General features: G+C 35.9%; 5 protein-coding genes across 6 annotated transcripts in view; 4 read left to right on the top strand and 1 right to left on the bottom strand.

Annotated features, from left to right (window-relative positions):
- The window catches only part of LOC121369898 (suppressor protein SRP40-like), a gene marked incomplete at its 5' end in the record, with an annotated part of 33,476 nt that extends 598 nt beyond the window's left edge, over positions 1 to 32,878 (top strand). The window contains 6 exons of the mRNA XM_041494977.1: positions 1 to 692; positions 23,437 to 23,534; positions 31,029 to 31,246; positions 31,359 to 31,564; positions 31,972 to 32,215; positions 32,784 to 32,878. The exon at positions 1 to 692 is cut by the window's left edge and continues 598 nt beyond it. Coding sequence (XP_041350911.1) covers positions 1 to 692; positions 23,437 to 23,534; positions 31,029 to 31,246; positions 31,359 to 31,564; positions 31,972 to 32,215; positions 32,784 to 32,878 — 1,553 coding nt within the window. The remainder of the gene's footprint in view (positions 693 to 23,436; positions 23,535 to 31,028; positions 31,247 to 31,358; positions 31,565 to 31,971; positions 32,216 to 32,783) is intronic.
- A 3,107-nt stretch (positions 32,879 to 35,985) lies between these two features.
- On the top strand, positions 35,986 to 55,049 carry LOC121370796. The gene is made up of 11 exons (XM_041496270.1): positions 35,986 to 36,114; positions 40,828 to 40,899; positions 41,171 to 41,263; positions 41,955 to 42,080; positions 42,654 to 42,838; positions 45,135 to 45,213; positions 46,570 to 46,669; positions 47,489 to 47,666; positions 48,467 to 48,667; positions 49,933 to 50,037; positions 51,667 to 55,049. Exons 1-11 carry the CDS (start codon positions 36,081 to 36,083, stop codon positions 51,931 to 51,933), a joined length of 1,440 nt encoding a protein of 479 aa, XP_041352204.1. The 5' UTR covers positions 35,986 to 36,080; the 3' UTR covers positions 51,934 to 55,049.
- Positions 55,050 to 57,919: 2,870 nt separating this feature from the next.
- On the bottom strand, positions 57,920 to 58,796 carry LOC121369899 (transmembrane protein 45B-like). Its single transcript, XM_041494978.1, has one exon. The coding sequence runs from the start codon at positions 58,781 to 58,783 to the stop codon at positions 57,920 to 57,922; it is 864 nt and encodes a 287-aa protein (XP_041350912.1). The 5' UTR covers positions 58,784 to 58,796.
- Positions 58,797 to 61,242: 2,446 nt separating this feature from the next.
- Positions 61,243 to 73,777, top strand: LOC121372133. Of its 2 annotated transcripts, XM_041498398.1 has the most exons (5): positions 61,243 to 61,312; positions 68,138 to 69,221; positions 69,788 to 70,026; positions 71,244 to 71,387; positions 72,116 to 73,777. In XM_041498398.1, the coding sequence occupies exons 2-5, from the start codon at positions 68,141 to 68,143 to the stop codon at positions 72,638 to 72,640; spliced, it is 1,989 nt and encodes a 662-aa protein (XP_041354332.1). In that variant the 5' UTR covers positions 61,243 to 61,312; positions 68,138 to 68,140; the 3' UTR covers positions 72,641 to 73,777. The 2 variants fall into 2 exon arrangements, with proteins under 2 accessions (XP_041354332.1, XP_041354333.1); XM_041498399.1 differs by lacking the exon at positions 61,243 to 61,312 and having other exon boundaries at positions 68,067 to 69,221.
- An 11,433-nt stretch (positions 73,778 to 85,210) lies between these two features.
- Positions 85,211 to 113,241, top strand: LOC121372134. Its single transcript, XM_041498400.1, has 2 exons — positions 85,211 to 86,470; positions 111,903 to 113,241. Exons 1-2 carry the CDS (start codon positions 86,244 to 86,246, stop codon positions 112,930 to 112,932), a joined length of 1,257 nt encoding a protein of 418 aa, XP_041354334.1. The 5' UTR covers positions 85,211 to 86,243; the 3' UTR covers positions 112,933 to 113,241.
- Positions 113,242 to 120,000: the final 6,759 nt, after the last annotated feature.

Consider the following 120,000-nt stretch of genomic DNA (forward strand, 5'->3'; position numbering starts at 1 on the left):
GCAGCAGTAGTAATAATAGTAGCAGCAGCAGCAGCAGTAATAGTAGCAGCAGCAGTAGTAGCAGTAGTAGCAGCAGCAGTAATAGTAGCAGCAGCAGCAGTAGTAGTAGTAGTAGTAGTAATAGTAGTAGCAGCAGCAGTAATAGTAGCAGCAGCAGCAGTAGTAGTAGTAGCAGCAGCAGCAGTAGTGGTAGTAGTAGTAATAGTAGCAGCAGCAGCAGTAATAGTAGCAGCAGCAGCAGCAGTAATAGTAGCAGCAGCAGTAGTAGTAGTAGTAGTAGTAGTAATAGTAGCAGCAGCAGCAGTAATAGTAGCAGCAGCAGCAGTAGTAATAGTAGCAGCAGCAGCAGTAGTAGTAGTAGCAGCAGCAGTAGTAGTAATAGTAGCAGCAGCAGCAGTAGTAGTAGTAGCAGCAGCAGCAGTAATAGTAGCAGCAGCAGCAGCAGTAGTAGTAGTAGTAGTAGTAGTAGTAGTAGTAACAGTAGCAGCAGCAGCAGTAATAGTAGCAGCAGCAGCAGTAGTAGTAGTAGCAGCAGCAGCAGTAATAGTAGCAGCAGCAGCAGTAGTAGTAGTAGCAGCAGCAGCAGTAATAGTAGCAGCAGCAGCAGTAATAGTAGCAGCAGCAGCAGTAGTAATAGTAGCAGCAGCAGCAGTAGTAATAGTAGCAGCAGCAGCAGTAGTAGTAGTAGTAGTAATAGTAGCAGCAGCAGCAGTAATAGTAGCCCTAAAATATATTTCAAAAAATGAAACGTGCATAAAATCAAATATTTCAGTGCGTGTATCTGACATAGAAATCATAGAATTTGCAACCCACCATGTCATCGTTTGTGAAATAGCTCTAACTTATTTCTGAGTAATTAAAATAAAGTGAATACTTTAGCGTTAGCGTGCACTATGTGGATATATCATACCGGTTTATCGTTATATCATACTATTTACTATGCATTTCCGACGTTGTGTCAAAGATTCAATAACAGCTGTTTCATTAATAAATATATATTCTTGAAGTTATAGGGACTACTCTAAGTATGTTGCCATTGTTATGACGTTGCCGACTAACATGATACTTTTTGACGACTATTATTACATATTCAATATAGTTTTCTGCATAACATATCAATGGTGGTATATTAAATGTGTTTCCGGTCTTCCTAATGTTTGAACTAGGACAAACTGCATTTTATTTCCTAATATATAGTTTTTAATGTACGTATGAAATTTGTGGGAATAGATATCCAGTTTGGGCTATGTACAAACATTTAGGACGACCAAAACACATTGAATATGTTTTCTAATATATGTGTTCCAACGTACGGAATTATTGGCAATAGATATCCAGTTTGGGCTATTTACAAACATTTAGGACGACCAAAAACACATTGAATATGTTTCCTAATATATTTGTTTTCCAACGTATGGAATTATTGGGAATAGATATCCAGTTTGGGCTATTTACAAACATTTAGGACGATCAGAAACACATTGAATATGCTTTCTAATATATTTGTTTTCCAACAGTATGGCTGTATATTAAATGTGTTTCCGATCTTCCTAATGTTTGAACTAGGACAAACTGCATTTTATTTCCAAATATATAATTTTTAATGTACGTACGGAATTATTGGCAATAGATATCCATTTTGGACTATTTACAAACAGTGGGACGATCAGAAACACATTGAATATACAGACCCTGTTATTCTCAACAAGAATCTGTATTTAGTATGTAATTTTGGTTGCTACACAATTATTAATGTGAAACATATTACAGTGACAGAAAACTCAGGAGAGTCCATTAATAAAGGCCGTACACAAGAGTTACCAACATTATCTCGAATGTACAAACAATATGCAAAGGAGATTAGCGTCTTCGTTTCTAAATTTACAACAACAAAAAAAAGAAGACGATAAAACATATTCCTTGCAAAATCGACATTTTTATGTATGGTTTAAGGAGGCGAAGGAAGTACCAAAAAGAGTACAGTTTGTATGTTCCTAAAAATAAAAAATAAATAAAATTTAAAAACTGTTTTTTTTCTCTCACTATTTTCGTGTTTGTTTTCAAGTTGTCTGTGTAGAACTCACTTTATATAATTATGTCATCGCACTAAGTGGCTGTTTAATTATTTTTTTTACATCGATGGAAATGGTTATTTTGGAGAGTAATCGAATATCTGTATGCTATATTAAACTGTTGAAGGAAGGAAACAAAGAGTGTAGTTTTTTCTTACCAGACCTTGAAGCATTCAATGGTTTTAAATGTCATTGCAGACAGATGCGTACTTTCCACACCTTTTCGCTACATTTAGTGCCTGACTGAAGAAACAGCTAGCCTCTCTTTATTCGTTTTCTATTTTCTACACCTCGCAAATTGTTTTAAGTAATTAACCTGCTTTAGCCTATATTTTCGTTTGCATCTTATCGGCTGTTTACTCTCAATTTGTTCCACCTGGAATGATGAGTTATTTTCTGTAGAGCGTAAACAAGCGATGCTTCCGTTAAGAGAACGAAAATAGACCCTAGGTGCCCATGCGAATTTGGTGAATTAACAGAGACTGCCTCGGAGGATATGGAGATATCTAAATTCGTTGGAAGAGTTTTAAAAATATCGCAAGTGACAAATTAAGACGACAAAAATCGTTTAACATATCCCCAAATAGTATCTAAAATGCACGGCCGAATCTTTTTTTTTCTAGTAAGCCAATTTATTTATTTATTAAATCACATTTTTAAAATATATACGTCCTTCCACTTTACAAGGCTATATATAGTATGTCTACTAAAATATATATTTACCGTTTAACGGCAGCATACAATAAAATAGATTTACACAATGCTGAAAGTTTTGTTTTTTCTTGAAACTTAATATCTATACATACTGAAATTAATTAGAATGTTATAATAAGTTAAATAGATGTTAAAGACTTATTGAAAATTGGGACCCGGTAAAATAAAGTATTCTTACATAATTATAGTTGAAAGAAGTATGTATAAACTATAATTTGCAAACGAACCTGTTTTAATTGGCACTGTGTACAGTAGCTACTGTATGTAAGAGACATAAATGTGTCTTCTACCTGTATATTATAACGGTTATTTGGTCAAAAATACCATTTTTAAATGCCATGGGTGATATTTGTTTTATAAACGTATGAATGCAGCTAAAAGGATAGTCTTTTCCGTTTGAGTCACGAAAAAACATTCGTGGATGCAGGTTACACAAATGATTAATCTCTGGAATTTTGACATACAGAAACAGTCACCGTGTGTAGATCGTTGAATAAAATTTTATAAATAATTATTAATTAATTAGCGTAAAATTAATTATTATTTTATAATAAGGCATTTTTTTTTTTTTTAATATTGGAGTAAAAGATAATAAAAAATAAAACCGTCGGTTATAATTATCTATAACCATCGGTTTGATTAGAAAACAAAGGAACATAGACGAACGTGGGAATGTCAGTGTCTGTATCTCCAGTACAGATAGATTACTATATTATTATTTGGTTTCATTTCCATCAAATTGTGATACAAAATATACAATAATATTAATAACAGCAACAAGAACCAAAACTGTCCATATTATTGTTTAACAATAATATTAACAACACGAACAACAACCAAAGCTATTAATATTATTTTCTTCTTTTTTGGTGGGTGGGTGGGTGTGTTTGTTTTGGGTGTTTTTGGTTGTTTGTTGGGGTTTGGGTTTTTTGGTGGGGGGGGGTGGGGGGGTGGGGGGTGGGGGGGGAGGGGGTTGTTTGTTTGGTTGGTTGTTGGTTGTTGTGTGTGTTTGTTTTGTTTTGTTTGTTTTTTGGGGTGGTAGTCGTGTTTGTTTGTCTCTTTGTTGTTGATTTTATGTTTTTATTGTTGTTATGGGGTGGGGGTTTTTTGTAGCTTCTTCAAGGTTTTTATTCCTTGTTGTAGCTATAAAATACTAATACTTACATATTGAAGAGCAAATATTTTTCCTCACAGACTGTGTTGGCAAATTCCCAACCCGACTGTTCGTGGTCCACCACTTGGGACGGTAAGGAATATTTGTGCATGTGTTAAGGGTGACGAAGATCGATATATACCGAACAATACAAGAAACGCAAAAATTCTAAACAAAAATTCCATGATGCAAGTAACTCTGTAAATAGACTGTCCAGATGGGCCTGAAATGTTCCCAAGACATCGATAATTTTAAATGCAAAAACTAAAAACTAAGGGGATTCCAGCTGGATAATTTTAAATTAATTAAACAAAACAATATTAATCTTTGCGTTTATTTTTTTGTTCAGTATGAATGACAAATGTTAAGACCGCACCGAAGAAGTGAGTTCTCTCGCGTAAACGAAATTGTGTACCGGGGGAAGGGTGGAGTTGGGTGTGGGGGTTGTTTGTTCACTAGAAATTCTCTCTCTCTCTCTCTCTCTCTCTCTCTCTCTCTCTCTCTCTCTCTCTCTCTCTCTCTCTCTCTCTCTCTCTCTCTCTCTCTCTCTCTCTCTCTCTCTCTTATTTTGTTCTAGGGATTTTGTTGTGTTCTTTCTTTCCAGTATTTTAAAAGCTAAATGACAAGTATATTATTTTTAATCATTAGTTTATAAAAATCCATATTAGATTAGAATGTGTTCTGTAATATAACATTTCTGTAGCCAAACAGCATAACAAAGGGAAAAAACTAAAACAAAAACAAAAACAGTGACACTATTATTTTAAAAATATGTGTAGACATCTTCACCTTTAAGTATCTCGATGTGTACGTATTTTAATACCATAATAACGATGTTAGCCTAAAGACACATACTATGGGTTTTCACTGGATCCACTAGAAAAATAATGGACATTTTGTAACATTCAACTTACTATAGGTATTGTAAAGACTGATAATTTTCTATAATGTATGGCTTGATCACGACACCGTTTTGGGATGGGGGGGGGGGGGGGGGGGGGGGTGTCAGATTTTTTTATTTAGATTAGTTTTTTTAGAATTTTCTTTTGTACCTTTTGTTCTCATATAAAACCCTGAACAATAAATTATATGCAATAAAGAACAAAGTACACTGCAAAAGAAAGAAAACACACTTTAATTCGATATTTCAATAGTCAATACCATAACTGTTTTATGTTACATTCTGTAATAATACTTCATTATACAGGATACTGTGACAGGCTGCAACGGCCGGTGCTTACCAAAGTGGAGGAAATCGTCACTTCTAATTTGAAAGAATAAAGGCCAGGCGGGAGAAATTCGATTTCTGCGATCACCGGGGCCAGTGACCGATTCCGTGACCTGCAGTAGCGGTCAGTCGGCCGGCGTCAGAAATCAATATCCGTCGACACACATGAGACTGACCTCGAACCGGTTCCAAAAGTATTCGGCAGCATTCTCAGAGCTCAGGTTTTCAGGGATGTTCCAGACACGATCACATGGGGTAGTGTAGAGGGAAGGAGGGTGAAATTATTTCAGTTATGCTCAGGACCGTAGGAACGAGTTAGGGTGGGATGGCACAATATCTAGCCGGGGATGGGTGGGTGGGTTGGGGGTTACAAGCAAGATATTTTTTTTATCTTTATTTATATAGAATAGAACCAAATAACGTACATTTTTGTCCTCGGAGAAGAGGGGGGTGGGGGACACAGTCCAACCGATGCTTGCTTAGTTTTATGAATTTTGTTATGCAAATAATTATGACCAAATTATTTAGTGTGTATTCTGTTCATAGTGCATATTGCTGGTGGGCGTCTGTGATTATATGATGTGTGTGTTTGTAGTTGTGTGTTTGTCTGTCTAACCGTATAACTGTCTGTGCGTGTGTTGGCTCCACCATCCAGTACTAATATAATGATTTCTGAAACAGGTTTAATTTACTCCTGGGGACTATACAAAATTCTAAATCTAAGACTGTAAGATTGTATACAGTTATAACCCTTTAATACGAAAGAAACGAATCTTGCCCCCACGCACACCATTCCCCACACACATTTATTTATTTTATATTTATATTTATATTTATATATATATATTTTTTATTTTTTTATTTTTTTTGGGGGGGGTGGGGGGTGGGGTGGGGGGTGGGTACGGGGAATTCTGGAGATTTTCAAAAAATAATTACAAACCTAGTTCCCACCCTCTTGTAATCGGTTACAGCTATCTAAAATATTGTCATAATTCAGTTTAGATGACATTATATGGCTTAAAATACAGCTTTATTAATAATTTGTATTTGTCTGCATCCTTTGACAGTTTCCTCGCGAATTTCTATCAGGGAATTATCTAGATAAAAGACTCGGACACAAAAGGATTAACATATTTCCACTGTCTCACTAATTGTAGCCCAACTTTCCTTTCGTAGATCTACTAATAAAATAACCCAGTATATTATTATTTTTCCGAACAGAAGACCAATTGCTAAAAGAGGCGTAATGGGGCTATTCTTTTCACAGAAATGGCAGTTAGTATTGTGTTTTATTACATAGAATTTGACAAATCAGAATGTATATTAATCTCGAGCTTTTCTTCGTGATGGTTAGTGACAATATATCTGTATTCCTCTTACGTTAATAGAGGGAGGACTAAAGAAGACATAAATACACCACGAATGCTTAAAACGTGACGAGCTTGTTGCTATGGTTACTGGTTAGAACAAAAAGTATTACTATTCCCTCTTGGTACGTGTAATTTACAGATTTCCATTTTGGTAAGACAGCAATTTTTTTTTTTAAATCAATATCTCAATAAATTTTAACAATAAATTTTAAATACGTTATCCAAATTTAAGTATAAATCAGTAGTCCTAGATAGGTAGAGAGAGAGAGAGAGAGAGAGAGAGGAGAGAGAGAGAGAGAGAGAGAGAGAGAGAGAGAGAGATTGAGATTAAGCAAATTAATTTTATTTATTGTAACTGAAACCGTGTAAATTTATGAAATAATTCTTACCTCAGTTCATTGTTTTATCAGTTTTATATTATTTATATTTCATAATCTCGAGATAATTATAGATTTTGTTTTTGAAAAACGCAGACAAAAGAAATATTTGTACATAACCATGTAATCATGTACATGAAACTGAATACATAACCACTAATTTAGTTTTTTGTCTAAGTATTTTTAGAAACATTTGTTTTCATTTATAAAGATGTTTGCAATATATTAAATCCTCACTTACACGTACAACTAGATAATAGTATGTACATGTACAATAATATATTTACATCTCGATTTCGGTAATAAATAATTCAAAGAAACGAGAAAAAAACCCACACAACAAAAAAACCCAACCCCAAAACAACTATTAATAAACACATGACGTAAAGAAAATTAAATAACATTGTGCATGTGTACGCTAGCAGAACGTTTCACATTAATGATGTTTAATATGTTAGTTTTGATTCAGTAAATTGGTCCGGCAGTGACAGTGGCAGTCCTCGTTATGGCGGTCAAAAGGATGTATTGCCCAGTAAAGGAACTAGTCGGAAGTGGCTGTCCTCCTCCTATAGACGAAACACTAGATACAGATTCATGGAATCAACTACTATTTGGTTTATAAATATCCTTCACCGTTACAAGCACGCCCCCACTACTCGTATAGACAGACGTAGTAACAAAACACAAGTGTCACATTTTACACGTGTAGTATCAAAATACGCTCCATTTCGTTATTAAACCTAAAAATTGACAGATGTAAAATTAATAAGTACAGTTTGTAAGCAAATGCTAAATCTGGGTAAAACATTTTATTATTATATACTGAACAACTTAAGAAATGCAAGTATTGACTTAGTGTTCTTTAATTTAGTTTTAAATAATTTAATTTAAATCCTAGTAGTTTTTGTGTCTATTAAAATGATTGTTTTGTAAACATTTTAGGCTCATTTGGACTGTCTGTTTACCGAATTAATTTTATTAGTACAAGTATATATTAAGATTTGGAGTTGTTCATTATATTCTGTCATGCGCAGACATTCTAATATGGAGTTAGTTCGAGTGGCATCTATCACTATTCTGTTTATATTTATCTGTGAGAATATTGTCACAAAGAATTGGACCCCACATATAAATATTGCCATGTATTAGTGATCGACAAATCTGCTTATGTTCTGAAGGCAATCATTTTACGACTGACACCATCACAAGTGTAGAAAGACGATGAAAACATCCACACATTATTATCCAAAGTCATTTACCAACAAGCTCTTTAACTTACTTTATAACGAACGGCCTAATGCCTGGGTTGAATGTGTGTTTCGATGTTCATCTATAACGTTTATAACGAATTGGCCTAATGCCTTGGTTGAATGTGTGTTTCGATGTTCATCTATGACGTTTATAACGAATGGCCTAATGCCTTGGTTGAATGTGTGTTTCGATGTTCATCTGTGACGTTTATAACGAATGGCCTAATGCCTGGGTTGAATGTGTGTTTCGATGTTCATCTATGACGTTTATAACGAATGGCCTAATGCCTTGGTTGAATATGTGCTTCGATGTTCATCTACCGGCCTCGGTGGCGTCGTGGCAGGCCATCGGTCTACAGGCTGGTAGGTACTGGGTTCGGATCCCAGTCGAGGCATGGGATTTTTAATCCAGATACCGACTCCAAACCCTGAGTGAGTGCACCGCAAGGCTCAATGGGTAGGTGTAAACCACTTGCACCGACCAGTGATCCATAACTGGTTCAACAAAGGCCATGGTTTGTGCTATCCTGCCTGTGGGAAGCGCAAATAAAAGATCCCTTGCTGCTAATCGGAAGAGTAGCCCATGTAGTGGCGACAGCGGGTTTCCTCTCAAAATCTGTGTGGTCTGACGCTATATAACCGTAAATAAAATGTGTTGAGTGCGTCGTTAAATAAAACACTTCTTTCTTTCGAAGTTCATCTATAACGTTTATAACAAATGGCCTAATGCCTGGGTTGAATGTGTGCTTCGATGTTCATCTATGACTTTTATAATGAATGGCTTAATGCCTTGGTTGAATGTGTGTTTCGATCTTCATCTGTGACGTATATAAGTTAATTTAATTAATGAAGGAAAGAAATGTTTTATTTAACGACACAATCAACACATTTTATTTACGGCTATATGGCGTGGGACATATGGTTAAGGACCACACAGATATTGAGAGAGAAAACCCGCTGTCGCCACTTCATTGGCTACTCTTTTTCGATTAGCAATAAGGGATCTTTTATATGCACCATTCCACAGACAGAATAGTACATACCACGGTCTTTGTTACACCAGTTGTGGAGCACTGGTTGGAACAAAAAATAGCCCAATGGGCCCACCGACGCGGATCGATCCTAGACTGACCGCGCATCAAGCGAACGCTTTACCACTGGGCTACGTCCCGCCCTTAATTAATGAAGACAGTTATTGGCGCATGAAATACAAAGCATCATTGCCTTTATGTGAACTGGTATATCAAAGACTGTGGTATGTGTTGTCTTGTCTGTGAGAAAATACATATAAAATATATCTTGCTGCTGATGGAAAAATATATCGGGTTTCCTCTAAGACAATGTTTCAAAATTTACCAAATGTGTGATATCCAATAGACGGTGCTTAATAAATCAGTGTGCTCTACCGATGTCGTTAAACAAAACACATTTAAAGTTTACCTTTAAGTGTGTGTGTGTTAAAATTGTTTCAAAGAATACCTCAGTATTTTTTAAACATTTCAATAAAACATTTCGAAAAATAAATTTAATAGAAATGGTAATAGAGCAGATTCTATTGAAATAAGTGGGGGTTGTATTGACATTTTAACACACGTATACTTCAAACCTACCATGGTTTTAATGCGCTTGTGATTTCCTTAAAGGGACATTCCCGAGTTTGCTACATTGTAAGATGTTTCCGACTAATAAAATATTTCTACGATTAAACATACATTTTAAATATATTTTCTTGTTTAGAATGTCAGTGTCTGTATATTCAATGTGTTTCTGGTCGTCTTAATATTTGTAAGAAGTCCAAACTAGATTTTGTCTTCAAATAATTTCGTACGTACGAATTTTTTTATTTTAGGAAATAAAATTAAATTTAACGCAATACAAATATTAGAACGATCAGAAACACGTTTAATATACAGCCACTAATATATTATGCAGAAATATATACTTGATATGTAATTACAATCGTTAAAAAGTCTCTGTTAGTCGATAACATCTTAAAAATTGCAGCAAACTCAGGAATGTCCCTTTAAATAACAATATACAATGAAATATGTAAAATGTTTAGCAAAATTGTATAATGAGGTAAACACGTCTTCCCTTTATTATACCACCGATGACGAAATTTGAATGTCAAGCATGAAATTTAATTATGACCTCAACCCCATATTATTATCAGTCACTATCCTAAAATAACGTTAAAGGTCATTGTGTTGCTTTTGATTTGTGATCCACACCTACTGTCCTAACAGAGAGTACAATTATCACCTCTATTATTTAAACGGAACTGCAACAATTTGCATTTTAAAGTGTCATATTGTCGCATTTTTAAAATGGTCCAGTTTCGTTTAATTATGTAAGAAATTGTTAACTGAATTGTATTTCTATAATTGAAATTATGATGCAGAATACTGTATGCATAATGTGTGTTGATCTGTTTGTTGAAACGTGCGCAAGAGCGCAAATATTCCTGAGTAAAGACAGCTATTACGTAGATAACAGAGAATTGTAAGCCCTTGGTGAAGACTGACATACAGACGAAACGTTGCACATAAATTGTGACAAAAGCGATAAAGTGTTCAACGTTTTCCAGTTTGTGTTTTGTATAAAAGTTTTACAATGTTGTTTTTTAATTTAGTTATTTCATGCAATTATTCATAATATTTGTAAATAGTTATAATAGTTTCTTTAAATTAAAACAGAAAAATGCTGACAAATAAAATCACGAATAAATGTTGTTTATATTTTAAAATATAACTACGAACTGTGCAGTAAATATTTTGATTTAATAGAGTATATTTGATATAACAGTATGATATGATAACTTAACTTATTGATGAAATTCATATATTCATGATTTGTTTTACATATAAACATTACATCGAAACTGCTTTCACGTGCAAAAATTGAACCGACATGTTTTACAAATGAAATTTAGCATACCATAAACATAGCACGCTCACCACCACCAATAAAAAGAGATAACACATTAAAACATTAATATCACATTTATTATTTTTAACGCAAAATAATGTATCTAAATTGTATATAATTTTGCGAGGATATCTTTGGATTTCATCCAAAACGCGCCCCACATGCACATTACCACCACCCGTTTTTATGAGATTCTAGATGAAAAGTAAGTAATTATTAATTATCACAATGAAATTCAAGATAAAACAAAATATACTTTATTGGTGGAAAGGCTTCGTACCAGTAGATATTGTTGTGCACCAAATGGAGAAAATGGCAATTTAATAACAAAATTCTTGAATAATAATGAATCAAATTTAATATTAGAAATTCTATATACATCATATGGAGAAAAAACAAAACATTCATTAAACTATATAAAATAAATACCAAAAATTCAGTTCCGTTCCTTTAAAAATAATCAACGACCGTAGCTTTAAAAAACAGTCTTTGTCCTAAACAAAATTTGGCCATTCGTACGTTTTATATAAAGCGAAATGAGGTTAAAACCAATTTATTTATTACTGGATGTACACAGTTTTTTAAAAGAGTGAAACTAAGCCCTATCAGACAAGCATATCAAGATGTTTGCCAATAGCAACTGCACCAGACAGCCGTGAGCTCGCTGGACGAATCGATGGCCCTGTTCTGTCCTTTTAGTCGGCTTATGACGTCGACGTTGTTTGGCCAAGATGAAGAAAATAATCGATAGAAATGGGGTTGCACCAATGGAGAGAGAGAGCAGAGTGATCGTTGCAGGCGAAACTGACATGGATAGGGAAAACTAAATGACAAGATACTTATTTGACGTGCTTTCGGTTTGATGTCTTCATTAAGACATCAATCTGTTTGATGTTGGAAGGCTACAGAAAAACGGAATTAAGAGTCTCAAAAGAAAACGAAAATAATTAAAAAGATGATTATAATAATGCAAAAATAATAATAACGGTTATTTATAATCAAAATATAAAATATGTTTTCCACATACAAAAATAAATTGTTATACATTTTTATTTTTAAAATAAATGTCTTGATTTACTTAATATTTTCAGTTATGATATTGTTTAGTGTACTTATAGAGAGGCCAGTTGTGAGGTTTTTTCCTTAACAGTACGAAAATGTAATTATACTTTAAAACTAAAATAATATGTGCATTGCAGTCGTATACACCTGTGTTTTTATAAATAGTTATCATATATCTCCTTGATAATACCTAAACTAGATGCCACCTAGCAATTTTTTTATATAGCATAACACTTCCCAAGACCCTTGTTTGCAGGAATGTGGGTTCGAGACAATGATGTCATTATGGAACGTGATATTCTCGTACCAAAGGGAATTAAGATAATCATACAATCATGATCTGCATGATCCGTGTTCGATTTATCAGTTCTACCTGATCTTTTCTGAAATCATAACTCGATAATTACTGTACAAGTTTCTAGCATTCATCAACATCAACAACAAAAATAATACCTACCTTCCCTATTTGTTTCATCATGAAACCTTAAACAAACAGGGTTTTTTGGTCTTAGGCCTACTTTTCATCAATTAGTGCTAGACAATTATACAGTAATTATCGAGTTATGATTTCAGAAAAGATGCATATTAAATCAGGTAGAACTGATAAATCGAACACGGATGATGCAGATCATGACTGCATGGTTCTCTTGATTTCGTTTGGTACGAGAATATTACGTTCCAGAATGACATAATTGTCTGCAATATAAATATAAAACAATTGCAAGGTGATATCTAGATTAGGTATTATCAAGGAGATATATGATAACTATTTATAAAAACATACATTGCTAATCCAAATACTTATATTTTGTGGCGAAACAAAAACGACAAAAAACACGAAAAAAACTAACAAACCACGAAACAAAACGAAATGATAAAACAACGACCCAAATATAACAACAACAAAAAACAGAGGGTGGCTGTTTTCTTACATAGTGATGTGCATACTATACACACCATGAACTGTTTGTAAGCAGTTTCAGAGAGGGGCAGAGCGTAAAATGATTTTAAAAAAACCCAAAAGAACATTTATTCAATCGGGAAAGATGCACGGCCGGTAAAATTGTTATTTGGTATGCTGTGCGAGCATTCAAATGTATCACTTAGTAACTCTTAATAAACTATCGATCATTTAAAAATATTTATATTCAAATTCTTAAGCCAGAGACGATAAGTAAGTCTGTAGTCAGTAGAGCTAGTTCGTTCTGGAAAGTTAGTTATATTAACATAGTGTGTACCTTTAAATTTTTAATAAAATAAAACAAAATTAAAATTTAAAAAACCCCACCCAAAAACAACCCAAACAAAAACAAACAAACAAACAAAACTCAAAAAGACTAATCCCATACAGACCCTACTTTATGTTTAAATTCCACATATCCTATCAAGATGTAGAATCACTTTACTGATATTAAATCGATGTATTGTACTCGCTGCCTGCCCGTTTATTATCCCCGTCTGTCCGGTTGCGCAACACTTCAACGAGGAGGTCACAATGGTTCAAGTCCGTCAGAAACGTCAAGGTCATGCCACTCTGTCGCGGTCAGTCTGTCAGAGTCAGTGCCCGAGATGTACTATGCAGATGTGTTGCTAAGATACGGCGGAGTTCCGGCTTGTGCACTGATTTCCACATAATTATCGTGCGATTGCTTAAATTGTAATTTTATGAGGTGAGATGCGACGGGAGGCAATCATTTATTGATCTTTCTGTCATATTTTCTTCATTTTGCTAGAATAACTGAATCAGAACAATTTTGTTTTCATTCTGTAATTTAAAAAATCAAACCGAATATTTTCTCTTTCAAATAATTATTATTACTTCTTTTTCTTTTTTTGGATGCAATATTTTCCTTTTAATTATTTTTTCATAAATACGAAATAAACTTTAGATTTGATTAGGTATGAATTGCCTCTGGTTGTTTTAAATTAGGTTTCAACTATTTATGTTGTCAATTTTTATTTGTATAAATTCAGTCCTTAGTTTAAAATTGTTTTGTTAACCAGTGGTTAAGCTGTTGAAAGTTAAAAGAACGGAGTCAGATGGGAGTGATAGTGAAAGTTACAGTAGTGACAGCGACAGTGACAAGAGTGTTTATTTATTCGGAATAAAAAGTAAAAGAGATTCTTTCAAAACAAACACAGGAAGAACTGCTACTTACAAGAGAAACTGTTTTGTGGTACAGCTTAAAACCAGAAAATAAAAGGTACAAAAACGTGATGGTTTTTAAAGACTATTTAGAAACATAGACATTACAAAACAGTGATAAAATAATAATTTCAAATATTGAAAAGAATTTTAAATAATAATAATAAGATATAATGTTTATACTTACCTTTGGATCGATGATATGAGGAGTAGGGCTGCCATAAGTCCCTGTGGTTTTGTTGTTATCTGATCTGAAAATAGAAAGAATAAAAATGTAAAACGAAAAAAAACAACAACAAACCAAAAAAAGCCAATGGTTAAGCTAACTAACGTTTGAACAACTGGCTCCTTGTGTCTATTATTCTCTGATTTCACCCACTGTGGGGGCCTGACACTGTCTGTGAGTCGTGTTATGGGATGATAGGCAAATATATAATATGATGGGGGGGGGGGGGGGACGTGATTCAGGGGATGGTCATTATTACTGGGGTTTTTAATTTTTTTTTTTAAAACGTCGTCACTGCAGACGAATAATTTCTGTTTGTTTTTCTAAGGCTGTTTTGGTTCTTGAATGTCTTCACATATTATTATTATACCGTGTACATTTTGCTGAATTGTGAATGCACAAATGTTTTACAATACACAAATATTCCTAATTTTCATTTCGAAAGTGTTATTTAATTTTTTTTAAAGTCCAAGAAATATTTTTTTTTTTTAAACCTGGAAAAGAGAAAGCAAAAACAAAATCACCTTATCACAAATACATTATTTTTAATACATAGAAATAAAAATTTAAAGAAAATATAACGTTTATTTTAAATTCCTTTTTACTATACATATTTTTTAAGAGTGAAAACAGGATGAAATAAATGAATTCAAAATTCTGGTAAGTTAAAAAAAAATATGTTTCAATTGATTATTTGATGTTTTGCACTTTTGTTATAATATCTACATTATGTATAATCCGCTGCTTTGAAACAGACTAAAGGAAAGTAATAAAATAGCAAGCAACACACGCACACACACACACGGACACACACAAAACGCCCCCAAAAATACCTAAAAGCAAAGCAAAACAAAACAAAACAAGAGTCCATTACAAAACGAAACCAAAACACAAAAAATAAAACAACCAACCAAACATACCCTCCCTCTCCACAAAATACAAAACAAAACAAAACAAAAAACCAACAAAGAACCAAACAATAAACAAACAAAAAACAAATAAAAGAAATATACACAGAAATTTACTACAAGCATAATTTTGTTCACAGATACGAAGCATTATATTATAATATTATCTTACCTGTACAATATTAGATATTGATAAAATATATTAAAGAACAGTCTAACAATTATATGTATTAAATAGGCCGTGTAAACATTCTGCAATTCGTTCATTTAGTCTCCAATAACTTTACACTGCCATTGCAGTTATATTATTTATATTGTTTCGAAGGGTTTTTTTTAAATGAGGAGATACTTTAATAAACTGCCTTTTTGTCTTGTCTGACTTCCTGCCTACTTGTCTACCTACCTATATGCCTGTCTAATCTTTCAAAGTATGTACACATTAATGCTGTCAAAACCGTTATAGTACCAGATGTTTGCAAAAGATTAGTGTATAGTACTGATCGGATGGCAAAACCTTGTGTCACTCATCTTTCCAGCGTTCAAAAAAAGGAAATAAGCCAATATGTCACAGCAGTAACCGGTTATTCTATATTTGGTGAAGACAATAACAAGACATTAAAAGGTTTAATTGAGACAATTCCATCAGCCAATGCCGCAAATAGACTTCTCGGAACCTCTAACACGAAATATGGGAATAAGAAATACATTATAGAACATTAAGAGTCGGAGAACTAATTTAACTTACTAAGCTTGTTTGATTTATATGGCTTGCTGTAGCACCCACAAAAACAATAAATTAATTAAACATATATTTGTGCTCTTTGAGCTCTACAGTATAATCACTTGAAAACTAGTAAATGCACGCGAACGAATTTCTTTTTTACCTGGGTTTCTAAATAAATTAAATAGTCAAATTCACATTTTGAGAGTAGGAAAAATAGGGAAAGCAAATCAATGTTTAAACATCATCAACTTGTTGTGGTTGCTGAAATATTTTAATTTTATTTCTGATTACTATACGCTATTCAGCAGTGATGTTTTGTGCACTGTTTTTCAATGTGTCACTAAATATTAATGATGCTGAAACTCAGCTCCGATACACTCGAAACACTTATAATGTGGAATATGGATATAATAATTAGATTTATTTCAATATATCGTCTAAATGCAGGTTATTTATTAAAGTGAATAATAACTATTAAAAATATGATGTGTTTTTTTCATATTGAAATTTACTAATTAACTTTCGAAATTCAGATATATTACTGGTTTTTGTCTATTTACTTTTAAGTATTATTTCACTAATTGCTAATTTTTAATAAATATATATATGATTATATAAGCATAATTATACATACATACATACGTATATATATATATATAAAACAGCCATGACCATTGGATCTAATATGATTTAATGATTACGTTCAAATACTTAAAACAGAGTGAACTTTATTAAACTAATCGCCATGAAGTTGAGGGTTTTACGAAGGTGTAATGGTGTTGAAGGAATCAGTGTCATTTGTTCTTCTGGTGACATCACAACGCCCAATATAAATGAGAATAACAATGTTTAATACGAGTACGTAGCTCACAAATAATACAACAATCATGGCGGGCCAACATTCGGCTGCTACCATCAAATAAAATACATCTGGAATATATTTTATACATATTCAAACATCACTTTCGTTATGGATCATTATTATTGCAACACAGCCAAGAAGAGCATTGCACCGTTTCACCCTCTCTGTAAGATGCATTTTGATGTTCCAGGCTTTGTTACCACTTTATTTTATTCATGCTATCGTCTGGAGAGCTGCACAACCACGAAGAGTTTAATGTATATTTATGAAATGCATTATATGTTTTAATTTATGGTGTTGACAAAAGTTAATTATTGTGAGATGCCAAGAACCCATCATATGCAGTCATCTAGATGGTGATATTTCGATCTGGGGACAAGACTCGCCGAGTTCCTGATCAACATTTCAACCAGGGAGGCTGTACTATTTATATATCAGTTATTACATGGCTTCTTTTTCTATCATTAGCTACAGCAAGAATGCCATTTTAACAGAATGCTCGAAATCGTTTGCTTCTTGCTATGCATACATATGTAACATTCGATATTTAATAATAATAAATGCAGTAAACCTTATTCACCAGGCTAATGAAACATTTGAGTAAGAATGTTTTAAGTGTTATATTGTGGTCTATTAGCGGAGATAACCATGTGTTTTTTTTTAGTTGGTTTTTATTTTCTTTGTTTGTTTCTTTATTGGTTTGTCACATTAATGAGCATTTTTATCCGGCAGTAGCCGATGAGAGAAAAAGGTTCCCATAGTTTCAACACTACATTCATAACCTCACCTCTGTTACGACTAATGTCCATTACCACACTATGCATCGTAACATACCGTAGTTGAGGTAACGGAATTGGGGGCACGGTAAATAACTAATAATGGTAATATTTTTTTTTATTATTATTATTAAATTAAAGAAGTTGAAAATTATTAAACCTACATGAGGAGACATCTTCTTGATTATTAATATGTTTGTTTTCTATTCAGAACTGTGGCATTTGTCTTCTTTTATGAAAAATACCCACACAACAATTTCCTTTGACATCACTTGCTGTAAAGTAAAACCTCCTAGATTTTCTCGGACTTCGTTTATTTAATATGTACATTTACCTCATTAGATCCACAGATGTGGTAAAGTCATGAATCCGCTGCTGGGATATCGCAGGCCTCGGTGGCGTCGTGGTTAAGCCATCTGACAACAGGCTGGTAGGTACAGGGTTCACAGCCCGGTACCGGCTCCAACCCAGAGCGAGTTCTTAAGGGCTCAATGTGTAGGTGTAAGGCCACTACACCCTCTTCTTTCTCACTAACCACTAACCAACTAACAACAGCCCAGATAGCTGAGGTACGTGCCCAGGACAGCGTGCTTGAACCTTAATTGGATATAAGCACGAAAATACGTGGAATACTTTTTTTGTTTTTTAGAAAACACAAAGTGTAATTGTGAATTAAAGTGTTACCTTATTTTTACACAATATTTTTTTGTGTAATATTGTACATGATTAAATATATAATAAATGATCAATCTAATTAAAATTAGCTCCACTATAGTGGAGCTAATTTTAATTAGATTGATAAATGATTAGATTAGAAGAAAAAAAGTATAGCTGATACAAAAAATGTCTAATTTAAGTTTTTTAACAAATAGATTTTTAATCCAGGTTGTCAAGTTCACTTAATACCTACAAGATAATTGCTATTATGTGATCTAGTTTTGTTGATTGCATATTATTGAGTATGTTAGGGTATTTTTCCTGCATAATAAGGGTTTTTCAAGAATTAATAACACGGAGGGTGATAGAAAGGGTGGACGAGGGGCCGATTTGACGTCGTAATTACTATTTTATGTCTTTGAGTAAGACGCATCAACAACCGTACTGCACTAAGGTGAAACATGTCAAACACATTACCTTGTCAGTGTGCTAAAGAACGTGTTTTTTTCTCCTCAAAATAACTTCAAGTATAATTAGAAAAAAGAAGAAGAAAAAGTGCAAAGAGTATCTGTTTTGAAACTGATACAAACTAATCACTTTTTTGCACTGCTGTGACACGACAGAGAAAACTTTATTGATTTTTGCGATCTATTTGCAGCGCGCATTTAGATGAACCAATCAACAAGATGTTCGGCGACCGGCAACCAATCACGTGCACCGGTTAACTGCAAATCAATAGTTGATGACATTTTACCGGATGTTCAAGAAAGACGTATGAGCTTTCTATAGGAACGTCGATGTGTCTAGGGAAATAATTTGATGCTTACGACATGCATTAAAAATATTCAAGGGGCGGGATGTAGCTCTGTGGTAGAGAGCTCGCCTGTGGTGCGATGGGTCGCAGAACCGATCGCCCTCGTCTCCCCCGTCCTAACCAGTCTACCACAAATGGTACATCTCTCCCGTCCCTCTCGCTGTCTCTGTCTTTCTGTCTTTCTCTATCTATGTCTGTCTCTCTATTACTATTTCGCTCTGTCTCTCTCTCTGTCTCTCGTTGTCTCTCTCTCTCTGTGTCTCTCTCTCTCTCTCTCTCTCTCTCTCTCTCTCTCTCTCTCTCTCTCTCTCTCTCTCTCTCTCTCTCTCTCTCTCTCTCTCTCTCTTTCTCTTAGCAATAGCAATTTTTCATTAATTTGCATTTCTCATTAATAATCTCCACTCTATCGTTTGAGACCATTCCGTGTAGTATGATTGGAGAAGTAAACCAATAAAATATCAATTTATTATTATAATAACAAGATATCAAGAATCTAATTATAAGGTAGTGTAAAATAATTTTGATTATTAAAGCTTTTGTGTTAAATTACATATTACTTATATTTTTGTGATAGGTTGTGTTGTGTTTAATAAAGTTCTATTACATATTCACATAAATTTATAAATACCTTAAGTGATCTCAATAATAAATATTTATTTGTGTCCATAAATTCATCAAACACATAATGTTTTGGTATACTAGTATATCAATTATTTTTTTCTCTCAAAATCTGTGGTATATAATACTCTCTTTTCCTCAATTTGATTGTTATCGAAATACATTTGTATAAAATAAGTTAAAAAGGTTTAGCCATTTGGTACTACTGCGTTGTATTTTATAAGTAAACTACATTCAATGACGTGACAGTTACACATTTCATTTTGTATTGGCTCGATCCCCGTCGGTGGGCCCATTGGGCTATTTCTCGTCCCAGCCAGTGCACCACGACTGGTATATCAAAGGCCGTGGTATGTACTACCCTGTCTGTGGGATGGTGCATATAAATGATGCCTTGTTGCTAATTGAAAAGAGTAGCCCATGAAGTGACGACAGCGGGTTTGCTCTCTCCATAAAATGTGTTGAATGCGTCGTTAAATAAAACATTTCTTTCTTTCTTTCATTTTATATTGAAAATCTCCTGTTACTTATACTGACAAATGATGCCTTAATTAAATCACTTTGAAAGTCGCGAGTTTTTTCTCTCTTTGTTTTTCCTTTTTTTTTTTTTATCCCACTGCCCCCTTTCCTTTCTCTCCTTTGAATTCCATCTCATTTATTCCCGATCTGGCAACTCCTATCTTACAACTTCTTTCGCTGTCCACCTCCACATCCCAGTCCTTGTCTCTCCAACCGCGACAGGTGCTTGTCTCTTGGCTATCTGTGCCACTTTTATTTAAGCACAATTACCAAACTGCTAAACTTTGTTGTCTTAATATCTATACATTTTATATTCCATATGTTCACGTTACTATTATATTATAATTATGTAATTGTTTTCATTAAATTATTTTGCATCTACATATATATATATAGCAGGAGAGGGCCTAGAAAGTTGGCAAACTTGTGCCCAATCATTTTGTTGTTTATGCCAAAAAATTTTTTTTCAATAAAAACACAAATACATGTATATTCAAAATGACTGATACAATTGGATTTTTGTTGTTATTATTGTGTGTGTGTCTGTGTCTGTGTGTGTGTGTGTGTGTGTGTGTGTGTGTGTGTGTGTGTGTGTGTGTGTGTGTGTGTGTGTTAATTAACATTAATAGCATATGATATAAATACATTTTCTATACTATTCAATCGAGCACTTAATACAAATACTATCGATATGTTAGAATATATACTTCATAGATATTTTAAAAGCAACCTGAAAGTCTTAAAACATTATCCACCAGAAACTCAGAATTATTATAAACATTTAAAAATACATTGAATAATGAAAAAAACAATGCATATTATAAACACACCAACAACACAACATAATTTAAACAATTTTGTTACACACACACACACACACACACACACACACACACACACACACACACACACACACACACACACACACACACACACACACACACACACACACACACACACACACACACACACACACACACACACTGGAAATTCCACAACCTCGTCATTGAACACGACTGCACAAAAAGCATTAAATAGATTTATATATCGTATAAGAAGTGTAATATAAGTTAATAAAATTGTTATTTAACATTTACAGATATATGAAGGGTCCAAGGGAATAACATATGATGTCCAAACAGATAGTCAATATTTTAAAGGTCGTGTATGTCACAATGACACGATAAAATACAAAGCTATAATAAGACAGACCATTAAGAGTTGTTGGTAAATCATACATGCTTAGGTGTAAATATTTAACGATTGCAGAGTAAATATCAATTTGCTAAAAGCGTGACATCACAGGTTATTCCCGTGCACCCTTCATATATTTATTAGTGTTAAACATACATTAAAGCAGAGGCGGATCTAGGGGGGGGGGGGGGGCGCAGGGGCATTTACGAACATAGGGGCGAGACGTATCCCAATGGTAAAGCGCTCACTTGGTGCGCGGTCAGTGTGGGATCGATCCCCGTCAGTGGGCCCATTGGGCTATTTCTCGCTCTAGCCAGTGCACCACGACTGGTACATCAAAGCCCGTGGTATGTGCTATCCTGCATATAAAAGATTCCTTGCTGCTAATTGAAAAAGAGTAGCCAATGAAGTGGCGACAGCGAGTTTCCTCCCTCAATATCTGTGTTGTCCTTAACCATATGTTCGACGCCATATAATCGTAAATAAAATGTGTTGAGTGCGTCGTTAAATAAACCATTTCCTTCCTTCCTTTTACGAACATTTGCCTTGATAAATTATACTTGTAAAATGCAGGAAAATGCAACAACTAATTTTCAATTTTCACGAAGGACCAAGTCCCCGAACCCCCAAATATTCACGTACTTTCCCTATTCCGACATATGCCTGACCATACTTATACTTTAATATTAAGTGTCTCCATGGCCCATTGGGGGGGGGGGGGGGGGGCAAAAATATTAGTCGCCAAATACTCAAATACGTCTCTGGTTCCAGGTTGAGTTAATGTTTACAGAAGCTCAAGACAAGTGTCTTAATGTGATCGTTTGACGGAAAATTAAAACGTCCGTGGCAATCTCCACGGCATTGCCGATTGCCGTGGGCAATTGTAAGGGTTGCCTGTGTGCATAGTGTGTATACAAGTAGAACGTGATAAGAAAATTGTAAGAGAATCTGAGTGAAGTGTAAGTGCGAGTGAAACACCTGCCGTTTCTATTTCAAGATCTATATATATTTTTTTTAATAATAATAATCAGTCACATGCCATGCCGCAGGCTACTAACCTGTATACGGTTCATTTATGCATGGAGTTTAATCACATAAAACGAGGAAGTTCAAACATGTGCTAACAAGTCCCTGATACTGATATTAAAGCCCATCTTATCATATCCCTTTAATGCTACAACAATGAAACAAAAAGACAAGAAGACATGTTTTTGTGTGTGTGACGATGGAACTACCATATCGGTGCCATTATCTGTAACTATCATGGCTTTAATAACCCTCATTATTGGTCAAACCCAGCCCCGAAGCATGTGGACATGCGTTATATATGTTCTATAATCACCAGCCATGCTTTTCAGGAACTGTGGACAATGCATGTTGATTACTTGACCTGCTTGCCCCCAAAACAGTAACATCTGGGTCCCCACAATGGAAGCAGAGTAATGGTTCAAAGCTACTCGTAAAATTGCCAAGAGTATTAGCTGAATATCCAACCACCACCTCCACAGTTGCCACTGCCTGCGGAACATTGCCCTGTGGTTCATCAAGGGACGTAGCGTGATTTAGAAATGGTGGGGGGAATGGGGGCGGGGAGGGATCGAATATGAACCTAGCGGATTCTTTTGTCTATATTTTCCCTAGACACCTATATAAAAGGGATAATATTACACTGTAAAATAGTGTTAACCTCAGCTGGGGGAGAGAGGGGGTGGGGGCATCCTAACCACCCGAACACAACCCAACTTACGCCCCTATGATCTACAAGCGGATAATCGGTAATGCTCTTTGCTGTGATATCCGTCGACAATGTAGCATGTTTTTATTGTTCTTTCTTCCAGAATGCGCTTGGACAAAGGAACATACCTCGGTCGTGCACACCTGGATACCGACAGATGTCGCTGCTGGCAACTTGCTCCCCGCGCTGCCGTGGACACGGGTATACACACAAGTGTTGTGTATGCACATGTATCATTCTTAGTAGCAGTGTAGCAACAAGATGCAGTTCGGTGGTAGAGCCCTCCTCTCCCCTCCCCTCCCCTCCTCCTCGCTGATGAAGCTCATATGATCACTGGCGAATGAATGAATGAATGAATGAATGTTTAACGACACCCCAGCACAAAAATACACATCGGCTATTGGGTGTCACAAATGATAAGTATATGAAGCCAGGGGATGTGCATGGGGGTCATGCCCCCAATAACACCCCCTTTTCCCCCAGTTTCATGACTCATAAATAGTGTGGCTTGCCCCCTACCTCCATGATGTGGGTAACCCCCAATATAAAACCCTGGCTACGCCAGTACTTAAAATCAATTTCCATCACTGCCAATATATTTCTAAACATTGGTAAAGTTAATCAGAATACGTACTGTTATTAATACTTGTAAATAAATAAATAAATAAATAAATAAACACTTAAATAAATAAAAACATACTTTTATACATACGTACATGATATATAATAAAGTTTGTTTTGTTTAACGACACCACTAGAGCATATTGATTTATTAATCATCGGCTATTCGGTGTCAAACATTTGATAATTTTTACAAATAGTCTTAGAGAGAAAAGAAAGAAAGAAATGTTTTATTTAACGACGCACTCAACACAACTTAGAGAGGAAACCCACTACATTTTTCCATTAGTAGGACGGGATCTTTCATATGCACCATCCCATAGACAGGATAGCACATGCCACGGCCTTTTGTGTACCAGTCGTGGTGCACTGGCTGGAGCGAGAAATCCCCACTGACGGGAATCGATCCCAAACCAACCGCGCATCAAGCGAGCGCTTTACCACTGGGCTACATCCCGACCTCTACATCATATATAGGCTACACACACAAGTACGTACGTAAACATACAAGACTTTACATGACTAAAAGGAAGTTAGTTTGTTATTTTGACGTATAGTCCTAGAGAAGAAACCCGCTACATTTTTTTCCCCATTAGTAGCCAGAAATTGTTAATATGCGCCAACCCACAGACAGAATAGCACATACCAATGCCTTTGATATACCAGTCGTGATGCACTGGCTGGAACGAGAAATATCTTGATGGGCCCACTGACGGGGATCCCAGATCGACCGTTCATCACGCTAGCGCTTTACTACTGGACTTGTTTTACTACTAGCCCCATACATGACTAGAACTATTTAATGAACAGACTGGTTTCAGCGTTCAGTGGTACAAGCGTTTACATTATGCTCCATGTGTTAAAGAAGTTTTGTTTCGTTTAACGACACCACTAGAGCACATTGATTTAGTAATCATCGGCTACTGGATGTCAAACAGTTGGTCATTATGATATATAGCCTCAGAGAGAAAACCCGCTACATTTTTCATTTAGTAGCAAGGGATCTTTTATATGCACCATCCCACAGACAGAATAGCACATACCACGGCCTTTGATATATCAGTCGTGGTGCACTGGCTGGAGCGAGAAATAACCCAATGGGCCCACCGACGGGGATCGATCCCAAACCAACCGCGCATCAAGCGAGCGCTTTACCACTGGACTACGTCCCGCCCCTCATGTGTTGAATCAATCAACAAACTGGGAAATCCAAACCAAACATCTGTCCTGTCCACAACACATGGTCCATTTCACATGTTTCTCGAAACCCTCGAAACCCTTTGTTATTTTATATTACATACAAAATAAAATACCTTCTCTACTTTTATATCACATAAAACTGAAATACCATTATGAAAAGTTATGAATTAAAAAAAAATAGGCTAATAACCGTAAAAAATAAATAAAAAAAAAACAAGAAAAAAAAAGAAGAAGAAAAAAAAAACTGTTTTAAGATTTTAAGAGCATTATCCTGTAAAGAGGTATTTATCGTCTACCTACTACTTCAATGAAACGTGACACGGTAGGTATCAATCAAAAGGAAGTACAGACACACCAACAAAACGTCGTTGCTATGGATAATTGACTCTTCTCCGGTCACTACACACATTTCGCCTGGAGAGTCCCAGACGCTGTAAAAGATTGGGTGTTTGGACAGGTGGTCGGCGGGTCACATGCCGGTCGCGTGCGGTTCGCGCGCAGACGCACGCCGGTCGCGTGCGCGCGATTATTGTGGACACCTATGGCTAATTCGCCCATTGCCGGCTCTTTATCCGTCTTGTAAAAAAAGAAGAAAAAGATGATACTTCATTGTCCCTCCATATCCAGTGTTAGGGGAATGACCTGGTCATCGAGATAGAATGGACAACCAGCAGATGTCGCTGAATTCTGGCAAGGGTGGGGGGAGGGAGGGTAAAGAACTGTATCATTACTACGCTTTTAAGTTGTCAGTGGCAGATTATTAATAGCGGGTAGGTTGATGATGATTTGTTGTTCCAGATGGATCTTCAGTCTCTAGATCGTATGCAGCACGCAGCTCGTGTCCACTGCTCTGAATGTGATATATCATTTATTTAGATCCATTGCAGTCTCATCTTAGTGTCAGGGATTCAAGATTAATGTGGGTTTTTTAATTTGAAATAATGGAAGTCCAAGCGCATAGTTGACCATGCTATGTACAGTATACTTAAATCTTTACAGTTAAAAGTGCACCAAGAACATAAATTTGCGCTGATTAAAATCTGTCATCTAGAATGCATCAATTTGCGTTGGATTAATTTCATTTTAGACCCTGTGGTGTCCTGTAGTAGGTTAGAAACTGCAACAAAACTGCAACAACAACAACAACAACAACAAAATAAAACCCACAAAACAACAAACAAACAAACAAAAACCAAACACATTATTTACATAGGTAATTGTTTTCCAAAAATATATAAACCACAATTCTTTATTATTATACTACAACAAATATAATTTGAAGTGCACATATTTAATTTTATTTGTCCTTAAAATGCTCCATCTTCCGTATTATGGAATAGATGTCAAACACATGTAAATATATTCCTGGTATAACTGCTAGTCGCAGACGTAAATTTTCGATGCTTTTTGCGGAGTTTTTTGTGTGTTTTTTGTTGTTGTTGTTGTTGTTGTTGTTGTTGTTAAATAGGGCCCATGGTCAAAGATGGCCTGACACACTGATGTAACCACATCTCTTTGTTTTCCACACCATTTTAATCTTATATATTTGGCTTTCTTGCACACCCGTTGGTGAGAACACCATGCCTTATTTTTGGTTACACATATGGTTGTTCAAGACATACGATAACCAGGTCACCAATTCTATACATCCAATGAAAAACTACACGATAGAAATCGATTAGACTGTGACGTATAGTTAACCTGACAATCATGGGTCTGTGGCGCGTAAGTTAGCTTCAAGTGCCACGGCTGTAAATAACTTTTAGTCGAAAAAGATGTTAAAATGTGTTTAAAACCTGGTTTTTGAGGATATGTAAGAAATAGAATAATACATTCGTGTCCGTTAGATACCATTTATCTCACAACTCGTTGTTTAAAACGTTACAAACTCGCTTTCGCTCGCTAGATACATTTTAAAACAACTCATAGTGAGATAAATGGTATCTAACGGCCACTCATGTATTATTCTCTATGTTGGCTACAACACGTGTAAACACAAGTAATAATAGACTGATAATGTGGATTCCCCTCCCCAAATGTGGGTGCTCCAGTAAATATTATGATGTGCCGCCTCATGATATGTTAATGTGTCTGCTTCCGCTGAACATAAAATCACATCCATAAGAACACTGTAGTATATTTCTGCCCATTGAAGTATTACTGCAAGATTGCAATAACACGATGCTTCCTTAGGATAAACAAAAACAACAAAAAACAACAACACAAAACCCTATATTATTATATGTATTCAATCCAGAAGATAGGGGGGTCATAGGTGACGTCTCCCTCTTGAAAAGACGATTCCCCCACTAGAATATGCTGGATTTTAGCTATGGTATGATTTTAGCCTTAATTACATATATCCCCCCCCCCCCTTCAAAACTGAATGCCTACCTCCACACTCAATTGACACCAGCTGGCTACGAGCTTTTATTTATTCAAATGAAAATGTTAAACGTTCACGAGTGACTAACGTCTTAGGTTGTTGGTCCAAGGGACATAACACAATTATAACCCCAAAAAACAAAAAAAGGACAGACCCAACAATACTGAGAGTGCTGTTAAATAAGCAACATATCGGACCTATTTGGCTGGTGGTGGCCATGTAATATATAATAATATTTTCTGACATTTTCACTGCTAAACGCAATTCTGGGTAATTACATAATAATGTTCAAAGCTATGGTCGTAGTAGACTAAGTTTAATTTAGACTAGTGTTCCTCTTCTATTAATGCCTCTTCATTTTTTTTGTAGGTTTTTTTTTTTTGGGGGGGGGGGGGAGGGGTGCCGTCGTCGTTGTTGTATACATTAGAACATATTAAACTTATTCACCCAGGTTTCTAATGTGTAATTTTTCACCAATGTTTATATATAGTGATATAATTATCTTTTCGCCAAGTGCTTGAAAGAAGGTTTAAGACACTCAAGAAACACTGTGCAGCTGTTTTCTCTGACTTAAAATTATACCCCACACACTGACACAGTTGACGACATATGGATCGAACTATACTCTCTGCCCCCGATTGAGTCGATTTTGGATCCTCCAATGAACTCAGTAGTAGGCCTACGTGCTCCTTTTATTCCCACCCATGTAGTAAGTTACTACATGGGTGGGAATAAAAGGAGTAGATATTAGCCACTTCCTTATCCCCCCTCTGGTCTAGACTGTTTCTTTTCAGAAGACAAAACACTTTATAAACACTGACTTGGCGTCTTGTGTCGTCTGATATTGCCACAAAACATTGTGCGCATGTCAGGCATCGCTGACCTTGAAAGGATGGAGCGACCCTAAGGTCTCTGTGAGTTGTTGTTGTTGCCTATAAATCTACATCAGTCGATAAAATGGGGGATCGTCTGGCCTTTAAACAGCTTCTTAAGAAAACAGACAATTGAATAAAAGGTACTGCGCCCTGTTGCGAGCTCTTTAGTCACACGTAAACGATAACTAGTGACAGAGGAAAAGCCTTTCCTGACGGCCAATGGAGCCCACGTCTTGTAATAAACATATCAAATATCACTTGTTATTTCACCTCTGTTCAGGAGTGACAACTCTCAAAGGTTTTCGGCTTATTTTGCAAACACGCAAGCACTACATAAAATTATTGTTCATTTTCAATAGGTCCATTTGTCGTAGGTTTATTTTCCATTTAAATCCGTGCATCAATTGAAATTTCTGCATGAGTGAAATCAAAACTAGTTAAAAGAAATGTTACAGTTCGTTTTCTTATATCTAAAATTAAAATTCAGTAACTTTGAAACATTAAAATTTGCCGGGTCAAATTATTGTATGGACACAAACTCTGTGACATTGGATATTATTCCATGCAAAATATATAAACTCTCGCTTATTTTAAGATTACTCTATTTTGACCTAGTGAAGTTAGACATCGTTCCCAGGTCGGAACTCAATGGGATATAATATATAAACCGGGAGCCCAGAGAGTTTTAATTAGCATTGCGAGTACAAAAAGTCTGAGGCCTGAAATATGTAGGTGTGGGCTGTGGGACCCCCAAACGGCCATTCTTAAGTGTCATCTCCTGTACCAATCCGAGGGGCCGCTCCTCAAAATACCCCAAATTTTAAGTTTAATTAGCATGGTTGAGTACACCAATCAAACCTACACCAAAATGTTCTCTGTTAATGTACTAATTAAGATCTACCATTCTTAAGTGTCATCTCCTGTACTTAGTCCACTTAAGAACGCCCCTAATTAGCACTAATTAGAAGTTTAATTAGCATGGTTGAGTACATCAACGAAACTGATGCCAAAATATTCTTTAGGGTACCCTGACTAAGGATCAGTGATTCTTAAGTGTCAAAACCTGTACTGAATCCTCTTAAGAACGGGTCAAAGGTCAAAATCCATCCAATTTCAGGTTTAATTAGCACGATCTATTACATCAACAAAACTAACGTTACAATTTTCTCTGTTGATGTACAAATTAAGATCCTCCACCATTCTTAAGTGTCAACTCCTGTACTTAATCCACTTAAGGCTGCCACTAATTAGCCCTAATTAGAAGATTAATTAGCATGACTGAGTACATCAACGAAACTGATGCCAAAATATTCCTTGGGGTACCCCCACTAAGGATCAATGATTTTTAAATATGAACCTCTGTACTGAATTCACTTACGGTCAAAGGTAACAATTTGGCCAATATTAGGTTTATTAACATTCACGAGTACATTAAAACATTAATATGTTCTCTGTTGGTATGGTAAGCAAGATCCGTCATTCTTAATGTCAACTCCTGTAGCTAGTCCACTTTAAATGCAATGAGCGTGAAATGAAAATGTATGATTAATATAACTAAATAGTTTTCTATTTGATTGTAATATTACATGAATATGATGATATGACTATTTCCACATTGAACAATGAAAGATTACATTTACTTGATCTTCTCATTGCCTTTAATTCTCAGTGTGAGTGTTATAGCAGTGATACTTTTTGTATGAACTGTTGTAATAGTTATACGTACTTGTTCCATTGTTTTCACCAGTGTTTAGTGAAATTCTGAGTGTACTATTAGTTGAACAGTGAAAAGCATGGTATACCAAACTTAAGATACAAGCTAGTTCACAGGGTCCATAGGTAATAGTTCTGGGTGATGTAATGGCCACTCATTTGAATAATCAATTTTGGAGAATTTTGTCCAAGCTGCAAGCCACATGATATACTTTCGATTCTGTGCCAAAACACATGAAATAAAAGTGGGATTTCTCCAAAACCACAGCATGAATAAAGAATGTGAGTATATGATTATACTAAATGCAGTCGAACTCCACGACTAGGTCAAAACGAAAAGTGTGTCCCTAAATCTAAACTAAGTTATTGATGTGATCAAAATTCAACTCAAGGTTCATTTTTCTGATTAGTCACCAGACAGAAAGAAAATTATTGATCAAAACAGAACTTGAGTTCCAGTCTGGTTCTATTTCATTGCCTGCCTAAACAACTTTCACCTTCCTTAATCTTTATCCTCAAAAAGGACTACCTCATCATCAGATGATACTGTCATGTCATCCTCTCGATGCTCTCATCATCAACAATCCCGTTTTCATCTGGAATGAGGGTTTCTGGCAGTTGTATCAGTGACATCGGCATTCACCCACATTTGTGAAACAAAGGATGCATGTTTGATATGCATGGTTAGCTCTGCTTCACATGGTGGAATGGCACTTGCAATTATGGCCTTCAGATTCTCCAACGGATTAGCAAATGGTCTCAACTTTCCCTTGCGAACAAATGATCCAGTGTAGTCACTACCGGTGAATGCATGGAATCCTGGTAGTGCTGCACATATCTGAGGGCTAAGTATCTGGTAAATAGTGATTATATTGGTATATCTGTGGTTATTTTTGGCAGCTGTACCAACTTCAATCCACAGTGGCGACTCAAACTTTCTGCAGTCATACAGCATGACGACTGCTATGCCAGTATCTCCTTTTACCCCAGTCTTGTGAGTGTCATCAACTGCTTTTGCATGAAGGCATATCTTGGTATCTGCCTCCTTGTGGTTATGTCTAAGGTCATCGACCACTTCCCACTTGAGAACTCCATCTACAACTTTGCCAGGAACTGTGGTAGTTGGGTTTTGAATGATATCGATTTCAAGTCATCACTATTGACCTGTGGTTTCCTTTGTTTAGGTCCTGTTATCAAAAACTCCTTGTTATCTGCTCAACATAAGCACAGGGAAGGCTGGCAGTGACAAGATTCGGGAAAGTCTGCTCAGCGTTCCAGAAAATGGACAGTCACACCACCGAGAATTCCTACAGTCCTGCATTAGTGATCTCAACAGATTTGAAGAGAAGATAAAGTCCTTTACAAATGATTGTGTGAAGAATCAAAGAGCTAAAGACCACATAATAGCTGAACTTAAGAGTACAAGATATCTTATGGTTCACCTGGTGTTACTAGCAACCAAACGGAATCTGGACTTGCCATTCATATTTGAATATTCACTCACACCTGTGCCATTGTCAAGATGGAAAAATGGCAAAAAAAGAAAAAAGCGCTCCCTTCCATTTATTGGAATCAGAGGTGAAAGACGGAAAAGGCCACCCCGAATTCACACGTGTATGCGTTGTAGACGGCCAATTTCTCCTTCATACATTACCTCACTGTCTACCGTCAACTTACGGAGGACTTGCAAGAAACATTCTGATTCAAACAATGGCATTGTCTATCATTCAAATTCATCTCGTCTTTGACAACTACCCACAGCCATCTTTGCAAGATATGGAGTGAGGCAGAAGAGGAGCAGATAACAGAGAGTTTTTGATCATTCAAAACCCAACTTTCAAAGATCCTGGCAAGGGAGTGGCAGGACCAGCAATATGCACAGATAATTGGAAGCCGCCAGCTCTACCTTGATATTCCAGGGGAATGCCATCATTTCAAAGTTGTAGATGGAGTTCTCAAGTGTGATGTGGTCGATGACCTTAAAAATAACCACGAGGAGGCGGATACCAAGATATGCCTTCATGCAAAAGCAGTTGATGACACTCACAAGACTGGGGTAAAAGGAGACATAGTCATCCGTGCGTCAGGTACTGACAAAGCAGTAATCATGTTGTATCACTGTAGAAAGTTTGAGTTTGATACTTGGCCCTCAGATATGTGCAGCACTACCAGGATTCCATGCATTCACCGGTAGTGATTACACTGGATCATTTGTTCGCAAGGGAAAGTTGAGACCATCTGCTAATCTGGAAAATAATACAAAGGTACAAAAAGCATTTGAAGATATGGCGATTGAAGCAGTCATGTCACACAAAATACCCTGCAAACATTTACCGCTAGCATCTATGAAGCAAAGGATACAAGCAAGACAACACTCAATACCTTTCGATACAAGATATTTGAAAAGGGTTATGGACCAAAGTCAACGACAAAGAATCCGTTGGAGAAGCTGAAGGGCATAAATGCTAGTGCCATTCCACCATGTGAGGCATAGCTAAACATTCATATGAAAGATGCATCCTTTGTTGCACAAATGTGGGTGAATGCCGATCTCACTGATATCCAACAACATCCAACTGAAACTGGGATTTTTACAATGGATATTATCACCCAATATTCCATGAAGAAACACAACTGCCAGAAACCCTCATCCAGATGAAAACGGGATCGTTGGTGATGAGAGCATTGAAGAGGAAGACATGACAGTATCATCTGAAGATGAGGCAGTCCTTTCTGAGGATAAAGATTAAGGAAGGTGAAAGTTGTTTAGGCAGGCAATGAAATGGAACCAGACTGGAACTCAAGTTCTGTTTTGATCAATAATTTTCTTTCTGTCTGGTGACTAATAAAAAAAAAAAACCTTGAGTTGAATTTTGATCACATTAATAACTTAGTTTAGATTTAGGGACGCATTTTTTGTTTTGATCTAGTTCTGGAGTTCGACTGCATTTATAGTAATCACATACTCACATTCTTTATTCATGCTGTAGTTTTGGAGAAATCCCATTTTTATGTCATCTGTTATGGCGTGGAATCGAAAGTATATCATGTGGCTCGCAACTTGCACAGAATTCACCTAAATTTATTATTCAAATGAGTGGCCATTACATCGCCCAGAACCATCACCTATGGACCCTGTGAACTAGCTTGTGTCTTAAGTTTGGTATACCAGACTTTTCATTGTTAACTAATAGTACATTCAGAATTTCACCAGACGCTGGTGAAAACAATGGATCAAAGTATGTATAACTATTACAACAGTTACTCTCGTTCATGCAAAAAGTATCGCTGCTATAATACTCACATTAAGAATTAAAGGCAATGAGTAGATTAAGTAAATGTAATCTTTCATTGTTCAAATGTGGAAATAGTCATATCATCATATTCATATAATATTACAATCAAATAGAAAACTATTTAGTTATATTAATCATACATTTTCATTCCACGCTCATTGCATTTAAAGTGGACTAACTACAGGAGTTGACATTAAGAATGACGGAACTTGTTTACCATACCAACAGAGAACATATCAATGTTTTGATGTACTCGATCGTGCTAATTAAACCTGAAACTGGATGAATTTTGACCTTTGACCCGTTCTTAAGTGGATTCAGTACAGGTTTTGACACTTAAGAATCACTGATCCTTAGTCAGGGTACCCTAAAGAATATTTTGGCATCAGTTTCGTTGATGTACTCAACCATGCTAATTAATCTTCTAATTAGTGCTAATTAGGGGCGTTCTTAAGTGGACTAAGTATAGGAGATGACACTTAAGAATGGTAGATCTTAATTAGTACATCAACAGAGAAAATCTTAACGTTAGTTTCGTTGATGTACGCGATCGTGCTAATTAACCTGAAATTGGGTGGATTGTGACCTTTGACCCGTTCTTAAGTGGATTCGGTACAGGTTTTGACACTTAAGAATCACTGATCCTTAGTCAGGGTACCCTAAAGAATATTTTGGCATCATTTCGTTGATGTACTCAACCATTGCTAATTAAACTTCTAATTAGTGCTAATTAGGGGCGTTCTTAAGTGGACTAAGTACAGGAGCTGACACTTAAGAATGGTGGATCTTAATTAGTACATCAACAGAGAACATTTTGATGTAGGTTTGATTGGTGTACTCAATCATGCTAATTAAACTTAAAATTTGGGGTATTTTGAGGGGCGGCCCCTCGGATTGGTACAGGAGATGACACTTAAGAATGGCCGTTTGGGGGTCCCACAGCCCACACTTACATATTCCAGGCCTCAGACCTTTTGTACTCGCAATGCTAATTAAACCTCTCTGGGCTCCCGGACTAATACCCCTCCTTTTGTTTCCTCTGACTGCTTCCTTCCCCAGATTTAACTCATTCGGTAGAGCGCTCGCTTGAGATGCTTCTATAGGTTGTAACTAGGATCGAATCATCTAAGTAGACCCATTCTCTGATATGCCTGGTATATCAAAGACCGTGCTATATATTATGTCATGTGTCTGAGAAAATCTATTTTGCATCAGAAATGACCAAATATTTGACACCCAATAGCCAACGACTAGTCGGGATGGAGGGGTCGTAGGACCATGCCTCCTCCAACCACACCTCTTTTTCCCTACCACCTGTTATATTTTTCTATTGCCTCATAACATCACTCATAGACAGTGTGGTTGCCCCACCCCATGCCCAATGTGTATGAGGAATTTTTGGCGTGTTTCCATCAGAAAACTTTTCAAGCACGCATGTCGTAGGCACAATATCTGATTTCGCCATAGAGTTCTGCCCACGGTAGTTCCCCCCCCCCCCTCCCAAATGCAAATGCCTAATACCAATATAAAATCTTGGCTCTAGTGGTGTCTTTAACCAACTAACTTTAGCTTCTTGTGCCAATGAGCAAATCAACTAGACCCAAGTAACTATACATTTGAATGAAGGTCCAAGCAAGCTGGTATGGGTACACATTAGCTTCTGTTTAGGGCAACTGTTTATGCAAGCGCGTGTGCAGGTGGTGGTGTTCGGGAGTCGAAGCGTGTAACATGTATCTCACCTCATCCCCCTAGAAGCTGCGCTTGCCACAGTCTTGATCCCCTTCCCCTTCATAAATTCCTGCACACGCGCCTGTTGTGGTACTGTAGATGGCAGGAGAACCGGTGTAGTGGGTTGAAATGTGAAAATTGTACTTCACATTATAATGACATATTACTCTGTATAAACAACAGACATAATAAACTTAAAAATTAGTTGTTGGGGTTTTTTTCTAACAGATAAAACATTTTTATTTTCTTGTATATGGGGTTATTTAAAAGGTTATTACAAGTTTCTCGATTTTTATTAATTTATGTCTGTTGTTTGTATGCTGTAATAGGCTGTAGTGGTGCTAAATCGGTTTTTATATGTACTCATGTCAGAAATGTTCATGAGACACAATGTAATCAGCGAACAACGGTTGTGTCTAATTTTGATTATGACTTTTTCCAGTAACAATTCGGGTGTTAAACTGCCTACATTGGCTATTCCAGAATTTTGCTTTCACCTATGTATTAAAAATGAAATTTAATCATTCAAATTTATGGTAATTTGTTTAAAAATTGTTTTATTTACCATGGAACTTTTTTGTTAAAAATGTTTCGAGTGCTGGTATGTGTTTAAAATGTAATAAATAATATCTGTATTTTTTATTCATCCGTGCAGGTGTTCTAATAAACACTAATGTACAATAAATGTATGATCAATTTAATAACAAAACCAAACCATTGTGGATCAACCTTGAAACTACAAGTACTCACATAATAGCCGCATGATGGAGTAGTGTTATCAGTGACCAAACCAAAACACAGTGCGCATAACACAACGGGGGAAGTTACTCATAGGAATACGTGAACGGGAAGTGATGTAGTCAACATGGAAACTTGTAAACAAGAATATTTTAATAAATTTTGACTTTATACTACTAAATATTCAACTATGGGTAGCGGTTGCAGTTCGGTGAACTCTCATGGTATTCATATATTCGCAATATTTTATGACGAAACGATAAAATGATTTACATACAAATGACATCGAGTGAACATTTATTTTAAGGTTTCTTCACACCAAATAATTCCCATTGGTGACAATGTTAAAGTTAACACAATGGGGATGTTTAGTGTATTTATCTACTATCTAGGTCAAATTTAAAAGCAGTTATTGTGAAATCCTGTTGCATGTAGTGCATGTTTGAGTCGCTACAGAATAGGGAACACCTCGATACAAGTAGCCATTTAGGCCAAGAGAATGAAAGTTATAGATTTGCCCCGAACAATTTTTAAAACACATGAGGCTTTTTTTCATTATTCATTATTTGTATTGATCTATTATTTCCATAGTAGATTCAAGTCCAAATGAGGTCTTTGACATGTTTGAAGGTGGAATATAAACTATTGAATTTTTTTAATTTCATTTTAATTGAGCTCTAGCTAGCTAGCTAGGGACTATATGATTCAGTGTCTCCTTTTGATTGGTGGATCAAGGCAGTCCTCACACTGAGGATAGGTATCTGCTTCGTCTTCGACACCATGGAAGATTACTTACCGCATGAAATCAACGGGAAATCGCCAAATGCACTGTGTGAGAGCCGAAGTTTTCCATTGGTCTATTCGATGTGCTGAAAGAGAAGGACCAATCACATCGTTTGACACATCAAGAGTTTGGGAATTTTCGTCAATGTTTGGAATATACTGCTTCCTGCTTGAGGATTCAATGCTCTACTGGGCTACACTTCAGAATTCAGGGGCGTAGGCTGTGGGGGGGGGGGGGGGGGGGGTCCGCTTTCAGAACTAAAATATATAGGTTTATACATATGGAGTTTCTGGTGGAGCAAAAACAAGATAGAAAAGGTCCATTTGGTTCATATTCGACCCCCCCCCCCCCCCCCCCCCCCCCCCCCCCCCCCCCCCCCCCCCCCAGGTCCAGCTCACGCTACGCCCCTGGAATTTATGACAGAGATGGCAGTTTTGGCGCAAAGGACCTCGTAGACATTATCACTATTGACGATTTGGAACTTGAATTTGTGTGATGATCATTAAGTGCCTTTTTTGTAAATAATGAAAATTTTCAGCAGTACCTTTCACGGCATGCAGGCGGTGAACGCAAATCTATAACTTTCATTCTCATGGCCTTACATACCGGTGTAGTGCATGGGGCACGTTAAGTCAATACTTTTCTTAACATGCATGGTGAGTTGCTTCCCTCTACTTAGCAAATTTAAAATGGCGGGGATATTTTTTAAGGTTGTAGTTGAAGTACTTAATTCAGGATTTTGTGAGTAAGGTAGGTTATACATTTTTCGTTTGTGTGTCCATTTGTTGCACTATTTCGTTTGAGAAATAGTTGAAAACATGGTGCCACAAGTTTTGAATACAGGCTATATATAGCAATGTTCGAAATAAGCACTTAATTGTCCGTTTGTCCCGACAAGTGAAAATCTATTCGGACAAGCAAAATGTACCTCGGTGGTTGTCCAGTGGACAAGCAAAAATTTTCAGTGCAGTTTTATTTTTAGCAATCACAAACATCATCCTGATACTTGAATGAAATTAACCATTTATTTGGACAAGTGAAAGTATTGACGGACAAGTAGATTTCTAGATGTATTTGTTCGGTGGACTAATATGGGTTTGTAATAAGATGCGGACGTAGTAAGAACCACACTTACTACGTCCCTCTGGACTAGTACTGGTACATCAAGTCTGCAATACATTTAAAAAAAAGAAATAATATTGACTTACATATTGAATATATATGTAAGCTAACCCTCAGTCAAACTACAGTACCATTACTGGGATTTAATTATAAGCATGAGTTTTTAAATAAATACATGATTGATTACTTACAGCCCTCTACATTTGGCGACTAAAACATTTCTTACTATCTATATAAAAAATAGAAGTAAGCACCGTCTGGCTCCTAGATGGAAAAGTTAACATAGAGGGATGACTCAATAAAATTAATAAATGTAGCTGGAATATTATGGCAGACTAAGAATGTTTCACAGGCAGACACAAGTGTTGTTTATATTTGGCAGCTTAACATTCATGCTTAAGATATGACATTACTTGCAACTAAAAAACCCTGATATTTTGTGCCCCTAGCCAGGACTCTCACTGAGAATAATTTTGCTTTAGTCAATTTTCAGGTATACAGAGTATTTCTTTGAAAAATATTACAAAATGGCTAATTTAAATAAAATTTTATTAGCCAAATGCAATATGTTGTAGCCACTTTACATAAATATTAAGCAAATTTAATAATTTGGCAATGGACAGGGTTAATCATCTACATCCAGCAGCCAGCTTTTGATTTAAAGACATTTTTATAGATAAACTGACCAAGAGAAATGTTGTCTTGTAACTCCTTTAATGTAAACACATGAATAGATGCCATGAATGCCCAATGTTTGTCCAAGTGATACATAATTTATGGCATTCTGTACATGTATTCCACAGTGTATACCATGCAAATATTATGCACTATGCATGGAAAGTATACATATCTTCTTAACCAGCCTCTTGGGGGGGGGGGGGGGAACCTTCATTTTAATGAAATATTTTGTCTACGGTACATAGGTTACAAATAATACCAATTACAATTAAATTATGAGTTAAACATAGTCAATTGATGATACAAGTATGTGTTGAAAGCAAAATCATACCAGTTCATTAAAACTCTAGTTGCTTATTTGTGTTAGGAAAAAACACTCTAGGATATATAGTGATGCAGGGTTTCTAGATTATGGTAGCCCCACTCCCATGGCTAGTGATATTCATTGTTGGGCTAGTAAATAACTACTATTGCCATGCCAGACAGGGCTTCTAGATTATGGTAGCCCCACTCCCATGGCTAGTGATATTCATTGTTGGGCTAGTAAATAACTACTATTGCCATGCCAGACAGGGCTTCTAGATTATGGTAGCCCCACTCCCATGGCTAGTGATATTCATTGTTGGGCTAGTAAATAACTACTATTGCCATGCCAGACAGGGCTTCTAGATTATGGTAGCCCCACTCCCATGGCTAGTGATATTCATTGTTGGGCTAGTAAATAACTACTATTGCCATGCCAGACAGGGCTTCTAGATTATGGTAGCCCCACTCCCATGGCTAGTGATATTCATTGTTGGGCTAGTAAATAACTACTATTGCCATGCCAGACAGGGCTTCTAGATTATGGTAGCCCCACTCCCATGGCTAGTGATATTCATTGTTGGGCTAGTAAATAACTACTATTGCCATGCCCGATAGCTAGTGAATGTTTTTGGGTCAAATGTTGCAGTTAAGTCTTATTTTGTAAATATAAATATCCTGACCCCCACCCCTCAATGTTAGTGTTTTTAAGCTATAGCTCATTATTTAGGTGACAATATTTCAAAATCTTAGGTAGCCGGAAGTCCGTTCACTTGAGTTTTACTTGGGTAATCGATTTTTCAGTTACGTGAATATATAGTTCTCGTAACCGATGAGTTACATGTAGGCCTACCTAATCCTAAAACATTTGAACTATGGTTCTGTGCTACACTGATGGTTCAAATGTATTTAAAAAAAAACTTTCACTTTCATTACTGATGTATGGTACTTTTAATGTTAGAATGTAATTGTTCACCACTTAACCGATTGACAGTTCTTGTGATTTTAAAGTTGCGTAACCGACATGCGAACAGAACAACGGTTCTCGTGAAATATTGTACCCTGCATATCTAGTTTTTACTATTATTTAGTAAACTTGTATTAACTTAAAGTAAAGTAGGACTAGTGAATTTTTAATTGTGTCTAGTAACTTTTTAAAATTACTGATCCCATGACTAGAGGATTTTATAAAAAATTCTATAAGCCCTGGTGATGTGTGATTATGTTGTTTTTACATTTTGTAATAACATGTTTTTATTCCAACATTCTTTGTAGTAATAAATCAGTTTGATTTTTGTTTTGATTTTCATACAGAATATAAATTTAGTAAAATGTACACTATAGTTACTGTTACAGACCTCACCATTTAAGAGTATCTATCACTCTCGCCTCCCCCCTCCCCCCGATCATTCCCCTAAGAAGAAGAGTAATTTTAGCTCAGTTAGGTAATATCTTAAATGGCTCCCCATAATATCTAGTTAGGGGAGCAGTTAATCACTCCCATTCATTTTTGTTCAAGGCAATGTCTGCTGTTAAATGCATTATTAAAAGTTTGGTGCACTTTGAACTATGAATGAAAACATTTTATTTTGCACAAGTTGACCTTCTAAAACTGCCCTTGCCAGTATTAAAGGTGCATTAATTCGTAAGTTGTCTGTCATATAATAACTAAAGAACAAACAGACAATTATCACGTTCAAATGCACATTTGTGATATAGTGATCATACACTCATTGAGTCATTCCCTTACTGTTAATTGATGAGATCTTTTTTCTTATATTTTATGTGGCTACAGGTTTCTCCTTTCACTCTCAGGACCATTATAACTACTATATGTTAACACCTAATACAATTGTAACCATACAGTTTAAAATGTGCTGTGGTGTCATTAACAGAACTCAATTATTTTACATTTTTACATATAAAAATAAGACAGTATTTCGTTGAAAACATTGGTGGTGGGGACCGGGGGTTGGACTTGGACTTCTTGAGCTGTTTAAACAGTTATGCTTATAATGTGAGATTGGTTAATTTGTGTTTTATTCTTCAGCTTCTTTCAATGTTGATGCACCTTTGAATTCAAAGACCAGATCAGTGTCAGCATTGAAGATAGCAATTGTGGGTATGTTCTTTAACAATATTAACATCTGAACCAAATTTATTTTGCTGCAGACCAGTGCTGCAATAGCTTTAATATATATTTCCCCCCAGGTTGTTTACACTACATGTATGTTAGAAAATAGAAAATAAAAGGAAATATGGTTGGAATGAGTTGGAAAAATTAAAGTAACCAGGATAGTAATTTATACTTTATTTTCTATTTATTAAATAAATATACCTTTCGTCAAGACATGTTGTTTAGATTATAACAAATGCTTGTTGTGTTTTTGTAGGAGATGCTGAGGTTGGAAAAACGAGTATCTTACTGAGATACATTCGTAACCAGTTCAGTCCACTGTACATTCCAACAAAGAAACCACTCATTGGTAGGTTTACTAAGTTCATATGGATACTGTAGTCTTGTAATAATATAATACATACAGCCTTTTTAACAGTTTTTGTTCATTCTGATTGCTTCTCCTTCATCTGACACTGCCGACCACCTTCTTTGTAGTTACCCGATGCCAGATTTCGCAAAGTTCAATTGACTACCGAACACATTTCATGCTAAATATTGCATTGAAAGATGAATTCTGTAAATACAACAGTAATGGAGGCTGCCATCTTTGTTACTTAACACAGAAGTGGTTATATACATGGTGGCTGTGTATATAGTCTCGGCTAATGAGGGCTGGATATCTACACAGCGATAATGTTTTTTTTAGGAAAAGCTCAGTGTTTGGTAACAAATATACACCTTTCTTTTCCCTGCATAGCACATGTTATATCTAATAGACAGATGTTTTATGGTAATTTGGTTCCTTACATGTATATTACTTCTAACACTTCTAGATATTAATGTGAAGTAGGTACATGGTATACAATTATATAATATTTAATTGGTACCAGAGCCTGTGATTATTAGGGATATGGCACTACCAGTATAAATATTTTATGAGTTACATGTACATCCCTTGACATTATTATTTTGTTTCTGCAAAAAAATCTAGAAAATCTCTGCAGGTTTATTTTAGTTTCATTTTCTATTTAGTATTAAATTGTTTTATTGTATTTCAGAAAATGTTGTTAAGAAACTCAACCTGCCGAGTCATTCCTTGACGTCCGTGACATTTTGGGATATTCCTGGACGTGAAGACATTAACTTGTACAGAACCTACTTTAAAAATTTGGATGCGGCCATTGGTATGATTTTCAAACCATATACTAATGACTTTAATAATGTTAGTTAGTAAACCATCTATATTTATGAAAATGATATTGCAAAAATTTGATGTCTATAGAATTAACAGTTACACTGATAAAATCTACATTTCCGATTATCTAAATGAGATTCTTTTTGGTCTATTTCAGAAGATTCCTTCCTTTTAAAGACTTTTTTAAAATTAAGTACAGTATGTTGTCTTAGAACAGCATTTAGCCAATGATGTTAAGTGTCCATAAATGAATTAGATGATGTGGATTTATAATAACATTAATGATATTTTTTTTATTATTACATTTGCTGTTTGTTTGTCTCTTGCCTTGTAAAAATGCAAGATACAGGTACTACTTTTCCAGTGATGGCATCAACTTTTCAAAGTTTCGCGTTTCTCACAAACTATTAAGTCCTAGGTTAGTCTATAAAATGTACCATTTTGAATTATTTAACCAATCTTATCAATATTAACGTGTTATGTAGTTTCTTTTCATACATAAACTTGAAAAGAACTGAACCATAAACGAAGAAATATTTTCAAATGTACATGTTGTGTTTAGTGGTTGTCGATCTGACGGATCCTGACAGTATTTCCATGGGGATGGTGTGGAAACAGATAGTTCTCAACAACATGTTCTACACTGGTCATGGTGCCGAGACCGGCGACACTGATCCGGGTTCTCGGAAGATTCACGTCACCACAGAGACGTTCCCCGTCATCCTCCTCGGTACCAAGTATGACATAGTGAGTATCTGTGAAACGTTTAAAGTTTTTTTTGTCTAACAACACCACTAGGTCTTCACCATTGAGCAAAATCAAGGTGAGTAGAAGTTCACTGTCCTGAAATGCTGCTAAGCGAGCAGTCACACGTGAAGTTTCAAATGAAATGCATGTACAGTGAAACCCCTCTAAATTGGACACCCTCGGGACCAAGTAAAATGTCCGGTTTTAAGAGGTATCCGGTCTAGAGAGGTTAAGTTCTTTACTGATTTTTACAAAAGGACCATGAAAGATGTCCAGTTGTGAGATAATTCTGATTTACAAAGGGTCTGGTTTTGAGAGGTTTCACTGTAGTACAAATTTTATTGCAAGGCGATCAATGTGCCACTCTCCCAAAACTGTCCAGGTGGAGGGGAGCAGGAGTTATTACTCACCTTTCTTGGTGAAGACTGCCACTAAAGCACAAAGATTAATTAATCGTGTACCGTTGAACATTTGGTAATTCTGACGTTAGAATACCCGCTACATATTTAAGTTAGCAGCAAGGAATCTTTTATATTATGCATGTTCCCACAGACAGGACAGCATATACTGTGGCCTTTGATATACCAGTCATAAGGCACTAGTTGGGACGGGAAAACCCCCCAGACCAAGAATGGGATCATTAGGTGATTTGATTTTCCACCCCAAGTACTCAGCTAAATCCCATTCCATGAGTATATATACATTGTATATGTATTATATATGTAAATGTATATGTATATGTATATCAACGGTTGCAAAATGAAGTACTAGAAGGCGTTGGAACTGGAAGGGGGTATCGAGAGGGTGGGGGTGGGGTGGGGGGGGGGCTCTATGGGCCAGAATCGGTTACCCCAGAAGTGTGCAATGTAGCCCACTAGTAATGCATATAGTTGGTGAAATTGTTGGCCCAAGATTGGAAGTATGACTCACATTTCTATCCTTGAATGTGATTGGTCAGTGCAGGAATAAGCGATATCCAACTGTTACAAGCGTTCCATGTATATGGCGTTCTAGATTTTTTTTTTTTTAATTCACTTGCCAGTGGATTTGAAAATTAACTGGTCATGGTGAAAAATTCACTTGCCCAATTTTAACTGTTTATAAAACAAAAAACCCCATTAAATTGAAATAAATAACTTTTTAATATACATTTAGCATACTAAGATCATGTTAAATCAATTTGTCAATTTACACAACATGCTCATTGGGCATATTTTATGGTATGTTTAGAAAAACATGCAAACAATTTTCATCAGTTTAGAATAAAGTTCCTTATTAATATTTAAAAATAATTCTTTCCACTAATACCACCTAAGTTATAAAAACTATCCATGTTACCTATTAGAACAATTAACGGCATTAAAAACAAATTAATATTTTATCTCTTATAAATGTGTATATATTTATTTACTTATAAATGGGAATTCCTCCCTCACCCACCCACCCAAAAAAAAGAAGAAAAAAAAGAAACAAGACCTTTATTAGCATAAACTGTACATGTATTATAGGTTAAGACATACAATTCCACCTCACACCAAATTAGTAATTTTTCTATGTAGATACTTTGTTAAAGTTATCTATTCCATGATATTGTGTATTTAATTATATCTATTATTATTTTAATTTTTTTCAATTTATTTGATATTTTATAAATTAAATTAATAATTTCCACTTTTAAAGTTTTGCAAACGTAAATGGTGGCTTGCAACCTTTAAACTAATAAAAATACTGGTTACCGTTTGGCACTCTATTAATATTAGTATTAGAGGAACAAATATTTGGATTCCAGTGCAAGAAAAACAACAAAATGGAGGCGATACGATGAATTTTTTTATTTTTTTTTTTCAATGTTTACATTGTATAACTTGAATAAAGTTACATCGGTAGGTATATTGATGTTGTGGATGAGTCAAAGATTACTGGTGATCAACTATTTGTCAGTGAAATATTGCATGTCACAGTAAATAGAAAAAAGTGACTTTTCCGGGTTATGAGCAACTGTGGTGAAATTAGATGTCGGAAATGAGGGTAGTAAACGTCGCATGCGACGCCTTGTTTTGCAACCGCTGTACATGTACATTTTGAAATATTGTCACCTGCACTACATTCAGCCACATTCTTTTGTTATTTTCTTAGCCAAAATTAACAAAAGCTCATCAAACATTTTATGTTTATGCATATGACACCGAGATATATTATAGCTTCTTATTTAAAGACTAAGATAATAAAAGTAATTATATTTAATTGTTATTGCTTTTTACTGTCTTTAAAAGGAACTTTTTAATTTTTTATCCAGATTGAAAGTAAATTCAAAGAAGAGGGTAAACATTTTTTTCCAGCAGTTCAACATGGTAAAGTTCAGCTACTAAAATCTGGTAAGTCACTATATGCTTTGGACTCTGTCTAAACCAGCATCTGTATAATCCAAATTTGTTTATAAAGTGGAATTAACACAGTCTGATTCAGTGAAAATAGCTTCTAAGAATTTCCTAATCTGGCAAAATCCACTGTGTATGATGCTTCTGTTGTTGCTTACCATATACTTTTTTTTATCTAGTTGCTTAATTTACTGCTTCAGAATTTAACCTAGTAAACATAAACATTTGGAGATTGGATAAATGGTGCATTTTAAGATTTTAGTTGAGATTTCCTGCTCACTAATTTATTAATTAATCAATCAGTAACCAGTTTAATTTAGAGGGAAAAGAGTCTGTTTATATTCTTTCTGTTTCCCAAAATAAGATGGATGTTTCCCAGTATGCTGCATGCATGTGCTTCTAAAATAAGAACTTGCTTTTTGTAAATTTCTTAATATTAATGTGAGGTAAATACTTAAACATCATGTTTATGCTTTAAAGCACTTTTAAAAAAAATTGAATGATGTAGGTACAATGGTTACTAAGATAAAAAAAATTCATGTAGTTTTGCCAGTCTTCTCCAGGGTTTATATACATGTAGGTAATAAAGGTAAAAAAAAATAATTCAAATACAGTCAGACCACATTCGTCCCTGGGTCACTTTGTCATTATATTGAAATTGTTGTTATAGCGAATTATTTTATCATGAGTTATCTCCTTTACCAAAATGACATTTAAAAAAACCCTCATTAATAGTAACTGAAGCATTTAAATAATTAATGCATTTCAATTATTATTAAAAACAACAACAAATACACTACATATAAATATGTTTTTAAAAAACATTATTAAATATATTAATAAAGGCGCATTCACTGTCAATCTAATCATTCCTTGGTTAAAGACATCTACGATTGGTACCTACTTCATTTACAAAAGATCAAAATAGAAGACTTGATTGTTCACAGTTTATCCTTTAATTGAATGATTAAAGGCTTACATGTATTTTTCAAAAGCAGTAGTGTTACAAGTCTACATATTTAGCCGATAACGGTAACTCTGACATCACTTGACACTGTTGGTTTGCAACGAGATCAAGGATACTAAGGGGCTGTGTGTGTACTGCCAACATGCTGTGGTATCTGTGATTATGTCATATCATTGTAAACAGGTGTTTTTAGATGTCAGATGCATGTTTATTCCTAATTTGTTCTGTCGTTGTCGGAAGGTGTGAATTCTGGTGTAATGAACAGAATAACATTGATGTACATTTGTTCCCGACAATTTGTGGTCGGATGGTGTTCATGTTGTAGTAAATATGATTGTTGTAACGAGGTTTGACTGTGTATAACTATTATAATATTGTAATTTCAGAAAAATCTTCTGAAGAACTCCAGAACAGACCTGTTGAAGAGAAGCCCGAGTGTATTCATCATATGGAAAACATGGCTAAAGAACATAACTTTGTTGGAAGGTTACTTGTTGTGTTTATATATTTGTATTGTTAAACATGGTAAATGTAACAGTGTTATGATGGTACCACACACCTGTATATTTTTAGATTTTAGTTCCCCAAAAACTATTAAAATTAAATATGTATATTTGTTAAAGGTGCAGACCCTAGTTTCAACTCGTAAAAATGGACACTAAGTTTAGTTAATCTACAAACTTGTAACACAGTTGGATAAAGTTACAACAGAGTGAAAGAAGAGTCTGTGACGTTAAAACTGGAAAATATCCTTAAAAAATAGACTAGAACTCTAATCAATAACCACTACTCAGATGCACGTGCATTTTTAAAAATATGATAAATGCATTTTGTGATATTAGAAACATGATGACCAGAAACACTTCGATTCTATGGAAATGGATAATCTATACAATAAAATATAAGTAATGTTTGATTTCAGTTATCATAAATGGCTCTAGTAGTGAAAAATATGCTGTAGTGTTTAAAAACTAGAGTCTGCCCCTTTAATTATAGCTTGATAGTACAAAAAGAGTTTCAGTTTTACTAATGATTCTTTTGGTGGGGGAGGAGGGGTTGCAGGATATAGCTCAGTTATTGGATGGATATGTGACTGACATATCAAAGACCAGGGTGTGTACTTTCTTGTCTGTTGGAAAGTGCATGTAAAACAAATCCCTTCTTGGTTTTTAATAGGCAAAGGTTTCCTCTCGTGACCAAGTGTCGATATAATCAATCATTAGACATTAAATAGCCATAGTTGTGCTGAGATTTCATTAATCAGTTGGGTTTTTTTACTAATTCATTTTATCTGTTGTTAATCAGTGTGGTGGTGTCTGCGAGAGATGGTGATGGTGGTGTCCATTCAGCCATTCAGAGTTTTGTCCGACACATTCTGGAAAAACACCACATGCCAAGACGGTGGCAGACACCCGAGAAGAAAAAAGTGGTTACAGTTGAAGAAAAGAATGTTGGGAAGTTGGAAAAGACTCAGATCAAAGAGGTGAATATGTTCAGCTTTATTGTCTCGCCTTTACGGCATAAAAAGGCAAAATATAGATATTACTTTTTCGATGGTGGCGGCAATGTCATCTTTTGTGTTAAAGTTTAATGTTACGGTTTTACATTTAGATCAGTTTGTCACAAACTATTAAGTTCCAGGTCAGTGAAACTTGGTTTATAGTTGCACCTATGGATGTTCATCACAGAGCACTGAAACATGTATGATACGTGAGACATTTAATTCCGAAGATTTCTTCTTTGTGTCATATTTTACTATTGGTGAATGAGACATTTAGGCCCAAAACACACTGGGTCTGGGTCTGATTCTGGCAAAAATGAAATGCATTAAATCGAATGTGACAAAACACACCCATGTTTATGCTGGCACGAACTTCAGATCCGGGAACATAGAACATGCGCTATATTATAACACTGCCATACTGACAGCTGCACAATGTTTGAACCTTACTCAATAAGTTTCCTTAATAAACAACAGGATAAGTATATATTAATCAGTGTCGATTTCTCATAATTATTGTTGATGTTTATAGAAGTAAATCTATTTAAAGATATGAATGCAGTATATATTAAAAACACGCAGTTAATATATATTAAAAATATGTAACAGTTACAAACCCATGCAGACGTCAAAATACACAAGACCCAGATCCAGCTTCACTGTGTTTTGGGTCTTACTTGTGAATGATGTGTTAACCATTCTAATTTGACACTTGAATATTATGCTAACTCTCAGATACTACAGGTGGATGATGTATTTACTTGTTCTCTCTAACAATCCAGGTGGATGATGCATTCAATGAACCAGAACTATTAAGGTTAATCAGGAGGGAGGAAGTGCTGTGCACTCTGAATAAGAAATCCCAGCGCAAGTTCCAGGATCTTTGTCTTCAAGGAGAGCTGGTTGAGAAGGAGGGAAACAGCCTTGAAGACTGCATCGTGGGCTTGAGAAATTTCTTAAAGGATTCAAAATTTAAAATCCAGGTTCAGTAATGTTGCCTATTCTTGTTATATAATTCTTTTCATAAGTTAACCTGAACTCAAAATTGGGTGCATTTTCCCCTTTGGTGTCAATATTGATGTTTAGACAAAGCGTTGCAATAGTAGGAAATGCACTACACTTGAGGTCAGGTTAAGTATTTTGTCTGAAAACAAAAAGACACTTTAAACATTTTCTTCATTACTCTTAATTGATTGTACCAAGCTTACATTCAGATTTTAAGCTTTGATGGAGCATAACAGGGCTAGCTCTGGATGTGCAGAAACATTTGCCAATTTATCTATTTAACTTCAAAAATTACAGAAATCCATCATTATTTTCCAAAAAATACCAGTTATTACATGAAAATATTTCGCCAAATTAAAATAAAATTCGCCAGTTGAGTATAAAATTTGCAGTTGGCAAATTTGGCGAGTGGTTATCCCTGCATAAATAGCTAAACCCAGTCGAGTTTTGTCCCATTTACCCAGATGGTATAATTGAGTAAATCATCATTCTATTCTAAGACATTTGTTAGTATGAATCTGACTGGTAACTAAACCTGCATTTCACTAGGTGCACATTTTTGAAGTCAAGGGTTAATGCTTTCTTCTGATCACAAGGATTGAAATAATATCAGGGACGGCACATTTTTCAAAGAGGTACAGCATGGCTGTGTCACTTTTGTTTCCCTTTGTTTCCTTTCTTTCTTTTCTTCTCATACCAACAGATAAATAACTTGCTGAGAAATACCTGCTTATTAACCTTTGGAAAAAAAGACAAGGGAAAAATGTTATCAACGGCCTTGGATTCCCCAACAAAATATAAAAAAGGAGAGTAAACAACCCACTCCAAATTGCTCTAGATTACACCTCTGTGCAATTTTTTTTTTTTTAAATGCTGGGGTGGGGGCATACCTGCTAGAATACTTGCATCCTTTGGACACTCAGCTCGGTTGCCTTTGGCAACCTCAAGCCGTACCACTATTTTCTACTCTGTGCCTCCTCTGAATATGTAGAGGTTTACAGGCCAGTTTGCCCACAAGATGAGTCAAGTTAAGAGGCTATAAATGTGGTTGCTAACGATGACCTATCATTGAATGTCATCTTGAATATTCTTGTCAACTTCTTGCAGTCCAGTTCTACATTTTAGTCCTTGTATTCCAAATGGTGTAAACCAGCAAATTATCATGAATTATAATGTGTTATTGTTTTGTCAGTTTTGTCTCGGGTATCTTTGATTGTGGAGTTTTTATTTGTTTTTCTCTCAGCTGGTGGAGGATTCTGTGTTTTGCAAACTGCAGATCAAATCTGACGAAGAAGACAGAAAAATTAGTAAATCCCTCAAGAAAATCATCAAAGCCTTCAACAAGGATGTGAGTTAGCATCTAGAATTCTTAAATGTTAACTATTATTGTATTCAAATGTGTCATATATAGGGGAGATTCGGGTAATTGCAGACATCGTCAAAATGCGGGCAGTCTCGACCATACTGCCGCTACATTCCATTTTCGTACATTAAACATAACATTTTATTGTCTGCAAATTGTAATGAGACTACAGATAGTTATTGAAAATCCATGTTAATTGCGGACAACATAATAAGTACACTGCAGGGATGATCTATTCTAAATAAATATTTGTTTTATATAATAATAAACTCATTTTTATTTCATTTCAATTGTGTTTAAAATAGCAACATTTGGATCAGTGCAGTTTGAATGGCACAAGAGACAAAAACGTGGGTTCGGAAAATAACTTTAACTTAATTGCATATAATTACTGTTTTACTCCGTTTGTTTCTTCAGAAGATGATAAAATATTACTAGTTTAGTTATTTATCAATTTAAAAATAATTTTAAATTATACATTTTGATGCAAAAACAAAAGAGAACGCAAAACGTACAATAGTTTTTTGCAGAAAGAGCCTTTGCAAATCTTTAAAAACTGAATATTTATGTAATTACGGATTGTCTGTTATTTCTTTTACGTTCAACGGGATATGAACAAAAGAATCATCCGCAAACTGTGAATCGGCAAAGCCGTTCTCACATAAGTTTATGGATAAAAAAAATTGTATTTACCCAGATGAACATAAAAGAAATAAAAGACAATGCTTATAATTAAATTTGAATCATACAGGCAAATAAAAACACTAAAATGTCATACTTTATTTTGGAATTATTTTTTATCCATAAACAATAATGCTCAATAAGACAAATTACCCATATAAAATGATGTCATCAGATATGACGTTCCCTGACGATGTAATTTTTATGTTCATCAAAAAATGAACAAACTCCCGTTGCTATGTCTGGACCAATGGGATAACGTTTATGTAATGAATGTAATGGAAATTTAATTATTATGAAATGAAAAGGCAAGTTTGCATAAATAATCACATTTTTTGTAAGAAATTAATGAAATGTAAACACAAAATTATATCCAATATTATTTGTTTCCCTTGATAATGTCAGTTCCTAAAAATATATATAATCCAATGGTTTGGGTTTGTTTATTTTAATTATCTTTGGATGAAGGGTTTTGGTTGGGAAAATATCTACTTGACAATAACTGACCCCTTGCACCATTCTTGAAACAATTAAATAGAAGATACTTTATTATTGATCTGTTTGTAATATTTGTGTCTTTTGTTATGTGTAATTTATGTTTCAATTAAATGCTCAAGAAAACATGAAAATGATAATCAAATATAATCCTTATATAATGCTGGGTAATTTCAGTTCAGTTCATTGATTTATTAAATGTATCAGTACATCGTGTATTCCATGTATTATATAAATATCACACCTGAAAATTCCTGCTATTATATATAATAACATTAAATCAGGTGTTATACATAATAACTGAAATATTCAGACACAGGTATTGAATATAATAACTGATTATGTAAATGTACAGTGGAGTCAGGGTTTTTTTTGTTTCCAGACTGCAACTTAACTGTATATATATACACAGCAGAGTGTATTGTTTTTTCCTTGCAGTATGCGACGTCATGTAGAGCTATTCTTGAGGAGTTTCCCATGGTTGACATCCAGCTGCTGAAGATTGACAACAATGTGGCTTCCGTTGTCTCGAGTTATGAGGATTCCGCTGTGCGGACAGCCAGCGACATCGCTGACCTCAAGAAAAAGTCTTCCATGATCGAGAAGAACCGCGCACTCATCAAACACATGCGAGACCAGGCGCAGAGCTACGTTAAAAACGTCGACAATGCTCTCAAGAGAATCAAAACAGCATTTATTTGGTGAACTGGATTTCATCATTGAATAATCTATGGACATAAACTTTTTTTTAGAAATGTCTGTTCTTTTCATATATTCATCCCATCGCACAGAAATAGGTGAATTGGGTTTTCATGGTTTAATATTTCAGACTTCCATTTTTGAAAGAGTAAAAACAATACCCCTCAAAATGTTGAGGAGAAAATCACACTTGTCAAACTAATCAGTGTTAAATGGGAGGTGTGGTTTGTTCAGATACAAGTATTACATATAATAACTGATTATATGTTTTAACTGTTAAGCTAGCCATCCATTCATATGCGATCCATGTACGTGTCCGTGAGAAATCGCTACATAGGGAAGACATTGCGAAGTATCCATCAGTCCGAATCCATGAGGAATCACTCTGTGAGCAATTTTTCACTGAGATGGATGTGTTATTTCAAAAGTTAGCATGACATCAATGACTGGGATATTGGGGTTTTTTTTTCATATTTAGAGTGTTTTCACGTATTTTAACACATATTTATTGATGTTCAATTCACGCATACGCAGACACAGATCACGTATGAATAGACGGCTAGCTTAACACTTAGTAACACATGCAGTGTTTTAGCATCCCTCAGATTGAAACACTGGACGTGCAGTGACAGTTGCCTTCAAAAATTAAAGATTATAATTTGTATCTAAATGACAAATGATATGATTGTTTTTCTCTGAATTGTGAAGATGATAGGATTGTTTGTAGTATTTGTCAATGCAACATTGACACCAATATATCAACTGGTTAATTTTTTTAGGTAATATTTTTAAAATTAATTTCACTGAAAACCTTAAGATCTAAAATACTGTGATATATAAATTGTAGTTTTGCCACTTGTAGTTAAACTTTAAATGGTTAAATTGTAATATATACGTATATATTCCTATGAGTTAATTATATTTTCTGTTAAATTTCTTATCAATGTTTATACGATTGTTTATTGGTGATGGTACAGAAATGTGATAGCAACCCAGTCTTGCAGTACTGTGATATTTTTGTTCTGTTGAATTAATAAATATTCTTTAATATTAATAATTTATAATTTATAGTGAGTAGGGCTGTGTTATGTAATGTCAGCATGAGCTGAAACAGATATAACCGTAGCTATACGATAAGACATATATTATTGCTTGTTAGACAAGGCTAACAACATAGGTTTTTTTTAGGTGGTGGTTGTTTTGTTAGGTGGGTGTTTTTTTGTTGTTGTTTTTTTCTTTCTTTCTTTTCTTATAAAACCTATACTAGGTTAAGGGATGTGATGTACTGGTAAATAATGTTATTGTAAAGACAATCAATTTCCTTTATAAAAATAACATTTATTACAGTATACTATGTGCTGTTAATGTTGCTTTGTTTACATTTTCGAATATGGATACAATCAACATTAAAAAAAAGTGCTCATTTGGCTGTATTTTTAAGAGTGGCTAAAAGTCGTAACCCCCAAAAACATATATTGATTCCACCCATTACAACATTTGAGTCTTTATTCCAGACTGAAAGTGATAATTTTTGTTTCATATAATGCTATGACATATGAACGTTTTGAACAGTGCAAGGGTGTGTGCTGTGAGACGTTTTTTTTTATATATATGAAGATTCCATCTATATTAAATTTAATAATAAAATATGGGGAGCATGCATGCCTCATATTCTCAGTTCTGTACATTTAATGGGTGATAAATTTCTGGAGCCAATTCCACAAAACATTGTGGGTTGAATTTATGAAGCCTATTTTTTTTAAACATAGGATTTTAAGCATTGTAAATGTATGTAGTTACGTAAACATGTGTCAGACATAAACAGGCTTTGTAAATTTGGCCCTGTACGTTTATGTCTGTGATTAGCAGTTATACCAGTTGTATATTACATGAGTTTGGCATCTGTTTTACACACAATTATATCATTACGGAAGATGGATCAATGTAAGGACAAAAGAAGAAAATAAAGAAAATATGTGTCCTTCAAATTATATTGTACTGTTGATAATAATACAAATTGTGGTTTAGTTGTAGATTTACGTGTACATTCGCATGCAAATTTAATCTTTGACATTTTGTGAAATTCGGTCCTGAAACTAAATCTAGGTGACTGGGTATACAGACACCATAGCCATCTTCAGTTGGTCTGATTGAGCTCAGTATTAACTATACTTAAAGGTCCTATGTCAAAGTTAAAACTACATTATTCTCACATTTATGCAGTTTTACCATACATGTAATTAACTCTAAAATAATCATTTTAAAATGTCTTGCACTATACACAAGAGAGTTTTACCGAATAATTTTTGCCTAAATATAGCATGGCCACCATCTTTGTATTTTTTGTCAGCTGACTGCAAAGAATTTTGAGTAAACCTAAGTGGCTTGAATGTGTATGCATAAAACGGTAATGTCACTGGTTAATGTGTGTGACACACTCTCATGATTCCCCCCTAAAATAATTTTTGTTTCTACTAGTAAATGGAATTGTTTGGTTTCAATTTTTTATTGGCATATAGCTGAAGGTATAAACTTTATGTTTCAAAGAAAAACGTCATAAATATTTTTGGTGGGAATCCGGTGGCTAATATTGCAGCTTTAACACAGTACCTTTAACATTTCACTTTTGAGTTAAGCTGATCATTGTGATAGTGATTTTTATCAAAATGTAGTTTTGTCATTAAAGTCCAAGACAGCCTTGAGTATCTGTATTTTATTACAACAGCTGCCTGCATGGTCTTTGGCTTTTTTGTGATATTTCATTTCTCCCTATATTTTTTAATGAGGCTATTCCTGTTCATAACTGTATTGTCAGGATTTAAGCATTTTATGTCTTTACTTGTTTATATTTACATAAATTTGTACATATTTTTTTCCATGTATTAAATAATCTGTGATATTTTAAGATTATATGAATGTTTAGTCAATCAGGATCAAACCCAACTAAGTAAAGGGAGGTAACTGTTGAAATTAACCAAGAGTTTAGAAATGGCAAAACGTTTAAAGGGATATTCCTGAGTTTGCTGCAATTTTTAAGATGTTGTCGACTAACAGAGACTTTTTGATGACTCTAATTACAGATCAAATATATTTTTCTGCATAAAATATTAGTAGCTGTATATTAAACGTGCTTCTGATTGTTCTAATATTTGTACTAGGTTAAATTTCATTGTATTTCGTAAAAAAGATTTTTTCATACGTACGAAGACAAAATCCAGTTTGGGCTTCTTACAAATATTAAGACGACCAGAAACGCATTGAATATACAGGCACTGATATCCTAAACAAGAAAATATATTTAAAATGTATGTTTAATCGTAGAAATATTTTATTAGTCGGAAACATCTTACAATGTAGCAAACTCGGGAATGTCCCTTTAAAAACAAATCAGTATTAATAAGTGTACATTCGTGCTGACGAAATTGTCTATAAAATCTGTAAAATTACTGCCCAGAAAACCAGACAGCATTCAGTAACAGAACAGGTTGGCAATGATGGACTTGTACTCATTCAAAATGAGCATGTTTTTTTAAGTTTCTCATTTGACTTCTTCCATGCCAGAGCATACTTTAAATTTCATTGCCATTGGTAGCATTTGTTAGTGTGCATTTGTGTTGGTTGTATAACATGACAACACATGACATACGGCATTTAACATAAGATATAACATGTAACACATGTAACATTGAATTTAACATAACATAACAACAACATAGCAAAAATAATATAAAAAAATAACATTATTATATGAAAACACATACACACTGACATATAACATAACATTATTATATAAAAGCACACGCATACTAACATATAAAATTATTATATGAATATGTATACACATACACTAACACTCAGCCGTGCATGCATTCACAGAAATTTACATTGTCATTTTAAAATAATATTTCTGTAATAACCTTTATATATTATGAGGTGTGCCTTTTGGTTTGTATTTGCCTTTTGACAACATTTCTTTAAACATTTGGTGGTTATATTTTTTATTTTGGCTTAGTGGAAGCTGGAATTCTACAAAGCTTGGGAACTGGTATTCCAATTTCTGTTTTTATATTTGAAAAAATAAAACACATATACATATATAATTGTCTGTAGTGTTTTTTTTACACACACCATTTTTGTGGTGTTTTAAAAACATTGTTCAGAATTTGTGATCAGCAGCTTGTAGCCATTCATCCACAATATATAGTGAATATTACATGAGTGGCTTTTGGATACCATTTATCTTGCACCACTTATCTTACAACAAGTTGTTTTCAAAGCCATTTGGATTCATTTTTAAACACATTGAGTTGTAAGGTAATTGGTATTTAATGGACACGAATGTCATATTCTATTTCTTACATATCTTCAAAAACCAGATTTTAAGCAAATTTAAACATCTGTTTTGACTAAAACTTAATTACAGCACTTGTATCTAACTTACATGCAATATACAAATTCAATTTCAGGTTAACTTCTATGTCAAAATGTAATCGATTTCGATCATTCTGGGGTTTTTTTCAATGGATGGTATGGCATTGGCGACCTGGTCATCACCTAAGAGCAGCCAGTTGTATGTTTTTGAATTGTTATCACATATATATGAGTTATTAGTATGTGTTATAAAAAAATAATGAATGTTTTTCTCACTAACAGGTGTGTAAGAAAAGTTACTATTAAAGGCTTGTTCACATGGCAGTTGGCTAACAGAATAACTCTACAAAATATTGGTTGAAAATGTATACATTTAATTTGTTTCAAAAAGTATCAACTTGCTTCTTAGCCATCACATATGTAGAGAATACTCAGTGGTGGTTAGATACTATTTATCTTACGAGTTGTTTCAAAACGTATCTAATATATAACAAGCGAAAGTAAGTTGGTTATGTTTGTACACAAACCAAGTTGTAAGATACATGGTAGTTGTATCTAAGGGACACAAATGTAGTATTTTATTTCTTACATATCATCGGAAAACAAGTTTGAAATAAATTTAAAATCCTAAATTTATTTAACTTATTTATGGCACTTGCACTTACAGTTAACTTAAATGTGTCACATGGAAATCAGTTTCAGGTTATATGACGGACTCGCAGAGCAATTGATTCCAATTGTGCTACTTTCATTGGATGGTATTGCTATGTTGACTGGGACATCTCGTAGGAACAATTGTTTGTCTTTAAATCAAAAACATACATACACATGTATGTGTTATTGGCCTGTGATATAAAAAATAATGCATGTTCTCATAAACGTGTGTGAAAAAACCCATCAATATTCTTATATGTATATAATTTAAATCTAGCTACAGATCCATAAATTAGAAAAGAATTCAGGTAATTGCTGTGTTTATAGTGGTAGCAATATGGCTTATGGTTAACTCGAGAGAAATGTATACACTATATTTCAAGTCGCGGAAACCATGTAACACTGCCTTTATCAGATCAGTTATGTGACCCTGCATGTCTTCAATATGTATATCCAATGTGCGTGTATGTTTACAAATTCAAAATTATAACATCTACAGCTATCTTAAACACCCCATAAGTGAAAAGTTAAAACCACAAAACACAGTTGCCAATTTGTAGACATGATATGGATACGCTTGGAACTTTGTTAGCTTTGAAATTATTAATCCCATATGTGCACAACGTATATGTAGTATATCTGTCTCCTAGAGTCCTAGCCCCTGCGCGTGCTGTAACCTCACAGTGGTGCAGGGGTGTAACATTCTCTTTGAGAATGGCCAATACAGCACAAATTGACATTTTGAGTAAAAGTCCATATTTATCTGTGATATTTGTATTTTTGCACAGTTCTTTACACTGTTTTTATTTAAATCTTGAATTTTTATATTGATGTTGATCATCACCTTATTTGTTTGCATTACCATAGTTTGACGCCCAATACCCGATGTATTTTTCGTGCTGGGGTGTCGTTAAACATTCATTCATTCATTCCTAGAGTCCTAGCCGTTTCATTGCACATCCTTGAATTACACAGACGAATGGCCTAAATGTGATATGTTTAGCGCACTCTCAGAATCACTATTTTCATTTGAGACCATGTTGTCCTCTAGCTTATCTTTCACCCTGTAGCTAGTCTTGCTTGGATAGTGGCGGTAACGAAGTGCTACAAGGCTACCAATCGTCAGTACGAGAACAAAATTAAACCCGACATGCCAGGTGAAAATCATGACGACAACGGCCATGTGATCGTGGCTGTAGTGGTCCCAAGACGACACGCTGGAAAATGGATGATGCTGGACGAAACCCATTTGCCACAGCCACGTCCCCTGGCAGAGCACGGTCCAAGAGCGTGCGAGAGACGACCACACGTTGTGGCGGTACCTCATCTCTGCTAGTAACGTTAAAACGGTTGAGAATATCGCATACGCGAGTAACGTATGGAGAAGTCCATCAAGGGGAGGTAGACGCTGAGGGCTGCACTTAACCAGAAAGCCATACATCCCAAAAGCTAGCACGTTGCTGAAGTAATCCACATGCTCGGGGATAGATGTCTTCATGGATACCATCAAGTCCATGACGCCGGTGACTCCAAATAACAGAAACATTGTTGCGTTTTGAACGCTGCCGACGTTGGCAAGGTGGCCATTTTGAAATCCTCGTATCATCTCCACGCTAAAACCTATTGTTCCGATAAGCATCTTGACGTACGCTTCCACTGGCCGGTATTTCATACGGTTGCCCAAACAAGGACACGGAAAAGTTAGTGAAGAACTGAATTTGGCACCTGCTTCCCTACACACGTAATACCTTTGAAATATCCTTATGGTATGCCAAATTGCAATCACAATGAAACACGTCCCAGTCAAAGCAGAACCAGCGAAGTTTTCCATTTTAAAAACTTGTTTCACTTTATATGCACAAAAATTGTTGACTATTTCCTGCCAAATGAAAAGAAAACGACGATGAATATTAATGGTGATGACATAAATGGCAGTGTCAGGACTCAACCTTAATAGAGCCCGATAGATGTTTGGTTACCATATTTTGACTTGGACTCTCAGATTCCCAACTGGACTACAAGCTAACTTTCAACCTCACAAGTACACTATATTCCACATACAACAATATTTTATTTTTTTAAGAGTGTTTAGTTTAATGGGTTTATGGTTTCCACTGAGGGTTACAAGATTTCACAAGTTGAGATGCCCGTGGGTTACCACTAAAATATTTTACTGACAGTCTGGTCGTCACATCACCACTGTACCATCGAGGCTGATATTAATAGTACATTATAAAATCTAATTTTTGTTTACGCCTACGAGCCCTACCACATACATGTACAAACAGAATAATGCTGGGGAGGACACTCGATCAGCCAATTTAGTGACTGCTTAGCAGCATCATAAATAGTAGAAAGCCAACTTCCATACCTGATATTTACTACTATATTTATCACTTCATGATTGTAAACACAAATATAGATCACCCGTAGTACTTTATGTTGCTTGTTATTTGATCACTGCTACGTGGTTGAAATCCGGTGGGCGGATTAACTGAACCTAGATAAAGCGATGTCTGCATCTTCTATCTAATCGGGTGTCGATGATGATGTAGCTCAGAAGTGGATCAATAAAAAATAAAACAGGATAACATACATGTATATGGTGCTAATTAATACATATGCATGTGTATACAGAGCCTGTTTAACCTGGTAGCACCTGTAGTACGTGCTATTGAACCCGCGCTTCGGGGGGGGGGGGGGGGGGGGCGGGGGCGGTGATGTGTACATAAATTGTATTTACCCCAGGTAATGTTTCCCCTCTCCCCGAGGGAGTTGCAAAATATACATCCTGGGAAGAGGGCCCCGCTGTTATTTGTGCTACAGGTCCCGAGGATCCTTAACCCGGCTCTGTGTGTATATACCGGCCTCGGTGGCGTCGTGGCAGGCCATCGGTTTACAGGCTGGTAGGTACTGGGTTCGGATCCCAGTCGAGGCATGGGATTTTTAATCCAGATACCGACTCCAAACCCTGAGTGAGTGCTCCGCAAGGCTCAATGGGTAGGTGTAAACCATTTGCACCGACCAGTGATCCATAACTGGTTCAACAAAGGCCATGGTTTGTGCTATCCTGTCTGTGGGAAGTGCAAATAAAAGATCCCTTGCTGCTAATCGGAAGAGTAGCCCATGTAGTGGCGACAGCGGGTTTCCTCTAAAAATCTGTGTGGTCCTTAACCATATGTCTGACGCCATATAACCGTAAATAAAATGTGTTGAGTGCGTCGTTAAATAAAACATTTCTTTCTGTGTGTATAAGTAATTTCTCGTAAAAATTAAATTGTTACAGACATTGCAATTAGTTGTGAAACCTTAATTTGACTGTACTATATGTGTACAGTTAATTTTTAGTGCATATCTTTCCTGAAATTATTTAAAGGTCTAACCATTTAATTGAATTGTATCAGTTATTTTAACACTTTGACAATGATGGTTTATTTTGTATTAAACATAAATATATAATTGTTGCTGGCTTACTGGGATGACTATTAATACAGACTATTGCGATGCATCCGCAAAAATCAGGTATGTTTTGTTTCTTCAGTTCGAAGACTAATTCCTGACATGACACGTTAGGTATTACGTAACCACCAGCTCGCCAGAGGGCGTATTCACTGGGATGATACAAAATGGCTGCGCCCGTTATATATAATAACCGTCACATTTAACCGTTTTATTAATTAACTATATGATTATACTTGTTGGTATTAAGCAATAATGTGTATTATATATCGTTGAATATGCATACCAGGTCCAATGCCTTGATTGTCCCTTCCTTTAACTGACAATACCACAAAAGCTACAAATACACATTCACCTGTATCAACTAAATTATATATAAATAAAACATTAGGCGTTTCTAATCTGGCTGAGATGATACTATTCGGAGCAACTTTGGGCGTCAAATAATGACTGCTATCGAAGGTACTGTCCGGATTTCAGGTGTGCACTTTACATTAAATAAGCTAGGGATCATCCATTATGTACGTATGCAATTTTTTTTTTAATCGAGAATTATGGTTACCCTTAAGACTGGATTTGTCCAGTGGTTTTCGGTTTAGAGTCATTTTATTTTCATTGTTTTTTCCACGTAAAAACCCAATTAAAAAAACCCTCATAAAATATACAAAATAACAAAAACAAACAAGATAAAATAAAACATAACTTTTATTTACACAGACAGAAATATTCGCTGGACTACTGTCTATAAATGCTCATAACCACTGGAGGAAATTGAAAAGAAAGATAACTACCCATAGATTGATGACGTATTACACATACAGTTCAGAAATTTAGGAAACGAAAGAAGAAACAGTCGGGTTTTTTTTTTATAATTAGTGATTAGCTCATACACATTTGTTTGGTAAAATTTTGATTTTTTTTTCACCTAGAAATATACTCTTAAAGCCTGTTTTATACCTTATTTACATATATGCAAAGCAGGACGTTGGTAACTTGGTTGCTTAGCCTAATCATTTAAAAAAAAAAAAAAATAAGTTTTCGAAATGTTTTAACTTTCAGATTTTGAGCGATGCCTATCTTATGATATATTTTCTTATATATAGCAAGGCAATCAAACAAAAAAAAAAAAGAAAGAAAGAAAGAAAAGATAATTATAATAATGTGTGAGAAGTTTTTTTGACATGACAAGCCAATTTGATAACCAGCTGATAACTGAAGAGAAACATTTATTTTAAAAATAATTAAATATTTATAAAATAAATCCATATGATGTACATATCATTTTTCAAATGTACAGCTGTGGGAAGGACTTCCGAAGGTTCCAGCATGCATGCTAAGGTCGACAACAGTCATTTTTCGCACCCTTCGTCCGTTGTTTTGGCTTTGTACACAATAAATATAACATATCTTACCTTAATTTCACTTGAAATCCATATTTCATAAAAGGTACAATTTTTTAATCACAAGATTTTCTTCAAACACATTCAGGTGCATTAGTAATGTTCAATAATAAAAATTCAATAGCAATTTTGCATTGGAATTTTCCCAGCATTCTTGAAATGGAAATGTCATGTACCCAGTTTGTTATTGTAAGGAGATGCAAAGTGATGTCATTGGAATAGTGATGTTATTCAAATAAAAACAAATAGTTGTATTATTAGAATAAAAACTGGTTTATTAACCATGACCCCTGTCAAATTTGTATAATAAGCAGATAATGCTGTTTACAGGTCAGTATTTTTTTATTTTTCATAATTCTGGACAAAATATTAATTTTAAGTTTTAAAAGATGAAAGAAATAAAAAGTACCTTTTGTCAAATATATCATATAAAAACATTACTGTTCGATATGTTTTATTTATTGTGTACAAAACCAAAACAAGCTAGGGTCCAAAAAGTGACTGTCGTCAACCATAATACTATCACTAACCCTAACCCTAAATTTAAGCCTCAATGAACAGAATGCTGGAACGTTTGGAAGTCTTGCCATAAAACTACTAGAATTATCAATAATTATATCTTAATGCTTGTTTTTCTTGTACATGTATGTATATAAATGTGAAGTACATATGTAGGTCAGTCTTATTAATAAGAATGACAAAACCAGTCTGAAAAACACCTGACAAAACTGAAAAGGAAAATACAGAAAAAAGCAAACAAAATGAATGTTTTTAACATCATACTTGACACTTTAACACTAGTTCACAATTGTCACATTGTTACTAAAAATAAAAGCAAACTTAGATCCATGTGTGCGCACAATCTACCCAAGAAAAAAAAAGACAATGAACATGCATCTGAAATTATGACAAACTGTGCCAGTCAAGAAAACAATTCAGAAACCGGCCCAATTCCATGGTATTTGGTCCATGGGTGTGGACATTTCAAAATGATCTGTTAAACTAAGTTTTTATTATAGTTTAAAGTTAACACCCTTAAGCACATACAAATATACTTTTATTGCCAATTTACTTATATTTTATGGAATTTTAATGCCTCCCATTCCCCCCTAAAAAAAAAAATCTAACTATTTTAAATGTATTATTCTCGAGTGTAACCGGCGTCATCTCATTGTTTGGCAAGGAGTTCTATATATATATATATATATATATATATATGTATATATATATATTATATCTGGGGAAACCCCCCCCCCCCAGTCTACAGCTCCGCACCTTTGGTGCTCTCGTTTGATGAGTTCCGTTTACATGAAATTTTTATCCCCCTCCCCCCTGCTAATCATGCTGGCTACGGGCCTGAAGTTATTTACTGTAAACCGTGAAAAAAATGCGTGCGTATAAATTTCGCGTCGTTCGCGTCCAACCTTATGTCGCGAAATTAATACGCACGCACTATTTTCCAGTTTGAAGTGTGCTTAAAGTGATGTCTCGATTTTCTAGTAAACTATAAAGGAAAACACAAACAAAATACAGTCATAATTCAATTTATTGAAAGTTGTATTAGAATATTCATTTTACAAAAGGTAACACAAATAAGTTAATAACTGGTAACTAACACTGATCAGAAACAAAAATATTCAGAAATAATTACTAGTAGTTGTTCCATTTCGCCAGCTCATAAACATAAATCTTGAGCGTGTGAATACTAATGTTCATTTACTTACGAATGTTTTGAATTGCTAACAGATACGTGTACTAGTAATTAAATTAGTCCAGCCTTTCTCCACCCTGTTGTAAAAACTTTGTTTCCGCTTTATTTCATCAAACACAGAAACAATCCAGTATGCGTGAATAGGTTTACTGTTTACATGTTTATTGAACAAGCTAACATACACTGCGACTAATTTGTTTTGTTTTGAAATATTTTATTGAGAATAAAATTCACAAAAAGATTCACTCAACAGGCACAGCCTATACACGAGCTCTCCTTGATGGGGACTAATCGTTAATTGTTTTATGTAACTTCAATCGATGGCTACTAATCGTTTATTGTTTTATCTACCAAGGGTGTTAACAGTTAACAACTGAAGCTGTAGTTGTGATTCTAATACAAGTGAGGTGGGCAGGGCCTAATCCCCTCTATAGACTCTGTACCAGGCACAATTGCTTGATGTAGGATAACAGAATATTGATTTACAGACAGTAACTTTATAAACATTACACTTTATAAACATTACAGTGAGCTGTCTTTATCCACTTTTTTTTTTTGAGCTGTCAACGGTCGTTCGCGAAATTTACACGTCGCTAAGGTATACATTCGCGAAAAAAACACGTCGCAATATTAATACGGTTTACAGTACACTATTCATAAGTTAGACCAAACATCAAATTAGGATCATATCGGGTTGCATGGGAAAGGTTGATGCACTTTATGTTATGTATAATTATGTACGTTATAAAAACATGTGATACTTGCATACCATATCGATATATAGGACTTCTCCCTATACTTGTAAATGTGTATCAAAGTGCAGATGGTATCGCTAACAATCTCAACCAATGTTCTCAGGTACAAAATACAAAATAGTAACCAAACACTATTGTACATACAGATATATGTTTACTTCAAACTGATCTTCATGTAAAGAAGAAGATGTCATCTTCTAAATTCTTCAAAACAAACAACACAAATAGCATGCCAACTTTTACTTCCGCGTTTACATGTGATGTCAAACTTTGAGCCACGTTTACTTGGTTTCTGATGTCATGCGAAGTTGTAGGTTTTCGCGTGTGATGGCTCATATATGTTTTAAAACTTCGTAAATATCAGATATTATTTCAAGTGAAGTTGTATGTATCTGATATAAATGATAGTGAAAATAAAATAAAATAAAATAATAAATAAAATAAGATAAATAAATAAGTAAATAAATAAATACATAAATAAATAATTTGTGGATAGACATGTAACATTAATTAGTAGTTGTATGACTGTCTTTTTTTAATGAAACGATAAGGGAAAAATAGAGCTGTGATAAAGGTCTATGTGAGTTGGGGGTTTTATTTGGTTTTTTAGGGGTAAGGGGAGGCATATTTTATTAAATTTTAAATACTGATACATGTGGAGAATTAAACATCACTGGAAATCCGCGTGCGTATTTAACTATAATTCTAATTGTTAAAAGTAAAAAACACATTCCACTAAAGTTAATTTTATTGTATGAATCTTTTAATTTTGCATTGTTAAAATACTCTTGACAGGCGTCCAATTCAGCAAGGGACAGTACTCTTCGTGCACATGCGCAATGGGAACGTGAAAGAGGTCTATTGATAAAGATACATATGGAAGATAAAACTTGGGTTGTGGGGATTCAAATCAATTGTGTCGTTGAAATCCTTGCTATTGTCATCCATCAACAGTTTATATTAATATACATTGTTGATAGTTTGGCCTCAGATAATGATGAACAGAAAGAAGAAACTGTCCAAAGACTATAATTTCTGTACTGACTAGAGTTCATATTTTGAATTCCAGTTAAATCAGATGATCATAAAACTACCAACAAAAGTCAAAATATAATAATATATTAATTCTAAAATATATGGTAAATTGCAAACAAGAATTCTACAGAATTAAATGTCTGGCCTACCATAAACTTATTCAGTGTTATTGATAGTGCATCTGTAGATATCTATCTCAATGCATGTTAAAAATGTTTTTAAAACGTTAAAAAAAACTTAAACTTCAAAACATTTAATTAAAATTTAAAAATGATAAAGTTGAAAAACAAATTTTGACGTGCACTGAGGTGAGCATTCATAGATAGAACTATAAATGAAGCTTTACTGATGTAGGACATGTAATTTATGAGAAATATAGCTACGTACATTTGTACAATCAATGTTGAGCTAAATTAAAAAATTGATGCTGCAGCTGTAGTTATACCTACATGTATACTTCATCTTTTTAGTTTGTACATGTATTGTAAAGGTAAGACAAAAATCACCAGACTTAGCAACATCAGGATAAACAATGTTGTTGACAGTATGGTCACTGATTATAAAAGTATATTATATGAATATTGTATGAGAACCTTTTTTTTTGCAGAAAGACAGTTCAAAAAAAGAAAAGAAAAAAAAAAGAAGTTTTATTTAATGACGCACTGAACACATTTTATTTACGGTTATATGACGTCAGACATATGGTTAAGGATCACACAGATTTTGAGAGGAAACCTGCTGTTGCCACTTCATGGGCTACTCTTTCCGATTAGCAGCAAGGGATCTTTTATTTGCGCTTCCCACAGGCAGAATAGCACAAACCATTGCATTAAAAATCCCATGCCTCGACTGGGATCCGAACCCAGTACCTGCCAGCCTGTTGACTGATGGCCTAACCACGATGCCACCGAGGCCGGTAAAGACAGTTCAATTAATTAGGATTTTATGCACTTATTTTGATGATAAAAACACTTAAAACAAGTAAATATCATTGATTTCATAAACTAACAGTGTTTCATTAGTAGTATTTGATACATTTTGTATGCATATCATTTATTAGTTGTATAAGTGAACTGTCCTGGCTCGTCACGTCCTGGCTCGTACTGAAATCATAAAGAATATATTATTTGTGTAAATTGCCATATGGCATTCAGAAATAGACTGGATATTGTGTTAAACAGTGTATTTCAATAAGCAAACATTCTATCAGGAGAGCAGAGTTTTGGAATTTACTGCAGTGTTACTTTTCACTTTATAAGTCTTTTTTTTTTTTTACAAAAACAAAATTGGGCCGGACAATCTTATACTACTATATGTAATGATTCTATAAATCATGAGATGTGTCATGTGTGATCATTTATTTTCAGAGTAAAATTTTAACCCCCCCAAAAAAAATTCCTGTGACAACACTGGCATTTATGAGTTACAAAGTGATGTCATGTGGACTGTTTATAAACAGACGTACAACAAATTGTAGTGTATATTTCAGATTAGGCACAGCTTTTTGGTGAGAACCACATTTTACTAGATATTTCAGTGTTCACAGAGAAAATGATCATTGAATGCTCAGGTGCACTGATACAACGGACAGCACTGTAATAAAATTTTACATCCCTAGAAAAGGAGTAATTTTCTGGATCTCGTTACTAATTCTTTTAAAACTACTTTTAATTTTATTCAACATACGTGTATTTATGAAATACCATGAGATCAAACATCATATTTAATAAGCTGTTTGCTTGTAAATTCAGTAGGTACTGTTCACCACTTAAAATGTTTGTGCCTTCAAATATTAATTTAAGAAGCAAGAAAGGGGCCACAATTCTAAACATATTTAATAATTTGTAATATAATTATACATTTTTCAATACATATTTCATGTAAACTATGCATTCTAATCATGCAATATTAAATGCACCACTTTAACAAGCTGATATGAATGTAAGTAGAAGTTTTTAATGTTATAAGCAATGACAATTAATTTGTATCAATTAATACATAATGATGCAAGTGTTTAAGATACTGTATAATACTTACATGTAGCCTACATGAACTGTGCAAACCTTTATTGCCATTAAAATTTGCTTTCCTACCAACTACAAGACATATATTACACAGCTCACAAACTATGTTTTGTCTACAATTTATTTCCATATTTAATATAGTCATACTTAGCTGTACTATCCACATGTGTAATGAGACATAAATCATCCAGAAGATTTTCACGTACTACTAGTAATATCAGATGTCCACAACACCGCCTGTCATTGTTTGCATTGCTACTATATATTATATGCTTCTTAGATATATCCTAGCGATATGTTTTAGCAGTCCTTATTATTTGACACAAGCAATTGTCCCCTCTCATGTCTGCATGGGCAAAAAACTGCTCCCCATGTTACATGCTGATATCACTAATGTATTGAAATCAAAATTACTTTTAATTTGACACTCCAAGAAATTGTTCCAGTACATACTTTTAGGAGAGCAGTTTTTGCTGACCATTGATCTTTAAACCATAAGCACTGGTTTTGATTCAATTGGTACCCACAGATCTGTCTACAGAGCTAAAAAGTCCAGGGCTTATATTTTCGAAGCAATCTTAGCCTATGAAATCGTAAAACCATTGTATGCTATGACGTCACTATGGCATGTGCTGTAGTGACGTCACAACCAACCATGGTTTTATGATTTCGTAGACTAAGATTGCTTCAAAAATATGGGCCCAGACTTGCTAGAATCCCTTAGTGGAACTGCATGGATATTGAGTTACATGTACTTGTCACATATTTTAAGTAAAATATTATCTTTTTTTCTATCTTCAGAATATGGCAACTGCAGCTTTTAGCAGCACTTCCAGCACAGAAACACCTTCAAATTCAACACCAGAAAGTTTTAAGTTTGAAACAAAATATATTGTTCTCAGCTTTCTAAGCGAACTTACTAAACGTCAGAAGCAGCATAACTCGGCCTCTCCTCCAAAAGCCTTCCAGACATCATCAACAGACTCTGACCAGAGAACCCGAAAATTCTTTAATACATGGCGGGGGAAACATTCACCTTACAAGCGAAAAAATAAAAAGTCGGCTAATGCCGAGTTTCAAAACAGAAAGAAAACCGGCCACGGAGCCCTGAGAAAAACCAGCTCACACAATTTGTTATGTGGCTCCACAGATGTATCCCAGAAAGCTAGACTTGCTAGAAAATATTCGTTACCTACCAGCTGTAGCTACTCAGATCACAGACTTACATCATCTGTCTCCACACCAGGCATGTTAAATCGGAGTTTGAGCAGTGGGAGCTGTCATGACTGTAACAGCTACTGTAGCGATGCCGATGATGAACTGGAGAGCTCCCAGGGATCAAGTGTTGTGGGGAGTAGTCTCGGGATATACAAACACAGCCATAGGGAACACTTTCAGCATCTGTCGACAGTTGCCAGCGAATCTGAAACAGAACAAGAACTAAGCAAGATATTAAGCAAGGCCGAACCCATTGATATTGATATGATAACCTTAGAAGAAAGGCTTCTGTTTCGTTCCAAATCTGGACAGTCTAATGAATCTGCAAGCGGTTTGAATTCCACTTTCTTGGATGACATAGATGGTGTTATACCCAATAGTTTTGACCATATAGAGAGCAACACCGATTCAGATCTTTCTGATTTGGAACTGGAACTCGAAGAAGAGCTTGGTGCTAAGGGTGGTGAAGGAGACAATGCTTCTATCGGGATCGAGGTCGCAGTGTTGCCAAATGGGTCAAATGGAGTTGTCGACAGGTCGTGTTTGCGCCTCGATCTGGTCGGTGATACGGCCGATAGACACCCAATTAGACTTGACTCGATAGTGCTGACACTGCAGGAGGAGGTCCAGGAACAGATGATTTTTCTTGAATCGGAGGTGGAAGATGGTAATTCTGTTCATTAAATTAAAATTGTCATTAAGGCAGGATCATACAACAGTTGACCTGCTAATAGGTGTCGGAAGATGACAGCAACTGGGGGATGCAGCCATATGTTAATTTGATTTTAAACTGGGGGAGTGGGGTGTAATGCATTATCTTCAGAGTTGGACTTATGACGGCTGTAAAATTGCAGTTACATAACTTGAAATATATACTGTACCTATGCCAAGCAAGGTAGAAAGTATTTTTGTTTTTGTAATTAAAACTTTTAAATAACCATTGACAATGGTTTACAAATAATGTATTAAGTGTTAATGTATTTGCAATAGTACCGTATTTTAATTTTGTCCTATGACCACAGATGTAGAAGTGGAGTAATTCTGTAATGTACATGTACTCCTGTACTCGATCATGAAAAATGTCCATGTACACGCACTTGGTTAATTGGTCAAGTGGTTCAAGCAAGCAATGCTTGTCAAATTCAATTAAAAACATAATTTCCGTAGTGTTACATGTATGTATATAATTATTATACTTGTTATACCAAAATTGTCAACATTTTATATTTTCAGCCATAAAAAGTCAGTTAATACAGCGAGTTGATTCACCGTTTGAATGTCCACTGACACCCCAGTCCGAGTGTGCTCGTCTGCTGGCTGTCATTGGTGATGATATTGATGTTCAGCATCGTGCACGCATTCAGTCAGCAGTGGGTCTCTTCTTCAACTCCAGTTCTGGCGTTTTCTCATACGATACATTCCGAAATATTGCAAGTGATGTGGTTGATGAAACACTACCAGGATGGAGACAGGTAAAAATTACTGAACAAATTACTTCCCAGATAAGCAATTTAAGTAGGTTTTCTGTTTGTTCAGAACTGACATGATTTTAACCTTGCAGCTACTGCAAACTGCCCCTTATATGAAAACACTGATAACCACAACTCGCTGATGACCACATGGAAAACTGGTTTATGGGCAATTAGACTTGCATGTACATATCCAAAACTTGTTATCAGGTTCCTTGGTTGACACCAGTAGCATGAGGTACCTGTAGGTTTAACAGACACCACTAGAGAAGACACAATTTTATTTCAGTTATTCAGGCCTCAGAGAATTGAAAATAAATGGGTTACACGAAACTAAATTTAGGAAACCCATTCCCTTCTGTGTGAGCCATTATGTCCACAATGTAAATGATGACTTAAATGTGATGTGCAAATGAAAAATAGGTTACACAGAATTAGATTTGCATGAGTGACATAATTACTAAAATGCACAAAAAGAAAACAGTGCACACATATTTACAACAGTCAAATAGGTGAAATAAGATGCAAGATTTGAATGGTAATTGGATGTCAGTAGTAAACATGTACATCTGGCCATTGCTTTGTAGAGATTTAGATATGGTGTACATGTAGTTTATGATTTGTGTCAGTCATATAGGCTCTAATTTTCTTATAGATATGTTGAAATTCCACATAGCAGTTATTATATGTACAGAGAAATAGAATATTATTATTTTTGTTTGTTGAAATCTGCCATTCTGCTGTTACATTTTGCTGTAACATGTTGCTACATAGCAATTATTATATGAACTTGTGTGTCATACTGTTTTTATGAAATGAGCGTCTGGATTGTTGTATTGCCCGAGTGAGAGCGAGGGTAATACATGAATCCTGACATGAGTTTTGTAAAGTCAATAATGTCTTAATATCCATATTATTGGCATTTTTTTATGAATAACAAGGGCCGTCTCAAAATGTTTCAACCACAACTACATGTAGAAGGAGATGACGAAATGACGTCATATTTCACATGCAGTCTAAGCAACATGTATGACTGAGGTGTTATGATGTTGCTTCCCAGAATTACTTCATTACACTTGTTGTTACATGTGTGCTTCGTATGGTTATTATTAACTGGGTTATGTTGAACCATGTGGATTATAAGTTTTGTTGTGGAACAAATAAACATATTACACATATTAGAGTAGAACTTATGAAACGCTTCCTGTTGTTTGTTACAGGTTGCTATTCTGCTGATGTACACAGAAGGTGTGGCGATAAGACTAGTTCACAGTGGTCACCACAACATAGCTTGCATCGTTGACTACAGCGTGCAACTGCTCACCGACCTAGCGGCCGACTTCATTATCAAACAAGGAGGATGGGTGAGTTTGTGATAAATAATTTTTATCTTTTTTATTACAACACTCAACTGATAATCTGTTACCTATATTTTTACAAGTCTGTGTTGCCCCACCCCCGCCCATCCCTTCCTCCTTGAACTGTAAAGGCTACAACTATCAATGTTATGTTTTTGTTTTAAAAGCATATTCATTAACTACTACTCCAGAATACAGTTTAGACAGTTGTAATAAGAGTATGACATTTAATTTTAATAGTGCAAGAATGTTGTTGAAATTAATAAGTGGACTTTTTTTTTTTTTAATAATACAAAATGAGAAGGATTAAATATCAATGCCAATTGTTTGCTTACAATAATTTTTCAAAAGAAAATTGTGTAAATTAAGATTCATTAATATGCAGGGATGTTTAGAGCTATGCGTAAATGCATTTTTCCATTCCGTCTGGAAAAACCCCAACATGATGATGTTCAATACCATTAACCACACAAGGTTCATTTGCATGTTTTCATGGTTTCAAGTTTATGATGTGTGCCTTATATTATAAGTTATAACCAGTTTAGATGTGTTAGCATTGAATGCAATTTTTGGCAGTTCCAGGCGTTGCAAACAACAATTTTCCTTCAGGGGCCCTTGAGCGGCCCCTGGACCCCGGCCGCAGTAAGCTTTTTTGTTCCAGCCCCTCTCACATTCCTGAATATGTGAATGACAAAAGACAGGATATAACAGTTTTATTTTTATTTTCTGCCCAGGGTGCCATAATGAATTGCGACCCCAGTCTGACTGGCACCACCAGCCAGAGTTCCCCCGAGCGCTCTCAGCCGGACAACCCGTTTCTCGTGGCCATGTTAAAACAGCAGCAGGCGGAGGACCACGTCCGTAGACAGTGCAAGAACGAGTGCAATACTCTCCGGCAAACAACTGATGGCCATGGCTCTAGATCGGAAGATATCCGTCCCACCTGCAACATGTCTGAAGACGTTCGACCGTCTTGCTCATACGACTACCACAGTACAAGCCCAGTTAGTCCTGTGTCGCAAGAGAAGAACCAGGCTGACGAAGACCAAGCCAGTGATAGACCAAGGGAAATAACTCCTGTGAATGCCAGAAGTGAGTTCTTGAGGTCCGTTGCTAACGGCAGCAGCTGGATATTAAACCGGTTGCTAGACACTGGTCAGAGGTTAGGCGTGTCTGCTCAGATTTCTGCCAGTTTTCTTTTACTGGCAGCAGGAATCACTTTCACTGTGACCTACTTTAAAGGTCGGTCAGGGCAGTAAAATGTGCAGAATCTGCACATCAAAGTTGATTCTCATAATATTCTTATTTTTGTAAATTATTTTTAAACATTGTTGTGATATTGGTTGATTTATTTTTATATACATTTTATACTTTTGTTGTTGTTGTTTAATTGCAACTGTTTGCTTGTTTCGTTCACAGGTCTGTAGCAATTGCAGACATGATTTTTGGTTTTTTGAAATGTGGAAAGCAGGAATTGCTGCAAGCAAAATCATCCTGCACATTTCTCAGTGGTCAGTGAAAATGACCCAGATCTATTATATATATTAAAAAATATTTTTTAAATACAAATAATGTCACATGTAGGTTTTTGAAAAATAATTTTTTTTAAAAGTATTAACTTCTGTAATCTAAACCACTTGTATAACAGTAGGTCACTCTGTAGGTATATTTACATACCTTAGTGTCTTTTTTCCATGTGTAGTAAACCATGATACTCGTGTGTGTAGTTGCGAACAAATATGGAATTGATGTGAATTGGTGATGATATTCAATTATGAGGACTGACATTTATAGAACTGCTTGTGTCTGAACTTTTCAGATTAACCAGTTAAGAAAAATCTGAAATGAAAGCAGTTTTATTTATTTATTCCAATTATATAGCTTTTTGTTCCCCCAAATTAACTACATTTAAAACAAATAAAGAAAAAATGCGAAATGATGGAATACTGTCATTCTCAAAACAAGTGGGCATTACCATTTCAGGGCCCGTGCTTATGAATCTTTAAGAGTCTACAATAACTGAAATACCTAATGACATCACACTCTAGACATTTTATTATCACCACTTCTGGTCATTGGGCCTCGGTTTTATACCTAAAGTGTGAAGTGAGCATGTTGCTAAATAAAATTCCCATGGTTAATTTAATCCTGTGGACTAATAATAATGTTATATACTGGAGGTGACAGAAACATTTTATGGAGAAGAATGTAGCTGTCTTAAAACACTTTACTGAAATGTTAAGAGTTATAGGATCAAATCCACTCTGGTGGATGTATACTGAACAAAATAAGAAACTTCCGCTAATTTTGCTTGAGCATAACTTGATGAAAACAAACCGTGGGAATAATTGTTATATATGCGTTTAAAGAGTGTTCCATGATGCATCATTTGGTGCAAAAATCATGGCCATAGGTTAACAGAAACTGGGAGAAATTTTGACCAAGTGTGGTAGGGGTTACAAAAAAAAAAAACCCCACTTAATAACGGGTATGACCACCTCTTGAATTGACCACTGCAGTGCATCGCAGGTGCATGGAATTGACTAAAGTGTTGATTTCTGCCTGTGGAATATTGTTCCATTCCTGAATGAGCGCTTGACGAAGTTCGTTGATGTTAGCGGGTGGGTTGGGACGACGCGTCAATCGTCTGTCCAGACTATCCCAGACATGCTCGATGGGGTTGAGATCAGGACTTTTAGCGGGCCAGTCATCAATGAAATCAATGTCCTAAGAAAATTTACAGTATCTCTAGCTGTATGAGAGGTGGCATTATCATGCTGAAAAATCGAGATGTTGGCATTGTTATGGAACAGAGGAATGACGTGATGAGCGAGAATGTGATCGCGGTAACGTTGAGCATTTAAATTGCCATCAATGACGACTAGTGGTGAACGATAAGCATAGGCAATGGCTGCCCAGACCATGACACAACCCCCACCCCCGAAACAGTCTCGTTCAAGAACACAACAGTCAGCATAGCGTTCATTTCTCCATCCGGTAAACGCGCACCCTGCCATCACCACGTTGTAAAGAAAATCTGGGTTCATCCGAAAAAAGAACGGTATTCCAGCGTCGCCGTATCCAACGAGTGTGTACACGTGCCCAATTAAAACGATTTAGACGATGACGTTGCGTTAAAACGCATCCGACGTAAGGACGTCGTGCATGTAAACTGTTCTCCCGCAGACGATTACGAACAGTTTGCCCACTGATTCGGTTATTATAAAGCCCAGGTGTGTTAGCAGCAGTATCAGTGGCAGTTTGGAATCGATTGCGCAAATGCGTGTTCATGATATAGCGGTCTTGACCACGCGTTGTAACACGCGGACGTCCACGACGTGGCAAGTCGTTGGTGCTTCCTGTCGTTCGAAATCTTACGCGAAGATGTCGTATCGCTCGACTAGAACTCCCAACATGCCTTGCAACGTCTTCTGTCGACATGCCAGCATCAAGCATGCCAATCGCCCGTTTGCGTAAATTATTGGGTATTCTTGGCATACTAAAAATGCTACAATGTGAAAAACGTTAATTTTTTTTACAGATTTTTAAACGTTTTCGTTCACTTGACAACAATGTCAGTAAGACAAGTAAAACAAATTGACCAAATACTACACGGGACATGTCGAACCATGCATACACGTGCAAATTGAATTTCACGTTGTCGACGATTAACAGTGCAAAAATAATCGATAAAATTCATGAATCCTAATAATACACCTCAAGGCTAATACTACCTATATAATTTCATTACACAATGAATTCTTTAACACAACAAATACTATATGTACAAATCGGAAGTTTCTTTTTTTGTTCAGTATATGTTCTGTTCTGCCTGTGGGAAAGTGCATATAAAAAATGCCTTGCTACTAATGGTGAAAATGTAGCAGGTTTTCTTTAAAGACTACATATCAGAATTGCCAAATATTTGGCATCCAATAATCAAGGATTAATTAATCAATGTGCTCTAGTGGTGTTGTTAAAGAAGAAAAAAAACCCCAGAAAAACTTTTAACTTACTTGGGGAAAACATTCAGTTTGAAATTCATGTTTTTGAATGATTAGTTGTAATCTTGTTAATAATCTTACACATTATGTGCTTTGCCAAGTTAAAAAACAAAACAAATCTGTTTATTTCCCATACATACCATTGTTACACAAACATAATTAGTGTAAAAGCATTGTGCACATAAACCACATACATCATATCATTATCATGCCTAGAAGTTAAATATTTCAGTTACCCATACCATAGCAGAGTTCTTGTTTCAAAGGCCCAAAGAACTGATCCTGTGAGTACAACAGTTACACAAACAGTAAAATAAGAAACAAGAAGAAAAAAATACACACCAAAAAACCATAGCAAACTCCCAAATCGCACAGTAAATCCAGTTATTGAGATATCAGATGGATAAAACATCAGTCAGTAAAACAATAACTCTGCTATTGGTATTGTATTATGTATTACAAAAGCAGACTTTTTCTTTTTGCACAACTATTTAAATATGTGGACACTGAACTGTACTGAATTATTATTCAGTTGACATATGACAATTACTTGACCGGGCTTTTTTTTTTTTTTTTTTTTTAAATGGACCTTTTCTAGTCACATAAAAAGTATATTCCAACAACTACTAGCCAATTTTGTATTAATTTATGCAATAAGTAAATACTTTGGATTTGCTTTTAATTTTTATTCATAACAAAGATTTTTACCCATACAAACTTTAATAGTGACTCGCACTAAAATTACAACATATGTCATTACAGGTCTGACAGGTATTTATTTTATCTTTCTGAACAAAAGTCCCAAACATCACTCACAATGAGAGTTGATATTTTCTTAGTTGATGGCATTTCACTCAGTATATGAGGCAATGTTTTCCAGTATTGCAGTAATGTATGAGGGCTGTTCAACAATTATGTACTGTAAAATTTGACACTTTTTAAATACCCTCTTCCCCTTCCCCCGTAATGTTTGATAATACTGAGGCATCAATTCCCCCTGTAAAATTACTTGATGCTTGTGAATACCCCCACCCCCACTTTCCCTGTCATTATGATGAAATTTGACCAGTATTGGATTTTCTGTTTGGGTTTCCTGATTGTCGAGTTTGGTGATAATTACTTGATAGAAAATAATTTGTTAAATAACAATGAGAACATGTAGCTACATTTTTCTTTATAGATAAAAATAAATATAAAAATCAGATACATGTTTTGAAAATGTTACATACATGTACATTGTATAGGGCTTCTAGATTATGGTAGCCCCACTCCCATTGCTAGTGATATTCACTGTTGGGCTAGTAAATAATTACTATAACTAGCCTGACGGCTAGTGGAAAAAAACAAACCCTTGTCAAATGCAGCATGTACATATTTTGTAAATATGAATATCCTGCCTCCTCTTTCCACCCCAATATAAAGATTTTTATGCTCAATCTCCCTCTTTAGGTGACATATCTGATTAATTCTATTTGTAAAATTGTATTTATTTGAAGTAGGGCCAGTGAATATTTAATCATGGCTAGTACATTTTTAAAATCACTGATCCCATGGCTAGTGGATTTTTATAAAATTCTAGAAGCCCTAATTGTAGCTCTTGACAAACAACTTTTCATAATACATCCCATGATCCCCTCTCTCTAGCATGTTATGTAATTGTTGAATGGCCCAATGTTCAGTGTGTTGTACTATTAATGGTAAGGTCATGTGGCAGTTAACCAAGTCCATGACTCAACAAAATATTTTCATAAATTATATGTACAATGAAATCTCTTTAATCTGAACTTTTGTTGTTTTTTTGCAAAAAACTTCCTTAAAATTGTACTGAATTGTAACTGAAAATGTATTTCCCTTGAATGACAAATATATAATATGCAGTTTCTCCAAAGATGTGGTAATGAAAGTTCATCATATTAATAAAAAAAAAATATTCTTCATGAATATTAATTTTAAGAAAGTATTTTTTCAGTATGTTGCCAATCATTAAGTTGTTATTTTGTCATCAATTTGAAAAACTCAATTTCCTAAGTCATTTGAAAAGTGGCTTTTGGATTTTGTAATTTATTTGAATTGGCATGTTTCTTTTGGTTCAAAAGCTGTAATTTTATGTTATTTTCCTGTCTTGGGTTAAAAAAAAAAAGATTGGTGTCAAAATAGCATATACATTTTATGCATTAACCACCAATTGTGGCATTGAATTTACTAATTACATTGTATATAGGTCATGAAATTAAATGTGGATGTTAATTTTACTAATGACATTGTATACAGATAATGACATTTTTAATAGAACAGTAGCCTAAACCAGTGAATTTTAGCACTTGCATGTTGAAAGAAAACTATAAAATGTGATGTACAACTAAAACTGAGCTGTGAGATCTTTTTAACACCATTTTTGCCCGTGTTGTTTTTTGGTTGATCAAACTATGATCAAATCATGTTGTTAATTTTTTTTCTAATTAAATGATATGTTATAATTAATTATCTCTGGTCAAGTTATTCAGATTGTCTTTATATTTTACCCTTTGTTTTGGATGTTTGATTAAAGAACACATTACAGTCTTTGCTGTATGTAAGGTAGATTTTCCTGGCTATTGGATTTATCAGTGTGATTACTGAGGTTCCACTGTATTTAATTTGTCCTGAAAAGTATGTTATTCAGCCTGGTGCATACACACAGTTGTCATATCATATATCAAAAAAACAACAACATATGACTGCCTTTAGCAGGTCAACTGCCTGCAACCTTGCCTTTGATGTTTTATTTAATGGATTTTTTTATTCATGTTATATTCACCTGAAAGATTAAAATAGAACTTTTTTTTTCTCTCCTTACTTCAAAGCTCATTAACATAGGTGCAATATTGTTAGAGTGAAACCCCTGTAAACCGGACACCCTTGGGACCGAGACAGATGTACTGTTTTAAGAGAGGTCTGCTTTAGAGAGGTTAAGTTCTGTCCTGGCTTTTGAAAAGGGACTCTGTAAAGCGTCTGGTTTTGAAGGAATTCCAGTTTACTGGGAGTCGGGTCTAGAGAGGTTTCACTGGATTTTGATTGTAGTTTACTAACTTGGAGACTGCTATCAGTTACATGTATCTTTCATTACCTTCTGTGTAACTACTTAAGTGAATGGTATTATGCAGCAGAAAAATAACATAGTTAGTAATTAATGAACACAATCAACACCGTTTAAAACCTATTTACATTTAATCGAAGTTGTGAAACCTCACATCCAATTTTCGGCCAGTGTTGTGGGTGTTAGCATTTGCATATCATTCCATAGTGTATTGCTTGTTTATTTCATATGTTCAGTTTGTTAGTTCAAAACGTTTTACTGTTAAAAATGTTTTTGCGTTTGAAATGGTTTTTTTGCATTTCTGCAGAAAGTTTGTTTAAAGAGTTTATATTGATAATAAAAGAGTTGTTATATACTAGTTACTACAACGTTGTGTTTTTGTGTGTGTTTGTGTGTGTGTGTGTTTTGTGTTTTTATACGGAAATAATATAGTTTGTATGCTCAAATTGCGTGATGAAAATTTACCCAGTTTCATTTCTCTTTCATATTTACTTGATTTGCATGCTTATATCCAATGAACGTTCTAGCATGCTGTCTTGAACACACACTTTGGCGATCTGGGTTGTCTGTTGGAGGTCATTGAGGGAAAAACCTGTGTAGTGGTTTTACATTTTCTTAATCAACTGTTTTAAACTCGCACAGAGACACTGGATGGGAGCTGGTACCAGGATGTAAACCTAGTACATACCGCGTTGAATAGCGTGATTTTTAGAGTGGGTGTGAGTGTTGGGGCAGACCAAATATGGTGCTTTTAAACAATGCGTCCATGGAGGTATGGTACACACAATCTCACCCGGGTATTTAAAACTTGGTCGCATATACTTATCTGACTGCGTATCAGTTCAACAGCCCGTTTTTATACGAAGTGATTTTGACCATTGTACTCGAATTTCTTGATGCATGATACATTTAATGTTGGGGGGGGGGGGGGGGGGGGGGGGGGGGGGGTGGGGGGAAACAAATTCCGTTACTTTGAACGCTTGTATTGTTAATACTGTAAGCTGCCCGTATCTTCTTACCACGGATAATCTCGCTTGTATAATGCACACGCATGCTATGTGTCAAGTTTGGTCACTGAGACGGAAAATGATTTTTCTTTCGCAGGATCACTCGAGATCGTTCGTTGACTTAACGTCCACGGAAATAACTGTAAATGTGTTTCAGTTCGATCTGTTGTCGATTTTACAACCCACTGAACACGTAACCCAAACACGATTCGTCCTTGAGGGTGGCCGCCGTATGAATTTATATAAATATAATTCTGGCATATTCACGATTTTAATTTAAAAGTAATTCACACGTGAAAAACAAATTAGCTTGAATTTTCGCCTTTTGTGTTAATGGAATTTCAACGATTTAACGAATGTGCATTGATTCTTAGATAAGTGAACAATCTCCCATACGAGTTGAGTATAAAATGAACCTTCATGGATGGAACCCTGATATTTTAAACCAAATAGAAACATATCTTGGCTTCATGAATCATGCATTGGCTGACCCAGATATGACTTTATATTCCAAATACGCTGATAAGAATAACATCAGTCTATTTTCTGATTGTCAGATACGTTAAACGTGAGAATTGTCTTGAAGATCAAGTGAAACGTATAAAACTGTATGGTGTTAAAACTTTCTTTATTAAAATATATATTAAACCTAATATACTGTTATTTGAGTGGTATTCCAACACAGATAAACAATTTGTCAACATCTGGTTCCTCCCAAAATGTACACGGTAAATAATAGCCAAAGTTCATAATCAGTAACAACATTATCATTGGTACTACACAATGCTATTTTATATATTCATATACATTAATGAAAATGGATTGTACTACATTCGTAGTGTGTTGTCTTTCTATACCAGTAGCATCAGAAATATTCATATATGTTGAAGAGTAAAATATTAACGTATCTGATGTAAAAACACAACAACAACACAAGTGTTTATCAGTGGTTGCACCAGGCCTCAGATTTTTTTAATTGATTTTTTTAATTATTATTATTTTTTTTTTTTTTTTTTTTTTTTTTTTTTTTTTTTTTTGTAGATTTCAATCAAGATGTCACGTTTTGCTTTTTAACGTCCAGCTGATATATTGGTACAGCTCTGCTGCTTGGCCAAAATCATGTCAAAGTTTATGACAAGTTTTATTTGAATACACATTCGATCTTGGTTATGTTAGAGTCAGATATTGTGTATAGGCGCATGGTTTTACCAATTGGGCGCGGTTTATCTATGAAAAAAATTATATCTTCAAATGTTATGTAAATTTCATCAGGACGAAATGGCCACTTATATGTTGGACACTTGCCTTTGCCGCGTGTCTCCTCCAGAAATGTTACCTTTGCATGATCGGATTCGGCGTCATCAACTTCTAGAACTTTCCCAATAAACCAGTCACTTTCAAGGTATCCACTGATGGTAGATATCAAGGCAGATCTTGGGGCACTTCTGGTTGTGCCTGTCGGTGCCTTTTTCCTTGAGGTAATTTGATGGCGCCGCCAGTCCACGCATAGGTTCTTCTCATAGATCACAGTCTTTGGCAAAAATTGCAAAACGTTTGATCGTGCCTGGTAATGGAAGCCCACTGCTACTGTGATGTTTCATTAATGTCATTGGAGGAATAAAACCGATAGTTGATGCATTTATACCTATTACCCATTCGCAAAAATCGTGGGCATCTTGGATGCTTACTTTACCTGGTTTCACTGCATCAGATGCTTGGCGTTTGCACAGGCTTTTTCCATGTTCGCTTACAAAATAATCCTAGCGAGCTTCCATATCAAATAACTCTTTGTGGGGAAAATGTGCCGATTCCGATACTGGGAAGATGGACTATCAGTCCAATAGTGCACATGCTGCATGTCAGGAAATGTAGCCTTCAATTCAGGTAGCAACTTTTCAAAACTGTCAAAACAGCGGTTGCGTTATGTTGGTTGTCATCGGAAATGATCAAATACAACCATTTTCTAAAAGTCGACACTTTGCTACTATCAGTGCAAACAATATATGGCTAATGTGAAATCAAATTACATTATTCGCTGATTTCCCGTCAGATACGTTAAATAGTATGTCAGATACGTTAACTGTCATATTATAATTTATGCTGTAGCTAGGGTCATGATTCAATATCTTTTGACGTCATGTTGGTTGAATGTAAGATAAAAGGTATTTTCATTGCCAGAAGATGTTTTATGACTTCTCCACACAATAGCAAATTTACATCAAATACGTTAAGTTGTCATCAAATACATTAACTAAACAAATAGCCGGTTGTTTTAAAAGTGTCAGTTGTTTCTATGCACAGATTATGTCATCCTATTTCATGGCAACCATTGAAGTAATAAACATTAAAATACACTATGTGAGCAATGTCAGACACATTGTCAGAACAAAAAGGAATAGATATGATGTTACTCACCTGATATTGTCGGATTTTCTTACTTGAATTAAATCTTGAAACCTCTAAATATGATCCAAACGAGAATAGCTCGCATCTGTATTGGCCATGTCTGGTAAGTTTTAATTTTGGTGCCAATATTCCATATGTATTGGAAGTGATTAACGTATCTGATGAATACGTATTTGACGACAAATGTGCAAATTACAGACACGGTAATCCAATATTCTCCTATTTTCATAAACGGCGACGTGTTTTGTCCATATGTGTATTGATATCTTAATACCGCCATCAAAAGGGAACACATCTAATGTTTTACGCGCGTTACATGATGTTTAACGTTAACGTATCTGATGGACATTAAACGTACCCTTAGCTATGAGTATCGTAACCTTAGATCTTACTTTGAATATTGACACTGCACACTGACATGACGGAGTCATCCAACACATGGTCTATGTATGCACCAATTGTAATATATATGTTTTATGTACGCTGTTTTTCAGACAGTATATAGAGCTGATAACGTTTTTTAATGTATCTGATGGTAGGTTTCAGGACAGATGAATTTTGGAGAAAAAAACAACAAAACCCTGCAAACAGTAAGTCAATGAAGTTGAAAAAAGAAACTTTGTCTAAAACACTGTTAGACAGACAGGTAAATCAAGATATATTCATAATGAATTAAACTGTGTGCTTTCAGATAGTTGTACACCTTAAAGATGGACACAACACTTGTGCGGTGTTCACACATCTTAAGCCCATAGAGAGTCAACATAACCTAGCCAGAACCACCCAGATGCTTTCTCTTCAGTTCGGACATAGTTCCACTGAGCAAAAACCCACAAAAAACCCAGATTTTAATAATATGCCCAAACATGGTCCACGGGACTAAATTATTTGCAAATGTTCATTTATCTGAGAATGAGCGTAATATGAAGTGGTGTCTAAAAGAACATGATAATACCTATATAACACCCCCCCCCAAAAAAAAAAAAAACACCTCCAAACCCCCCCCACCAAACAAACAACAACACCCCCCAAACCCCCCCCAAAAAAAAAAAAAAAAAAAAACACACAACAAAAACGTTTGGTATTTTAGTCGCTTCGCGATCTGCAATATTTTATGTATATGCTTCATCTAATACTCATTTATTTCCCCCAGATATTTTCTTAGAGATAGAACATATTAAATGTAGCATTTCTTAAATATATGAACATAGCGCTGAGCTATTTACAACAAAAACGTGTATGTATCGGGGATGGAAATTCTCCTCGGATCAGCTGTTTTCCTCCCATGGAACATTGCGTTTCCTCGCATTTTAATCGTCCTTTCCTCCAAAATGTGTCAGATGGCACAGATTTTAACCTAGGATTTCAAGCATTTCCGCCTCAAGATTTCCTCTTTTTTACAGTTCACCAATTCCCACCCCTGATGTATGCAAATGGTACATAACGTCAAGAAATACGGAGGAACTATAGATAACTTTTAAGATATATTTGGCAACTTAATATTAAGAAACAAGACATATAGGACAGTAGGTAATATAATAAAAATTATGCCACTTTATTTGCTATATATAGAAATTATGCCACTTTATTTGCTATATACTCTGATGAATCACCGATCTGGCGACTCATTCAAAGTATATAGCAAATAAAGTGCTGTGTGTGTGTGTGGTGTGTGGTGTGTGTGTGGTGTATGTGTGTGTGGTGTGTGTGTGTGTGGTGTGTGTGTGTGTGTGTGTGTGTGTGTGGTGTGTGTGTGTGGTGTGTATGTGTGTGTGTGTGGTGTGTGTGTGGTATGTGTGTGTGTGGTGTGTATGTGTGTGGTGTGTGTGTATGTGTGTGTGGTGTGTGTATGTGTGTGTGTGTGTGTGTGTGTGTGTGTGTGTGTATTCTTCGACAGAGTAAAGTAAAAAGAAACATTTTCTATTAAAATATGTAAATTTACATTTATTAGACAAGTAGCATAATGGTTTTTCTTCCAAACATGAAACTTTAACTTCATTTTATTTAGCCTATAATATATACTACTTTCTAGCGATATACCAAATATATGTCCTGAAAAATAATTTGTGCTCATCTTAAATTTGTTCACCATATGATCAATGAAACTATGCGGTTTGGATGTTCTATACATCACCATAGTAACATATCTTGACAATTAAATATGTCATCACCGGACACACTACATACAGTTGCTTTACTTGACATATGTTTCTCTAAATATCCCTTGCGAAACTCGAGTAGTATATACGATTGTACCGGTACCGGTTTGCACTGCTCGAAATTACTTTAGCAGAGTTCAATAAAGAAAGAAAGAAAGAAATGTTTTATTTAATGACGCACTCAACACATTTTATTTACGGTTATATGGCGTCAAACATATAGTTAAGGACCACATATATAATGAGAGGAAACCCGCTGTCGCCACTTCATGGGCTACTCTTTTCCATTAGCAGCAAGGGATCTTTTATATGCACCACCCCACAGACAGTGTAGTACATACCACGGCCTTTGATATACCAGTCGCGGTGCACTGGCTGGAACGACAAATAGCAGGCCCGCCAACAGTGATTGATCCCTGACCGACCGCACATCAAGCGAGCGCTGTACCACTGGGCTACGTCCCGCCCCTAAAGTTCAATAAAGTCGACTCTGTAACAAGTAGAGTATTTGTTAAAGCAAATGCCAATGTGAACACACCAGGCCCATGAGTACAAACGGGATTGTGGTACCCAAAGCGGCTGTGGTTAATATGAGATTTTTAATTTTTTTTTTGTCTGTTAGCATACGTCCTTAAGGATCTACGCAATGACACACACACTTGATAATAACTTTGTAAGCGCCAGCCTGTGGTAAACATTTGACCTTAAACAATGGAATCGTAAAAATCGACCTCGCGGTAATTATTTGACCTGCTATTAATCAGATTGCGCACACTGAAAGGGAGTATTGAAACGGACGTATATTGCATTGCGCTTGAATGTACAAAGATCGTATGTGTTGCATGAATAGCAACGACAGACCCTTGACAGTAAGCTTATATGTCAAACGGTTCAATCCAAATAATTCGCCGAACAATAGCGGATTACCTGTTGTGTCATACTGGTTCACGAACTACAATTCAAAACTGCTTATTTGGATCATGTGACATATAATTGCCAACTCGGATGGTATTAACAGACGGGGATAGTTAACATAATTAATAAGAAGCCCCACAATATGTAATTGTCCAGTGTCCTTGAGGTAGGTTTGCATCTGTCTACAGTAATATTTGCTTCTGTACGAGTTGTATTGTGAGGGTGGATTTATTTATTGTACAAGAACATGATTCTAATGTTTAAAACCTAACACAAACCTGTCTGTTTGCATGGACATTGTGTTTGATGAATCTATTACAACTGAAGATCTGTGTTTGAAGATCACTTTACTTAGATGAGTGTGCGGAATGTGTTTGCTTTCTCAACGCGCTGACGTTTCAGATAGTCTGGGTCAAGTACTTAGGCTATTTGTATATATGGACTTCACAAAACAGAAATGACATGAGGGTCTCTGGATCAACTTCACTGAACGCAGCTTGTGTTAAAGGTGGTTGCAAATAACTTTTACCAGCTAACATCATTGCGACCTTACTTCAGAATTAAACTGTTCAAGATACATGTTACATATCCAGTATTGGTCAGTGGTGACTTTGAATTTAACCTCTAGACATTTGCCAAGTCGTTAATAGTCACAACCACTAAAGCAAATGTACTGTGCAATTTTGTCTTGGACATCTAACAACGCATATTAATAGCCTTTTTAAAAATCTGCAGCTGTGTTATAGGTTATTAATGTTTACGATCAACTTGGTGGATTAATATGAGTGAAACATATACTGACAGTAACACTATTATTATTATTATTATTATTATTATTATCAGCATTCCAGATTTTCGTACAGGAACTTGCTTTGGCAATGGGCTAAAGGACTTCGCAGTTCTAAAGATTCTAAAAGAATGGCCAACCTTTGGTGATGTTTCATTAACAGACCCTGAAAACCTGAATATAATGAAACAATAATGTGGAATGTTAATTCACGAACCAGAATCTGTTATCGAGTATAACCACAGCTATAAAGGACAGGTATTAGGTCTCCTCCCTTGTCAATATGTTTGTCAAAGAGCACGTTATACAATATATACCCTTCGAATATCCGTAGCACGAATGGCAGTCTAGAACTACAATGCAATCGTTTCAGAAGTAATTGTATTATTAGGAAACATAGAATATTTTACATAGCGTTTTGCATCCTATTGATGACATAATGCCCCCTAAAACGAGAGTGTTTCTAAGATTTTATCTCGGGTGATTAAGCAATAGATCTGATAGAGAGATGCCGTCGTTGGTGTCTCAGAAGGAGGGCCGGGATGACCAGGCCGTCACGTTCAGACTGTGGGTAGACGGGCGGATCGAGTCCATTCCAACATACCTGTTCGCTCTTGGACCACAGAGCAGTTCCCTCAGCGCTCCAGAGGATTCGGCGAAACATAAAATACCGAATCTGGAACCCACTCGTCAAGAAACGATGCTCTACTTTCAAAACTCTAAAGCCGAATCCAGGTAGGTTTTTCATACAAAGTGTGTATCAATATTATTATAGAATGATATATTAACAGACGAAAAATTATGAAGCAGTTGTGTCGAGCAACTGTTCATATAAACATAAATTAAGTATACAATGGTATATGATTTATAAAACTAGGGCAAAGGAGGGGGAATAAGTGCAAAAACGCATATCGGGTCCAGTGCCTTTATATGCAAAACTGACTTAAGGAATATGCATAGTTCTTGCAAGTCTTTGCATTGCACTGTAAGATCACAAAGTTGCAAGAGTTTAGTGAATTAGGTCTTGGTAGATTTTGTCCCTTTTTATTACAATTAAAAAAATATATTTTTAATAAACAGAAAAAAAATGAATTGTTAATAATAAATAGGCCTCTAAATAAATAAAAATAGAAATATAACAGATTGGAATTTTGGTGCGCTCATATGCACCAAATAACATTTCACCGTGTCAAAGTTCAAAGTGCATTACTTTTGAAAGGCCTATTAAATAATGCCATGCTTGCCATTAGTGTGACATAACGTTTCTTAAAGAATTGTTTCGTCTGCATAGTAAATTCCAGCAATTTAAACTGCACCAGTGTACCAGCTACTACTATGATTGCCGCTATATCTAAAACTAACAGCTTAATCCTCTGTTTTTAAAATTTACTTTAAGGGTTAAGGGTTGTAATATTTATATACCTAGTGTATATTTTGTTTGAAAAGTTGCATGTAGCAGAATGTAGCCACATATTAAGTTACTATTGCCGTCTATGGGAATCGATTTGTGGTATATTCCCTGTATGTAGTTGTTGGAACATTCTGAGAGTACTGCTAAAGCAATACATGTTTCCTCTTGGGCCCAACAAATGTTCATATCGCCTAAGTTCAAGGGTCATAATTCTGTCAAAGATGGCCAAATCCTAATGAAGCTCAAACTTGGTTGGTAACTTTACAGTTTGAAAAAAAGTACTGAAAACTAAATATTGGTTAGGTGAACAGACGGACGTAGATACAAACGTAGAAACGGACGGACCTATATATATATAAAAAAAATCAGTTTGGACAGGTAGTTGATTAATAATTTTAAGTACATTCATAACAGTATTGATAATAATAATAATAAAAATGTTGCAGTCCATTAACACAATGTATACCGTGTTCGTGTCCAAACAAAATAACCATTTGGAGTAAAGGATATATGAGTTTGTGTCTAATCTTTATTTTCAAATCATCTACTATATATGTGTGTCAAGAATGTAAGCATGCATTTGTCATATACAGTGCGTATCCAAGATATTGAAGAATGAACCTATTTGCCACACTTAGATACTTGTTTACAAAGGCTGTTCCTGAAATGAACAAATGGAGTGGGTAATTGTTTATAAGGCCTAAAAACCTATATAAAAAACTATGTTTCATGGAACGTGTCGAAAAAAATGCAGGTAGAGTCAGTCGGCGCCTTTTCTTTTTCTTCTTCTCTTTTTAACTAAATTCACCTCTATATAGATGGGTTCAGTTGAAAAAAGAAATTATACTTGTACTCTTTTCATCTACAAAAATAGAAATGAAAGAAAAATAATACACCAAAAACTAAAATAAGGTTGGCCCTTTTTTTTCTAGGATGGTTGGGTTCCTATAGGTCTAATATTCATTACATATTATAAAATAAATTTAAATACTTAATTGCAACACGAAATACATTTGTGTATATTAAATATACACCTGGAAATTAATTAAGCATTTCCTAGTTTTGACCATGTGACTTAAAATTGGCAAGTAATTATGACCATTTGATGGATACCAAACATTTAAAATATTGTTCTCTGTATACAGAGGGTATTGAAAAAGATTGACAGCAAGTAAAACTGTCATTACATCAATATTTAATGTATTCTAGAGAAAACGATAGAAACCGTAAAAATGCATGAAAATGTATGGAAGGAAATGTTTTATTTAACGACGCACTCAACACATTATATTTACGGTTATATGGCGTCGGACATATGGTTAAGGACCACGCAGATATTGAGAGAAGAGACCTGCTGTCGCCACTTCATGGGCTACTCATTCCGAATAGCAGCAAGGGATCTTTTATATGCACCATCCCACAGACAGGATAGTACATACCACAACCTTTGTTACACCAGTTGTGGAGCACTGGGTGGAACGAAAAACAGCCCAATGGGCCCACCGACGGGGATCGATCCTAGATCGATCGCGCATCAGGCGAGCGCTGTATCACACAGCTACGTCCCGCCCCCAAAATGTATTGTCCATGGAGGCTGGAATCAAACTGATATGCTTCTCAAAAATAATGTATCCATGCCATCTTCGTAAATACACAATAGATAGAGAATATGAAAAAAACCCCAAATCTCTCAATATCAGGTTTAAGCCTCGTTGGTACAAACAATTACTTGTAGGCGCCTTTTGGGCTGCAATATAATTCAAGCGGTGCTTAATTAATGTCCAGGGCTCCGTTCCACGAAGCGATAATAGCGCTACGATTACCTTATATCAGGACTCGACCTTAGCAGTAGCCCGGGTTGTTTTGGCTACCAATATATTGCCTGGGCTACCAGATGTCTAAACCCAGTAGTCCGCCGGTCTACTAGCTTTTTTCTGCACACCCAGTTGCTCCGCAATTAACAAGATACGTAAACACGTAAAACCCCCACCTAAAACAACATGTTTAAGTAAAAATAAAGTATTTAGTTTTTTTAATTTATTAAAAATTATAAGGCTATCATTTTTTTTTACTGAGGGCTACCAGATTTTATAACCTGATAGACCGGTGGGCTACCACTGAAAAAAGTTAAGGTCAAGGCCTGTTATATGCATACCTACCTTATGTGCTTCTTAGGGCTAAGACCGCTTCGTGGAACGGGGCTCAGGTAGATATAATACATTCAGATATAGGCGTATGGGGTGACACTTTATTGATGACCGCAAGGATTTTGCCCTAATATATCAGAGGGCCAGCATACTGACTTGCGCATAAGAACTATATTTACTTTTCAAAAAAACAGTAGGGGAACCTGAAATATTAATGTTAATATCAACTGTTAGACCGAACATACGTTTTGACCACAGACATCCTAGTAGAGAACGTTCAGGTCTGTTTATCAACACACCGAGACACATTCCATAGTTTGCACATGCATCACGCAGTTGCCCAGTACACGTGTGTGGGGTGTCATTCTCGATTTTGACAATTTCCAGGAAAGTCGATTAATCACTGTGGAACATTATTTCTGTCAATCGTTTTCATTCTGTTGATCATACAGTTGTTATTGTTTTGTTTTTAGTCATTTTATTGTCTGAATTTGCGATTCGGCGTATGCAACGCGATGAGCGTCTACGGGCTATTGGCATGCTGCAAACGGGCAGAAGTCAGCATGAAGTGGCCAACACTTTTAATGTTTCGAAGTCAGTGATTAGCACACTATGGAACAGGTACCAACAAACCCAAAATGTTGACGATCGACCCCGTTCAGGTCGTCCCAGGGCAACGACAGGAGTACAGGATCGATTCATCCGTAACCAGGCTCTAAGAAATCGAGCTCAAACGGCAAATCAAAATATTGCAAACCTGCATCAGGCTACTGGTGTCCGAGTTACGGGTCAGACGATTAGAAATCGTCTTCATGCAGCCCATATTCATGCTCGACGACCCCGGGTTGTGCCTACCTTGACAAATCGTCACATTGCCAACAGACATGGATGGTGTAGGGAACGTCAGAACTGGGGTATTCGTCGCTGGTCACGTGTCATGTTTTCAGATGAGTCCCTATTCACTTTGGACTTCCTTAACAGGCGTGGTCGGGTCTGGCGACGACGAAATGAACGGCACGCCAACGTCACAATGCGATTTCATGACATATTTGGTGGTGGATCGGTTATGGTGTGGGGTGGTATCACTATGACTGACAGAACCCCCCTCCATATTGTGCAAGGAAGGGTCACTGGGCAGTACTATCGGGACAACATACTGACACCTTTTGTCGTACCGGGTGCTAGGCTTGTGGGTCGACGTTTTGTTTTTCAGGACGACAATGCCCGTGGTCACCGTGCACGAATCGTTAATGCTCACCACCAGCAGCACAACATCTATCGAATGCCATGGCCAGCAATGAGCCCAGACCTTTCTCCCATTGAACACGTCTGGGACATGATAGGGAGACGTGTGCGTCAACGTCAAAGACCGCCGACCATGTTAGCGGAACTTGGTCAGGCGCTGCAAGAGGAGTGGAACAAACTCCCTCAAATGGCTATTGGGAGACTCATACGCAGTATGCCTCCTCGACTGAATGGATGTCTGACACATCGTGGCGCTATCACCCACTACTGATAAAAAAACCCGTCAACTTTCAAATTTCACTTCTGACCCCAATCGTCCTTCAAGATCTTTGGTGGTCATAAAACCTACTGTAATACTGAACTACCAGTTGTAACGTTTGCCCAATTAATTCACTATTATCATATAACCATTCCCCACAGCTAATATACCTTACAAATTTGGCAATTGTAAATTCTTATTAGAGTTCCCCTACTTTTTTTAAGAGTATGTATATACAGCAACTGTAACGCAAAAGTTAATAAATTCGTAAAAACAATTGTTTAAATTTCAAACTAAATAGTGTGTTGGTGTCTAAAATATGGTATAGTGAAATTTGTCTTGACAATGAGAGAGATCTGATAACTCTGCCATCAATCTGGCTATTCCTACCAAATAACACCAAGTGGTCATTTATATGCACTTTTTCAACATACAATAGCCTTTGAATGTGGGATTTGGCTATTTCTCGTTCTCGTTCCAGCCAGTGCACCACGACTGGTATACCAAAGGCCGTGGTATGTGTTATCCTGTCAATGCGATGTTGCTTAAAAAAGATGAAGCGAGTTTCCTCCCTAAGACTATATGTCACAATTACCTAATGTTTGACATCCCATAGCCGATGATTAATAAATCAATGTTCTCTAGTGGTATCGTTAAACAAAACAAACTTTAAACAAACCGTATTGGCGATTTACCCATTTTTGACAGTTATGGCCCTTGAACTTCTTTTTTTTATTGTGGGTCACTGGTTGAGATAAGGAAAACACCCAACGGGTCCACCGATGACATCCGATCCTATGACCCATCGCTCTTCATGCTACATTCTGCCCCGTCTGGTCAGTTATTTACTATATTACGTTTACCTAACTACGCTTGGATTAGTATTTGCAGGTTTGGAGTTTTCTCCCTTGGAATATAAATGGCTGCTCGTCCACTGTTTTGGGGGTGTTATTGCATTTATATTTGGGAGTATAAAATGATCTTTAATATGCTTGGTGGACGCATTCTTTGAAGCCATGGAATGTGCTGTTTTGTTTGTGGGAAAGTGTACGCCTATATAAATGATACTTTGCTTCTAATGGATAAATGTAGCGGTTTTCTCTGAAAAACAAAATGTCAGAATTATTAAATTTTTGACTTCCAATAGTCGATGATTAAATAAATCAGTGTGCTCTAGTGGTGTCGTTAAACACAAGAAACTAACTTTCTATAATATAACAGAGCACGCTTTATTATAATCGTGTTGTTTGTTTTGTTTAACGACACCACTAGAGCACATTGATTTATTAATCATCGACTATAGGATGACAAACATTTGGTAATTTGTTGTACATAATCTTAGAGATTGGTGGGCGTGGACAGGCACCTTTAACATATGCGTGCTTACATTATCTACCGGTACCGTCACGAACCTATCATGTTTCTCCGTCTACACTAGTTATTTATATCACGCGTGTCAAAATCGAAGATCATAGTGTATTATAAATGTTAACATTTATCACTAGAAAACGTCAAAATGTAAATTATGAAAACAGCTGCGATTAAAGCCGCTATCGCGAGCACACTTTTATTATTTAACCATTTAGTAAAGGTCGTGTATATTAATGTTCCTCTCGTGACACGCTCTTTTCTCTAGTTGCAGTCAATAATCTAGTCCACGTAATAAAAATGTATCATTCGTCATTTTAAACACTCATTCAGAGCAGTTAAAGTTCTTCTTTTTTAGAGAGTAGTATTAAAGAAATGCATGTTCCCTACCGGAGAGGACAATAGGTTTCGTCTCAGTCTTCTGTCTGTCTGTCTGTCTGTCTGCATCAGTACATGTATACCTGGGCCGGAACAAATTTGTAGAAACCTAAAGAAAATTCTCTTCTTAACCGTTTAAGAAGTTTTAGACTATTAACAACTCAGCTGCCCCACCCCCACCCCCACCCCCACCCCCAAACAAAATAATCCTAGCTACGGCCCTGTATACTGAGCTGAAAGTTTGTGTATAGCTTAATCATGTACTGTTACAGATCAAGTTTGATTTAGATGGCGATTTACCTATTTTTGACAGCGTTATGGACCTTGAACTTGGTAGATATCCCCCCCCCAAATTTTTTTTTTAAAAAATAAAATAAAATAAAATACTGAGCTAACATTTTGTGTATATAGCTTTATCATGTTGCAGATCAAGTTTGACCTTATTAGCAATTTAGGAGCTAGACGTAGCCCAATGGTAAAGCGCTCGCTTGATGCACTGTCGGTTTGGGATCGATCCCCGTCGGTGGGCCCATTGGGCTATTTCTCGCTCCAGCCAGTACCCCACGACTCGTACATCAAATGCTGTGGTATGTGCTATCCTGTCTATGGGATGGTGCATATAAAAGATCCCTTGCTGCTAACCGAAGTGGTGACAGTGGTCCTTAACCATAATATGTCCGACGCCATATAACCGTAAATAAAATGTGTTGAGTGTGTCGTTAAATAAAATATTTCCTCTATTGGTGATTTAGGCGGGATATAGCTCAATCGGTTGAGTGCTCGCATGAGGTGCTTGCGTCGCAGGTTAGAACCACCTCAGTCGATCCATTTAACTGATTAGTTTTTTTCTCATTGCATCCAGTGCACCACAACTGGTCAAAGGCCGTTGTATGTGCTTTCTTATCTGTGGAAAAGTGCATATAAAATGTCCTTGCTACATTAGGAAAAATGTAGCGGTGTTTTCTTTGATGACTACGAGTCAAAATTATCAAATGTTTGACATCCAATAGCCGATGATTAATTAATCAATGTGCTCTAGTGGTTTCGTTAAACAAATTTTAAACAAACCTTATTGGCGATTTACCCATTTTGACAGAGTTATGGCCCTTGAACTTGGGAGATACGAAAATATGTTGGGTCTGGTTGGGGACATGAATTGCTTAAGCAGTACTCTCCGAATGCTCGTTAATTAAAGGCACAGGGCCCTTTTAAGATGCAACTACATGGGTAGAAACATAAATAAACTATATCAACCCACATACTCATCCTGCACTCGAGTCTGTACAACTCCAAAGGAATATTCACAACATGTCCACAAACTTACAATATGTACAAGTTTCAGTATTACGGCTGAAACTATGACATACGCAGAAGATTCAATTATAAGGTTTGGGCTTTTTAGTACTCTCTCTCTCTCTCTCTCTCTCTCTCTCTCTCTCTCTCTCTCTCTCTCTCTCTCTCTCTCTCTCTCTCTCTCTCTCTCTCTCTCTCTCTCTCCCTCCCTCCCTCTCTCTCTCTCCCTCTCTCTCCTCTCTCTCTCTCTCTCTCTCTCTCTCTCACACACACACACACACACTCTCTCTCTCTCTCTCTCTCACACACACACATACACTCTCTCTCTCTCTCTCTCTCTCCTCTCTCTCTCTCTCTCTCTCTCTCTCTCTCTCTCTCTCTCTCTCTCTCTCTCTCAAAGGTGAAATAAAGTAGCCCACGTCGCACAACAAGGATTATTTCTCTTAGTTGTAATAAGCTACATGTTTCCGTTTGGCTGTAAAACTGGTATTTATATGGATTACCTTTTGTGACAAAAGCCGTAACTTTACTCATCCGATAAATCGGCAAATTCAACGCCTACCAACACGGGAGACGGTAGGTGTGAAATTCACTACCCGTAAACACTGGTATTAAACGTAGGTTTCACCTAAATATGTAACAAAATTATACTGACGTTTCAAAGACATGAATAGTTATAACACGGAATTAATCTATCACTGTGTAACCGTGATAACATAAACAATAAACGATTAAATTTGCTTGGAATATTAAACAGGTAACAAAATAGCGCAGGTGTCATTGTAGTGGCATAACACTGATTGTCCACAAACTAACAAACAAAAAAGAAAGAATGAAACAAAGAAAGAAAGATCGAATGAAAGAAAGAAAGAAAGAACAAGTCCACTTGACCACAAATTAATATCCAAAGCAGATATTATTGTTGACGTGGCATAACACTGTCCACAAACACAATAACAACCAAAAAAGAAAGAATGAAAGAATGAAAGAAAGATTGAAAGAAAAAAAAAAGGAAAAAGAAAAGAAAGAAAGAAAGAAAGAAAGAACAAGTCCACTTGACCACAAATTAATATCCCATTTACGAAATTGTAAATGTCACGATTTTACTCAGCTTCATAAAGTTGTAATCAGCCAGAAATACTGTACATTGTCGAAGAAGTAGAAAATGTCCCTTTAATGAGCCGCCTTGCCGATAATATATCTATTTACCGTTATGAGGTACTTTGACACCTTCTACGGATTTTATGTAACGGGTAACTGACACTGTGGAGAGGGTGACAATGGGGGTCACTTGAACGGGCAACCAGCCCAGTGCGAGTCGACCATGTGAATGGTTCTTTGCGGCTTAGTTTATGATATAGAGATAAATTTCAAGTACTTACCCCCGTCATTTTTTTTATATAGAATGAAAGGCTACATAATAAATAGGTACCCTAGAAAGGTGACCAAGGGTGGCGCACATGAATGGAGTTCAAAGACGACGTTCTTGCATTGTCTGCAGTGTTGTGTTGAACAAAGAGGGAAAAAAAAAAAAAGGAAAAAAAAAGGAATTTCTTTTTAAAAATTTTACACGTTGGTACATTTTAACCTTCGGCTATTTGTATACACAGCAAAATTACCGCATTTCGTGACCTAAATATTGTGAGAAGAAACTTGCTGTCATCAAATAGGCCATTAAATAGAATTGCAGCTAAGGATATTTTATATACATTTTATATAATATAAATTCCAGACAGGATTTACGGTTATGTGGCGTCAGACATATGGTTAAGGACAACACATATATTGAGAGAGGAAACCCGCTGTCGCCACTTCATGGGCTACTCTTTTCGATTAGCAGCAAGGACTCTTTTATATGCACCATCCCACAGACAGGGTAATACATACCACGGCCTTTGATATACCAGTCGTGGTGCACTGGCTGGAACGAGAAATAGCCCAATGGGCCCACCGACGGAGATCGATCCCAGACCGACCGCGCATCGAACGAGCGCTTTACCACTGGGATACGTCCCGCCCCCTCCAGACAGGACTGCACATGCCATGGCATTTAAAAATACACATGTATATAACTTTTCATAATGGGAATAAAATAATTTTCTTTATGTTTTTTTGTTTTGCTTAGGCGAATGATATTCATTTAACTTATTGTCGTGCTTATATCCAATTAAGGTTCAAGCACGCTGTCCTGGGCACACACCTCAGCTATCTGAGTTGTCTTTCCAGGACAGTGAGTTAGTTATTAGTGGTTAATGAGAGAGAAGAGGGTGTAGTGGTCTTACACCTACCCACCGAGTCGTTAAAACTCGCTCTAGGTGGAAGCCGGTACCGGGCTGCTTACTCAGTACCTACCAGCCTTATGTCCGATGGCTTAACCACGACACCACCGAGGCCGGAGAATGACATTCAATACCTCTCCTAGTCATTATTTCTTTATACTTTATGTTTTAATTATTTACATTATACAAGATTTTTATTTAAAAAACATACGTCTATACTGAAAGGCAAAAGAAAGTCAACACTGGATTTAAAATGACAATGATAAGATATATATATATATATATATATATATATATATATATATATATATAAATATAAATATATATAAATATATATATATATATATATCTATATATATATATATATATATATATATATATAAATAAATATATATAAATATATATATATATATATATATATATATATATATATATATATATATATATATAGATATATATTTAAAGGAGAGAAATGACAACTTTATTGAATGTAAAGAAGATATATATATATAGATATATATATATATAGATATATATATATTATTTCTCTAATCATGTATGTCTTGGTATGACTTTCAAATGAAAAGATAGAGATACTGGGAGCTGAGACGGCGAAGTGTCAGTTTCATACAGACGTTTTTGGCGAACAAGTTTGTCGTGTACAGAGGAATCGGGTTTCAAGAAAAGTACTAAATAATATATACGGCAGTCATTTGTTTATTGATTTGTAGGCATTAAGTGTTCTGAGGTGACTTCTCGAAGACGATATAATATGCAGTTGTGGGTTTTATATATATATATATATATATATATATATATATATATATATATATATATACTGGTTCTGGTCATAAGGATTTTCAAAAAGGGCTCAAACGATCATCTGTGTACAGTCGTCAGTTTGTTAAACCCGCTGAGAGAAAGATAATTACTAGTCTGGTGTTTTGTATAGGACGTTTCATTTATAAGTTAAGGTATGTTGATTTATGTATTCTGTGATTGATATATGACACGCTGGTGTTACAGCAAAACACTTTTTAAATAAGAGCTACTTAGAATCCACCAGTTCTGATTGTGCAATCTAACAAAAAGCGGACCCAGAAAATATTGTAGGGAGGGGACTATGGGCAAAAAGAGCATATGGACCAACTCTCTGTAAAGGACACTTCATTGATAATTGTAAACAAACCTATCAAAATAGTTTAGAGAAAAGACTAAGGGCAAAAGGACACATTGACCAACTCTCTGAAAAGGGCACTTCTATGAAAATTGTTAAAAAGAGGCACTTTAATTTGTTTAGGTGGTCAGTCCCCCCCCCCCACTATCCCCTCCCTTGAATCCGCCCTAGTCTAGATATATAGGAGATGGGTGGTAAGTGCATTTTTTTTTTTTTGCATTACAGTCGATTAAATGTATACACCAAAATATTGCTTTTTACTAAATCAAGAAGAATATAATGCTATGTTGCATATATATGTGTATATGTATGTGTATGTGTGTGTGTGTGTGTGTGTGTGTGTGTGTGTGTATGTGTGTGTGTGTGTGTATATATATATATATATATATATATATATATATATATATATATATATATATATATGGCCTAAATTATCTGCGATATAGACTATACATACACCAGTTATAAAATAAAATAGAACATACTGACATTTTGATTTTGCAGCAAATATCAGACTTATAAATAAGTCATTGTGAATTTATCGGATGAATATTTAATGCATGGTTTTAGTTTACAAATAATAGAATTTAATGCAAAAGAATATTTGCAGGGAAAATGTAGAACTGTTCTTGTGTATTGTACAGGACGGTAAGGTATGCGAAAAGTATTGACTTTTAAATCTCAAAAGCTTTCCACACACTCGGGGGGTAAAGTAAACAGCATTGTATTGGGAAATTATGTCTTTAAAAACATACACATACAACATAGGCCGTGTACTCAATGTTTTGGCCAAAAAAAGAGTTTTATTCTAGAAAGAGAATTAATAATTTATTCAAAAGTACTTCTACGATAATGCCTTTTCTGTGTTATCTTATTTATTAAACATTTATATATTTCTCTTTTTTTTTTTCAACGTGTAGAACTATTATACCTGACGTCATTTCTTTTGTGAAACGGCAAAAAACACACAGTGCATTATACTAGATAAATCGACAAGAATCTATTGGCCAACTAACCCGTCTGCTATACCAGACATTTCATTTAGCAATCAGATAATCCATCTCAGTTTAGTTTATTGGGACGACCTAGGAATGAAAATACTGTGAACGATATGAAGTTGTGAGTAGGTTTTTAAAACTTGTTGTTATACCTTGGTATAGATATAGAAAGGAAATCAATTCATTTCATTTCATCTTGACGAAATCGTTCTACGTATCAGGTATGTTTCTTTTTCTTTCTTTGTTTTTCTTTGTTGGTCTGTTTGGTTAAAAAGGGCATGTTTTAAAGGGACATTCCTGAGTTTGCTGCATTGTACGATGTTTCCGACTAATAAAATATTTCTACGATTAAACTTACATATTAAATATATTTTCTTGTTTAGAATATCAGTGTCTGTATATTCAATGTGTTTCTGGTCGTCTTAATATTTGTAAGAAGCCCAAACTGGATTTTGTCTTCAAATAATTTCGTACGTATAAAAAAAAAAAAATTGGGAAATAAAATGAAATTTAGCCTAGTACAAATATTAGAACGAGCAAACTCAGGAATGTCCCTTTAAGAAATAATTTTGATAAATGTTCCATGGTTTCTGTCATCTCATTGGAAGCAGACTTCTTATTAATGGATATCAACAGGAACCTTTCCAGGGGGTGGGGGCAGTTGTGGCGGCGGGATTAAGCTCAGTCGGTTGAGTGTTCGCTTGAGGTGTTCGCGTTGCAAGATTGAACCACCTCCGTGGATCCATTTATCTGGTTGGGAGTTTTCTCGTTACAACCAGTACACCACAACGGGTCAAAGGCCGTGATATGTGCTTTACTGTCTGTGGGAAAGTGCATACAAAAAATCCCTTGCTGCATTAGGAAACATGTAGTGGGTTTCCTCTGATGACTACGAATCAGAATTAACAAATGTTTGACATCCGATAGCCGATGATTAATAAATGTGCTCTTTTAAAAAAAAATTCAGGTGCTATAGGCATGTAGAAAAGTTTTAAATGTAATCAGTTTAATATTTTTGTTGAATTTTATAATTAGTATTATTATAGGGTTTTTTGTTGTTGTTTTTTTGTGTTTTTTTTTTGGGGGGGAGGGGTTTGTGTTTGTTTTTTGTGCACTTTGGGTCTTCAGGACCCAGAAGAGCAATGAACCCACCTCATTGTTCTGCCCTGTCCCCCCCAGTGGCTTTAGAACCCCCCGCCCCTGTTATTTCATTCTGCATTGGTTTGTCACCCATAAGGACATTCACTGTCCAACCTATGGAGTCAACTTTCTGTATTACCTAGGTTGAGGTATTTAAAAATACTAATATACCACTGGTCACTTGTAATAAATAAACCACCTTTAGTTCCAAATGGAATCATCAACCATCTTTTAGAAAGACTCAAAAGCATTTTTATTTTTACGTCTTTAGAATCGTACTCATTTGGGGCGGGATTTAGCTCAGTCGGTTGAATGTTCGATTGAGGTGCTTGCGTCGCAGGATCTAACCACCTCGCTGGATCCATTCAACTGATTGCGCACTACAACTCGTCAGTAGCCGTGGTGTATGCTTTCCTGTCTGTCGGAAAATGCATATAAAATAGCTCCATTAGAAAACATGTAACGGGTTTCCTCTGATGACTACGAGTCATCATTACAAAATGTTTGATATCAAATAGCCGATGATTAATTAATCAATGTGCTCTAGTGGTGTCTTTAAACAAAACAAACTTTTGTCTCGTACTCCATTATTTCCTACACAAAATAAGACATTTGATGAACCGTTTTTAAATTTCAGGCTCTAGAATCTGAACAATCAGTCATATTGGATTTGACTTGAACTTGCTGCTTTCAGATTCGTTGATTTCTATATATACTTCTTATATGTTAATCAGTACACCCCAGCAAACTAAAATACATTAAAACAAACCTTTGTTGCAATTGTTTTCAAGGTTAAACCATATTTTGGCTCGCCCATTAACAGTGGACTTAAAACCTTGTACGTCTTGGTCTACGATTTGGTCTACAGTTATTATTCTATATTTTCTTTTCAACTCCGCTAATGTAATATTTACGCCCTTCGACGTCTTCAAATTAACACGTCACGCCAATGCTCTGTGTCACCGTATTTTTTGTTTGGTCATAAGTTATTGTCGAGCCGCCGCCTGGGGTGTCTGGGTCGTAGGATCGAGCCACCTCGGTAAACCCATTGTTTTGTTTTTTTTCCTGACCCAACCAGTGCCCCGCGACTGGTATATAAAAAGCCGTGGTATGCTATTATGTCTCTGGAAAGGTGCATTATTATATAAAATATTCGGGACGGGATGTAGCCCAGTAGTACAGCGCTCGCTTGATCATGCGCTGTTGGTCTAGAATCGATCCCCGTCGGTGGGCCCATTGGGCTATTTCTTATTCCAGCCAGTGCACCAAGACTCATATATCAAAGGCCGTGGTATGTGATATCCTGTCTGTGGGATAGTGCACATAAAAGATTCCTTGCTACTTTTTAAAAAATTTTTTTATTATTATTTTTTTTTTTTTTTTTGGAGGTATATATGGCTATTATCCCGGACTTTCAGTAGCATTATTTTGCTATCGTCTGCTGTACGTTTGTTTTGACGATATTGCGTTCAATCAGAGTTCGACAAATCCGCTAGCCCGACGCCCGGGGCTAGTGCTTTTTAACACAGGGCTAGTGACAAATGCATTCCTTGCTACTAATGGACAAAAATGTAGCGGGTTTCCTCTTTAAGACTATATGTCAAACTTACAAAATGTTTGACATCTAATAGCCGATGATTAATAAATCAATGTGTTTTAATGATGTCCTTAAACAAAACAAACTTTTATTTAAAAGATTCCTTGCTGCTAACGGAAACATGTAGCGCGTTTCCTCTGAAGACTACGTGTCAGAAATTTGATCAAATGTTTGACACCCAGTGGCCGATGATTAAGTAATAAACGTGCTCTAGTGGTGTTGTTAAACAAAGCAAAGTTTTAAATTATAATTGTTCCGGACTAGTTAATGTACAACAGTAACACTGGTACCCAGTGGTACAAAAACAACCTAATTACAAAATTAATACAGAATTTGTATTGTGACTATATAATTATATCCTCGGTATATTTATAGTTCAAGTGTGTATTATTGACAATTCACCACCCGTCATGTCATTTATCCTCACGCACACACCGTGATAAACAGACACCAAGGTATATATGGCTATAATCCCGGGATTTCAGTGGGATTATTTTGCTATCGTCTGCTGTACGTTTGTTTTGGCGATATTGCGTTCAATAATACCAAATATCCTAATGAATATCGCCATGTTATTTATATTATTTGTTTTTCATTTATATTATTTGCTTGTTCATTTGTTTGCTAAGGTGGTTATTTATTTATTTGTTTGCTTGCTTGATGATTTCTTTACTTCTTTTAAAACGTGTATTATTAATGAGAATGTGAGTTTGAAGTCAATAAGCGTGTGGAAATTCGTGAAAATTTGCATGTCGCAAGTAATGATAATAGTTAACTATTTTCAATACTATAGATGTATTTTGTTCTGTAGTTTAATGTGATTCCTTCTTGATGAACAGATGCGGGTTTTATTATTTTAATTTTTTTTCGTTGTTTTTACAGTTACAATTTTATTACCTAATATAAGTAATATTCAATTTTTAAACCTATTTCGTAAGTGTAAATACCTATATGAATAAACACACAGTCCTTACATAGCTATGCAAATACAGTATTACATTTATATGCATTGTTGTTTATATAAATACAATACACTGCCCTATCACTGCTGTTCATATGAAAAGAATAATACGCCATAACACTGCTGTCTATAAATGAGGCACAATTTAGCCCTCTATTTATATTTTCGTGCTAATATGCAAGTAAGGTTCAAATACGCTGTTCTGAGCGCATATTCAGCTATCAGGGCTGCCTGTCTTGGACATGGTTTAATGGTTAGCAAGCTGATAGAAACATAGGCATACGGGATCTCATTTTTGTAGGTGGTGGAGGGCAGGCTGGCCTTTGTTCGAATTAATCGAAAATGTCCGAATCTGGAGTTACAACATTTATATTCATCTTAGCATTATTACCAAACAGCTATATAGGGTTGCAAACGAATCACTACGCATTTTTACACGGATTACAACTAATTTTGAGGGTAGAATGATGGAAATGCATAGTAAAAAAGTAAAAAAGTTTTTTTAATTTAACGACGCCACTAGATCACATTGATTTTTTTAATCTTATCATCGGCTATTGGACGTCAAACATATGGTCATTCTGACACTGTTTTTTAGAGGAAACCCGCTGTCGCCACAAAGGCTACTCTTTTACGACAGTCAGCAAGGGATCTTTTATTTGCGCTTCCCACAGGCAGGATAGCACACACCATGGCCTTTGTTGAACCAGTTATGGATCACTGGTCGGTTCAAGTGGTTTACACCTACCCATTGAGCCTTGCGGAGCACTCACTCAGGGTTTGGAGTCGGTATCTGGATTAAAATTCCATCCGAACCCAGTACCTACCAGCCTGTAGACCGATGGCCTAATCACGACGCCAGGTTAGCACATTTTCCCCGAATATCTGTATAATTTTTGCCCGAATTTGAGTTTTTGCTCCAGCACTATGGGACAGTTGCTCCCCCACCTCATGTCACCATGTCTCGTACGCTTATGGATAGAAATCAGCTCCACTGGTCTGTAACTATTGCAATTATAGATTGGATGACTAGTGACTAATAATAGATTTCGCCGTAGTTGCTAACACTTTAAAGGTCCTATGTCAAAGTTGCAATAATGGTTTTCCGCCAAAAATATTTATCAATTTTTTTTTGTTTTGTAAACATAAAGTTTTTTTCTTCAGTTAAATGCCTGAAAAAATTACAAGCAAATAATTCCATTTGTTAGTAGAAAAAAAAGGATTTTAAGGGGGAATCTTGAGAGTGTGTCACGCGAATCGGGAGCTGGAAACCCAGAACCTATCACTATGCCACCGATGCCAGGGACGTACCCTCTGGGGGCGGGGGGGGGGGGGGGGGGGGGGGGGCAATTGCCCCCCTGAGAATCTCACTTTTTTTTACTCCAGAAAATAGCATACACATCTCAGTGTTTAATTTGTATAGTGTTTCATTTGTTTATAAAAAAAACGTAGTGCCCCCCCCCCCTCCTAGCATTTTGATCAGGGTACGGCCCTGGATCCCTGAACCTTACCCCCAGTACAGCTGCTGATATTATATATGTAGAATATACTGATCCAACATAGTTGTCCGTACAAAGAAGACAGGCAGACAGTAAACCAACATTGCCGTCTATGTCAATACAATAAAGTACTCCGCATTGCTTTCTGTATCAATACAACAGACCACCCCAACATTTCTAACTTTATCAACAAAAAGAACTACTCCCGTTGCTGTCCATCTCATCACAATAAACTACTACTACCACAACACAATATACTCCTACCACATTGCTGTCTGTCAATGTAAGTCACAATTCTCTTAGAATATGTGATATATCAGAATGTCACACGCCGAGCTACGTTCTCTGTGTATGTAAAGCATATATACAGAGAGCAATTACACCTTTGTCTACGGTGGGAAACAAATGAACCGTAACTAGAATAGACTTCGTGTTTATCATTTGATCCTAACACAGTATATGTAATGTACAGCTAACCCTAGTCCAGTGTTTAGAAACGGTAAGTGGGAGTAAAGCAATAATATGGTTAGTAAACTGTAATGGCTTCTAATACGTCAGCATGTTGAACAAGAGGAACGTCTCGAGTTGGATTAGTTGGTAAGTAGTATCTAAAAGTATGTTCATTTATCCCGCAATCACTGTATACATTGGCAAAGATATGATGACTAGATAAATCTCTATATTTTTGGTCGCTGCATTCGCCATTCTAACCGTCGCAGGATAAAGTTGATATCTTAAGACAATAACCAGTTATTCCCTATTTGTACTTATACGTATTACCGTGCTTATATCCAATTAAGGTTCAAGCACGCTGTCCTGGGCACACATCTCAGCTATCTTGGCTGCCTTTCCAGGACAGAGGGTTAGCGGTTAGTTTGTTAGTGACTAAAAAAAGAGAGAGAGAGAGAGAGAGAGAGAGAGAGAGAGAGAGAGAGAGAGAGAGAGAGAGAGAGAGAGAGAGAGAGAGAGAGAGAGAGGGTGGGGGGGGGGTGTAGTGGCCTTACACCTTACCCGTTGAGTCGTTAAACTCGCTTTGGGTGGGAGCCGGTACCTGGCTGCGAACACAGTACCTACCAGCCTTATGTCTTGTTGGCTGTAAAGAAATGACCCACTAACAGCAAAACATCACTAACCAAGTTAATAAGGGTAAAATACCTAATGGGTGTATGACATGGATATCATGGATAAGATATAACATAATATGCGAATATCTACTTACCAGTAATACATAAAATATTAACAGTATGTAATATACACGGCGCTTATCAATGTGCCATTAAATTTTGAATGCTGTAGCATGCATAGCAATTAATGGTATGGGCACGGAAAATATCTGGCGCGCTTTCATCTGAAAACTATTCAAGCACGCCTGTTGTGAACAAAACATCTGACTTCTCCAGGCAATTCTGTCCACTACAGATACATGGAGATTACAAATTTGTCATCATATTCAGTAGCGTATCTCTGCGCCAAAAATAGTTCCACATAGGCCTCGGAAGCAATAGAAGGTTAGCAATACGAGGCGGTTCTCAGGCATTAGGGCTGCTAACTGAAAACCTCCGTGGTCGATCTATGTTGATTTGTTTGCACAGTACTTGTCAGTTGAGAGCACTCCTTAAAACTAGTGGTCACATGACCGACCCTCTCGATAGTGTTGTATTTTTCACAGAATATGTTGTGACATAGAAATTGTATATAGCTGCTGGGGGGGGGGGGGGGGGTAATTAATGATGGTGTGTAACCTTTAGCGAATACAGTGATTCTGTTTCTGACTAGCACCCCCCCCCCCTCCCCTCTTCACCCTCCCCACCCCTTTCCTGTCATGGACTGAGAACAGGCCGCACCTACAACAGATTGCTCTGAATGTGCACGTTAAACTCTCTGACCTGACTAGCAACCAGTAACTAGTAACCACACGGAAACTAAATGTAGAACTGCACATGCTCTGTCGTGGCTATTCCACTAGTTGCGGGTCGGGACGTAGCTCAGTGGTACAATACTCGCCTGTTGCGCGATCGATCTAGGATCCATTCCCGTCGGTGGACCCATTGGGCTATTTCTCGTTCCAGCCAGTGCTCCACAACTGTTGTAGCAAAGGCCGTGATATGTGCTATCCTGTCTGTGGGATGGTGCAAATAAAATATTCCTTGCTGCTAATCGAAAAGAGTAGCCCATGAAGTGGCGACAACGGGTTTCCTCTCTCAGTATCTGTGTGGTCCTTAACCATATGTCCGACGCCATATAACCGTAAATAAAATGTATTGAGTGCGTCGTTAAATAAAACATTTCCTTCCTTCCACCAGATGCCTTCATACCTCCAGTAAACCTGTGCAATTTGATGATAATTTGTAAAGATACCTTTATATTTACTCTAAACGTTTGTCCATAAAATGTAATTTAGGTTGGTATGGAATAAAAGTTAATACTGTTTTAATACTAATGCAACTATATTTATTACCCCAGCAGGCACTCATAACGGGGGAAAATCATGCATTGGTTTAAAGTACACTACTATTGGACGATTTGACGCCAACGAACCAATCACCTTGTCGGTACTAAATATGACGTCGTCACGATTTGGCAAAGCACACATAATGACGTCACGTAATTTAAAGCGTTTGCGTTTACGTCTTTCTGATTTCAGTGTTCAACTTGTAATAAAATTGTAGTTTAATGCAATTCATTATAGATTTTTTTTTTACAGAATATATAGAACTTTGGGTTTTGAAAATTATCTGTGAACCGTGAATAAAATACAAAGTTAAAGCAATACCCAGAACAGTAAAGTAGTTTACGTCGTTTCTATATACATGAACGTGTAGCCAATGTAAGCTATATAGAAAATAAAGGCTTTAAAAAAAACCCACCCAAATAGCTGGGGTAATAAATAGAATAACAAACTCGGTACCAGTTATTATCAAATGTATGTCCCTCATGAACTGATATTCACTCGGGACATACATTTGATAATAACTGGTAACTCGTTTATTATCCTCTATTGGTAACAGAGTTACATACCAATGTATCGATTCTCTTTTGACACAAACGGGACTAACGGATGTCAGTGCAAGAGCTTTCTCAAGAGGTGTAATTCTTATTAACCAATGCATAATATTAAAGTTAAAGTTTGTTCTGTTTAACGACACCACTAGAGCACATTAATTTATTAATTATCGGCTATTGGATGTTAAATATTTGGTAATTTTGGAAATAACTTTAGCATTTAAAACTATCAAAGGGTGTAATTGTGCATTTCCACACAGATATTCTATATGTGACTTAAATTATGGACTGTGGCAGTTTTAATTATTTTAAAATATGGCGTCCTTCAAAATAAATTTCATCAAAGTTATAAAGGTAGATGGATAAACAATTTAAATTGCATAAACATAGTTTATGGAGAAATGACAGTTAATATATTCTTGAGTAACACCAATGACAAAAAGTATCACCAGTGAAATTGTGTAACACCAATGACAGTCAAAACTGTATCCTTTAAACACTATTATTCTTGAGACTACCGGTACTTGTTAGCAAATGTAATTCAGGCACGGCGGAAGTAATTATACATTGGGGGGGGGGGGGGGGGGGGGGGCTGATTGAGAACGAGGGCACAAAGAAATGTTTCTAGGGAGTTCGGGGGTATGCTTTCCCGTAAAAGTGTGAAACCTTGATGTCCTGAAATGCAATTTTCTTCATTCAGCATGTACAAGTAAAATTCATCTTTGCCTTAAGATTTACTGCCTGTAATGAATATTTCCTTAAATGTGTTTTGTTTGTTTGTTGTTGTTGTTTTTTCAGCTTACAACTACTAAAGACCTATTAGAATAAGTGTGTGTTTCTGGGACCATATTGATAACAGTTAGATACGGCTGGTCAGACAGTTTAAAAAGTATACTACATTCAGATACTGAATTTTAATTTTTGTTTTTAAATATTAAGTTAAAAGATCCATTCATTCATTTATGTAGTTATTTTCGTGCTTATATTAAAGGCATATTGTCACAGACCACTGACCTATTTAATGGTCTAACAAAGTATTACCTAAACAAATATTATTTGATTTGTTCCTAAATGTACTTCATTCAACCATCTTCATAACCACCATACTTCATTTATTAATGATATTTTGTAAAAATAATTGAATTATGGAAATGGTCCATAAATAAAAAACTAAAATTGCCGAGAGGGTTGACATGAATTTCATTCCACCATGGTTCAGTTAAAGAGATGCGATAGCTAGATTTATTTTCCAACAATTAATTACATTTTTATTTATTATCCATTTTTAGAGAAATAAGGTCCATAAATCCGTGACAGTATGCCTTTAAGGCTCAAAATCTATTTTACTGTATACTTTGTATTCCACATAACGAGTAAAAAGTATTAATTCTACTTTTGCTTTTACGTAAGCGCTGCAAAAATCTACGCCAAATATTTCCGAAAACGAGGTGATCTTATAAATACGTAACGTATTTTTAATGTTTTCAGTACATACACTAAACAGCAAATCAAACAAATTATGTCAACATTCAAGATATAAATCATACGAAATACGTCATTATTCAAAAGAGCTGGTATTTTTTTCCTTTTAACTAAAACGCTATTTTAATGCAGAATTTTCAATGTTTTTATAGTAACATATATGGCTAAAACTCCTACCTGCAGCGTATCAATCAACAACAAAAAAACCCGCTACGGATATAAATACTACCACCCCTCACCCTTAAAGTGAATCAGACAAAATTTGCGTGTCACGCTGTTCATTTCTGAGATAACAGGTAGCGTCTATGACTACCCTAGTTCCACACAAAATTCGAGTAATTTTTTTTATAGGTACCCCATACATTTTCAAGCACAAGGCTATTTAACACAGTGGTACTAGATGAAATAAAATTGCATACATCCTTTTGCCCAGATGAAACTATTTTATTACAACCAACACACTCACATTTATTACCAATCACAGGACTTGTGGTGTTCACTTCTTTATCAAAAGTTGGGTGCACCTCCAACTTTGACCCAGCCGGAAGTTATTTGGTTTAGTACTACCTTTAAAAATAAAATGTAATTTTCTGATATTTCACTACAACTCGATATGATTTTAACTTGCCTTTGTCATAAAGTTAACCTTTAACACTTAAACAGGAATGGTTAGTAGTTTCTAACTGCGTTCAGTGGCATATGCATTTGGAAAAAAACCCTTTCGTCATTTTCAATGATAAAATATATGTTTCTCAGCTATGCACAATGGACGAACAATATATATATATATATTAATTCCTGAGGAGCATGACCCAAGCTCCTTAAAACTTCGCTGACCACAGTCTAGACTGCATGGTTTAAGGCACACTCGCCTGAGGTGCTAGACGTGGATGTATTCTAAATAGGATCAACAGTAAATCTTACACCGCTAACACGAACGTGTCGGTCTAGAGCGATCCAGCATACGGTAATATAACATAAAGTAACGGAATATGAAATGTGTAACTTTGGATTATCATTGAGCCATTACACAAGGGGGAGGGAATAGAAAGCTAACTGTTTGAAAACGAATTATGGAGAAAACGAATTAGGAATTCCTATGGAAGCTACGATCCATTTTCCCCCGGACGTATTACTTTACCTACTGGACGTATTACTGATTTATTGTTCTACAAAAATGTATGCAATTTAGAAAACAATCGGCTCAGAAATAAATAACTTGCAGTTAATTCCATATTGTGAAAAAAATCATTCCCCGTAGGACGGACTATATACTAGTAGGCGTCTAATCTATTAGAGACAACTCGAACATTACTTAAACGTGAACTGCAGTTGCAGTTATTTCCCTTGTTAGAAAACATATGTTCTGACGTAGAATTTTTTTATGTTTAATTTTATTCCGCCAGGAGTCACTGGGGGGTTAAGGTTGGAATGCAGAGGATGGGGACCAATTATTGGAAGGGCCAGATTATATGTCCTTCCATTGAAAGACTATCTAAATATGGATTTGAATGAATATTTTGTTTTTTTAACTCACTAATTAAGCTTGAGATTATATGATAAAGAAATTTAATAATCATTATTACCCTCAGTATTGTCAGTATCAAATATTAGGAATAAAAATAATGTATTATGCAAACCAGATAATAAATAAAGTATAACATTCGCGGGAGTACCATAGTTAATGAACTTGTTTGAACATTATTTTATACCATCTCGCTTTCGCTCGGGGAATAAAAAAAATCCCAAACTCGTTTCATAAATTCAGTATGGCATTCCCGCTCATGCAATAATCTAAATAGATATATCCTCGCAGTATGGGTTTTGAACGGATAAACAACGATCTCGCATGGTGCAGAAATAACGATGTTTTTCTTGTTAAATTATTGGCAGAGACTTAGCCTAATAGTATATACATAATTAAAATATAAACATTAAATTCAATATACAGTTATTGTATACAGTAATATAACGGACAATGTTACATAAAGTAACGGGATATGAAATATGTACCTCTAGATTATCTCGTAAGAACGAGTCATCAATAGATTAACGTAGGGCCTTGTATTTATTTCACTATTAGCAGATGGCGATGTCTCGTGCAGCAGGTAAGTGAGATTCAAGTTATGAAAATTTAGAGATACAGGGATGTTTGTTTATGCATGGTAAAAAAAAGTGCCTTACGGAAAATAGTACTTTTAGTTACATAATATTATTAATTGTTTATACTTAACGCAAACTTTATTTATCAATAAAATCTTCATGTGACGTCATAGCTTTTTTTTTTTCGATGACGCGCAATTGCTATTTAAAGATAGGGCTCCAATAATACATAAATACCCCGACGATATAAATAGGCCTATATAATTATTGCCACAAGTGTAAAGCTTAATTTCATTCTTTGAGACAGATGTCATTCGTTACTATGGTACGTATCGCTGTTTCATTTATATATTGACCAATATTTTCACAAGTTTCACATAAATATAGAAATATAGCTTATTATACGAGCGTGTGTGTCTACTGATTTTACAAAACGAGTGTCAGGATTCGTGTGCATGTATTGCCCGAGCGAGATCGAGGGTAATACATGAATCCTGACACGAGTGTCGTAAAATCAGTACGATTCACACGCGAGAGTAATACTGTTTTTTATTATCCATAATGTTATTTTTATGTATAACAAAATGTTTCAAAAGTAACTTATAGACGGATACGACGAATTGACGTCATTTTGGTATGCGATTACACAAAGCTAAGACTGGGGAAGCCGCATTAAGTTATGACGTCGCTTTCCACAATGACGTCATTCGATGTGCACGTGAAATCATTATGACACACATGTGTCATACTAGTTATATTTCCCTGTATATCTTGAACTATGTGGATAATAAAAAAAAAATATATGTTTCCAATACACTTTTCATTTTCTTTTTTATATCAAGCCAAACTAGGAATATTGACTTTAAATGTTTTCTAACTAGTACAAGGTATATGGCTGTCATTTTCACCTTGTGGCGTAACACACCTGAGGAACCGGTACTAACTAGCGGCATAAACATCAGTTACCATTAAAGTATTGTCTCCAAAGAATAGACTGAGACATAGTTTATTGCATATAATATATATACACACACGCACACAAACACGCGCGCACGCGCGCGCGCACACACACACACACACACACAAACACACGGATTGGGCACACGCTATCCAATTTATCATGCCCTATCCTATTTATAATATTATATTATAATATAACAATATCGGCGACTGAGACTATATTCAAGCATATAGACATTTAAAAATATAAAAATAAATACACCGACAAAAAGAAAGAAAACATATAAATAATGTGAATGAAAGTGAAAGAGGACATAGAACAAGGCCAATGGAAAGTAATTCATTTTTTCTCAGACAGCCCAACATTGATAATAGATACTTACAGATAAGACGGGTTCCGCAAAGCAAGATGTTGAGCTGACACTTTGTATAGTTTACAAATTATAGTTACAAATCAAGTTTGGCATTCATTGTGATTTACCTGTTTTTGACAGAATTATGACCTTTGAGCTTAGAAGATACAAACATTTGTTGGACCCGCCAGTGGACATGCATTGTTTTATTAGTAATCTCAGAATGCTTGTTATGTGGGGGGCCATCTTGGAAAATCAACTGTCTTCTACCCCTATAGTTCCATATTTCCGGTTGATCATTTCAGGAACAACGTCTGCATTATAACTCACCAACTAAGCTGTAATATTAATAACAATTAAAAAAAGAACTACTGTTTTAAAATGTTGTTACTGCTGCTGCTGTTGCTGGTTTTGTTATTTGTAGGTTTTTGTTTGTTTGCTTTTTTTTTTTTTTTTTAATTTAAAACCATTTACAGCTAACTGCCATTGTGGGGTTTTTTGGTATATTTTACAGAAAGAAGGCATCTCAGCTTAACCAGAATGAGACACGTGATTTCCATTTACCAGTTTCGATAGCAAGCTATCCAACCCACCCGCCTAAAACGGCTCCCTCGTGCTTCCCTCTCGACCTAACTAGCGGTGACGGCATGAACGTTCAGAAGGGCGTGGCCAAGTCCTACGACAGCAGCATACTGCGCGTGGTGGTGGCCAACAGAAACATCCCCAAGACGATGTCGCGTACACAGCTGGCTCCTAACGGACGGGACTTCGCCGAAATCGCAAATGATCTGAACTGCAGACGTGTCAAGACAAGCGAACGCGTCATGAAACCATCCAAGTATGGTTTCCACCCGAGAAGCTACTCGCCAACTTTCAAATGTCTGGTCGAAGCGTCCGAAAAACTGAACATCTTGGTCGGCGAATCGTCTAAGTCCGCCCATGACGTCATATCCGATTTGACTAGTGTCGAGAGTTCGGCCCACGTACAAGATGGTTCCGTTGACGAGCGGTGCGCCATTACTAGTCAGTACGGGGCGTCAGAGTCAGACTACACAGAGAGTGTGTCCACCATCTACTACAATAGCTCCTTGGACATTCCGGCAGCAGTCAAACAAAACGGAACCGCGGACTTACGGACGTACGACTCGACTTCCGAGATTCACTTGTTTCTGCCTCACCTTCCAGACGAATCGAAAAGGAAGTACAAGAAAGAGTTCGTGCCCAAAAGACATGTCAATGACGCCTGCACGACGATGGACAACAGTACGTTTCCTGTTATAAACGGAAGTGTTAATAGCGGAAGTGCCAATAACGGAAGTGTTAATAGTGGTACTATGGGTATATCTCACACAGCCCGTTGCGAGGTTCCGAGGCGGAAACGAACTCAGAACAGGCGATCGCTATCCCCGCCAAAACAGAGAGGGAAAGAAAAGTTAGTGAGAATGAAAACGTTTGATTTGCATGAACCATATTTGAAAAGCGAGATGCTGAAAGAAACTTTAGACGATTTCCCAACTCTAGTCTCTCAGAGAAGTCCGGACTAGTTCGGCATCAATGTACATGCAGTATACTGATGGAAAAAAAAGAAGGGAACACATGGGAATTGTAGACGAAAGTTACTTTACTACAAGTGATGTTTGTATTTCATACAAAGTTGTAATATGGGGGTTGAATGTCAGTGGTGTTGAATTGACTGCCAGTAACACGGTCAACGCCTGACACAGTGGGCTGAGGATTTTGGTTGCAGTCACTGTTTACCGTTACTGTTTGTGTGATCCCTTATTTGTTTCCATCAGTATAGATCTATTTATATTTGTTGTTTGTTAGTTGAAATACACACATACCATACATAATTATCACCTTTTATTATCCATGTATGGTTCTAAATCAACGATGCTGTAAACGTTTTCTGTCCACGTGGTGAAAACCTCAGGGGTTGTTTGGTAGTATATGTTGACCTAGTTATAAAGTTTGTTTTGTTTAACGACACCACTAGAGCACATTGATTTATATAATCATCGGCTATTGGATGTCAAGCATTTCGTAATTTTGACATAGTCTTAGAGAGGAAAGCCGCTACATTTTTCCATTGGTAGGAAATGTTTTATTTAACGACGCACTCAACACATTTTATTTACGGTTATACGGCGTCGGACATATGGTTAAAAACCACACAGATATTGACAAAGGAAACCCGCTGTCGCCACTTCATGGGCTACTCTTTTCGATTAGCAGCAAGGGATCTTTTATATGCACCATCCCACAGACAGGATAGTACATACCACGGCCTTTGTTACACCAGTTGTGGAGCACTGGCTGGAACGAGAAATAGACCAATGAGATATGTATATATAGATGTTTGAATATTTATATATTGTATGTACGTTGGGTTTGACTCGTACATATATGAGTATTAACGCACTGGCACAGGGGATAAACATCCTGTTTGGCCTCACAACTTGACTCTCATGCCGTTGCTGGGATTAGAACCTATAGCACAGACTCGTTCAAGTTCTCAGACCACCACGATAACCATTCGGCCTCCGATACACATGTGGGACCTACAAACCACACGGTCCACCTCTTAACATACATAAATTTGTATGCAAACGGGATAAAAATGCTTTCTGGCCTCACAAATTGTCTCTCATGCTATTGCTGGAACTCGAACCTATGGCGCCGATTCGCCCGGATTTAACAGGCCACTACGATAAACATTCGACCTCCGTGTCTGTCTGTCTGTCTGTCTGTCTCTGTCTGTCTGTCTGTCTCTCTCTCTGTCTCTGTCTCTCTCTCTCTCTGTCTCTCTCTGTGTGTGTGTGTGTCTGTGTGTGTGTGTGTGTGTGTGTGTGTGTGTGTGTGTGTGCGTGCGTGCGTGCAGATTATTTCATGAGTGGGAGTGCCATATGAAATTCATGAAACGAGTATGGAAATTTATTACAGTATTTTATTCCCCGAGCGAGATTGAAGGGTATAAAACTATTTCCAAATCATTCCATAAATTCCGTGTGGCACTTTACTATTTATAATTCAACAAACTGTAATTTGTAACAGACGTTAAACAGACTGTCGTGAGTTCACCGCTAGTTTAACATCTTTTCGACTAATACAGCATATTTATGACAATTGATGCTAGTATGAGACGTCAGCTAGACGTTTGCGTTGTAATTTCCCCTACTTCCGACTTACGATGCGTGGGCTCAGATTAACAACTAAATGAGTTATACGACGAGAATCGAGTTCTATGAGCGCTCAGACTACCACTTGGACAGTCGTAGAAATATGACAGCAGAAAGTTAGCCAACTTTCTGCTGGCAGTTGGTAGTCGGAGACTAGCATAAGATTAAACATGGAACACATTTTCTTGTCTAACATGTCAGTGTCAGTATATATATATATGTGTTTATTGTTATCCTAATGTCAGTAGTAGCCGAAACTGTACATTACCTTGAAATAATTTCATACGCATGAAAACAATTATATTAGGAAATAAAATACGAGTTACTATAAACATTAGGACGACCAGGAACACATTTGATATACGAAAACTGATATCCTAAACAATAAACCGTATTCAAGTTGTAATCTTTAATTGTTGAAACGGGTTCATAACATGGAAATATGATACAATGATTGCAGGATAGTCCTTTTGAGTATGGCTGTAATAACTACACAATCGATACTGACATGCAGCGGTTTTATTTAACGACACCACTATAGCACATTGATTTATTAATCATTGCCTATTGGATGTCAACCATTTGGTGATTTTTACATAGTTATAGAGAGGAAACGCGCTGTATTTTTCCATTAAGGGATCGTTTTATATGCACCATTCCACATATATGCACATACGGTATCACGGCCTTTGATATGCCAGTCGTGGTGCACTGGCTAGAACGAAAAATAGCCCATTGAGCCCACCGACAGCACATCAAACGTTTTTCTGCTAGGTCTGGCTGAACACAGCCCAGTGCTCGGCCTGGTTAAGCCGTCGGTACTGGGTTAGCTGCCGGTACAGGCTCCCACCCAGAGCGAGTTTTAACGACTCAATGGGACTAGTAAGACTACACAGAGTTCTCTCTCACTAGCCACTACAAACTAACCACTAATATTCTGTCGTGGACAGACAGCCCAGATAGGTGAAGTGTGTGCTTGCGGATGATTTTTTTGTGGTTCATACTCAAATGAACGTAAAAGAAATAACAGATAATCCTTAAATGAATGAATCTAGACATTATGGAGGCAAAAATAACATTAAACATTAATAGTTTGTCTATATAAACACACACACACACACACACACACACACACACACACACACACACACACACACACACACACACACACACACACATACATACATACATATATATATATATATAGTCTAACGTCGTTATCTCGATGTTGAAGGGACCGGACCAACATGCTCGATATATCGGTAGCTCGAGATAAACATAACCCAAAAATTTATCCCAAACTAAAATGTATCACTAAACAGAATAGTCGTTTTTGTATTTTAAAATAACCCTTTTTACGTGTGTGAATTTCTTCATGCTGACATAGTTATACTTATAGTTATAGTTATTACTAAGTATACCAACATGTGCCAACATACAAGATAACAATAGTACAAACCAATGACTTTTCGACGTGGCCTTTGATTGCTTTGCAACTGTGGCTTTGAAGTCCTCTGTCATAACATGACTTGGGATCTAGGCTTTACGGTTCTTGCGCAGATTATCGTGTCAATAATGTTGCCAGGCTGGCTTAAGTGGCAATTGGTATACACAGTCTGCTTAATGGGATGTCGTCGTCTGGGTTGCCTACACTGTCTGGTTCTGGCTGGTCATCAGTTGTACCAAAGTATGCGTGTCGGAAAAATTGCCGGAACCGGCACTGGACTTCGAAATATATTGGGTACTCGAGTTTACAGATGTCGAGATAACGAATATATATATATGAGAGAGAGAGAGAGAGAGAGAGAGAGAGAGAGAGAGAGAGAGAGAGAGAGAGAGAGAGAGAGAGAGAGAGATTATCAGTGTGTGTATGTCTCTCTCTCTCTCTCTCTCCTCTCTCTCTCTCTCTCTCTCTCTCTCTCTCTCTCTCTCTCTCTGTGTGTGTGTGTGTGTGTGTGTGTGTGTGTGTGCGTGTGTGGCATCATGAACACCAATGTTTTGTTTTTGTTTTGTTTTTGACGATCCGGTGTAGCATTTAATTTGCACTCCCAAAGAATATACACTCCCCAGTCATTATTATACGTATAATTTGCACTCCCCCAGTTATTATACATATAATACGCACTCCCCTTGAATTATTTGCACTTACCTGGGTATTATTACAAATATAATATGCACTCTTCACTACTATGTTTAAATACTTAATACATTAATTATTTCTTAAATGAACTTTGGATTGATAATAATTTAAGTGCTATTCAATGAATATAATCCACATTCATTATTAGATCCCTATTGGTCCAACCGGAGGGGGTTATAGGTTTCATCTCTGTATTTCTGTATTTCCGTCTGTCCGTCCGTCCGCCTGTCCCACATAAAGTTTTCTGGATGTTTTTTTTCTTCACAATTCCTCGAGATATTGAGCTGACATTTTGTATATAATTTTGTCATAATATACCATTACATATCAAGTTTGACTTTCATGACGATTTACACATTTTGACTGAATTGTGTTCCTTGAACTTAGTATACGAAAATTTGTTTTCAATATAAATGTATTCTGCATTCCATAATTATGATTATATATATGTTATACACTGCACATTCATTGCTATACATACAAAACGGAATGTGTTGTCTAAATTATGTGTGTAATAATGAACGGGGAGCGCAGATTATATGTGTAGTAAACAATGAATGTTGAGGGTAGGTTACATTTACATGTATATAGTAATAAAGGGAGAGTGCATATTATATGTATAGCAATGAATGGAGAGTGTATATTATATGTATAATCATGAATGGGAAGTGCAGATTATATGTATCATAATGAATGGGGAGTGTATATTATATGTATAATAATGAATGGGTAGTGTAGGTTATATGCGTAATAATGAATGGGGAGTGTAGATTATATGTATAATAATGCACGGGGAGTGCAGCTTATATGTACAATGAATGCTGAGGGTAGGTTATATGTATAATAATTAATGTGAATTTAGTTTATGATTAGTTAGATTAATGAATGTGGAGTTAGATATGTGTATAATAACGAATGGGTAGTGTAGATGATATGTATAGTAATGAACATGGAGTAGATATTTAATACTAGTAGATGTGTAATAATTAATTTGAGTTCCAGGTTATGTGCATCTATGATCTATTTATTATCACGCACTGAACTTAATAAACTGTATAATATCAACTCACTGCTCCTAGGCATGTGCAGTATTTTTGGTGTGTTTTTAACGACACCACTAGAGCACACTGATTTATTAATGATCGAATATAAGATGTCAAACATTTGGTAATTTTGACATACATTTTCCCATTAATAGCTACGGATTTTTTATATGCACTATCCCAAAGACATGATAGGTCATACCATGACCTTTGATTTACCAGTCTTCCGCTTTCTTAAGAATAATAATTTTCTATTTTCAACGGAAATTTTTTTGCACGGTTGTCTAAAATTCGCTTTTCTTCCTTTGTCTTTCAGATCATCTACAACTTCCTTTATTTAAAAAAATATAAATGTTTTAGACAAACATTGGTTGTCAATATCGGATCCCTGATGTGAACAAAGAATGCAGAAATGAAGATGGGCATAAGGTGGCACCTAACTGGGTAGGGTGGGTCTGAAGTAATGATTCTTTGGTTCTAAAATATGAACCTGTTTAAGACCAAGCTTTGCAATGTTATCTCCACATAATTCCTGTCATATTAATCGAAGTAAGGGAAGCAAGGGATGGGTTAAGATATTCTGGGATCACTACACATGATGAGTTATTATTTTTATTCTGCAACTTTACAAGGGCGGATCCAGGAAAGTTTTGGCCCCCTTTGGTCCGCCCCTGATTCATATACCCAACACCATCGTCTAGATTCGCCACTGAGATTTATACCAACTTTTACAGAGTACACTGGCCATGCAAACATAAAACAACACTTTAAAAATATAATTATGTGAGTGCTTAACAAATTAGTATAGCCTACGTGTAATATAGACTGGTGGAGTGCATATTATTCAGAGGGAGTGCATATTATACATACAATATAGACTGGGGGAGTGTATATTACATGTATAATATGCACTGGGGAGTGCTTTTTCTACGTATAATCTTGACTGGGGAGTGCAAATCCAGGGGAGTGCAAATTATATGTGACACCGGGACTGTCCAGGAAGTTCAAAACAAACTTAACCGACCCATGCCAAGTTGTTGTTATCAACAAAGGAAATAACGTCATTCTTTTGTATGACTACTTGGTAATTAATGTTGTCTTATGCTGGCGTGTTGCCCACCATAAATAAATTACAGAAAGAAGAATGGCTGTTTTTCAAAGAACATGTACAACGCATGGCGGTATATGTTTCTGAACACCCAATTTATTCCCACTAAAATTTGCAATAAAGGAATTTAGCTTGATTTTATTGCATAAACAACAAATTAAAAGTATTGGGCACAAGTTTGCCAACTTACTAAGGCCCTTTTCTAAATATGTATTTACACACACAATATAATATAATGGCGACAATTACACAATTACTCCCCCCACCCCCAGACCACGCAACCTACCGCACACGCACCTTTATAAGTCATGCTTCAAAAAAATGTGATCACCTGCCATGGATAGAACTCTCTGGCGAAGTCAGAAGTTGTGCCCACGACAAGCGTGCTTGAACAGTTCTCTGATGGAAGCATACCAAACAATTACCTAAACCCACAGACGTGATCGTATTCGTATCGATTACACACTTGTCATTGGTAAAATAATTGTATTCCAATTCGACTTGGCAGCCAGTAACGATTAACAAGGAACATTAATTAAAATACCACCCGCTGAGGGGGTACATTAGTTAATATACTGTTCATTTAAGTAGTTGTCATCATACTAGGCTCCCGGTTGCCAGACTCTCCTTTCAAATACATATGCGAAGGACATGTTCACGGATACAAATCATACACCCTCTCCACACAGACACACACAAGAAAGAAAGAAATGTTTTATTTAACGACGCACTCAACACATTATTTTACGGTTATATGGCGTCAAACATATGGTTAAGGACCACACAGATTTTGAGAGGAAACCCGCTGTCGCCACTACATGGGCTACTCTTCCGATTAGCAGCAAGGGATCTTTTATTTGCGCTTCCCACAGGCAGGATAGCACAAACCATGGCATTTGTTGAACCAGTTATGGATCACTGGTCGGTGCAAGTGGTTTACACCTACCCATTGAGCCTTGCGGAGCACTCACTCAGGGTTTGGAGTTGGTATCTGGATTAAAAATCCCATGCCTCGACTGGGATCCGAATAGGTACCTACCAGCCTGTAGACCGATGGCCTGCCACGACGCCACCGAGGCCGGTAGACACACACAAAGTCATGCTTCAACAAATGCGATCGTAATCGCATCGATTACACACTT

This window comes from Gigantopelta aegis, chromosome 4, assembly GCF_016097555.1.
Source record: "Gigantopelta aegis isolate Gae_Host chromosome 4, Gae_host_genome, whole genome shotgun sequence".
Classification (NCBI taxonomy): Eukaryota; Metazoa; Mollusca; class Gastropoda; order Neomphalida; family Peltospiridae; genus Gigantopelta; species Gigantopelta aegis.

What these genes read in the sequence shown, in the direction of transcription:
- LOC121369899 (XM_041494978.1), bottom strand. Translation starts at nt 58,783, where the DNA reads ATGGAAAACTTCGCTGGTTCTGCTTTGACTGGGACGTGTTTCATTGTG.
- LOC121370796 (XM_041496270.1), top strand. Translation starts at nt 36,081, where the DNA reads ATGGGTAGCGGTTGCAGTTCGGTGAACTCTCATG. An exon ending in AAATTTGGATGCGGCCATTG is followed by an intron (nt 42,081 to 42,653) that starts GTATGATTTTCA and finishes TGTTGTGTTTAG; the next exon opens with TGGTTGTCGATCTGACGGAT. An exon ending in GAACATAACTTTGTTGGAAG is followed by an intron (nt 46,670 to 47,488) that starts GTTACTTGTTGT and finishes GTTGTTAATCAG; the next exon opens with TGTGGTGGTGTCTGCGAGAG.
- LOC121372133 (XM_041498398.1), top strand. Translation starts at nt 68,141, where the DNA reads ATGGCAACTGCAGCTTTTAGCAGCACTTCCAGCACAGAAACACCTTCA. An exon ending in CACTACCAGGATGGAGACAG is followed by an intron (nt 70,027 to 71,243) that starts GTAAAAATTACT and finishes TGTTTGTTACAG; the next exon opens with GTTGCTATTCTGCTGATGTA. An exon ending in TTATCAAACAAGGAGGATGG is followed by an intron (nt 71,388 to 72,115) that starts GTGAGTTTGTGA and finishes TTTTCTGCCCAG; the next exon opens with GGTGCCATAATGAATTGCGA.
- LOC121372134 (XM_041498400.1), top strand. Translation starts at nt 86,244, where the DNA reads ATGCCGTCGTTGGTGTCTCAGAAGGAGGGCCGGGATGACCAGGCCGTC. An exon ending in AACTCTAAAGCCGAATCCAG is followed by an intron (nt 86,471 to 111,902) that starts GTAGGTTTTTCA and finishes TATATTTTACAG; the next exon opens with AAAGAAGGCATCTCAGCTTA.